Source organism: Aegilops tauschii, chromosome 7 (genome assembly GCF_002575655.3).
Source record: "Aegilops tauschii subsp. strangulata cultivar AL8/78 chromosome 7, Aet v6.0, whole genome shotgun sequence".
NCBI classification, from domain to species: domain Eukaryota; kingdom Viridiplantae; phylum Streptophyta; class Magnoliopsida; order Poales; family Poaceae; genus Aegilops; species Aegilops tauschii.
The window spans coordinates 466498885-466642100 of record NC_053041.3 but is presented as its reverse complement, the minus strand read 5'-3'; the positions used below and the strand labels follow the sequence as shown (position 1 = coordinate 466642100).

The following is a 143216-nucleotide window of genomic DNA, read 5'->3' as shown; positions in this document are numbered from 1 at the left end:
GCCTATTATGAATGAAACATGTTTGCAATGACAATTAGAGATTATAGTTGCTCATGCCATGCTTAATTAGCTAGGAGTTTATAATGGTTTACCTTGCGTGCCAACATGCTATTAAATGGTTGTGACGTGGTATGATAGGGTGGTATCCTCCTTTGAACGATTCGAGTGGCTTGACTTGGCACATGTTCACGCATGTAGTTGAAACAAAATCAACATAGCCTCCACGATATTTATGTTCATGGTGAATTATATCCTACTCATGTTTGCACTCAGTGTTGATTAATTTTAATGCATGTTCATGACTGTTGTCGCTCTCTTGTTGGTCGCTTCCCAGTCTGTTTCTAGCCTTCACTTGTACTAAGCGGGAATACTGCTTGTGCATCCACTTCCATAAACCCCAAAGTTATTCCATATGAGTCCACCATACCTTCCTATAAGCGGTATCTACCTGCCGTTCCAAGTAAATTTGTATGTGCCAAACTCTAAACCTTCAAATGAAATTCTGTTTTGTTTGCTTGAATAGCTCATGTATCAACTAGGGCTGTCTGTATCTTCCATGCTAGGTGGGTTATTCTCACGAGGAGTGGACTCCGCTCCTCACTCACGAGAAAATGGCCGGTCACCGGGATGCCCAGTCCCATGCTCAAATCAAAATAATTGCAAACAAAACTCCCCCAGGACTGTTGTTAGTTGGAGGCACCCATTGTTTCGGGCAAGCCATGGATTGATGCTTGTTGGTGGTGGGGGAGTATAAAGTTTACCATTCTGCTTGGGAACCGCCCATAATGTGTGTAGCAAGGAAGATATCGAGATCTCTTGGTTGTTATGTTGACAATGAAAGTATACCACTCAAAATATTATTTATCTCTGTTTCAAAACGTGAGCTCTGGCACCTCTACAAATCCCTGCTTCCCTCTTCGAAGGGCCTATCTATTTACTTATTTATGTTGAGTCATCACCCTCTTATTAAAAAAGCACCAGCTGGAGAGCACCGCTATCATTTGCATGCATTACTATTAGTTTACATTGAGTATGACTGTGACTGGATCTCTTTTACCATGAACTACAATGTTTAGTCAGTCCTTGATCTTCAGGGGTGCTCTGCATTTATGTTTTGCGGTCTCAGAAAGGGCTAGCGAGATACCATCTTGTTATATCATATCATGATTGTTTTGAGAAAGTGTTGTCATCTGAGATTTACTATTATTGCTCGCTAGTTGATTATGCCATTGATATGAGTAAACATGAGACCTCAGTGTTATTGTGAATATGGTTAGTTCATAATCTTTGCTGAAAACCTGAATGCTCGCTTTACATATTTACAACAACAAGAGCAAACAGTGTTTGTAAAAGTTTTTCTTTATCACTTTCAGTTTGTCAATTAAATAGCTTGAGGACAAGCAAAGGTTTAAGCTTGGGGGAGTTGATGCGTCTCCAACGTATCTACTTTTCCAAACACTTCTGCCCTTGTTTTGGACTCTAACTTGCATGATTTGAATGGAACTAACCCGGACTGACGCTGTTTTCAGCAGAATTGCCATGGTGTTATTTTTGTGCAGAAATAAAAGTTCTCGGAATGACCTGAAACTTCACGGGGAATATTTTTGGAATTAATAAAAAATACTGGCGAAAGAATCAACACCAGGGGGCCCACACCCTGTCCACGAGGGTGGAGGGCGCGCCCCTGCCTTGTGGGCCCCCTAAGGCTCCACCGACCTCAACTCCAACTCTATATATTCACGTTCGGGGAGAAAAAATCAGAGAGAAAGATTCATCGCGTTTTACGACACAGAGCCGCCGCCAAGCCCTAATCTCTCTTGGGAGGGCTGATCTGGAGTCCGTTCGGGGCTCCGGAGAGGGGAATCCGTCGCCATCATCATCATCAACCATCCTCCATCACCAATTTCATGATGCTCACCGCCGTGCGTGAGTAATTCCATCGTGGGCTTGCTGGACGGCGATGGGTTGGATGAGTTAGTTTTGTTACGGTTTGATCCCTAGTATCCATTATGTTCTAAGATTGATGTTGCTATGACTTTGCTATGCTTAATGCTTGTCACTAGGGCCCGAGTGCCATGATTTCAGATCTGAACCTATTATGTTTTCATGAATATATGTGAGTTCTTGATCCTATCTTGCAAGTCAATAGTCACCTACTATGTGTTATGATACGGCAACCCTGAAGTGACAATAATTGGGACCACTCCCGGTGATGACCATAGTCTGAGGAGTTCATGTATTCACTAAGTGTTAATGCTTTGGTCCGGTACTCTATTAAAAGGAGGCCTTAATATCCCTTAGTTTCCAATAGGACCCTGCTGCCACGGGAGGGTAGGACAAAAGATGTCATGCAAGTTCTTTTCCATAAGCACGTATGACTATATTCAGAATACATGCCTACATTACATTGATGAACTGGAGCTAGTTCTGTGTCACCCTATGTTATAACTTTTGCATGAGGAATCGCATCCGACATAATTCTCCATCACTGATCCATTGCCTACGAGCTTTTCACATATTGATCTTTGCTTAGTTACTTTTCCATTAGGAAAAGGCCTGCTAGTGGCGCAGCTGTTTTGGCTACTAATGGCGCACTACAGGTGTGCCACTAGCATCACGCCATTAGTAATTAATACTAATGGCGCACCCCTGGTGCGCCATTAGTATACCAGATACTAATGGCGCACCAGGGAGTGCGCCATTAGTATATCATACGGTGCGCCATTAGTATGCCTCCCGGGGGCCATATTTAACCATTTGCTCTGGCTTACTAATGGCGCACTTGTTGATGATGCGCCACTAGTGTGCATTTTGCAGTGCGCCACTAAAGTGCTGGGTGGTGCGCCACTAGTATGAATATTAGGGATTATTTTTTTTCTTTTCTGATATTTGCACAGGTTACAAAACATATTACTGCACAGAATATAGATAGCACAACATATAAACAGCAGATTTATCGAATACAATAGAAGATTAGTCTCCGAATACAATTCATCATATTAGTCTCCGAATTCAAAAGACCGAACAAAGTTAGAACATTACAAGTCTCGAGACCGCGAGTAGCGAGTTTGTCTTCACATTACAAGTCGATATCGATCATCTAAACTACCATCACATAGAAGAGAGCTGCGGTCATCACGATTAGCATCATCGTGATGAAACTGTTCTTCATCCGGTTCCTCCTCCGCTCCCTCCTCTCTCCCGCTAGATAGCGCGCGTATCTAGCTTCCGCCTCCGCCCTAGTGGTGTACCCTTTTTAACTATTACCGCTGAAACGGTGAACCTGTCTCCGACACTCCTCCCAGTCGTCGTAGACTCCGGGAACCTTACCCTTGTACACGACATACGATGGCATCTCTGTGCACTAGCCAAACAAAACGTTAGTAGCAATTCACAGACAATACATAAGCAATATATAAGTATGCAACAAAAGGATCGCAAGAGAAAAGCAACACATTAATAGCACGATTCATGGTCCTACTAATAAATAGCATCGATTACATATAAGTTGAAGACTGTCCAAACAAAAGAGACATACAAGTTCATTAAAGTTTAATATTACAACATGAGTCAATCGACATTTCAGAACTACATAGCATCACTACTTTCGACTCGACTCAGGGACCGGAGCGTGGATGAAGCCGCCGGTTTTCGTGATGGTCATGAAATCGTGGGCGTTGTCAGCCTGCATTTGTAGCATTGTTTCTATCTCACTATTGGACGGTTGATATCTGAGATAGAACTGCCCCGAGGTACGAAGGACATCTTGATGGATGATTTCCGCAAACTCTGACTGGATGCGAAAGAATTCTTGTCTGATGTCCGCGTCCTGGATTGCCGACAAGCGTGCGGCCCAATCTTTGAGATTATTTGGTAGCAGAAGGTGATTATGGTCCCGTACGATCGCCCGCATGTGATGGAGGGCGTAGTAGGCATCCTTCTGACCGCCAGGCGGTTGCTTGACGCAGGGGAACGTCGTATTGTGGGTGAACACGTGCTTGTCGTACCTACGAACTGGCCTGCTGAAGGTGCCTCCAGATCTGGCGTAGCCGGGGAGAACATCATCAAGAACTTTCTTGATATTTGTGTAGTCTTTCTTCGACTGACGGTCCGGGTCGAAATACGTGGCCATGGAATATTTCGGGCTTAAGAGGATGAGTGTGCAATGTGTGTCACTGCACAAAACACGGAATGTTAGAAAAAAAAGAACGATCAAAATCTAAGAAATCATATGTTACGGGGCGGTGAGGGGATGACTTACTCGGGAAAGTAAGGCACGAGGAAGTTATCCTTATCTGGGTTTGCCAGAATGATGCCTTCGAGGTATGAACTCGCGACTTGCCAGTCCCCAGCGCTGCCCAAGATCTTGGCACGCATGTAGAAGGGGTCGACTATCACGATGTCCGGGGTCTTGTCTCTAATGATCCGCATCTCCATACTCAGTTTAAATAGCCGAACGAAGGTGTAGTGCAGCGGATGAAGGTTAAACATCGCAAAGATGTCATCAAACCGCAGGACGATCATACTCCCAATGGAGCTATCCACAAAGCCCTTGCCCTCTGGCACCTTGGCCACGAAAACCGGGTATGCCACATCATTCTCGGAGAGACGCCGCTTCTCCAAAGAAAGAACACTGTCATGCAGACTCCGCTTAGCACCGGTTGCAGCATTGAGCAGATTAGTCGGTAGCATCGCCCTACCCGCCACATGCACCCTCCTCGAGATATCCTTAGGTGAAGGTGGCCCGTCCTGAGCACGGATCGTACTCGGTGCCGGCTGGCTCGCACCGCCCTTGTTATTCTTTCGTTTCCGTCCCTTCTTCCTCATCTGCTGTAATGGGATCGAGTTCTGCTTAGAGACCGCCTTCTTGAGTGTGTTGGGGATGATAATATTCCGCACCTCGGCTATCTGAGGCTCGGTGAAGGCGGAAGCTGGAGGCGTCTCCTGAGAACTGAACGCCAGACGACGCCTGTTGCAATTGGGTTTCTCCGCGGTACCAGCTAGATCGCGGTCGTCTTTTTCAGGGTTGGGTTCTTGAGAAGGAGGCCCGAAGAATTCGTCACCGTACCCATGTTCGGCAAAGTACTTATCGACGTTGGTAAATGTACCGTCGTCGTTGTCGTCATCGTCCGGATCCTGTGCCATATGCATGTCCGGATCCTGTGCCATAGGGATGTCCGGTAGCGTTGCGGCGGTCTTGCCATGGCTTGGCACCGGCACGACTGGCGGTGTTGTTTGTGGGGTGGTGTCCCCCGCCCCCAAACGAATCTGGCTCTTCGGCCAAAGCAGGGGCCAGCTTACGCAGGCGCTGAGGGTCATCACATCATCTTCGTCGGCCCCAGCGGGTCGAATCGGAGGTAACAACTCGTCGCAGCCTGGCAGCACCCGAACCAGTTCAACCCTATACACGATGGGTGGCATCGGATTACCGTGGAACACGGGGTTGCCCGGTTGAACGATTCTGCCCTTGGCGACATCGATCAACTCGCCTCCCACGAAGTGCAGGAGAGTGCATGGAACGTCGGCGGCGCCCTGCGAAAACATGTAGGGTGTCAGGGATGCCCAGTCAAAGGCAAGGAGATGAAGTCATCGGCCGAGAGGCTTAGTTACCGTGATGGCGTCGAGCTCGGCTAATGTCGAGGCACCGCCAACGGCGGGCGTGCAACTGACGGAGGGGCCGCTTGCTGCCGAGGTGCCGGCCGGCGTACACCCAGGTGCATTAAGCTCCAATGCCCGTGCCGGCGCCGGAGACACCAATACCGCCTCCGCCGGAGACACCAATGGCGCCGCCTGCGCGTTGTGCGAGTTGCTGGCCGTGAAGCTGGGAACCGGGGGCGGCCCCTGTTGGCCACCTGCAATCCACGTCTGCAGCCCCTGAATCAAGGTAGGCACAATGGCGGTGAGCGTCGTTCCCAGTTGTTGTTGCACTTGCTCTTGGACAATCTCCGGAATCTGCGCCACTTGTGCCTTGAGTTCTTGAACCTCGCGCGACTGGCTTTCCGAGCTGGTCTTTTTCTCCTTTCGCCCACCAGCGTTATAGTATGACGACCATTTTGTGGACAAGCCTTTGCCGGCCACACGACCAGCTGACGACGGCTTACTGAGCTTATCCTTGTTTTTCATTACGTTCAACGCCCTATTTAGAGTGATGTCCCAAGGGGAGCTCTGAGACGACCCCGCGCTACTGCTTTCAGTCTCCTGCGGAAGGAATGTGAACCATTTAGAAATTTGGCTTCATTAATTAGAATGCAACCATATGGAGCTAATTACGCGGGGTGTATTCCTTACCAGAACACGCTCAAGCGCCTTGGTCTTCGGATCCGTGGTAAGCTCCTTTGTTACCGGGTCCTCCTTGTACTGGGCCCTGACATAGTTCCTGGTCTGCTTGTCACGGTATTTCTCGAAGCGGGGCGGTAGGCCTTGCTCGGCACGCTCCGCGTCCTCCTTGTCCCATATAGGTTCCGCCACTCTGTAACCGCCGGGACCGAGTTTGTGGACTCCTAAGTTCAAGTCCCGCATCTCTCTCCCCCACTGACTTGATTCCTCGGATGCGCCGCTCTCGCACTTGATCTTGAACTCCTTGTAGTCATCTTCGCTGATCGAAGGATTTTTCGCCTTGATCTTCTCATAACTATCACCTTTGTTAATCATTCTCTTCACCATGCTTCTCCAAGTAGACAGGGCCGTGCTCATCTTCGTGAGGGCGGCACTGTTCACTTTATTCCCTGAGAGGCGTGTGTTTGCAAAGTCAGCGGGGAACTTGTATCGTTCGTGCAGCTTCGTGGTCCTTATGTCTTAGGTTCTCGGTGTTGATCGAGACGGTGCTCCGGAGAATGCACCCGAGCTGAACTGAGTACCCCTTGACTAATTCTTTGGGCGCCGTTGGATCCCCGTTGGAGTTCACTTCAGTAAATTCCTCCTTGACGGTGCCGAGCACGTTCGGGCGCCGGTCCTTCCGTTGCCTCTTCGGTTGGCTGCCATCTGTGCGTGCGCTGCCATCATCAGTGGTGGCATCCTCGGTGGCACCATCAGTGGTGTCATCCCCACGCCACTAGGGGTTGTGTAGTCAGGATCGGTGTCTTCCGCGGCGTCCTCATAGCGGTGAGGTTCTTCCTCCATCTCCTGGGACAGCTCCCAGAATGCCTTGCCGCCCGAACCGCCGGCCTCATCGTTGTGGGCCATGTTTCGCTCTAAATAGGAAAAAAGTTTGGTTAAAAAGTTGGTTATTGTCAAGGAACAAGATCATGGTCTCATCATTTAGGGTTTGTCGACACCGAGGCATCCTAAAAGCTAAGCTTTTATCATGTAGGGTTTGTCGACGCCGAGGCACCCTAAAAGCCTAAGTTTCATCATTTAGGTTTTTATCGACACCGAGGCACCCTAAAAGCCAAGGTTTCATCATTTAAGGTTTATCGATGCCGAGGCACCCTAGGTTGACTGATATATATGGGTATCTTCTAATAATATACCCTATCAAGAAAAGGGAAGGAGAATTCTAAGTTGGGCCTAATCACTTGGCTCTATTGCCACCTATGGTTTAATGCAGCAAGAATAAAGGGGCAGTTCATCCTACTTAATTAAGTACTAAGATACCCCGGCCCATGCATTAGTCGCAAGTACCCCATATGTCCTATTTTTAGCAAAGTCATGCTAAAATTCACGGAAAATTTCAGCATGACCTTTGCTGAAATAGGACATATGGAGTACCCGAATTTGCCGGAACGGAAGTTAATCGACATTCCGGCAAACTCAAGGGCCTCTCGGGGTACCTGCAAAATCATTATCCAATGAAGGAATTGCACCGCACACTGCTGCCAAAATCATTATCGACATGCTGGTACTGTGTTTCTCAAAAAACATCTTGCCAGCTAGTAGACCATCATTTGCCAGGCCAAATTGAGGCCAAACAGAAAACCAATGTGGCCATGGCACAAAGTCCATGACCCAGAACAGGAGACATCTGAAACTATACAAGTATACAAGCCTACACTAGATGCATACTGCTCCCTTATGAGGTACAGAGAGGAACTTTGCTATGCTCACTAGATACACATAATGAACAAGATCACTATTCATTAGCAAGTAAACTCCTTCCATTTCACTGTATAGCTTATATAGTTTGTCAGTCGAGGTTACATACATACAAACAATGCATACTGAAAATCTGAGGGTGTGCAAGCAGGAAAGCAGGCAACAACTAGGTGCCACAAGCAGGAAAGCAAAATCTGTATAATTGAATACTTCTCTAGTATAATCAGCTTCCAGCAGAATAAGTACAGATTGTACAACTTAACAGTCAAGCAGAAGTTTTGCTTGCATAAAAACAAGTGAAACAAGTTATCTAGCAGACCAACACAAACACAGGTGGTACAAGAGGGAGTATATATGTAAGTTCTATGGCACAAGCTAACAAATCAAGTATGAAGGGCACATAAAGAAACCATTCTTTAGTTATAAGTAAGTGGATGATGAACCCCACCTGTTCTGGTCTCTATCACTGAATCACTCTGTAACAGCTGGTGATGAACCCCACAGGATTGTACTCAAGTTCTGCAAGAATCCCCTACAGACGAATTACACAAAGTAAGTAACAGCAAACAAATTTTCAACCAAATTACACGGCAATTACCTGGAGAAATATTCTACTGGTCGCTGCCTCGTGTCGTAAATCAGAAAAAGGTGAAGGTAATATTGGGCTAGGTGTTGGATGATTTCCCCGTTTCAACTTAAACACATACTGTCATTTGCTGTCAACTGAATCTACTATTTTCATCAGGCCTGAGATTGGTTTCAGGAAGTAGCAGGCTACTACACCAACCCGAGTTAACAACAGCAGCTACTACATTTTTCTCCAAGACAGCATAGCAACAAGGTTTAATTAGCTCCATACATTTGAGATTGACATTGATGTCTTATGACCATAGCATAGAAGGAGATAATCTGAAGATTAAACATATCACCAAACTAGGCTATCAGTAATTAGGCTATCATCTTGTCGACCCTGCCGCCGGGGACGAGGGAGGGGACGAGCGCCTTGGCCTCGTCGGCGGTGTCGGGGCAGAGGTTGCCGAGGGTGCAGAGCACGGGAGCGTGGGTGCGCGCGAGCACGCGGGAACGGCGGCCGCACGAAGCAGCAGTAGCGACACGACGGGGCGGCGGCGGCGAGCTCCTACACCTAACCCTAGATCGCCTCCCCGTGGAGGCATGGGGATGAGCAGGGGAGAGAGGGAGGGAGGGGGAGAGACTAACCAGAGGCCGCACGGGGAGGCTCACGCCGCTGTCGAGGAGCGCGTCCGATGAGGCTAGCCGCCGTCGAGGGGCAACTCCGACGAGGCAGCCGCCGCCAGGAGCGAGAGAGAGATTTGGGGGCGGCGGCGGTCTGGTGCGGGTCGGGGGCGTCGGTGGCGGTGGGGGTCGGCGTCGGGGGCGGTGGGGCGACGGGCAGCGAGGCGCCGGGGCGGTGGTGGTCGGGTGCGGCGGGGGCAGCGAGCACGGCCAGGGACGGCGAGCACGGGGCGGCGCGCGTGAGGTGAGGCAGTGGGGGCTGAGAGAGAAATGTGAGATTGGGGATTTTAGTGGGGGAGGGTTAGCAATGGCGCACCCCCTAGCGGTGCGCCATTAGTATTTTTTTATAGCAATGGCGCACCTCCTGGCGGTGCGCCATTAGTAACCTTTTTTTTTGGATAGCAATGGCGCACCCCCTAGCGGTGCGCCATTAGTATTTGGTTCAATTTGCGAATTAATATTAACTAAATAAATTATTAGCCTTCATTTTTGAATTAATATTAACTAAATAAATTATTACATTTAAGTACTTATCATTTAAGTAAACTTCCGGGATATAATTTTTATTTTTTCATATGTATCATTCATTTAATAGTTCACATACAAAAAATTTATATGCAGTGGCGATCCCGGCCGACCCGTTGGCGTACCCGATGCAGACGGAGGAGGCACGGCTCCTGGAGTGGACGGAGGGGGCCGCAATCGAGATGGGGAGGGTGCGGGGGGTCGGCGGCGGTGGTGGAGCGGGGAGGGTGCGGGGGGTCGGCGGCGGCGGTGGAGCGGGGGAGGGTGCAGGGGTCGTCGGCGGCGAGGGGGCTCTGGCGAGGGGGATAGCGCGCGATCGAGATAGAGGGGGATCTGGCGCGGGGGGCGAGGGGGAAAGGGATAGAGGGGGGAAGGTTAGCAATGGCGCACCTTCCACGGGTGCGCCATAAGTATATTGATAGCAATGGCGCACCTTCTCCTGGTGCGCCATTAGTAATTTTTCTTGGACTACTATTTTTAGTTGCATCTAATAATTTTTTAGAAAATGACAATCAAATTTGAAAACATTTATGAATGTGAAATTTTTTATCAAATTTGTTATTTCAAAATATTTATGAATATGAAAAAATATCATCAAATTTGTTATTTAAAAATATCATCAATATTTTTTTTGGATTTTTAGTTGCATTCATTTGTGAATTGGTTTAGTTGCATTCATTTGTGAATTGGTAAAACATTTATGAATATGAAAACATTTGTCGAAATACAATCAAGAAATGAAGGCTACAGTTTAAATACAATCGATCTTAGCTAGCTATCTGTTCACAATCTTCTTGCCCTTATTTTTCGTAAATGGAGTTCTTCTCTTGAACGGACGTCCTTTAGGTAGGGTGGTCCTGCTTCTTCTTGTGGTGTATGCTGGTACTTCATCGTCGTCGTCATGTTCCATCTTCGGGTCGCCGTACTTGTCGAAGTCTTGCTCATTGGCGACTCCATCCATTCCGATGATCTTCCTTTTGCCTCTCCTCGAGACAACACGACTGGGCTTTGACGGGTCGGTAATGAAGAAGCATTGGTCCACTTGGGAAGCCAGTACCCATGGCTCATTTTTCGCGGTGACGTTTGCGCCCGTGGTCTTGGATTTGGCTTCGGGTATAACCATGGTGGTGAAATACCGGTCTTCTTTTAGGACGCTCTTGGCCCATCTGACACGGAACATCGGGACCTTCTCTCCAGCGTAGCTCAGCTCCCAGATCTCCTCGATCCTTCCGTAGTATCTGTCCTTGTCGTTACAGGTGTAGGATTCCATCGTTACCCTAGAGTTCTGATAACCATCGCTCTTCATGTCCTTTCCCTCAGTGTAGAATGTGTAGCCGTTGATATTTTACGCCTCATACATCATCAGGTTGTGCTCGGTGCCCTGTGACAAGGCGAATATGAGTTGTTCTTCCGCGGAAGAATCCTCATGTAAAGGGTACGACAGAAGCTTCTGCTTGAACCAACGCGTGAAACATGAGTTGTGCTCTTTGATTATATCTCCGTCCGTCCTCTTTTGGCCTCGGTCATTGTACGTCTTCTCAATAAAGGTTTTGTGCTCTACCACCCAAGGATCAACCACGTCTATGTGTTGTAGCGCGACTAGGTTTGCTCTTTCAAAGTCAGCGAGTCGACCCTCGAAGTCGACATGCATTTCGCGGCGACCCTCACGGTGACCCCATCCAGCGAGCCTGCCGAGGTGCCTGTTGACGGGCAGACCAACGAGGTTCTCGATGCCTAGATAATTCGTGCAGTAGGAGATGCACTCTTCGGTCAGAAAGCCCCTGGCTATGCTTCCCTCTGGACGTGACATGTTGCGAACGTATCCTTTGATGACACCATTCATCCTTTCGAATGGCATCATGTTGTGTAGGAACGTCGGCCCGAGTTGGATGATATCCTCCACGATATGGACCAGCAGATGCACCATAACGTCGAAGAATGCGGGCGGGAAGTACATCTCAAGCTCGCATAGTATCACCACGATCTCTTCCTGTAGCCTTCTGAGTTTCCTCACGCGAACCGACTTCCGAGAGATGACGTCGGAAAATTTGCATAGGCCAAATAGCGTTTCATGGACGTGCGCATCCATGATCCCACAGATTGCAACTCGAAGTATCTGCGTCATCAGCACGTGACAGTCGTGAGACTTCATCCCGCTGAACTTCTGCTTCGCTGAGTCTAGGTATCCGCTTATCTTCCCCGCGTAACCGTAAGGAAGTTTTACTCCTACGAGGCAGGTGAAAAATTGATCGATCTCCTCCTGACTTAGAGTGAAGCACGCGGGAGGGAAGTCATTTCCGGTCTTCTTGGCCTTTTTGCCTTTGCGACGAATTTCCGTGTCCGGCTTCGCCTCATCATCATCATCATTAGTGTGAAACTCCTCCCTGATGCCCATTGATTTCAAGTCTGCCCTTGCTTTCGACTCATCTTTGGTCCTCTCTGGCATGTTGAGCAGGGTACCAAGCAGACTCTCGCACACGTTCTTCGTGATATTCATGACATCAAGGCTGTGAGGCACACGGTGGATCTTCCAGTACGGCAAGTCCCAGAAAACAGACCTCGTTCTCCATACCTTCAGCAGCGGCTGTGGCACCTTTCGCTTCTTTCCCGGCTCTGGCGCCTTTTGCTTCTTTCCCGGCAGTGGGCAATCTTTCCAATTTTTCAACAGCTCGTCTAATTCCTCGCCGCTCCTCGTACGCGGGCGTCTTCGGGTTTCGGTTTCACCATCGAACAGATCCTTGTGTTTCCTCCATGAGTCATCATCGCGAAGCCACCTTCGATGTCCCATGAACACGGTTTTCGAAGACCCGGGATCTCTACCTAGCTGGCGATACGTTGTGTCATCCATGCACCTGACGCATCCAGAAAATCCGTGGACCACCTGCCCCGCGACATATCCGTAACCGAGATAGTCCTGCACTGTCGTGAGCAGTGCGGCTCTCATAGGGAAATATTCTTTCTCTGCGGCGTCCCACGTATTGGCTGGCGTTTTCCACAGCGTGTCTAGCTCCTCTTTCAGCAGCCCCAGATACAGATTGATGTCGTTCCCTGGTTGTTTCGGCCCTTCAATTAGCATACTCATGTGAATGTACTTCCTCTTCATGCACAACCAGGGGGGAAGGTTGTACATCCACACAAACACAGGCCAGGTGCTATGTGTGCTTCTCTGGCTGCCAAACGGATTGACTCCATCGGTGCTCGCGCCCAGCATGATGTTCCTTGGATCGTTCCCAAATTCTGGGTGTTCGAAGCTCAACGCTTGCCACTGGCTCCCATCCTTAGGGTGACTCAGCATCTTGTCTTTTTTATTTATCTCCGGATCATTTGCGTCATCTTCTCGCTTCTTCTCCTCCCTATCCGCGTGCCAACGCAGGAGCTTTGCTACCTTAGGGTCCGCGAAATACCGCTGCAGACGAGGAGTGATCGGAAAGTACCACACCACTTTTCGAGGAGCTTTCTTCCTCTTCTTGTATCGAGTGACGCCGCACACCGGACATATGGTAGACTCCGCGTGCTCGTCCCGATAAATGATGCAATTGTTCATGCACACATGGTATTTCACGTGCGGTAAATCCAGAGGACACACGAGTTTCTTCGCCTCCTTGAAACTGGTCGGGCACTTGTTCCCCTTGGGAAGACGTTCGTGCCAGAATGACATGTTCTCGTCGAAGCATGCGTCGGTCATTTTGTGTTTTACCTTCATCTCCAGAGCCATGAGCGTTACTTTCAGGCGGGTATCCTCGGGCCTGCATCCTTCATACAATGGAGTAACTGCGTCTATCTCTAGTTGATCCAGCTTGGCTTTCTCTCGGGCGGCAGCTCTTGCATTATCCGTCTGCTTGAGAAGCAGCTCTTGAATATGAGGGTCCTGCACCCACCCCATCGATGGTCCATCGTCGTCTGCTCTGGCATCTTCATCTTCATGATCATGCCCTTCGTCTGCTCCGGCATCTTCCTCATCATCATGTCCGACATCTTCTACATGATGAATGTGTACTGCGTCTACTTCGTGATCATGTCCTGGAGATTCTTCGTCTTCTCGCCCGCCCTCGCCGCGGTTGTCTTGCTGCCCTTCCTCATTTCTTGCCCGGCCCCCATGGACGACTTCATAATCATCTTCATCACCTTGCCACCGATAACCATCCATGAAACCACGCAAGAGCAGGTGGTCCCGCACCTGTACGGAATCTGGGTCCATAAGGCTCCTCAGCTTGCATCTTCGACACGGACATCTTATCTCCGTCTCGTTCTTTTGAAGCATCTCGGCCTTCGCGGAGCTCAAAAACCTATTCACGATGCCTTCGGTCATCGTGCGGACCATGGTCGCCTGCGGGGTAGAGCAAAACGATATTTTAGAACCAAGAAAAAATTTGGCATGACTTTGCCTAAAAATAGGACCAAAAAGAATGCATAGTGCCAAAATTCTCGCCGAAACGGAAATGAATCAACATTCCGGCAAAATATTGGCAACTATCGCATTTCAAATACCGGTACCTGCAAACACAAACATATATGCAACACCACAAACATACATAGATCTAGCTAGGCCATAAAAAGTGCATGTGCACGTTGTTGGAGGGAGAAAAAAGTAGATCTACAACATAAAGAAAGTTTTCCCCTTACTTACCTATCAAAAAAGGTAATTTACCAACTTAATTTGGATGAATCTATGGTGCAAATGAGGTGAGGAGGAGGAGGCAGCCGAGACAAGCTTGGAGGAGGAGGTGGAGAGAATGAAGTGGGGAAAGTGAGTGTGTAGGTGGCTGTCCAAAATATCTAGCTGGTCCCAGGTTACTAATGGCGCACCACCCACAAATGGTTACTAATGGCGCACCAGCTAGCAGTGCGCCATTAGTAGTTTTGCAAAAAAAATGATAGTAGTGGCGCACGGGGTGACTGGTGCGCCATTAGTATTTTTGGAAAAAAATTGTTAGTAGTGGCGCACCATGGTTGTGGTGCGCCATTAGTGTCTATCACACTAATGGCGCACCAACACATGGTGCGCCACTGCTATATAGTAGTGGCGCACCGCATGTCTGGTGCGCCATTAGTGTTCATATTATCTATAGCCCTTTTCCTAGTAGTGGTTGCCACTGTTACAATTACTACAAAACTGCTACTGTTACTTTTGCCACTGTTACCATTACTTCCATACTACTTTGCTACTAAATATTTTGCTCCAGATATTAAGTCTTACAGGTGTGGTTGAATTGACAACTCAACTGCTAATACTTGAGAATATTCTTTGGCTCCCCTTGTGTCGAATCAATAAATTTGGGTTGAATACTCTACCCTCGAAAACTGTTGCGATCCCCTATACTTGTAGGTTATCAACACCTTAGTACTCTTTGAGTGTTAATCACATGGCGATGTGAACTAGATTATTGACTCTAGTAAACCCTTTGGGGGTTGGTCACATGGCGATGTGAACTATTGGTGTTAAATCACATGACGATGTGAACTAGATTATTGACTCTAGTGCAAGTGGGAGACTGAAGGAAATATGCCCTAGAGGCAATAATAAAGTTGTTATTTATATTTCCTTATATCATGATAAATGTTTATTATTCATGCTAGAATTGTATTAACCGGAAACTTAGTACATGTGTGGATACATAGACAAATAGAGTGTCCCTAGTGTGCCTCTACTTGACTAGCTGGTTAATCAAAGATGGTTAAGTTTCCTAGCCATAGACATGTGTTGTCATTTGATGAACGGGATCACATCATTAGAGAATGATGTGATGGACAAGACCCATCTGTTAGCTTAGCCTAATGATCGTTTAGTTTTTCTGCTATTGCTTTCTTCATGACTTATACATGTTCCTCAGACTATGAGATTATGCAACTCCCGAATACCGGAGGAACACCGTGTGTGCTAGCAAACATCACAACGTAAATGGGTGATTATAAAGATGCTCTACAGGTGTCTCCGATGGTGTTTGTTGAGTTGGCATAGATCGAGATTAGGATTTGTCACTCCGTGTATCGGAGAGGTATCTTTGGGCCCTCTCGGTAATGCACATCACTATGAGCCTTGCAAGCAATGTGACTAATGAGTTAGTCATGGGATGATGCATTATGGAATGAGTAAAGCGACTTGCCGGTAACGAGATTGAAATAGGTATGAGGATACCGACGATCGAATCTCGGGCAAGTAACATACCGATGACAAAGGGAACTACGTATGTTGTTGTGCGGTTTGACCGATAAAGATCTTCGTAGAATATGTAGGAACCAATATGAGCATCCAGGTTCCGTTATTGGTTATTGACTGGAGATGGGTCTCGGTCATGTCTACATAGTTCTCGGACCCATAGGGTCCGCACGCTTAACGTTCGATGACGATTTGTATTATGAGTTTCGTGTTTTGATGAACCGAAGTTTTTTCGGAGTCCCGGATGAGATCACGGACATGACGAGGAGTCTCGAAATGGTCGAGAGGTAAAGATTCATGTATTGGAAGGTTGCTTTCGGACATCAAAATGGTTCCGAGTGATTCGGGCATTTATTCGGAGTACCAGGAGGTTACCGGAACCCCCCAGGGGAAGATTGGGCCTACATGGGCCATAGGGAAGAGGGGAGGTAGCCCACAAGGGGCAGCCGCGCCCCCTCCCTATAGGGAGTCTGAATTGGACTAGGGAGGGGGCGCCCCCCCCCCTTTCCTTCTTCCTCTCTCTCCCTTCCCCTTTTCCCTGTCCGATGGAAGGAAGGAGGGGGGCCGAATCCTCTACTTGGACTAGGAGTCCAAGTAGGACTCCCCCCTTGGCGCGCCCCCTCTAGGGCTGGCCTCCTCCTCCTCCCCCCTTTATATACGTGGGAGGGGGGCACCCCAAAGACGCACCAAGTCTTCTCTTAGCCATGTGCGGTGCCCTCCTCCACAGTTACACACCTCGGTCATATCATCGTAGTGCTTAGGCGAAGCCCTGCGCCGGCAACTTCATCAACACCATCGCCATGCCATCGTGCTTACGAAACTCTCCCTCGGCCTCAACTGTCTCAAGAGTTCGAGGGACGTCACTGAGCTGAACGTGTGCAGATCGCGGAGGTGTCGTGCGTTCGGTACTTGGATCGGGTGGATCACGAAGACGTTCGACTACATCAACCGCGTTACTAAACGCTTCCGCTTTCGGTCTACGAGGGTACGTGGACACACTCTCCTCGCTCGTTGCTATGCATCTGCTAGATGGATCTTGCGTGATCGTAGGTAAATTTTTTGAAATACTACGTCCCCCAACACTTGGCATCTATTATCTTCAGATATGTCCAAGGGAGGCTCGACGGGTACAGGTTCAGGTGTGCTACATGAACCATTGGTTACAGCGCTACGCATCCTAGGTGGTGTGGATCATGAACTTGATGTCTATTATCTCCGGAGATGTCCAAGGGAGGCTTGATGGGTACAGGTTCGGGTGTGCTACATGAACGATTGGTTACATTGCTACCCGTCCTAGGTGGTGGATCACGAACCGGGTCTATAGGATCTTCCAAGGGGTCCAAGGGAGACTTGACGGGTACAGGTTCAGGTGTGCTCGATGAACCATGATCAGGAGTTGGGTGTGCGCTAGGATCTTGAGAGGCGTTTAGACAAGCCTTGTCAGTTACATCTCTAACGGCTCGAGGTGGACAGGGACCCCCATGAAGTGGCCGAAAAATAGTATCTTCCTGATATGTATACGTGGACCCTCAGGCAATATCCTGTTGGGTTTTTTCAAATTTACTTTTTTTGGCATACTTCTGTCATTTTATGTATTTTTTTCCTTTTGCTACAACATGGCCTTTTTCTGTAGGTATTTTACCTCTTATGTAGTTTATCATGGCAATTTTTACTGTTGGTATTTGTTGTTTACCTTTTTTGCAGGTTTACCATGAAAGCCCAGCTCAGAAGACATAGGCCTACAGAGCCCAGCACTAGTAGAAAACAGGGCTTTGGTTCGGCCAGAAAAGAGCATTAATCCTGGTTGCATTACGAACCGGGACTAATGTGAGCATTAGTCCCGGTTCGAGCGGCTAGGGCACCGTACAGGCATTAGTCCCGGTTCAAATGGGACCTTTAGTCCCGGTTGGTGCCACGAACCGGGACTAAAGGGTGCGATGCCCATTAGTACCGGTTCGTGGCACCAACCGGTACTAAAGGTTAGACCTTTAGTCCCGGTTCGAGCCACCAACCGGTACTAATGGGGTTTGAGGCATTAGTACCGGTTCGTGGCACGAACCGATACTAAAGGTCCCATTTTCAAACTCTACCCCCCCTGATCGCCTTTTCAGTTTTGTAAAAAGCAAAAGAAAATGATAAAAACTTCAAAAATTAAAATCCTTCCAGATGTAGTTATGTTACTACATGTACTAGTTAGGAAAATTTAAAAACTTAAATTTGGACATGTTTTGCAAAAAATGTAGGGAAAATGTAAAACGGCTATAACTTTTGCATACGATGTCAGAAAAAACGTATAATATATCAAAATGTTCAGCACGAAAATCCGCATCCGATTTTGACAGCCTACGGCATGTTTGCAAATTTTTAGAATCCTCAAATTCTAAAAGGAAAAAAAGTTATTCTCAAATTTCATTTTTTTTTTAATTTTTGTTAAATCTGGTCAAACTATGGTCAAACTACTTATTCAAGAAGTATTAGTGTTACTAAATAATTATTCAAGAATATTAGTGTTACTAAATAATTATTTCAGTTTTTTTGAATTTTGGTCAAATTGTGGTCAAACTGTGGTCAAACAATGGTCAAACTAATTATTCAAGAAATATTAGTGTTACGAAATAATTATTTCAGTTTTTTTGAATTTTGGTCAAATCTGGTCAAACTGTGGTCAAACTATGGTCAAACTACTTATTCAAGAAATATTAGTGTTACTAAATAATTATTGTTTTTTAGAACAATAGTTTCAAACTCAAACAGTGAAATGTGTGACTTCATGCTCAAGCTAAATTCCTGAGGGTTAATAGGATTGACATCTTACTATTGTCAGGAAAACAACAAGTGCAGACTTGGAAACGAGGGAGAATAGAACCCGAAAGTTAAGCGTGCTCAAGCTGGAGTAGTGAGAGGATGGGTCACCGTCCAGGAAGTTAGATGATTTGGAATGATGAGGGGTGATTAGAGATTAGAGGTTAAATTAATTCAGAAATTTGAAAATAAAAAATTTTAAAAAAATTTTAAAAAAAAAATTCAAAAAAAAATCATAAAATTTCCTTTAGTACCGGTTCGTGTTACCAACCGGGACTAAAGGTGGACCTCCAGGCAGCGGCCATGTGGAGGGCCTTTAGTCCCGGTTCTTAAGGGGGAGGCTTTAGTAACGACCCTTTAGTCCCGGTTCCAGAACCGGGACTAAAGGCCCTTATGAACCGGGACTAAAGGCCCTTATGAACTGGGACTAAAGGCCCTTTTTCTACTAGTGCAGCTGGCTGGCCGTTCGGACGGAACACGCGGTAGCTGGAATGACCATCAGCATGATATTTGTTCAATAGCAGCTAGTTGGGGCCCAAACGATTCGTTCGGGATGACACCTCCCCATATCGAACAACAGTTCGTTATCGGGGTCCTTATTTTTTTCAACTACTGCAAACACGCCTGTGTGTTGCAGCGGAAGAAACAGAATTATAATGCAATATGCTACTCTATCTATGACCTTCAAAAGGAGGCTTTAGTGACCTAAAACATTTTATGTTTGTTTACAGAGGGAGTAGAGCTTTGCGAGGACAAAACACCACATTTTGTTTAACAACCTCCAAAGATAAGATAAGTAAGTCATTCATGCTCATAGTAATCATATATTTTTGCGTGTATCCAACATCTGAGGGTCAAAAGTTCTCAAAGATATCCCAAACTCTTCACTTAACATAAATAATGAGAGATGTTAATTTCAACACCATATCTAAATCTCACAGAAAAAAACATGAAAATATGTCGTAACTCACAAACATACTTCTCCCTTAATAAGGATAGCGTCATGTATAATTGTTTTCATGTTATCTCAAAACACAGGAGCTTTAACAACACATACCTAAATAGCACAGGGAATAATGACAATATGTCATATATAAGTTAGATATAAATCATATTTGATTTACTGGCGTGTGCATGAAGCTTGTTAAGAATCAGATTGTCCAAGCCCTAGCTTTTTTAGCAACAATCAATGGAAGATGTTAGGATTAGAACAAAAAGTACCTTTAATTATTGAAGGCATACCTTTACTGGTGGGAGTCTCCATAGTTCCAAAAGGCGGATCACAAAGGGCATCACCTAGCCGCCACCCCCCCCCCCCCTCTCCCAATGGGCCAAGAGTCCCCTCCTCGTTTTCATGCCACTCCAATGGCGGGAGGGGGTGGGGGCCCGGATCTGCGTTGCGGCGTTGTGGTTAGGTCTCTTAGGATTATAGCTTCGTTCCCTGGCAGCGGTGTTGTAGTAACAAGAATAAGGCTCCCGTTCTCTGATTTGTTTTTTTTCATAGCTCACATCCCATAATGTGTTTCAACTTGGAATCTTATTAACATCCCATATATTTTTTAGATGCTTTTAGAACTTACAAACATGATTTCCACAATGTTCTCTTTGAATGTTAGTTTTTAGGGCAGCGCTACACATCTGCCGGCGGATAATCTGAAAAGATCGCCCCCCACAACAGTCGTGAGATTGGTCCAACCACCGGTCTAACTTGTCCTCATTATTGCAACAAAATTAGTGTTGCAGAACCCTCTTTGCAAAAGAGTTCATGTTGCAGAAGCATTCAAGTGTTGCAGTTTTTCTTCATCTTCACTTTCTTGCAACATAGATGATATTGCGGAAGGACTTTTGCAACATAAATGATGTTGCACAAATTAGAGAAAGAACAGGAGCCTTGGTGGAACGCGGGAGGCAACTAGGGTCGAGGGATTCAGATCTAGATCCTGCAACATACGAGTTGTTGCGGCGGGAAAACTACAAAAAGGGCTCAGTTGCAAGACCATAAAAAAAATACTAGGTGAGCCCCGCAGGACACGCGTCACACGGACGAGGCGGCAGACGCCCGCGTGTGATCCGCCGGCTATAGCCAAGCTTTTCCCTAGTTTTTATGTGATTCTCCCGTCTGAGAAGTGGTCAGATCTGGCCCATTCCTCAAAAGATATTTTTACATGATATATATATCCACAACAATTTCTACTTCTAGTATTAAGTCCCCCTCTTTTTTAGTGAATCTTTGACAGATAGATATTGTGATTACTCCCTCCGTCTAGGTGTGTAAGTCATTTTACGAGAATCAAATAATCCCAAAACACTTAGGCGCGGTGCATTAACTTCTACCTCGTTTCTTGTTTCTTGACATATCAACCAATAAGAGATGTGGGTGTGCATGTTTTTAATGACTTGAGACTACCAAACACGACATGCAGTGATTAGTTCATTGCATGCAATGCTATTAATTATTAGCAAATAAACATTAAGTTCTCTAGTTTTCCCCTCCTCCTTGGTCACGGTGCACAACCTAAGATGACTTATTCGTCTAGACAGAGGGAGTAGTTCTCAACATACAAAGAGCTCCGAGCGATAACTTCCCGACCGCTGCGTCAACAACTTTTCAATGGCTCTGATGGTATTTCAGAATTTCAAAGACGGCATCGAACTTTGCTCACGCCGCGCCGTTGACGAGTCCAGGAGGAAGATCGATTTACCCAAAGACTGGTGCGTAGTTTTCAGTTTATGTAAGGATGACCTTGTAAGAGTTGGTCGATTTAAACATATAGCCTTTGGCCTTTCCGCGAAAGAAATGGGCATCGGGAGATTGAGCTAAAGTATCAACATCAATAAATTTGGGAATACATGGTGTGTGGGACCCAATACAATTAAGGGATAATTCTGGACATGATGAACACAAGAAAAATCTCAACTTCTCCAGCATCGCACAGGCCCTACGGGTCTTCAGGAACTCCGTGCCTCGGGTCTTTGCGAGGTCCAGGCTGAGGATCGTCCGATACAGGCTGAGGCGTGCCGCATGAGCCCTCGGATATTGGGCCCTCCTGATCCTTGGTGGCGCCAGGCGAAATCTTGTCAGTTTCATGTCCAAGCGTGTGACATGAACCCTCAGATTCAGGTTCAGGTTCAACATGTCCAAATGTTCTGCTTGGGCATTCGAGAGGGGCACTGTGAGTCGAGCCAGACCCAGACGACGAAGCTGCAGCATCATGTAGTATTATTACCTATCATCAGAGATCAACAGCACAAACAACAGCAGGGAGGATATGCATGAAGGCATTTCTACCTGCAGCGGCTGGAGGGTCGATGGCCGGACTACCACCGGCTGGAGCTGCTGGAGGCTTCACGGCAGTAGCAACCGGCGAGGCGGTGGTGGCGGCGGAGGAGAAGAAAGCGCTCAGCTGGGGCTTCCCGTGCGACATGAGCAGCACCAGCGAGCTAAGAGACGACCGGGGAGCAAGCGCCATCCTCTCTCTCTCTAGCCAGGCAAGGAATGACGAGTTGGTCGGGGAATTTCTCAAACGAAAAGCTGATCCGTGATGAGCACCGCCTCCCTCGGATGCTATATATAACCTGCAGTGTGATGCCTCACTCGCCGAGGCGTCCGTCTAGATCCAGATCCAGGCGCCTAACCTTCTCCGGCGACGATTCCGTATGAAATTAAGGCATGTGTTCAAACCATACGACGACTCTACTGCACTCACGGTCTGCCATCGGCAGTCAGTGCAGTGTATGCAGAGGAGGCTAGCTTGTTTCTATGCAGTACAAGTCAAAACAGAGGTGCCAAATATCTTGCTCCCAGCGAGCAGGTTCAGCGTAAATACAACTAACATCGCGATAAGTCCTTTTCCATTCCTTTTCTTTTCATTCACTCCTGTATTTGCTAGGCAGTTTCTTAGCAAAAGGTAGCTTCCCCTGTCTTTTGAGAATAATATACGTAAAACATGACCCTAGAAATTTAAGTTGTCGGATTCTATTTTATTTTGGAGGAAAATGCGTCAGATTGACACCCACTCATGATCAACGGTTCTATTGGCGTTTCAACCTTGAAATCGAACGTTTCGAGACTAGGGTGCGCAGACAGAGATATATGACGCAATAACTTTCCTGTACACGGAAGTACGGTCAAAGTTTGAATCGATTTCAGTTTCATATATCCACAACCTTCCTCCCCAAGCAACTCGATCGGTAGCAAACGTGTGTTCATACCATGCGATCGTTTCGCGCTTCCCAAGTTCCAAGCAACTGCAGTCTGCAGCGTAAGAAATTGTGCTCAAGCTCCAAGGGGGCATCCCTTATGCTCTTGTGAATCTGTGATCACCAAAAGCACGCGTTCATGCATCCCTAGTTATTACCACATCCAAAATCGTGTTATACACCATACTTAAACACCATCCTGTAGAGTAGAGGAGAGCCTTCACCTCCACACTTCTGACTAACGGCAATGGCCTCCTGTAGATGCATTGTCTGGTTTCTCTGTCTCCACACCTTCTTTTGCTGCCTGCCATTAGCCATCAGCGATGAAACCAAGAATGACAGACAAGCTCTCCTTTGCTTCAAGTCCAAGCTCTCAGGTCCAAGCAGAGCTCTGGCATCATGGAGCAACGCGTCCTCGGACCACTGCAGCTGGCACGGGATCACCTGCAGTGCGCTGCCTCCTCGCCGTGTCATTGCACTCGACCTCGAATCCGAGGGCATCGCTGGCTCCATATCCGCTTGTGCCGCCAACCTCACCGCTCTTAGAAGGCTCCAACTATCAAACAACAGCTTCCACGGCGGCATACCGTCCGAGCTCGGCCTCCTGAGCCGACTCGCCGACCTCAACCTCAGCATGAACAGTTTGGAAGGTAACATCCCACCTGAACTCTCTGCATGTTCCCGACTCCGAATCCTTGGTTTGTGGAACAACTCCCTCCACGGAGGGATCCCTCCTAGCCTTGGCCAATGCAAGCGTCTTCAGGAGATTAACCTTGGCAACAAAAAGCTCCAAGGGGGCATCCCTTATGCTCTTGGGAATCTTCCTGAGCTGTGCATGCTAGTTCTCGCTCGCAACGGGCTTACCGGCAACATACCGCCGTCTTTGGGCAGCAGCCTTTCTCTCACATACGTCGATATTGGGACGAATGGTCTGAGAGGGGTCATCCCAGAGTCCTTAGCAAACAGTTCATCTCTCCAAGTACTTAGGCTCACGAGAAATAATCTTACTGGGGAACTCCCAGAGACTCTCTTCAACACTGCACCACTTGTTGCCATCTGCCTCCAAACAGAACAGCCTCGTCGGTTCCATACCTCCTGTAACGGCGATAAACTCCCAAATTAAATATCTCTATTTGAGGTCCAACTATCTTTCAGGAAAAATACCATCCTCACTGGGGAACCTTTCCTCCCTGCTTGAACTTCGTCTTACAGATAATGCTTTAGTTGGGAGCATACAAGAGAGCTTAGGTCATATTCAGCCACTACAGATATTGACCTTAAATATAAACAATTTATCTGGATCAGTTCCGCCATCTCTCTTCAACATGTCGTCCCTGATATTTCTTGCCATAGCAAACAACTCCCTCGTAGGACAACTACCCTTCAATATTGGCTACACGCTACCAAATATTCAGGGCTTAATTCTCTCAACAAACAACTTTAGTGGCTCAATCCCAGCTTCTCTTCTCAAAGCTTACCATCTACGCAAGCTTTACTTGTACAATAATAGCTTTACTGGATTCATACCATCCTTCAGTTCATTGCCAAATTTAAAGGAACTAGATTTGTCGTACAACAAGCTAAAAGCAGGCGATTGGGGCTTTATCTCTTCGCTCTCAAACTGCTCCAGATTGACTATGCTGATGTTGGATGGGAACAATCTCCAAGGGAATTTGCCAAGTTCCATTGGAAATCTTTCCAATAGTCTCCAGCAGTTTTTTCTAAGAAACAACAAAATTTCCGGGCCTATACCGCCAGAGATTGGCAATCTTGAGGGCCTCAGTTGGTTGTACATGGATTACAATCTTTTCACTGGCAAAATACCGCCAACAATTGGGAATTTGTATAGCATGGTCTATCTATCCTTTGCTCAAAATTTGCTCTCGGGCGAAATACCAGATACTATTGGCAACCTTGTTCAGCTGAGTTCTCTAAAACTGGATTGGAATAACTTTACTGGAAAGATACCTGGAAGCATAGGACGTTGTACTCAGCTCCAAAATCTCAACCTTGCTCACAATTCACTAGATGGCAGTATACCGAGGAACATCTTCAAAATTTATTCACTCACTGGAGAGTTGGATTTGTCACACAACTACTTCTCTGGGGGCATGCCGGAGGAAGTTGGCAATCTCATTAATCTGAACAAACTTAGCATCTCAAATAACAGGTTGTCTGGCAATATCCCATCCACTCTCGGACAGTGTGTAGTTTTGGAGAATCTTGAAATGCAAAGCAACTTCTTTGTAGGAAGCATTCCGCAGTCCTTTGTGAAGTTAGTTAGCATCAAATCCATGGATATTTCCCGTAACAGTTTGCACGGAAAAATCTCAGAATTCCTAGCAACTTTGAGTTCTCTGGAAAAACTCAATATATCCTTCAACAACTTTTATGGAGAGGTTCCAAGAGGTGGTATATTTGACAACGCGGATGCAGTATCAATCCAAGGAAATGATCATTTGTGTACAAGTGTTCCAACAGGAGGCGTGTCTCTTTGTTCTCCACAGGTGGACGACAAGAAACAGAAACACAACTCATTAGTTCTAGTCCTCAAGATAGTAATGCCAATTGTTGTCACTATAATAATTTTGTCCTGTATTGCGAAAATTTATTGGAGGAAGAGAGTGCAAGGAAATACACATCTGCAAATAGTCAACGAGCATATAAAGAATATATCATACGAAGACATTGTTAGGGCAACCAATAAGTTCTCCTCTGCAAACTTAATTGGCTCGGGATCATTTGGAACGGTTTATAAGGGCACTCTGCAGTTCAAGAAAGATCAAGTTGCTATCAAGGTATTCAATCTTGACATCTATGGAGCACAAAGGAGTTTCATTGCAGAGTGTGAAGCCCTACGAAATGTCCGCCATCGGAATCTTGTAAAGATCATCACATCATGCTCTTCTGTGGATTCTACCGGGGGAGATTTCAAGGCCCTAGTATTCCAATACATGCCGAATGGGGATCTGGAAATGTGGCTAAAAAATAAAACCCTTGGACATGGTGAAAGAAATATTCTGACTTTAAGCCAAAGGATTAATATTAGTTTGGATGTGGCATTTGCTTTGGACTATCTCCACAACCACTGTGCACCTCCGCTGATACATTGTGACTTGAAGCCAAGCAATATTCTGTTGGATAATGATATGGTTGCATATGTCACTGACTTTGGACTAGCAAGATTTCTGTTCACTACATCAAATGAATATCAAGATAGTTCAGCAAGTTTGGCCTGCCTAAAAGGATCCATCGGATACATCCCACCAGGTGAGACTAAGCGTATTCACAACATGTAGGTTCAGTTTGTTCTTTATAGAGTCGTACAAATACTGCAGGTTCTCTAATTTTATTGTGCTTGTAAATGTAAATGCAGAGTATGGCATGAGCGAAGAGATATCAACCAAGGGTGATGTCTACAGTTTCGGAGTGCTTCTGTTACAAATGATAACAGGGTGTGGTCCAATTGATGAAAAACTCAATGATGGTATAAGCCTTCACGAATTTGTTGATGAAGCATTTAAAAAGAATATGCATGAGGTTGTCGATCCCACAATGCTCCAAGATGACAGCAATGCCGCTGACATAATGAAGAACTGTGTTATACCACTGCTTAGAATAGGCCTCTCTTGCTCTATGACATCACCCAAAGAGCGGCCGGATATGGGACAAGTTTCTACCGAGATCCTTAGAATCAAGCATATGGCCTTGCAAATGGGTGTATGAAGCAAATAATAGACATGACGGTAGCTGGTGACAGAAGTTCATGTAAAGAAGAATAGTGATGTAGTGACTTCTCCATTTTGAAATTCAGTTAGACAGTTGGTGACACTTGTAGAAAGTATCATTCTCTTTTTCCATCTCATTTTCTTTTTACAAGTGAGTAGTATTTCTACACGCTCGATCCGAGTGATCTGAATTAGATTATTTGTGCGAGCAGTGCCGAATCAAATCAAGTTAGATCGTCTAGAAGCTGGCTTGGAACCAGATTGGGGATTAAACCTCGAATCTGAAGTCTGAACATGACAACATGAAACTTGCCTGAGAAATTAAACTAGAACAGGGTCAAGGCCCAAGCCCATGCCCAATATGTGTGCCCAGATCAAGAACATAGGCGGCACGAGCTTGTACCTGGCCGTCCCAGAACCCTAATATGCCGAAAAAGGATTTCGCCCCGCTTTATACATAAAGCAACGATCAACAGCACGCGGTACAAATGCACGACCCACAACACACGCGCACACACACCCAAGGCAGGATACAAATGCGCTATCCCTAGCACTACAAGAGCATCCGGGGGCTACAAAGGTGGACACGCCACCCCGAAGAAGTGAAGCCGCATATGACGAAACGTGGGCTCCAAGGCGGCGCCTTCAAGAAGGGGACGACATCGGAGCGCCGCCACCGCCCGATCAGAGGATCAGAGTTTCCCCTGGAGCAACACGACGGGCAATGAGAGCCGCGACGACGCCTTCAAGAATGGAACGAGTTTCACCGCCGCCGGTCCGTCCAAAGATAGAGCAGGTTTTCACCCCGGCCACCACACACCGCCATCGAGCGCCACACCCCGGCAACCACGCCGCCCACACGGCCGTGGCAACCGGGCAGCACCAAGCCACGGGCTCTTCCCATGAGCACCACGGAGCCACCACCAGGGCCGCCGCCCTGGCATCCAAGACCTTGACACCACCTCACCCGAGACTCGCCGCTGCCCCAACCAAAGATACGAGGGGACAGGACCCGCCTTTCGCACCCCTGGACTGCCCCCAGTGCCAAACCCAATAGGCCGGCCAAAACTGACATCTATTGACCCGTCCTGCGGCATTGGGCGCGAGACGAGCTCGGTCCTGTCGCCGGGCGCAAGACGAGCATGGTCCTGCTGCCGAGCGTGAGACAAGGTCAGTCCTGCGAGACGAGCTCGGTCTTGCTGCCGGGTGCGAGACGACTGATGGACCGCAGCTGAGAGAGGGCCAACCATCGACGAAGATAGCGGCCGGACGTCAAGGAGATGGATCGAAGGTCGAACCGGGCCACCTACACACAGAGCCGACGCCAGAAATCCAGCCGCCGCCATAGCCAACCCGCCGAGCTGCTATGATGCCGGCGCGGCAAATGGAAATCGCCACTCCAGAGGGCCGAGCCGCCTTGCCGCCGCCGCCCACAGCCCGAGATTCAAGTACTTCGTTGTATGTGTTGACCATGGACAATTAAAGTGAATGTGAGTGTGTATGAAATGCAATGCATTTTTTAGATGAATGTGTATTTGTATGTGCTGATAGGCAGTGCAGCCGGGGCTCAACCATAACTCTTTTTCCTTGAAAGCATGTATTGGGATTACAACAAGATCGCAGCAGTAACTAGCCAGTAACCACCGAGATTTTTCTCTGCTCACAACACAAGGATTCATCGCAACAAAATTACGAGTCTACAGTATACAGACCAGCACGGGCAGAAGCCAGGGAAAGCTGCCAATTTTTTCTCCTAGTTCGTATCAGCTTAATTAGGTGCTCGCTATCTTCTCAGTGACCCAGCGCTTGCAGGACGTAGCTTTATAACCCCGGTTCGTGATCCTGTCAGAAGGTGTCTGAAAGATGTCGTCACTTGGAACTGCCCAGAGCTGGGTGCTGAGGATGCTCATGCTCCTGGCTGCACTGCGTCGATTCATTAGGGCCTACGTGGTGGATCAGGCACCCGATGCAGAGGATCTTCCAACAAGTCCGCAGATACACCTTCAGATGGGCTACATGAAGCATGATCAGGAGTTGGGTATTTGGGGTTGTCCAGGGTGCACCGGGCAGGCTCTTCGATTACAGGGCTAAGCCTGTGACCTGATGGTGGATCAGGAAGTGGGTTGAAAACAGACTCTTCGTGATCAGGGAGCTTGTGGCCTGAACGATTTGGCGGAGCTGCAACGCAATGGAGTAACTGTTAGCTGGGATCAAAGGAGAGACGCGTGCGTGCGGGAAGCATTAATTTGTTCGGGTTGGCGAGCTACCTGGGGTGACTGGAGGCTGAACGTCGGGGGCAGCCGGGGTGCAACTTCCTGGAGCCAGCGGCGGAACGGCGGAGGAGCAGGAGGAGAAGACCTTGTCACTTGAACTGTCAGGAACTGGGTACTTGGGATGCTCCTGGGCGCACTGCTCTGGCTCGTCGGGCACAGCGCGACGCCCCCTGCCCCCGCGTGGTGGATCGACAACTCGGTGTCCAACACCTTCACGCGCGGGAGGCGGTGGATCAACATCTCGTTGTTTCACATCCTCGGAGGTGCCGCAGGGAGGCTTATCAGGCATAGGCTCAGGTGTGCTACATGAACCATAACCAGGAGTTGTGTATGCAGGATGTTCCACAGCAGGGCCCTTGTCAGTTGAACTATCGGTTACTGGGTACTTAGGGTGCTCCTGGGTGCACTGAGCAGGCTCATCGGTTACGGCGCTACGCCCCCTACCTGATGGATCAGGAACTGGGTGTCGGGGATCTTCAAAGATGCCATCAGAACCACGATCAGGATCCGGGTATGTACAAGGATCTTCAGGGGCGTTCAGCAAAGCATTGTCGGTTACACTTGCATCTTTAGCGGCTCCACATGGGCGCGGACGTGGTCGTGGATGTGGACGTGGACCCCCAGGAATTGGGTGAAGAGCAAACTCTTCCTCCACAGGGAGCTTGGGGCATGAACGGCCTGTCGGAGCTGCAAAACGCAATGGAGTAACCCGTTAGCAATGGAATCAAAAGGAGAGACGTACATGCAGGAAGAATTAATCTGTTCGGCTTAGTATGCTACCTGGGGGGTGGACGGCCGGAGCAGCCGGAAGATTATCAGCTCCTGGGGCGGCCGGTGTGGCGGCGGCGGAGGAGAAGAAAGAGCTCAGCCGTGGCTTCCCGTGGGACACGAGCAGCACCAGGGAGCGCAGGGACGACCGGGGAACAAGCGCCATCCTCTCCAGCTAGCTAGACAGAGGTCACGTTGGTAAATGATGAGGAATGCCTCCTGGCCCCGGGATTCGTATGCTTATATGTGTTCCAGAGAGGACTTCCATGTCTCACGGAGGTGCGCGCGCGCACCCAGCTGCCTTGACCTTCACCTACGAGTTCATACTTTGTGTTCATCATCAAGTGGAAGGCATGCGTTCATACCATGTGGGTGGAATGGATGGTGTAGTCCAGTCAAACACTCTATGCCTCTATCTACTCTGCCACTAGCCGGATAGATGCAATGGATTCAGAGGTTTGGAGGTATCTTGAGCTCTTGGCACATGTTGATATCTCAGTCCCGAGACTGGGTGCCAATCAACATGGCCGCAAGTCAACCTTTGCGCTATTTTCATGTAGACAATTTGTGTAAGCTTGATTTACCCGTCATATTTGAATGGATGGACCGCATGATGAGGCGTTGATTTGTTCATACCATGCCCAGTATACCGTACGCCCGTACCATTGACATTCTGCAGGCAAGTTGCCCTGCCGCTGGTCTGGTGGTCAAGGCAGCGCGTGCAGACTTTGGAGCCGCCGTTCTTCGGGCAAGTTGCTGTGCCGCTGGCTCAGTCAATGCAGCGTGCATAGAGGCATAGAGTCGTCTCGTCTGAAAAAAGGTGTATGTGAAAATACATGAGTTTGACAGACGGAGGTTGAGGTTCACACTAATGAAATCAACAGCCATGATCCCTTTGGCTCGCAAGAGGAAAAACACGCGCAATACAGACCATTGCAAAACGCGTAAAACTCGCAGGAATAGTTGTTCGACAGAACAGGGCACTAGAAAAGTGCATCTGTCATATGTGAATGAGTGTAAAAAAAAAGAAATTGCCAGAGATATTAGAATTTCTAGGCAATTAGGTCATAGGAAATCAACCAAAAGAACTACAATGGTCTGTTATCCTTGTATGAAATGGCAGAGCTCCTGCCCTTGCCCTCGGCAAGTTGCTCGGACAAAGCATTTGTGGGGCAAATCCGTAATACTGAGATCTTCCAAAATCCTATGAAATTCCTACAATTCAAAGAGGGCTTCAACCATTTATTTCCTGTAAAATTGAAGATAAGAAAATTCTATTTATCTCTTGTTATTCTTGTACACATGAGACAAATACCCATGGCATTTTTCACACAAATTTAAATGCATAAATTCCGCATTCCCTACATCTATTTTTTTTTCACGTCTTTAAATATTGAATTGCGTGTTCATTATTCTTCAGGAAAAAGCGTGCATTCACTCTGTACCTCAGGCAACTACACACACACACACCAGGGGAGGGTGGCTGGGTCGATGCAATGTAAGCAGAGGGTCAAGGCATCATCCTGTCCCAGTCTGAGACGTGAAGGGTCAAATCTCTTAGCGTCCAAATGCGTGCTCACAATATAAATATTCCACAAAGTGTTGACTTGAACACGGCAACTAATTCAGTGAGCAAATAGTTTGGATGAACACCAAATCTGATACAAAAGCATGCCGTCGTGCATCATCCCTGTTCCCACCATATCGATCGCTGAGCCACGAATATGTGTGCTATGTTGAGCGGTTAGCTGCCGTCGCACTCCACAGCTGAGTATTTAAACACCGTCCTGCACATGAGAGTTTTCATCTCCATATTCCATAGCTGTAACCTGTAAACAACAACGATGGCATTTTCTGCTGTCTTGTGTCCAGGCTTTGTTTGGTTTCTATACCTCTTTACCTTCCTTTGCAGCCTACCACTAGCCATCTGCAATGAAACTGAAAATGATAGACAAGCTCTCCTCTGCTTCAAGTCCCGGTTCTCGGGTCCAGCAGGAGTTTTAGCTTCATGGAGCAACACGTCCCTGGAAGTTTGCGACTGGCATGGGATCACGTGCAGCACGGTGTCCCCTCATCGTGTGATTGAGCTGCACCTGGAGTCAGAAGGCATCTCAGGCCCCATAGCGCCTTGCCTTGCCAACCTGACCTCTCTTGCAAGGCTTCACCTGTCAAACAATAGCTTCAATGGGGGCATACCGTCGGAGCTTGGCCTCCTGAGCCAGCTCCATGACCTCAACCTCAGCATGAACACTTTGGAAGGTAACATACCACCGTCTTTGGGCAGCAGCCGTTCTCTTACATATGTCGATCTTGGGGTGAATGCTCTGACAGGGGTCATCCCGGAGTCCCTAGCAAATAGTTCGTCCCTCCAAGTACTTTGGCTCATGAGCAATAGGCTTAGTGGAAAACTACCAAAAGCTCTCTTCAACACATCATCTCTTCTTGACATTTCCCTCCAAAAGAACAACCTTGTTGGCTCTATACCTGTTGTTACTGCCACCTCCCCGCCTATTCAATACCTCGATTTAAGGTATAATCATATCTCAGGAAAAATACCTTCCTCGCTAGGGAACCTTTCCTCCCTCATCGAACTTCGTCTTACAGAAAATAATTTAGTAGGGCGTATACCAGACAGCTTAGGTCATATCTCAACACTGGAGATACTGACCTTAAATGTGAATAACTTGTCTGGGACAGTTCCACCATCTCTCTTCAATATGTCATCACTGACATTTCTTGGAGTAGCAAACAACTCGCTTGTTGGAAGGTTACCCTCCAATATTGGCTACACACTCCCGAGAATTCAGGCATTAGTCCTCTCAACAAACATGTTTGATGGCCCAATCCCAGCTTCTCTTCCCAAAGCTTACAACCTTCGTCAGCTTTACCTGTATAATAACAGCCTAACTGGGCTTATACCCTTCTTTGGGTCATTGCCAAATTTGGAGGAACTTGATTTGTCGTACAACAAGCTAGAAGCAGGAAACTGGGAATTTGTCTCTTCACTCACAAATTGTACCAGGTTGACTATGCTGATGTTAGTTGGGAACAATCTTCAAGGCGAAATGCCAAGTTCGATAGGCAATCTTTCTGATAGTCTCGAGTGGCTGTGGCTAAGGGAAAACCAAATTTCTGGGCCTATACCACCGGAGATTGGAAATCTTAAGAGCCTCAGCAGGTTGTACATGGATTACAATCTTATCACTGGAAATATACCACCAACAATTGGCAATTTGCACAGCTTGGTCCATCTATCCTTTGCACAAAACAGACTTTCAGGGCAAATCCCGGATACCATTGGTAATTTGGTTCAGCTAAAATCTCTGAAGTTGGATAGGAACAACATTAGCGGAAGAATACCTGAAAGTATAGGACGTTGTACTCAACTCCAAATACTCAACCTTGCTCACAACTCACTAGATGGGAATATACCAAGTGAAATCTTCAAAATTTCTTCGCTTTCTGAAGAGTTGGACTTGTCACACAATTACCTATCTGGGGGAGTACCAGTGGAAGTTGGCAATCTCATTAATGTGAATAAAATTAGCATATCAGATAACAGGTTGTCTGGCAACATCCCATCCACTCTTGGCCAGTGTGTGGTTCTAGAGTACTTGGATATTTCTCATAACAATTTGTCTGGAAAGATTCCACAGTTCCTCACATCCTTAAGTTCCCTGCAAAATCTCAACTTATCCTTCAACAATTTTGATGGGGCGGTTCCAACAGGTGGTATTTTTTACAATGCTAGTGGAGTGTCGATTGAAGGAAATGATGATTTGTGTACCAGCATTCCAACAGGAGGTATACCTCTTTGTTCCACACTAGTTGAAAAGAAAGGAAAACAAAATTCATCGGCTCTAGTCCTACGGATAGCAGTTCCAACAGTTGCTGTTGTTATATTAATTTTGTCATGTCTTGCAACAATATACTGGAGGAAGAGGATGCAAGAAAATCCACATTTGCAGGAATTTGATGAGCATATGAAGAAGATATCATATGAAGACATTGTAAGGTCAACAAATAGGTTTTCTCCAGCTAACCTAATTGGATCAGGATCATTTGGAGTGGTTTACAAGGGCAGTTTGAAGCTTCAGAAAGATCAAGTTGCCATCAAGATTTTCAACCTTAACAATTATGGAGCAAATAGGAGTTTTATTGCAGAGTGTGAAGCCCTGCGAAATGTCCGTCATCGAAATCTTGTAAAGATCATCACATCATGTTCTTCTGTGGATTCTACTGGGGCAGATTTCAAGGCCCTAGTGTTCCAATACATGCCGAATGGGAACCTAGAAATGTGGCTACATCCTGAAGACCTTGAACATGGTGAGAGACATATCCTGACTTTAAGACAAAGGATAAATATTGGCTTGGATGTAGCATTTGCTTTGGATTATCTTCATAACCAATGTGCATCTCCATTGATACATTGTGACCTAAAGCCAAGCAATATTCTTTTGGATCTTGACATGGTTGCGTATGTCACCGACTTTGGCCTGTCAAGGTTTGTATTCACCGCGTCAAATGCATACAAAGATAGTTCAACAAGTCTGGCCTGCCTAAAAGGATCCATCGGATACATCCCACCAGGTGAGATTAAGCATATCCTTAGTATGTTAGATTGTTGGTTCAGTTTGTTCTTTACAGAGTTATACAATTACTGTAGATTCCCTAATTGTGTTTGTAAATGTAAATGCAGAGTATGGCATGAGCGAAGAGATATCAACCAAGGGTGATGTCTACAGTTTTGGGGTGCTTCTGTTACAAATGATAACAGGGCGAAGTCCAACTGACGGAAAGTTCAGCGATGGTGCAAGCCTTCACGAATTTGTTCGTAGAGCATTTCCAGATAATATATGTGAGATTGTTGATCCAACAATGCTACAACATGACAGCAACGCACCGGAAGTGATGAAGAACTGTGTCATTCCAATGGTTAAAATAGGCCTCTCCTGCTCCATGACATCGCCCAAAGAACGGCCGGACATGGGACATGTTTCTGCCGAGATCCTTAGAATCAAGCATCTGGCCTCACACATGGATGTCAGATGAAGCAAAGGATCTGCAGGATTGTAGCTAACGACATGAATTCATGTCAAAAAGAATGATGGTGCAATATCTTATATATGACTTTTCCATTTGTTAGTTCAAGTTAGTGATACTTGCAGACTGTACCCTTCTCTTTTGCCATAGCATTTCTGTTCACATTGTTTTTCCCTTATTTGTTCAAGTGAGTAGTATTTATACAAGCACAGCCTGAACGATCATTGCTAGACCAATTTGCGCAGTCAGAGTAAATATTTGGGAAGCTGACTTGGAACCAGATAGAGGATTAACCCTCGATTTTGAACATGGCTTGAACACAAAATTCACCTCAACAAGCCAGAGTTAACGGGATTGAGAACCAACCTACGCCAATCTACGGAGAAGGACGCCCCATATCAAGCAGATAGGCATGTCACAAGCGTGTACCTGGTTGCCGCGGAAACCTAGTTTGCCCCGCCCCTTGATATTGACTGCCGCTGCTTGTGATGTGCCACCCGCTGATTGTAGCGCAGACTGTTGCTGTGGCTGAAGAGAAGACCATGTAGAAGCAAGTGCTTAAGGAGGCAAAGTGGTCTGAAGCTGCCTTACAAGATGAACAATCTTGCTAGCAGTCTGTTCTGTTGCCAGACCTTTACCCTACCCGCATTACTGTCTCTGAATAAGCTCTATTAAGGTTTCATTTCCCACACAACAGACTCTAGTAAGCAAACGAAGGGGATTATAAACTGCATCTAAATTGTACTGCCTCCGTCCCAAAATAAGTGACTCGACTTTGGACTCAACTTTGTACTAAAGCCACTTATTTTGGGACGGAGGGAGTAGCTAATAACGGCAATTGAGCACGACCAGTCTTCTGCAATCAGCAGGAAGAGATAATGAAGCATTGGCAACCTCAGAAAAATTAGAACATGTCAACTAAACAATAACAGCTGGGTCTCAAAAGTCAAAACCAGGACCAAAATTCAGTACTGAGCCGGCTGCAGGCAAATGTATAAGCTATATTATTGTTCAGCAGATTCATTGGATCCTGCATCACGCAGCTTGTCTGGAGTCAAATCAGGAAAATGTTATATGAAACTTAAACTCCAATTAGCTTCAATTGATCATGAGATCATCGAACCGGGCGATTAATTAGTTGGTACTAAGAGCGCAGGCGGGGTGGGAGGGAGGGAGGGGAAGGAGTAGGGGTCACCTCAGCCGGCGATGGGATCTTGGTGCGGGCGAGGCACTAGCGACGGAGGCGGCGACGTTCGTCGCACCGCAGAACGGCATGTCGACGACGGCGGCGCCACCAGGATCTTAAGCCTGCCGGACGTGGGCATGGCGCGGAGGCGCTGGAGCACCATCTGCGGCGGAGACGCGGGACTGGAAAGCGGGGGAACCTGACGGGTGAGCCAGGACGACGGGGAAGCGGACAGCTGGGCCGTGCCGCCGGCAGCCTGTCAGGACACTGACGCTCTGAACCTGACGAAACCACAACTGTCTGGAGAAATCCACGCTACGGCGCGGACTGAAGAAACAGAGGAGGAAGAAAACAGTTCGATGGACGGCTACGATTGACGCTTGGCTCCCCTGTTTACCGTCCGGCAAATGTATTCCCTCCTGTCATTTTTACTCCGCACATAAAATTTGTCTCAAGTCACATTTTGTAAAATTTGATCATATTTGTATGAAAACAAATATCAACATCTACAATACTAAAGTTACACAGTATGAAAAATAATTCATGTTGTGAATGTTAATATTTTTTCCATAAAGTTGGTCAAACTTTACGAAGTTTGACTACATACAAATCTTATATGCGGAGTAAAAAGGACAGGAGGGAGTAACAGTTAACTGAAGATTATTCACTGCGCTTCGGTAAATTGCTCGTTATTTTACTGCCACTAATTTCTTTCATTTTAAGTAGCTCGCGCATTCCGTGGATCGGGGGTCATCTTCTTCTCCGAGTTGTTGTAGCCTAGCTCTAGAGCACTAGAATACTTGGTAGAATTAGATTGGTCCAAGAGAATCTGTATATATGACCTAATCGGGGTATCTAAAATCCAATCGCTCCACTGTTTGCCCTGGTTCTCTTGATTATCTCCTTTCCGAGCTCGAGTCTGTCTATGTTCTTCACAACTCGTATCAGTAGCTAGAAAATTCTGGGAGGTCGGGGGATTTAGCACGGTCAGTGATTGGAATCCCCTGGTAAAATCCCACTGATTCATCCTAAATCAAATCCATTCACCGGTATTATGTTGGCAGCAGAAGGACAAGATCACCGGCAAGCGTTGAGGATCGATTCCTTTGTAAAAAATTGGAGTTGTTGTTGATCTTTCCATGTCCACTCAATCCAAGCACGTTGAGCTCGATGATGAGTTGGAATCGCAGCCAGCGAAAATGGCGGCCATGAGCGGGAAGAACGCGTTTATCAAGGGCAAACTCACTGAAGTTAATGGTCAACTAGGGAAGCTGGATTTGCTCGAGAATAAGGTGAACGCGGTTGATATGCTTGCTATCAAGGGCTCTTAAGTGTAGACCGACATGTTCGACTACCTGAAGAAGTTGGAACCTAAAATATCCCGCCCTTTCTGCATTGAATCTCCTGTGTTGCACAGTGCTAGCACTTCAGTTACTAGTCATCGTGGGGACTAGTGTCATAGGTGTATAGGTGTGATAACATAGAGAGCTTCATTTATTATTTTGTAGAGTCATTTTACATTAGAAACCGCTATGTGATGGTAACATATTACTCCCTCTGTTTCTTATTAGTCTGCATATTAAATTTGGTCAAAGTCAAACTTTATCAACTTTGACTAAGTTTATAAGAAAAAATATCAAGATTGACAATATGAAATTAATATTATTAGATGCATCCTGAAATTAATTTTCATATCATAGAGCTTTAGTATTGTAGATGTTGATATTTTTTTCTACAAAGTTTGACTTTGATTAAATTTTATATGCGGACTAAAAAGAAATGGAGGGAGTATGTTACTCCATTTACATCTCTCCTCATTAATTACTTGCCACATCATATTTTTTGCATATGTGGCGTGCATGTTACTACTTATGTTACTCTCACTATGAGCAGCCTAAGGAACAAGAGAAACCTGATACACAAGCACAACCATCTAAAATTTTCCAAGGAAACTAATGCACATGTATAAAACATAGTCTAGTTGAGCTTGCAACCGACACAATTAATGTCAGGATATGTAATTAGCACTTGCACTCCTAGGATACAATAAAAACACAAAGGGCAGCTTAATTCATGAAAAGTGTAGCCAAAGTACGCAAGATGGACTCTCCTTGTTTCAATGGCGATAACCCCTTATGCTGGATTAGGCAAGTTAACAATTGTTTCAGATTAGCACAAGCTCCTGATGAGTGTAAAGTGGATTTGGCACAAACATATGTTGTTGGTACAGATAATTGGATTAGGATTGTTGAGTTACAAAATATGGAAATACCATGGGATCAAATTATGTAGGTTATGATGTGACAGGTTTGTAGAATCCATCATTTATGAAGTGTTGGAAAAGTTTTATTTAGTGAAATAGCTGAGAATGTCAGTTTCTGATTATACTGACAAATTTGAGGAGATAAGAGCATCTCCAGCCGCGCCCCAGAACGGCCTCCCCAGACGGTTTATTTGCGCCGGTGACAAAAAATGGCCCAGTCGCGCCCCCAGGACGCCGAATTTCGCCGGCTCGGCTCGTTTTTGCGCCCGGCGCTCGCAGGCCGAACCCGGCGCACTAGGGGCGCTCGGGGGCTCCGGCGCAAGGGAAAAGCGTTCCTGGGGCCACACTGACAGGCGAAAAGTCAAGCCACCCGCCCAGATTCGCCTCCTACCCCCCGCGCTCGGCCGCCAACCTGCGCCACCCTGCCGATCCCGGCGCCGACCACCGCCCGCCGCAGCTAGGTAGACCATCTCCCGCCGGGAAAAAGAAGGGCTTTCGCCGAGGCAGCCTCTCCGCCGCCGCCCCGGCACCTTTTCTGGCGCTCCGGCCGCGCAGGGCCTGTACACCGGCGGGCTTGCGCCCACCTCGCCCACAAGGTGTTCGGTGAATTGCCCGGCCCGGCGATGGACTCCGAAGATGAGGAGGCGCTCGCGGCGTTGCTGGACGAGGAAGTGCTACCTCTTGAGCACTGCGTTGGTTTTTCCTTGAAGAGGAAAGGGTGATGCAGTAAAGCAGAGTAAGTATTTCCCTCAGTTTTTCAGAACCAAGGTATCAATCCAGTAGGAGGCCACACTCAAGTCCCTCGCACCTACACAAACAAATAAAAACCTCGCAACCAACGCAATAAAGGGGTTGTCAATCTCTTCACGGTCACTTACGAAAGTGAGATCTGATAGATATGATAAGATAATATTTTTGGTAATTTTATAATAAAGATGCAAAGTAAAATAAAAGGCAATAAAAATGGCTAAGTGTTGGAAGATTAATATGATGGAAAATAGACCCGGGGGCCATAGGTTTCACTAGTGGCTTCTCTCAAGAGCATAAGTATTACGGTGGGTGAACAAATTACTGTTGAGCAATTGATAGAATTGAGCATAGTTATGAGAATATCTAGGTATGATCGTGTATATAGGCATCATGTCTGTGACAAGTAGACCAACTCCTGCCTGCATCTACTACTATTACTCCACACATCGACCCCTATCCAGCATGCATCTAGAGTATTAAGTTCAAAATAACAGAGTAATGCTTTAAGTAAGATGACATGATGTAGAGGGATAAACTCATGCAATATGATATACACCCCATCTTGTTATCCTCGACGGCAACAATACAATACGTGTCTTGCTGCCCCTGCTGTCACTGGGAAAGGACACCGCAAGATTGAACCCAAAGCTAAGCACTTCTCCCATTGCAAGAAAGATCAATCTAGTAGGCCAAACCAAACTGATAATTCAAAGAGACTTGCAAAGATAACCAATCATACATAAAAGAATTCAGAGAAGATTCAAATATTGTTCATAGATAAACTTGATCATAAACCCACAATTCATCGGTCTCAACAAACACACCGCAAAAGAAGATTACATCGAATAGATCTCCACGAGAATCGTGGAGAACTTTGTATTGAGATCCAAAGAGAGAGAAGAAGCCATCTAGCTAATAACTATGGACCCGAAGGTCTGAGGTAAACTACTCACACATCATCGGAGAGGCTATGGTGTTGATGTAGAAGCCCTCCGTGATCAATGCCCCCTCCGGCAGGACGCCAGAAAAGGCCCCAAGATGGGATCTCACGGGTACAGAAGGTTGCGGCGGTGGAATTAGGTTTTCGTGGATGCTTCTGTTCGTTTGGGGGTACGTAGGTATATATAGGAGGAAGAAGTACGTCGGTGGAGCAACGTGGGCCTCACGAGGGTGGAGGGCGCGCCCAGGGGGTAGGCGCGCCCCCTGCCTCGTGCTCTCCTGGTTGATTTCTTGACGTAGACTCCAAGTCCTCTGGATCACGTTTGTTCCGAAAATCACGTTCCCGAAGGTTTCATTCCGTTTGGACTCCATTTGATATTCTTTTTCTGTGAAACACTGAAATAGGCAAAGAAACAGCAATTCGGGCTGGGCCTCCGGTTAATAGGTTAGTCCCAAAAATAATATAAAAGTGTATAACAAAGCCCATTAATCATCCAAAACAGAATATAATATAGCATGAAGCAATAAAAATTTATAGATACGTTGGAGACGTATCAGGAAGACGAAGTCGACGTCCAGGAGCAGGAGCATCTCATGGTGCTCGCCGCCCTCGCCATCCTGCTCGCGAGCAGTGAGAAGCCGCGGTGAGGTGGCTCGGCACTTGGGCGGGTGAAAGCAAAGAACTGGCATCGTCTGGAAGGCTACTGCATGCTCTACTCGGACTACTTCGCCGACGCTCCATTGCACGGTGAGAAAACATTTCGGCGCCGTTATCGGATGAGCCGGAAGCTTTTCCTCCGGATTGTGAATTCCATCCGAGAGTTCGACAGCTACTTCAAGTGCAAGAAGGATTGCACTGGCACACTTGGATTCACCTCCATCCAGAAGTGCACGACAGCTATGAGGATGCTTGCATACGGAGCTCCCGGTGATTCACTCGACGACTATGGGCGCATGGCCGAGTCCACCAGCATAGAGTGTTTCTACAAGTTTTGTCGGGCAGTGGTGGCAGTGTTTGGATCGCAATACTGGAGAACACCCAATGCGGAAGACACTGCTCGGATCCTAGCACAGAATGCAGCAAGAGGATTTCCTGGGATGCTTGGAAGCATCGACTGCATGCATTGGAAATGGAAGAATTGCCCATTTTCTTGGCAGGGGTTGTACAAAGGCGCCAAAGGCGGTTGCAGTGTGGTGCTTGAGGCAGTGGCCACACATGACCTCTGGATTTGGCACTCTTTCTTTGGGATGCCAGGAACTCATAATGACATCAACGTCCTGCAGTGCTCCCCAGTCTTTGCCAAGCTTGTTGAAGGTCATTCTCCTCCGGTGAATTTCGAGGTCAATGGATGGCAGTACAACAAGGGGTACTATCTAGCTAATGGCATCTATCCGAGATGGTCGACATTTGTGAAGACCATCTCAAAACCTGTGCCAGGAGGCAAGAACGCCTGGTTTGCGAAGATTCAGGAGGCTTGCAGGAAGGATGTCGAGCGGGCATTTGGTGTGCTCCAATCTCGATTTGCTGTTGTCCGGTACCCCGCTCAGACCTGGTCGAAAGATTAAATGTGGGAGATCATGACTTGCTGTGTCATCTTGTACAACATGATCATTGAGAGCAAGCAGGAAGAGCCAGTGTTTGACACTGAACCATACTACAGGCAGGGCCCTCTAGCCAAAGTTGATCACCAGCTACCGGTAACCTGGACTGCCTACCTCAGTATGCGTCAGGAGATCCGAGACCCACAAGTGCATCATCAGCTGCAGCAGGATCTGGTGGAGCACCTATGGAGGCTCAAGGGCGAGGCCGGGAATGACGTGTGATGAAACTTGAGTTTTTATTTGTTAAACTATATAATTTGTAGTGAACTATTTGTTGAACACGCCAAACACGCCGAACTATGTGATGAAACACACCGAAACACGCCGAATTATGTGACAAACTAATTGATTTCTATTTGTATGCGAAAATTCACGCCGAATCGCCCCGAATATGGGCCGATTCACGCAGATATCGGGCCGTTTTTGGGCCGAAAGCTGGGCTGAATTTGGCGCCTGGGGGCGACGGCTGGGTGCCGAACCGCCCCCAGCGCCGAGTTTATCGCCGGCGCACCCCCGGGCCGCTCTTTTTCGGCACCCTGGGGGGCCGAACGGCTGGAGATGCTCTAAGGACATCAGCCAGAGAGGAGCATTCTTATTTACAAGAACATTACCATGTGGTCAGCCTTGTGAATGGGTTAAAACCAAGCATCAGATGTAAGTTGAGGCATGAAAGGCTAACAACTCTTAGTGAGGCTTATTGGATGGCTAGGGATTATGAAAGTGGATTGCAGGCAAAGCACCAATCATTTGTGGCTTAACAAGATAAATAGTTGTTACAATCTTATAAACCTCAACAGAAGCCACACATTCTTGTTGTTCCCAATTCAAGTTTCTAGCTACTAGTAAACCAGGTATTTGTTGGAGGTGTAATGGACCATAGGTCCCTAGGCATAAATGCCAAGCTCCTACTTTTCATGCTATTACCGGGGACTGGATGAGGAAGAAAAACGTGCACTAAAAGTAACTGAAATTACTAAAGAACAACTAGACGTGAAATTTAGCTCGACAGGAAATTTTCTCAAAAAGTATAGAATTCTCGAAAGGTACTTGACCCTAAAGGAATATGCATATACGGTTTAACGACGAACCATCAATACTAAGCGATGCCACGAGTCGCCTCGCGACACCTTTTGGCACGTCAATGACGAAAAAGGGTTTCCCCTGGCTTTATATTATAAAGTAACGACCACAGCACAAAGTAACAGTAGCAAGGATCCGGAGACCAGTCCGAACACAGACATACATAAGTCTTGCTGGGGAAGCAGCACAACAATCCCCAAAATCGAGCATCAAGCATCAAAAGCTAATTCGGCTCCGGAGGAGGGGGAGCGGTGGTGCAAGTCTGGACGCGGTGGAGCGGAGCTCGGCGATCATCGTGTCAATGGAGACATGGTCTTGTCGCTTGCTAAGTGGCCTCCAGAGCTGTAGAAAGCCACACAGTTTGTATACGGCGTCCGTCACTCGAAGAGGAATGATGTGCTCAGTCACCAACTTATTGCGGACATTCCATAATGCCCTTAGCAGTATCCCAACCAACACCCAGAGCGAGCGACGCCCTGTACTGGGAAATGTGAGAACCTCCACAAACATGTCCGGGAGGTTAGCATGGCACCAACTGCCTCCCACTACCTCGCGGCTCCATAAAAATCTCGCAGAGGGGCATATAAAGAAAATGTGGTTCGAGTCCTCAGGTACCAAACACAAGGAGCAGAGGCCGTCGGAGGGGCCATTGCGTTTACGCACCTCTATGTTGGACCGGAGGCGTCCCCTGACTAGTTGCCACGGGAAGATTCTAATCTTCAAAGGCAATTTAATCTCCCAAAGGAGGTTGAGCTCAGCCGGACCCGGCGTGGGCAAGATCGCCCGATAAAGCGATTTGGCGGAGAACCGCCCCAACGGCTCGAGAGCCCAATACGCCGTGTCTGGGCCCAGGGCCAGCGTGTGCAGGGCCACACAAGCAACGAGCTCTTCCCAAAGGTCCCGCACTACGGAACCGAAGGTGCGCCGGAAGGCGATGCTACCTAGGTTAGCTAGTGCCGAAGTGACGGTCAAACTCGAGTCGGCGCAAATGTTAAACAACGGTTGGAACCAAAAGGGTTGGGCGCCCGACCACCGGTCTAGCCCAAATAGGGTGGTGGTGCCGGCTCCGACCGAAATAGAAGAACCGAGGCGAAGGGCTGGCATAAGTTGGATGATCGTCTGCCAGAATTGGGAGCCACCCGATCTCTGCGCAAACGCCAAGCCCTGACCATAAAAATATTTAGCGCGGATAATATCCAGCCATAGCCCACCCTCCCCTGAGGTGATCCGCCATAACCATTTGGATAAAAGGGCTATGTTCATCCTTTTGGATGAGATAATGCCAAGACCACCTTGGTCCTTGGGTTTGCAAATCTCCGACCATTTCACCATATGGTACTTCTGCTTATCGCCCTTCCCCGCCCAGAAGAACCGGGACTGGTACTTGGCGATATTGTGATGGAGGGATTCATTTAGACTATAGAATCCCATGAGATACATCAGTAAGCTGGTCATTGAGGAGTTAATGAGGATAACCCGAGCCGCCTTGGAGAGCCACCTCCCTTGCCAAGGCTCGACCCGATACTAGACCTTGCACATAGATGGCCGAAGACCCTTTTCCAGTATGCGGGTGTCACTAATGGGCATGCCCAAGTAAGACGTCGGAAATGATCCTAGTCGGCAGTTAAGCCGGTTTGCGATCCGGCGCTTCTCCTCGTCGGAGTATCCCAACAACATCACCTCGCTCTTGGTCAAGTTAACTGTAAGGCCGGACATCTCCTGGAAGCATAGTAAAAGGAACTTGAGGTGTCCGATGTCCTCGTCGGACCCCTCAACCATCAAAATCGTGTCATCAGCATATTATAGGTGGGTAATCCCACCGCCATCAAGGAGGTGCGAGCAAATACCCCTGATATGTCCAGCCCGCTTGGCCGTTAATCCCGGTGACGAATAGGTCTCTCATACACCAACCTCTTCATCTACATCGCTTGCTTGCGATATTGATAGCTTGAGGAGCTTCTCAACGAAGATCTCAAAATTTCCTAGAGACCGCAAGGAAGCCAGTTGGGTGATCTCGACGGCCCATTGACTTTCCAGCCACGGTATGTGTTGGTAATCAAAGCCGACGTGCACCCTTTCCAGCTTTGCAACCTCCATAAGGTACACTCCCATGGTTGAACACGAGGTTTGATAATCCTTGCATGCTTGTCTTACCACAAGCTGGGAATCTCCTTTCACCAGCAAGCGGACAAACCTCAGGCGCAAAAGTTACTCCTACAGTGTGGCTAGGTCTCTGTCGTCTGATATTTAACCAAATCTCAGTCAAGTGGCATAACTTGTAAAAAACTGAAAAAAGAAAAAAATGCACGGATCTTGATGTAAGATCACATGAGTATAGCATCGACTGAGACATAACCGAATGAGATTTAGCAAGAATGTTACTCGTAACCCTACCAACAACCCTTCATATTCTACCTCGTTGTTTGTGACATTGAAGAGGAACTAGATTGTGTACCGTATCTCCTCTACATATAGGGTGATTCCAGCCCCCGCTCCGTATAGGGTGACCGAACCATGAAACATTCATGTTGTATCTCCTCATGTGGCTCAGGCAGTTGAGTCCACCTGAGGATGTAATTAGCGAATGCTTGCGACCAGATCACAGGATGGGAGGTGAAACGCATGGAAAATTGGTTGAGTTCCATCGCCCACTCGACGGCCTTCCACATGACAGGTGCCTGCAGCTGCACCCTCACCTCCATGTCACCATTGCCCAGTTTGTGCAGTTAATGCCCATGAGCATTAGGTATTGTGCAGAGCCGTTCCTCTCCCTCACGATCCGTTGAAACACCACTTGAGTTGTGACCCCGCCACAAGGACAACGATTTGCATGGAGCTAGCTAAAGGCAGCATCCATGACCAACCTGCTCTATTGCCAGTGCTCCCGTCCACGGAGCGCTAGCTGCGGGAACTCGGCATGGACCAAAACAATGCTCTGGTGCCATATGTTCTTGCTGAAGCCAGACCATGAACATGAGTGGACACAAGATGCAATTTCTTTTAGTTTTTTCCTTCTTATATTTATCTTCAGTTACAAGTAAAAGCATATATATATATATATATATATATATATATATATATAGCGCAAGCTATAAGGTAGACCCCCTGGGAAGTGGATGAAAGCTGAACAAGGACCTTCTGGCTTGGATGATCTGGCAAATCTGCAACGCAACGGAGTAACTGTTAGCTGCAATCAAAGAAGATGCATGCGTATGTGCAGGAAGCATTAGCTTGTGCGGGTTAGCGGGCTACCTGGGGTGAACGGAGACTAAACGGCAGGAGCAGTCGGAGAGCACTGTGCAGACTGGTCGATTACAGCTTTAGGCCTACGTGGTGGATCACCAACTTTGTGTTTAACATCTTCGGAGATCCCCTTGAGAGGCTTGACAGGTACATGTACAGGTGCAGGTTCAGGTGTGCCACAGGAACCATTGGTTACAGCGCCACGATGCGTCCTAGGTGGTAGATCATGAATAGGGTGTCTAGGAATTTCGTGTCCAGGACCTTCAGAGATGTCCCGGGGAGGCTTGACAGGTATAGTTTCAGGTGTGCCACATGAACCATTGGTTACAGCGTCACGACGCGTCCTAGGTGGTGGATCACGAACTTTGTGTATAGGAACTTCGGGGTGCATAGGAAATTCGGGGATGGCCCTAGGAGGCTTGACGGGTACATGTACAGGTGCAGGTTCAGGTGTGCCACAGAAACCATTGGTTACAGCGCCACGATGCGTCCTAGGTGGTGGATCATGAATAGGGTGTCTAGGAATTTCGTGTCCAGGACCTTCGGAGATGTCACGGGGAGGCTTGACAGGTACAGTTTCAGGTGTGCCACATGAACCATTGGTTACAGCGCCACGACGCGTCCTAGGTGGTGGATCACGAACTTTGTGTATAGGAACTTCAGGGTGCATAGGAAATTCAGGGATGGCCCGGGGAGGCTTGACAGGTACAGGTTCAGGTGTGCGACATGACCCATGATCAGGAGTTGGGTATGCGCTAGGATCTTGAGGGGCGTTCAGACAAGCGTTGTCAGTTACTCCATGAAGTGGCCGAAGAACAGGCTCTTCCTGATATGTACGTGGACCATCAGGGAGCTTCGGGCATGAACGATCTGGCCGAGCTGCAACGCAGTAGAGTACTAACTGTTAGCTTGTTCTAGAAGAGAAAAGGACTGATAGCTGGAACCAAAAAGGAGACGCGTGCGTGCAGGAAGAAGCATTAACCTGTGGTGACTGGAAGCTGGACGGCCGGAGCAGCCGGAGGGGTATCAGCTCCTGGGGCGACCGGCGGAACGCCTGTGGCGGCGGCGGAGGAGGAGAAGAAAGAGCTCAGCTGTGGCTTCCCGTGGGACATGAGCAGCAACAGGGAGCGCAGAGACGACCGGGGAGCAAGAGCCATCCTTGATCGGTGCTAGCTACTAGGCAGAGGACAAGTTGATCGATGAGGAATGCCTCCTGGCCCCGGTATTTATATATATACCGATGCGTTTCATAGTGGACTTTCTAACCTCCGTATGCGCACCCAGCTTACAGCCATGACCTTGACCTTCCCCGACGACTCCACACACTCTGTTCATCACAAGAGGGTGGCATGTGTTCATCACAAGTGGGTGGCATGCGTTCATACAAAACACTCTACTCGTACCATTGACATTCTCCAGGCAACTTGCTCGGCTGCTGGTCTGTCATGTGTTCGCACACGAACACGTCACCGTGTACCTTCGACGCCGGGGATGATGCACCGCAGCTCATGTCGAAGGAGACCCGCCGGAAGCGCGGTACGCAAGACAATCCGGCAGGCGCTTTTGTAGACCCGAAACCCCACACGCCCGGAAGGGACCCCGTCAGGGCGCGCGGCGGCTATGGGCTGCCCTAGGTCGGCCTGACCGCCCCTAGGGCCTCGAGGTTCGCCGCCCTGCAATGAAGAAGAACGAACGAAGAACGAGGAAGAAGAAAAACTAGGGTTAAGGAGAAAAGATAAAAGATAAAAAGTGATAGGTGTGTTGTTCGATTGTGTGTTGTTTAATCGGCCATCACCCCTTAAATATATAAGAGACGGCTGGACTTCCTGTGCAAGGAAAAAAGGCTTCAATTCACGTCCAAAACCCTAGTCTAATTCGGATTTGTTTGGTCCGAACTTTCCAAAACTGTTTAGTAAAATCTGGCTGCACCTTGTGGGCCATGTTTGGGGGAGTAAACGATCTCGGATGGAAACAAGCCCAAAAGCAATCTTGACCGATTCGACGAGGCGAACAACTTTCATGTTGAACGTTTTTCGATCTGAGGCCATCTTGAAGGGGTTTTCGGCTGTTTTCCGAAGTCTGCAGCTGCGAAATTCAAAATCCGGACGAACATACCCGGAGTGTCCGGTCATCCACAGAGAAAATCAAAAACCCGGATGGTTGTCCCCGGAGTGTCCGGCCATCTAGTGCAGCAGCGTCTTGTACTGGCTGTAACTTTTGCATACGACCTCGGATTAAGACGATTTTTATATCAAAATCGACCGTTTCGACAAGACGAAGACAACTTGTGTAGAAAGTTTTTCCATTTGAGGTCGTCTTGGGGGCTTAAACCGCCAAACTGTACTCTGAATATAAGATCTTAGTACTTTGAGCATAGTTTCGGCCTTAGCGGTGAAATCGGACGGCGATGGCCCAAACTTCAAAGATGTTCATATCAACAATACGGAATTCTTTCATGTAGATTACTTCTCCATTTGAGGCCATTTTAAATAAGTTCTTGACCGTGCCAAAATTTGGAGTCAACATCATGGTAGCGCGCGTCTACGCTATGGAGCCGACAACCGCTCTTCAAGTTGATGCGCCGGTCAATGCAGTGCGCGCATATATAATAGGGCCATGGAGTCGACTCTGGTCTGAGAAAATAAGTGTGAGACACCTTACCACCAAACGGAGGTTCAGACTGTGAAATGAAGAGCCAAGTCCTCTGCTCTCTGGAATGCATAAGAAAATGTAAGAATTTGGCATGTACTCCCTCTGTTTCTAAATATAAGTCTTTAGAGATTTCAATACGGACTACATACGAATGTATATAAACATAGTTTAAAGTATAGATTCATCCATTTTGCTTCGTATGTAGTTTATATTTGAATCTCTAAAAAGACTTATATTTAAAAACGGAGGGAGTACAACACAGATTACAACACATATAACTTGCAGAAATAGTTGTTCGATAGGACAAAGAAAGAACTCATGCCAATGAATGAGTTAGTGTAAAAAGGTAAAATTTGTATTCTGATTAGGCAGCATCATATTCTGATTAGACAGCGATGTGGGGGCTTATAGCTCCTATGAGACATATTTCAAGTCAATTAGAAGGAGTGCGATGTAGTTGCCATAAATAGCTCCTATGCGCCGTTTTACGTGGCTATAATAGCCCCAATGCGACCAGGTGGTTAAAACACGAGTTCGGTCGTCAATGGGACTGCGGTTAAGGTAAAAACAGGGGGTCAAACTAATCAGTGCGTCTGGTGGTGGGTCCCACTTGTCAGTGCATCGATTCCCCGCGTGACTGAACACGTGCTTCTCCCCTGCTTCTGGTTGCTGCTTCTTCTTCGTTCTCGTCGGCGGCGGCCGCGGCGGAGCATTCATCCACGGCCGTGGCTGCGCATGTGGTGAGTTTATTCGGCACCATTCCCCTCCGTCTTGAGTTAGATCTGACCAAGTGAGCCTCTGTTTGCCCCTGTTTTCCACGAGATCCAGATTGTGCAGGTGGGTGGAACTGGGGAGCGGCGTTGGGCTGAATGAGATGGAGCCAAGAGAGACTACGTCGACCAAGTAATCACCCTGTCCAACCTCTTCAACCCTGCCATGTGTGCCTCGTCTGCTTTCGCTGCCTCACAAAGCCCGCCATTGATAAACAGGGGCAATGTTGCTCGGACCTTCGAATTCAGTGTTGAATTCTTACCATCTAAAGCAAAGCTAGTTGATGGTAGTGTGCGAGACATAGAGAGAGAGAGATACAATTGTGAAATGGGAGGTTGAATTTGAAGAGATTGATCCACAAAAAATACAGAGCATGGAAGAGAGGGCCGTGAGGAATGTTGTGGAGAAAATTGGGGAAAGCATTTTTTGTGGTCCAGAGCAAGAGGTAGCATTGTTACGGTATGATAATTGGAAGGGTGAGTATGTGAGAATTGAGAATGGTGAAGAGATGGTTGATGAAATCGATCGGCAAGACGGCTGGGCAAGCAAACAGACTACCATTCATGCAGAGCTCGTTGATCTGAAATCAGATTCTAAGGTTGGATATGTGCCCTCAAAGTTGGCTTCGCAGATGGTAGATGATGATTGGGCTTCACAAAGACAGATATGCCCATGTTTACGGGTGAAGTGACAATAATAGAGGGGGCTGAGCAAGATGCAGAAGAGGGCTGTGATGGTGCTGCAAGGGTTGTTTGTGTTGATTGGAATTCAGTACAATTAGAAGACACTACTAATTTGGTCATTGCACCAATGGCTGACACTGAGATGGCCAATTTTTTTGGCATTCTAGTAGATCTAGAAGATGATCAAGATGAGGAAGAGAGGGATGAATCGAGTTTGCCTAATGATGCTAGCATAGATGCTTGTGAAGATGTGGATGGACAGCTGATGAAAGATGCTGCAGATGATGTAGATGATGCACATGATGATGAGCTTATAAGTGTGTATGACAAAGAAAATCATGTTATTGAAGTAGGCAAATTGTTCCCAAGCATGAAGGAGTTTAGAATGTGTTTCAAGACTTATGCAGTCAAACATGAGTTTGATGCCAAGACTATGTGGACCGACAGAAAGAAATTTTATGCAAGGTGCAGAGGTTTTGATGGAAGCATCAGGCCTTGCAAGTGGTACATATCTGCTAGAATTCAACCTGATGGAAGTACCATTAGGGTTAATCAAATCCCAAATCCACATACTTGTATTACAAGTTCACAGAGAGTATCAACCATGACATCACAGTTTTGGATTGCAAAAAAGATCACTCCAATTTTAGCCAAGAAACCAAACACTACAACAAAGAAACTTAAAGTGGACTTGGAAAAGCAGTACCCCATTAAGGTGAAGTATACCACAGTGTGGAAAGCAAAACAGAGGGCAATGAAAGAATTATATGGTGATTGGGCAAATACTTTTAGGATGCTTTATAACTTCAAAGCAGAGGTGGAAAAGAGGTCACCTGGCAGTGTTGTGGAGATAGATACTGAGGTAACAGAGGATGGTAGAGTCCTTTTCTCCAAGTTCTTTATGGCTTTAAAGCCTTGCATAGATGGTGTAACACCCCCAGTGTCATGCTACAGTAATCCCCTGTTAATGGTGCCATGTCATCACATTACTGTTGCTAATCTTCACTTGATCCAAATCACTTTTCAAATTCAAATCCAATCTAAAATAAAAAAATCATATTTGTCAGACATGAAATCTAAAATGTTCATCTTGTGCCAAATAATCCCATAACTAATATTAGTAGTGAACCAACTTTTTCACAAAGTGTTTAAGTGCGCTAAATTAGCTAAAACAGTGCTTATAACATTTGTTTAAATGCTTTTTAATTTGTAAAAATGCTAACCTGTTTTATTTAAGTGCTAAACTAATTGTGGCAGTAGCCTAAAACATGATGATATTTTAGGTGTAAGTTTTCTAATTTATAAAACTGTTTTGGTTCTGAAAAGTTTTGGAAAACAGAAAGTTTAAAAGGAAAAGAAAACTGTTAGAGAAAACAAAAGTGAGAGAGATACAGCAACCCCCCTGGACCTAACCCACCTGGGCCGGCCCACCTAACCCACCCGAGCCAGCCCAGATCCTCCCTGCCCGTCCCCTTCCCTATTCCCCCGACCGGGGTCGAAACAGGGGCGTAGCCCCGCCGAACCCACTCGCCGTCGTCGGCGAGGGGTTAGGGCCGCCACGCGCGCGCCTTGGTCCCTCCCCCACTCCACGCCTCTCTTCCTCTCCGCCTCTCCTCTCAGATCCCCTTCCCCCCCCACGCGCTGCTGCATCTCCTCTCCGCCATGGTCGCCACTGCCGTCGCCTCCGCTTGCTCGCCCACATAGCCACCGGCCCCTCCTCGACGAGCCACCGTGTTCAGACGCGCCGTCGACGTCCACTACTACGACCCCGACCACCCGCTCGAGCCGAAGCCCGCTACAGCACCGCCCCGACCAAGTCATCGTCCTCGGCTCCGACGAGCACCGTCGCCCCGCTTCGCCGCTGCTGCTGCTCCTAAGCGTTCACGGGGCCACCATGTGGCGAGCCTCCGTGTCGCTCCCTCCCTCTCTTTCACGCTCTAGCGCGCTCCGTCGCCGTCCCCGTGGAGGTGAGCTCCGCCGCCCGCCATGGTCGCCGCCCGCGCGCCGTACGCGCTTCCGAGCCCTAGCGCAAGTCACTGGAGTGCTCTAGGAGACACGCAGCACCGAGCTGCAGCCCCAACCGCCCCCCTAGGTCGCTCCCGCCGCGATTCGAACGGGGCCTGAGCGCCACAGCCGCTCCCCGTCGCTACTCCGGCCAGCTCCGGCCTCCCCAGCATCGCCTAATACCACCACTTGACGCGGCGTCGACCCGACGTTCGAAAGAGCCCACCCGCGCCTCCGTTTGTGCCCCCTGTCGCCTACTGCATCCTCGCCCAACTCCGGCGACCGCAAACCTCGACGCCGGCGATGCTCGGACCGTCCCCGGCGCCGGCCGTCCTCACCATCGCGTGCGCGATGCCAGCACGCACCCGTAGGTCCAAACCACCGGTCTGGAGGCCCTCTGTGGCCTTTTTCCGGCCGACTCCGACGCGTCGCCGCCGTTGTAATATCCGCCGCCGGCGCGCCACCACCACCGCTGACGTGGCCGCCCGGGGCCACCACCCTGGTCACTGACCGGTGGCCCTAGTGGCCCCCGCTCGCCCCCCTTGACCAAGTTGACCCGGTTAACCTCGCTGACTGGGCGACCACCAGTCACTGACTGGTGGGCCCGGCCCCTAACACTAATTAAACTAATTAATTTAGTTAAATTTAAACTGATTAGACAATGACAGGTGGGCCTAGTAGTTTTACTAACTAAATTTAGATTAGTTTGAGCTCTGTTTAACCCACTGTCTATGACAGGTGGGTCCCCCGTGTCAGTATTGACCAGTCAACCGGACTGTTGACTGCTGACGTCACTCATATGTCATGCTGACGTCATATTCCTTTTCTGTTAATTTAAGTAATTCCAGAAAATTGCTTTAATCTTTGAAAATTCATAGAAAATAAACGTACCTCGGATGAAAATGTTTTCTACATGAAAGGTGCTCAGAAAAATCCAACGAATCCGATATGCGGTCCGTTCATCTGTCACATGCCTCTAGCATGCTGAACTTGGAATATTCCCCTCTGGTCATCTGTCTGACACAGGTCCGGAACCGAGAATACATTCCCGGTTGAATTCCCCCTTCACCTTTATCGCGTAGCCATACGTTAGGTCACACCCGGCACATCATATTGCCATGTTTTACTTTGTGATGCCTTGTTTGCTCTATATTTATTGTTTCTTCCCCCTCTTCTCTCCGGTAGCCCCCAGACCGATGCCGCCCCTGTGATCGACTACGTCGACGACGAACCCTTGTCTTGCCAGAGCAACCAGGCAAGCCCCCCCCCCCCTTGATCACCAGATATCGCCTACTCTTCTCTATACTGCTTGCATTAGAGTAGTGTAGCATGTTACTGCTTTCGGTTAATCCTATTCTGTTGCATAGCCTGTCATTGTTGCTACAGTTGTTACCCTTACCTGCTATCCTACTGCTTAGTATAGGATGCTAGGTTCCATCAGTGGCCCTACACTCTTGTCCGTCTGCCATGCTATACTACTGGGCCGTGATCACTTCAGGAGGTGATCACGGGTATATACTATATACTTTATATACATGACACATGTGGTGACTAAAGTCGGGTCGGCTCATTGAGTACCCGCAAGTGATTCTGATGAGGGGGCTGAAAGGACAGGTGGCTCCATCCCGGTAGAGGTGGGCCTGGGTTCCTGACGGCCCCCGACTGTTACTTTGTGGCGGAGCGACAGGGCGGGTTGAGACCACCTAGGAGAGAGGTGGGCCTGGCCCTGGTCGGCGTCCGCGGATACTTAATAATAACACGCTTAACGAGATCTTGGTATTTGATCTGAGTCTGGCCATTTGGTCTATACGCACTGACCAACTACGCGGGAACAGTTATGGGCACTCGGCGTCGTGGTATCAGCCGAAGCTCTTTTTGACGTCAGCGACTGAGTGGCGCGCGCCGCATTGGACCGTAAGCTCACGCTTGTATTAAGGGGGCTAGGTCTGCTTCCGGCCGCGTACGCAACGTGCAGGTGTGCAATGGGCGATGGGCCCAGACCCCTGCGCGCATAGGGTTTAGACCGGCGTGCTGACCTCTCAGTTGAGCCTAGGTGGGGTTGCTACGTGTTGATCTTCCGAGGCCGGGCATGACCTAGAAAAGTGTGTCCGGCCAAATGGGATCGAGCGTGTCGGTTTATGTGGTGCACCCCTGCAGGGAAGTTTATCTATTCGAATAGTCGTGTCCCTCGGTAAAAGGACGATCCGGAGTTGTACCTTGACCTTATGACAACTAGAACCGGATACTTAATAAAACACACCCTCCCAAGTGCCAGATATAACCCGGTGATCGCTCTCTAACAGGGCGACGAGGAGGGGATCGCCGGGTAGGATTATGCTATGCGATGCTACTTGGTGAACTTACCATCTATTCTCTTCTACATGCTGCAAGATGGAGGTGGCCAGAAGCGTAGTCTTCGACAAGATTAGCTATCCCCCTCTTATTCTGGCATTCTGCAGTTCAGTCCACCGATATGGCCCTTTACACATATACCCATGCATATGTAATGTAGCTCCTTGATTGCGAGTACTTTGGATGAGTACTCACGGTTGCTTTTCTCCCTCTTTTCCCCCTTTCCATTCTACTTGGTTGTCGCAACCAGATGTTGGAGCCCAGGAGCTTGACGCCACCGCCGACGACGACTCCTACTACACTGGAGGTGCCTACTACTACGTGCAGGCCGCTGACGACGACCAGGAGTAGTTTAGGAGGATCCCAGGCAGGAGGCCTGTGCCTCTTTCGATCTGTATCCCAGTTTGTGCTAGCCATCTTATGGCAACTTGTTTAACTTATGTCTGTACTCAGATATTGTTGCTTCCGCTGACTCGTCTATGATCGAGCACTTGTATTCGAGCCCTCGAGGCCCCTGGCTTGTATTATGATGCTTGTATGACTTATTTTTATTTATAGAGTTGTGTTGTGATATCTTCCCGTGAGTCCCTGATCTTGATCGTACACGTTTTCGTGTATGATTAGTGTACGATTGAATCGGGGGCGTCACAAGTTGGTATCAGAGCCGACTGCCTGTAGGAATCCCCCTTCCCAACTCCTTGGCCGAAGTTGAGTCTAGTCGTTGCAAAACTTTTACTAACATGGTTGTGCGGCTTACGGGCCCACGTCGCCATTGGGTGGTAGTAGTATCTTTTATTCCTCGACCTTTACTCTGGGACTCTGAACTCTCTCCTATTCGGGTTAAATGATTTTGCTAAAAAGACTAACTGTAGGTTCTCGTAAATACTTTCTCCCGGAGAGCCCCTTCCGGCCAGATGATCGCCTGCTGCACCAGAAGATTCTGAAGACACTCTCTGATGCTTTCCCGAGACCCTTGTGCCCTTCGCCATTGCGATCCCTACCACCGATAAATCTTTATGGATAACTACATACTTTTGTCGTTCATACCTTCATCCCCAGTTGCCCTTGTTATTACAAGGTGCCCTCAAATACTCTCCGATGTTCCAAGCATCCATTATGCTTACTACCCCGCAGTTCCTTGCTGCATGAATACCCCTACGAATAATTCTTCACCCTTATCGAGGAACTGTTCATTACTAGTTGATCATATGATCCACAAGGTACATTGATATACTATCCGGTCTTCCGGTAATTCCCTGCCAGCTGTTGTTGTGCAAATACTTGTCTGCTTGCATTATGGTTGCGTTCCATATGTCTAGCAATATTCATTAGTATCCCTTGTCATCATCATTTTCAGCCTTTGATTTGATATGTGGTGAATGCTCGCAATCCTCAGCCGAAATCCTAGAATTCATCCTTCCGGATCAGATGTCATTTTAAACATGAACTGGTTCTCGACCAACCGAATAGCCGGCGGTTGTACCCGTAAGTTTACTCAACTTATCCATCCTCAATCAGAGCGTTTGCTTCTAATCTCTTGATTTGGAAATCGCAATTCCTTTGCATTTGAAATTTGAATTAGTTAGTTATTCCCATAATCTGATGCCTTTGCATTCTTTCTTCCTCTGATTGAGTACCGATACTCACATCAGCTCTGTTGTGGATCGCCCGATCCATTGTTGGATTTTTATCCGACAGTGTCCTTCATATTCAATCACCTTGAGAAGTTCTTCCCTCATACATAATGCCTTCGGTAAATTGTATCCTCTCCTTTTGTCAACCATGCTCTGCTTTCGAGCTGGTGATATTTACTCTTGGAACTTGTGGTATATGTTTCTAAGATATCCCGATGGGTTGAACCTTATGCCTTCCTTAATCTGTGTGACCCGAAAACTTTTCACGGGTCATACTCCTCTAGTAATTCACCCGGTAGGTTTTCACACTGAAATCATGTTTATTAGAGCAGTGAATGAATGGTCTCGCATTGGAGAAGTGGGAGTCGACCTTGAACTTTGTGTTCATGCCCATGGAAACGATGTAGATCGTATCATTAAAGCTTCTCTTCAAATAAATATTTCCTTGGTATAAGTTTATCTTATATCTGGGATCTGGCATTTTGCAATCGTTGTTCCGGCCATGTTCTCCTTTTAAATACCATTTCTCGGACAAGTTGAAGTACTTGTCTTCTGCAGATCATTCCACCTGTACAACCCTTACTTTGATCTAACGTCGAGTGTTACACTCTGGTATCTCAAGAATACCACGAAACTACATAACTTCTTATGAGTTCTTCGTCAACTATTATTCTCGCCAATTCCAATTTCCCTCGGGTTCTAAGTTATTAGTCACTCGAGAACACCGTTAAGTGAATCGATTCCGCACTCCGATTCAATAACTCTAAGTAATTTTCGTTGCTTATGATTTAATAACCCTTCAAGTCATTCCTAGCCTGATCGGCTATATCATTATCGTGCACCTTTTTAACTGTGCTATCTGGTCCTTCTTTCCGAAGCACAATTTTCGACGATGAGCTAATCTTACGTCAATCTCCCTCGTCATATCATTTCGCCTTGAATTGCAAACTTGATTTCGAGTTTGTGTCGTACCCATGGTTCCAGTAACCTTTTGCTTCACCATTCCCTTGGTGTGATGTCGTCGCCGATCGATTACATCTTCGTGAAATCTCTCGACAATTGTGTCGTGCTCATCAACATTCTGAGTTCTTCCAGCATATCAATCGAATTCGTGATGAGTACTACCATCCTTGACCCTCGATGATTTGAGTTATCATCGACAACTCCCTTGTATTCTTTCCAACACATGCTTGATCATGTCTTGGTTATACCTTGGACTCCTTGCTATTCCTGCAATTGTTCCTTGAGTATTTCTTGTGATCTTCAACTCCAACCCCTACTTGTAACACCATGTTAATGATACCTCGAAGCATGACTGAGGTATTCCGAATATCAACAAGAACATTGGAAGCACATTGTCGAATGTTTCTTGATCTATTATCCAAACACCGTTGTATGTGTAATATCATGATTCTTCCCTCGCCCCCTTTATCTAAATGCTTTTGAACTTGCTGTCTTATCATGGATATCATACTCTGCTTGTCCTTGGGAAGGACATACCCCTGAAATATGCGTTTAAACACATTTCCTTTCCATTGTCTTGTTTAACCTTTCTTGCGATCTATATGATCTAAGCAAAAAGAATTCCCTGCTTATAAAAACGCCTCAAGGTACAATTCGGTCAGTACGACCCTGTTACTAAAGTTGATGACATTCTGGTAACCGCCGATGGACGAGAACTTTGCCTACTGGTCTGCCTCATTTCAACGAGCAGGAAAATAGTTCTCTTCATCCCTCGCCCTTGGTACCAACGTGGTTGGCAACATAGCTGACAGTCTATCATTTGACATGCCTTACTATCGGCCCCCTTTCTACTTTTAACCCACATGGTGGGCTCATAACCCACAGTTCCACAGGATCGGAACCTGACTCTCCTGTATATCTTTGATTCCAAAATATTCTTGCAATTGGCTTCGTATCATGTCACGAGCCACCTTTCGAGAGATGATCTATTCCCGATGCTCTGAACCCCTTTATCGCACTCTGTTCAGGTATCAATTTGTTCATTCGCTTGAAACTTCCTATCGTACCTTCTTACTTTGCTCTCGATGTTTATTAAGTTTCAACTCGAGAGATACTTCTGCCTCATTCCCTGAATTGTTCACTAGATAATTAACCCTATAAGGCTCAGTTCTCCGAAGTTACTCTTTACTTCCCCACTTAAATCTCGGGACGAGATTTCTTGTAGTGGAGGAGATTTGTAACACCCCCAGTGTCATGCTACAGTAATCCCCTGTTAATGGTGCCATGTCATCACATTACTGTTGCTAATCTTCACTTGATCCAAATCACTTTTCAAATTCAAATCCAATCTAAAGTAAAAAAAATCATATTTGTCAGACATGAAATCTAAAATGTTCATCTTGTGCCAAATAATCCCATAACTAATATTGGTAGTGAACCAACTTTTTCACAAAGTGTTTAAGTGCACTAAATTAGCTAAAACAGTGCTTATAACATTTGTTTAAATGCTTTTTAATTTGTAAAAATGCTAACCTGTTTTATTTAAGTGCTAAACTAATTGTGGCAGTAGCCTAAAACATGATGATATTTTAGGTGTAAGTTTTATAATTTATAAAACTGTTTTGGTTCTGAAAAGTTTTGGAAAACAGAAAGTTTAAAAGGAAAAGAAAACTGTTAGAGAAAACAAAAGTGAGAGAGATACAGCAACCCCCCTGGACCTAACCCACCTGGGCCGGCCCACCTAACCCACCCGAGCCAGCCCAGATCCTCCCTGCCCGTCCCCTTCCCTATTCCCCCGACCGGGGTCAGAACAGGGGCGTAGCCCCGCCGAACCCACTCGCCGTCGTCGGCGAGGGGATAAGGCCGCCACGCGCGCGCCTCGGTCCCTCCCCCACTCCACGCCTCTCTCCCTCTCCGCCTCTCCTCTCAGATCCCCTCCCCCCCCCACGCGCTGCTGCTTCTCCTCTCCGCCATGGTCGCCACTATCGTCACCTTCGCTTGCTCGCCCACGTAGCCACCGACCCCTCCTCGACGAGCCACCGTGTTCAGACGCGCCGTCGACGTCCACTACTACGACCCCGACCACCCGCTCGAGCCGAAGCCCGCTATAGCACCGCCCCGACCAAGTCATCGTCCTCGGCTCCGACGAGCACCGTCGCCCCGCTTCGTCGCTTCTGCTGCTCCTAAGCGTTCACGGGGCCGCCATGTGGCCGCTAGGTGAGCCTCCGTGTCGCTCCCTTCCCTCTCTTTCACGCTCTAGCGCGCTCCGTCGCCGTCCCCGCGGAGGTGAGCTCCGCCGCCCGCCATGGCCGCCGCCCGCGTGCCGTACGCGCTTCCGAGCCCTAGCGCAAGTCACTGGAGTGCTCCAAGAGACGCGCAGCACCGAGCTGCAGCCCCAACCGCCCCCTAGGTCGCTCCCGCCGCGATTCGAACGGGGCCTGAGCACCACCGCCGCTCCCCGTCGCTACTCCGGCCAGCTCCGGCCTCCCCAGCATCGCCTAATACCACCACTTGACGCGGCGTCGACCCGGCATTCGAAAGAGCCCACTCGCGCCTCCGTTCGTGCCCCCTGTCGCCTACTGCATCCTCGCCCAACTCCGGCGACCGCAAACCTCGACGCCGGCGATGCTCGAACCATCCCCGGCGCCGGCCATCCTCACCATCACGTGCGCGACGCCAGCACGCACCCGTAGGTCCAAACCGCCGGTCTGGAGGCCCTCTGTGGCCTTTTTCCGGCCGACTCCGGCGCATCGCCGCCGTTGTAATATCCGCCGCCGGCGCGCCACCGCCACCGCTAACTTGGCCGCCCGGGGCCACCACCCTGGTCACTGACCGGTGGCCCAAGTGGCCCCCGCTCGCCCCCCTTGACCAAGTTGACCCGGTCAACCTCGCTGACTGGGCGACCACCAGCCCCGCCCCTAACACTAATTAAATTAATTAATTTAGTTAAATTTAAACTGATTAGACACTGACAGGTGGGCCAGTAGTTTTACTAACTAAATTTAGATTAGTTTGAGCTCTGTTTAACCCACTGTCTATGACAGGTGGGGTCCCCCGTGTCAATTTTGACCAGTCAACCGGACTGTTGACTGCTGACGTCACTCATACGTCATGCTGGCGTCATATTCCTTTTCTATTAATTTAAGTAATTCTAGAAAATTGCTTTAATCTTTGAAAATTCATAGAAAATAAACCGTACCTCGGATGAAAATGTTTTCTACATGAAAGGTGCTCAGAAAAATCCAACGAATCCGAATATGCGGTCCGTTCATCTGTCACATGCCTTTAGCATGCTGAACTTGGAATATTTCCCCTCCGGTCATCTGTCTGACACAGGTCCGGAACCGGGAATACATTCCCGGTTGAATTCCCCCTTCACCTTTATCGCGTAGCCATATGTTAGGTCACACCCGGCACATCATATTGCCATGTTTTACTTTGTGATGCCTTGTTTGCTCTATATTTATTGTTTCTTCCCCCTCTTCTCTCCGGTAGACCCCGAGACCGATGCCGCCCCTGTGATCGACTACGTCGACGACGAACCCTTGTCTTGCCAGAGCAACCAGGCAAGCCCCCCCCCCTTGATCACCAGATATCGCCTACTCTTCTCTATACTGCTTGCATTAGAGTAGTGTAGCATGTTACTGCTTTCGGTTAATCCTATTCTGTTGCATAGCCTGTCATTGTTGCTACAGTTGTTACCCTTACCTGCTATCCTACTGCTTAGTATAGGATGCTAGGTTCCATCAGTGGCCCTACACTCTTGTCCGTCTGCCATGCTATACTACTGGGCCGTGATCACTTCGGGAGGTGATCACGGGTATATACTATATACTTTATATACATGACACATGTGGTGACTAAAGTCGGGTCGGCTCGTTGAGTACCCGCAAGTGATTCTGATGAGGGGGCTGAAAGGACAGGTGGCTCCATCCCGGTAGAGGTGGGCCTGGGTTCCTGACGGCCCCCGACTGTTACTTTGTGGCGGAGCGACAGGGCGGGTTGAGACCACCTAGGAGAGAGGTGGGCCTGGCCCTGGTCGGCGTCCGCGGATACTTAATAATAACACGCTTAACGAGATCTTGGTATTTGATCTGAGTCTGGCCATTTGGTCTATACGCACTAACCAACTACGCAGGAAGAGTTATGGGCACTCGGCGTCGTGGTATCAGCCGAAGCTCTTTTTGACGTCAGCGACTGAGTGGCGCGCGCCGCATTGGACCGTAAGCTCACGCTTGTATTAAGGGGGCTAGGTCTGCTTCCGGCCGCGTACGCAACGTGCAGGTGTGCAATGGGCGATGGGCCCAGACCCCTGCGCGCATAGGGTTTAGATCGGCGTGTTGACCTCTCTGTTGAGCCTAGGTAGGGCTGCGATGTGTTGATCTTCCGAGGCCAGGCATGACCCAGAAAAGTGTGTTCGGCCAAATGGGATCGAGCGTGTTGGGTTATGTGGTGCACCCCTGCAGGGAAGTTTATCTATTCGAATAGCCGTGTCCCTCGGTAAAAGGACGACCCGGAGTTGTACCTTGACCTTATGACAACTAGAACCGGATACTTAATAAAACACACCCTCCCAAGTGCCAGATATAACCCGGTGATCGCTCTCTAACAGGGCGACGAGGAGGGGATCGCCGGGTAGGATTATGCTATGCGATGCTACTTGGTGAACTTACCATCTATTCTCTTCTACATGCTGCAAGATGGAGGTGGCCAGAAGCGTAGTCTTCGACAAGATTAGCTATCCCCCTCTTATTCTGGCATTCTGCAGTTCAGTCCACCGATATGGCCCTTTACACATATACCCATGCATATGTAGTGTAGCTCCTTGCTTGCGAGTACTTTGGATGAGTACTCACGGTTGCTTTTCTCCCTCTTTTCCCCCTTTCCATTCTACCTAGTTGTCGCAACCAGATGTTGGAGCCCAGGAGCTTGACGCCACCGTCGATGACGACTCCTACTACACTTGAGGTGCCTACTACTACGTGCAGGCCGCTGACGACGACCAGGAGTAGTTTAGGAGGATCCCAGACAGGAGGCCTGTGCCTCTTTCGATCTGTATCCCAGTTTGTGCTAGCCATCTTATGGCAACTTGTTTAACTTATGTCTGTACTCAGATATTGTTGCTTCCGCTGACTCGTCTATGATCAAGCACTTGTATTCGAGCCCTCGACGCCCCTGGCTTGTATTATGATGCTTCTATGACTTGTTTTTATTTATAGAGTTGTGTTGTGATATCTTCCCGTGAGTCCCTGATCTTGATCGTACACGTTTGCGTGTATGATTAGTGTACGATTGAATCGGGGGCGTCACAGATGGCTTCAAAGCAGGGTGCCGTCACAGATGGCAAATGGAATGGTCCATTGGCAGCATGCAATGCTTTAGATGGACACAACTGGATGTTCCTTGTTGCTATTGGTTTGTTTCAGTCAGAGACAGAGGTTTCATGGACATGGTTCATGATGCGGTTGAAAAGATGCATAGGGCCAGTGTCACCTCTGGCAGTACACACAGATGCATGTAAAGGGCTAAAAAATGCAGTGAAGAATGTTTTTCCTCATTGTGATCAGAGGGAGTGCTTCGGCCATATGTGGATGAATTTGATATAAAAAATTCAGAGGGGAAGAATTTGGGAGAATGTGGCCAACAGCAAGATCTTACACAAAACAAACACATTCTATCATCTTGATAAGATAAAAGCAGCATGCAGTGAGTTTGGTCCATGGTTGAACACCTATCATTCTCTATTGTGGTACAGATCAGGATTTTAACACTGTCATCAAGTGTGATCATATCAACAATAACTTGGCAGAAAGTTTTAACAACAAGATAAAGCAGTTAAAGAACTTGCCTGTGCATGACATGGTTGACCAAATCAGGATCATGATCATGGGCATGTGGGAATTGAGAAGAAGGATTGGTGATTGTCTGCAAGGGGATAAGCTTCCTGCAGTGGTACAACAGGTGGTGAACAGGAGTAGAAATCTTATACATTTGTCTGTGGAAAAATCTTCATTATGGGGTGCTGAAGTTAGAGATACCAAGACTGGAAGGAGGCATGTTGTTAACACTGAGTTGCATGACTGTACTTGCCTCGAGTGGCAACACACCGGGAAACCATGTGACCATGCCATTATTTTCTTGGCCTCCCAACCCAAGATAAACATGCACCCATATTTACATGAATATTACTCAGGGCAAGATTCAAGACTGCATATGCAACTCCAATTCCAGCACTTACAGATCAGTCTCAGTGGCCTGAAGTGGAAATTGAATTTTCCATGTGTCCTCCCCTAACAAAAAGAAAGGCTGGCAGGCCTAAAGAGAGTAGATTCAAGACATGGTTTGAGAAAGGTGGGAGTAGTAAAAAGGGGAAGGGGAAGAAGGATGCAAAGCCAAAAAGGTCCCAAAAAGGTAACAAAAATAGATGCAAGTTGTGCCAGGAACTTGGGCACTGAAAAGGATCTCCAAAATGTCGTTACACTCCTGAAAGGCCAAAGTATGTTTACGTTTGTGTTTTTTTATTTGGGTGTTGTTTTTAATTACATGCAAAATTACAAGCTGGGTTTTCCAGGAGGAAGCGTGGAGGTCAACCCCTTGTTGTTCAAGATTGCTGGGCAATCAAAAAGGCAAGAATCAATGGCTGTAGAAAACAGAGAAATTTTGGTGATGAACCAGAGTTGGATGATGCTGCGATGCAAAATGAGCAAGAGTTGGATGATGTTGTGATGCAAAATGATCAAGATTTGGATGATGTTGTGCAAAACGAGGCAGTTTTTGATCTTATGATGCATCATGAGCAACATTTGGATGATGATGTGGTGCAGAATGTGGTGCAAACTGAAGCTGTTGCGGCAGATGTTCTGCAAACTGAAGTTGTTGCGGCAAATGTTCCGCAAACTGAGCCTATATTGCAAGTTGTATTACCAATTGAAGCTATTGGAGTTGATGTAGATGTTGTGGTGCCAACTGAAGCTATCCCAGCTAGTCCAGTTAAGAAAACCAAGAGTTTGAGTGAACTAGGTGTGGTAGGATCAAAAAGTGGTAAGAAGAAGAAATCGAGTGGTAAGAAGAAGTGAAAACTTCTTTTATCAAACTTGTCTAATGGTGATGTGTGTTGTAGAATAACAAACTTGCCTCAATTTGTGTAAAATGGTATTTGTGTAATGCTATTCAAATTCTGGCCGAATTTCAAATTTGACCCAAAATTCAAGTTTGACCCAAAATTCAAATTTGAAATTGTTTAGAGCAGAGCTAATGTCACATTCGACGGCTGAGTACTTAAACATCCTCCTTCCTGCACATGGGAGCTTTCATCCCCATACTCCATAGCTGTAACCTGTAAACAACAACAATGGCGTCTTCTGGTGTCTTGTTTCCAGGCTTTGTTTGGTTCCTATGCCTCTTTTGCTTCCTTTGCAGCCTACCACTAGCCATCTGCAACGAAACTGAAAATGATAGGCAAGCTCTCCTCTGCTTCAAGTCCCGGCTCTCGGGTCCAGCAGGAGTTTTAGCTTCATGGAGGAACACGTCCCCGGACATTTGCGAGTGGCATGGGATCACCTGCAACACGGTGTTCCCTCGTCGTGTGATTGCGCTGGACCTTGAGTCACAAGGCATCTCAGGCTCCATATCACCTTGCGTTGCTAACCTGACCTCTCTTGCAAGGCTGCAGCTGTCAAACAATGGCTTCAATGGTGGCATACCATCAGAGCTTGGCCTCCTGAGCCGGCTCCGTGAGCTCAACCTCAGCAAGAACACTTTGGAAGGTAACATACCGCCATCTCTGGGTAGCAGCCGTTCTCTTACATATGTCAATCTTGGGATGAATGCTCTAACAGGGGTCATCCCGGAGTCCCTAGCAAATAGTTCATCCCTCCAAGTACTTTGGCTCATGAGCAATAGGCTTAGTGGAAAACTACCAAAGGCTCTCTTCAGCACATCGTCTCTTCTTGATATTTCCCTCCAACAGAACAACCTTGTTGGTTCTATACCTGTTGTTTCTGCCACTGCTTCCCCTATTCAATACCTCGATTTAAGGCACAATCATATTTCAGGAAAAATACCTTCCTCGCTAGGGAACCTTTCCTCCCTCATCGATCTTCGTCTTACAGAGAATAATTTAGTAGGGAGTATACCAGACAGCTTAGGTCATATCTCAACACTGCAGATACTGACCTTAAATGTGAACAACTTGTCTGGGACAGTTCCACCATCTCTATTCAATATGTCATCTCTGACATTCTTGGCTTAGGAAACAACTCGCTTGCTGGAAGGCTACCCTACAATATTGGCTACACACTCCCAAATATTCAGTATTTAATCCTCTCATCAAACAAGTTTGATGGCCCTATCCCAGCTTCTCTTTCCAAAGCTTACAGCCTTCGTCAGCTTTACCTGTATAATAACAGCCTAACTGGGTTTATACCCTTCTCTGGGTCATTGCCAAATTTGGAGGAACTTGATTTGTCATACAACAAGCTAGAAGCAGGAGACTGGGAATTTGTCTCTTCACTCACAAGTTGTACCAGGTTGACTATGCTGATGTTGGCTGGGAACAATCTTCAAGGCAAAATACCAAGTTCGATAGGCAATCTTTCTGATAGTCTCGAGTGGCTGTGGCTAAGGGAAAACCAAATTTCTGGGCCTATACCACCTGAGATTGGCAATCTTAAGAGCCTCAGCAGGTTGTACATGGATTACAATCTTATCACTGGAAATATACCACCAACAATTAGTAATTTGCAGAGCTTGGTCCATCTATCCTTTGCACATAACAAACTGTCAGGGCAAATACTGGATACTATTGGTAATCTGGTTAAGCTAAATTCTCTGAAATTGGATGGGAACAACATTAGCGGAAGGATACCTGCAAGTATAGGACGTTGTACTCAACTCCAAATACTCAACCTTGCTCACAACTCACTAGAAGGGAATATACCAAGTGAAATCTTCAAAATTTCTTCGCTTTCTGAAGAGTTGGACTTGTCACACAATTACCTATCTGGGGGAGTACCAGCGGAAGTTGGCAATCTCATTAATGTGAACAAAATTAGCATATCAAATAACAGGTTATCCGGCAACATCCCATCCACTCTTGGCCAGTGTGTGGTTCTGGAGTACTTGGATATTTCTCATAACAATTTGTCCGGAAAGATTCCACAGTTCCTCACATCCTTAAGTTCCCTGCAAAATCTTAACTTATCCTTCAACAATTTTGATGGAGCAGTTCCAGGAGGCGGTATTTTTAACAATACTGGTGCAGTGTCAGTTGAAGGAAATCATGATTTGTGTACCAGCATTCCAACAGGAGGTATACCTCTTTGTTCAACACAAGTTGACAGAAAAGGGAAACAAAATTCATCGGCTCTAGTCCTACGGATAGTAATGCCAGCTGTTTCTGCTGTCCTATTAATTTTGTCGTGTATTGCAACAATTTACTGGAGGAAGAGGATGCAGGAAAATCCACATTTGCAAGAATTCAGTGAGCACATGAAGAAGATATCATATGAAGACATTGTAAGGGCAACAGATAGGTATTCTCCAGCAAACCTAATTGGATCAGGATCATTTGGAGTGGTTTACAAGGGCAGTTTGAGGCTTCAGGAAGATCAGGTTGCCATCAAGATATTCAGCCTAAATAATTATGGAGCAAATAGGAGCTTTATTGCAGAGTGTGAAGCCCTGCGAAATGCCCGTCACCGGAATCTTGTAAAGATCATCACATCATGTTCTTCTGTGGATTCTAATGGGGCAGATTTCAAGGCCCTAGTGTTCCAATACATGCCGAATGGGAACCTAGAAATGTGGCTGCATCCGGAAGACCTTGAACATGGTGAGAAACATATCCTGACTTTAAGCCGAAGGATCAATATTGGCTTGGATGTAGCCTTTGCTTTGGATTATCTTCATAACCAGTGTGCATCTCCACTAATACACTGTGACCTAAAGCCAAGCAATATTCTTTTGGATCTTGACATGGTTGCCTATGTCACTGACTTTGGCCTGGCAAGGTTTGTACTCACAACATCAAATGTACAAGAAGGTGATTCGACAAGTCTGGCCTGCCTAAAAGGATCCATCGGATACATCCCTCCAGGTGAGACTAAGCATATCCTCAGTAATGTTGGACTATTGGGTTCGTTTTTTCTTTAGAGTTGTACATATACTGCAGATTTCTCTAATTGTGTTTGTAAATGTAAATGCAGAGTATGGCATGAGCGCAGAGATATCAACCAAGGGTGACGTCTACAGTTTTGGAGTGCTTCTGTTACAGATGATAACAGGGCGAAGTCCAACTGACAAAAATTTCAGTGATGGTGCAAGCCTTCATGAATTTGTTCGTAGAGCATTTCCAGATAATATTTGTGACGTTGTTGATCAAACAATGCTAGAAGACGACAGCAATGCACAAGAAGTAATAAAGAACTGTGTCATTCCACTTGTTAGAATAGGCCTCTCTTGCTCCATGACATCGCCCAAAGAGCGGCCGGACATGGGCCAAGTTTCTACTGAGATCCTTAGAATCAAGCATGTGGCCTCACCCATGTATGTCAGATGAAGCAAAGCATAGGCAGGATGGTTGCTAGCGATGGAAATTCGTGTAAAGAAGAATAATGATGTACCTGTACTATCTCATGGCTTTTCCTTCTTTTGAGTTCAGTTAGACAGATAGTGACCCTTGCAAACAGTGTAATCTTCTCTTTTGCTCTATTTCAGTTTTAATAATTTTCTTCTCCAATCTCAGAATTGCATAACTCACGGCTGGGCTAGTTATTTTTTTCAACTGTAACTTCAGATTTCCTGAAATTTGAACAGTAGACTCACATGAATATAGTATCTTATTTTAGGAAATTTGAACAGTACAAATCATATATTAACATCTTTAAATAATTTTTCATTAATAATTTTATAATAATTAATCTCGAATATTAACAATAATAAACTGAATATTAACATATTTTAATATTGAATATTGTGCATTGTTGGTATCTGAGCTAGTGTTTAAAGTATCTAAATTTAGAAGTTAGCACAGGTAAAGTAATAAATGCTAAAGAAAATATTGATATAAGGTGCAGAATAAATCCCTCTAAAGAACATACTTGGCATACTACTCATAGCCAACTAAATACAATTGTTGATTTGATATATAGCTTTTTGATATCTTGGGGGAAAAGAAAAGACTACTTAGACCAAAAATTTGAATGTTTTTTAGGAAATACCAAAGACTTGTAGAAAAGTACTCTGGGTTGAATAATAAAATTGATCTAGTTCTACATAAACTAGACGAAGCAAAGGCAAAGCAGAATACAGTACTCCCTCTGTCCCATAATGTAAGACGTTTTTTTACTCTAGTGTAGTGTCAAAAAACGTCTTACATTATGGGACGGAGGGAGTAATTTGTAAGAATAACGACTACATTAGAGAAGTTCTATACATCGGCAAAAATATAGGCTACTATCCAAGTAAAAGTAAAGACCCAGGTGAGATTATTAGATACATTGGATATCGAAAAGATAGTGCAAGAAGTAAAAACTTTTATCCTTTCATAAAGGGTCGATCGGATACATCCCACCAGGTGAGATTAAGCATGTCCTCAGCAATGTTAGATTATTGGGTGTGTTTGTTCTTTACGGAGTTGCAACTTGCAAATATTGCAGATTCTCTAACTGTGTTTGTAAATGTAAATGCTGGCATGAGAGAAGAGATATCAACCAAGGGTGATGTCTACAGTTTTGGAGTGCTTCTGTTACAAATGATAACAGGGCGAAGTCCAACGACGGAAAATTCAGTGAAGGTGCAAGCCTTCATGAATTTGTTCGTAGAGCATTTCCAGATAATATTTGTGAGGTTGTTGATCCAACAATGCTACAAGATGACAGCAACGCACCGAAAGTGATGAAGAACTGTGTCGCTCTAATGGTTAGAATAGGCCTCTCCTGCTCCATGACATCGCCCAAAGACCGGCCGGGCATGGGACAAGTTTCTGCGGAGATCCTTAGAATCAAGCATCTGGCCTCATGCATGGATTTCAGATGAAGCAAAGATTGGCAGGATGGTACCTAGTGACAGAAATTCATGTAAAAAGGAACAATGCTGTACTATCTTACATGGCTTTTCGAAGAATAAAAAATAGTTCAGTTAGTGACACTTGCAGACAGTACCCTTCTCTTTTCATTTCGTTTCATGTTCAGACTTTACCTTATTTGTACAAGCGAGTAGTATTTATAAAAGCACAGCCCGAACGAACAGAGCTAGACCGATTTGCGCAGTCAGAGTAAATATTTGGGAAGCTGACTTGGAACAAGCCAGAGTTAATGGTGTTGAGAACCAAACCTGCGCCCAATCCGCGGAGAAGAACGCCCCATATCAGGTAGATAGGCAGATAGGCATGGCACAAGCGTGTACCTGGTTGTCGCAGAACCCTAGTTTGGCCCGCCCCTTGATCCCGACTGACGCTGCTTGTAGCGCAAGCTGTTGCTGTGGTTGAAGAGAAGACCAGGTAGAATAAGTTCTTAAGGAGGCAATGTGGTCTGAAGCTGTCTTACAAGATTAACTATCTTGCTAGCAGTCTGTTCTGTTGCCAGATCTTTACCCACACTATTGTCTCTGAATAGGTTTCATTTCCCAGCATCACAACAGACTCTGGTAAGTAAACGAAGGAGCTCATAAGCTGCATCAAAATCATAGCTAATAATGCCCACCAAGAATTGGCAACCTAGTGAAAAATTAGAAGATGTCAACTAAGCAATAACTGCTCGACTCTGAAAACCTCTACAAGACGCAGACCAGGACCAAATTTCAGTAGTGAGCCGGCTGCTGGCTCATTGGAGTCAAGAATCAGGAACATGCTTATACGAAACCTACACTCCAGTTCGCTTCGAATGATCATGAGATCAGCGAACCAGGCAACTAATTAGTTGGTACTCCGGATGATCATGAGTACTAGCATGCTGTGAAAGCAGCAGGCTGGGAGGGAGGGAGGGGTCTCACCTCTATCGGCGAAGGGATCTTGGTGCGGGCGGCGGCGGCGGCGCAGAGCTCCACTGCGTGGTGGGCCTGGAGATGCGGGCCGATGTGACCCCGCAGGCGACGTTTGGCCCGCCCTTCAGTGGCCGAGGCCCAGCAGAACGAACGCCACGTCGACGCGAGCAGGGGCGGTAGCGGCATCCGGGGCGGAGGACGGACGCGCCCGCCGTGCTGGAATCGGAAACCCTCCTGGATGACGCCGCATTGATTGCGCCAGATCGAAACCGGATTCACCAAATCCAAACCCCACCCCGCCGTGATCGGAACGGTTTCCTCTGCCGCGCTACGTTTTAGTCACCTTCCTTTTTCGGCTAATCACGGTCCAAACCACGTTTTAATCCGCGGCCAGCAGCCAGCAGCGTCATTTGTTTGGCGCTAAGCTGGACTAATGCCCGATTACAGGGCTTAATAGGCCTACTGCCGCCTAGCTACTAGGTAGGCAATGATGGTAGGCAGCCGCCGTGTTCGGGAGAGTCCGCGTCCGCCCCCGCCCGCGGCGTTGCGTGCGTACCTATATATACCAGCCGCCTCGCCGGAGAGCGGCAGGGAGCTAGCCAAGCCAAGCCAAGGGCGTCTGATCTGATCTCATCGGAGGAGCAGAGGAGGAAAGCGGAGCACCGCAGCCGGCGATGGCGCGCGGCAAGGTCGCCATGAGGCTAGTCGGGAACGCGGGGGAGCGCGCCAGGAAGCACGCCAAGAGGGCCGCGGGGCTCAAGAAGAAGGCGTCGGAGCTCGCCACGCTCTGCGGGGTCCCGGTCGGGCTCGTCTGCGCCGGCACCGGCGCCGGGGCTACGCCGCTCGTGTGGGAGTCGGAGGAGGGCGTGCTCGAGAGGTATCGACGCGCCGTCCCGCCGGAGGCCCGCGCGGGGCACACGCACCGGGCCTACCTCGAGACGGAGCTGGGCAAGCGGAGGGCCAAGCTCGCCAGGGCGCGCCACGGCTGCCCCGCCGCGCTCCCGGACTGGGACGAGGCGCTCAACGACATGACGCTGGACGACGCGCGGGAGCTGCTCCAGGCCATCGACGCCGCGCTGCGGGCCACGGGAGACAGGATGGAGGCGCTGGGCTTGCCTGCCGACGGCGGCCACGGCGCGCTCGATCAGCAGGCCGCGCCGGACTCTCCCGACGACGCCGTCATGCCGCAGCAGCTCGGGCACGGTGGCGGCGTGCCCTGGGCCGGAGGCTACCACCCCGTGGACATGGCCGACGCCGCCGACTTCCAGCAGCTGCAGATGGTGCCGTACGACGGCGGGGACAACGACGGGGTGATCGCGCCGGGCCTCGCCAATGCTGACTACAACTACTCGGGCTGCGGCGACCAGATGCTCGCTCCGGACTTCGCCGATGCTGGCTACAAGTACAACTACACGGGCGGCGGCGACGGGATGCTCACGCTGGGCTCCGCCAATGCTGGCTGCAACTACTCGGGCGGCGGCAACGGGATGCTCGCGCCAGGCTTCGCCAATGCTGTCTGCAACTACTCAGGCGGCGGCGACGGGATGCTCGCGCTGGGCCTCGCCAATGCTGGCTACCACTACTCGGGCGGCGGCGACCAGACGCTCGCGCCGGGCTTCGGCAACGCTGACTACAAGTGGCCTGATCTTACCATGTGGCACACCGACAAGGTGTGCGACGCAGCCATGCCACCTGGGTACTACCCTGACGAGGTCGCCACCGGCGGCGACTACGTGAACGCACTATCATCTGGTTACAGCTACACCATGGGCATGGGCATGGGTATGAGCGTGGGCGACAACTTCACCAGTCTGGAGAGCAACTACACGGCGGCGCATTGGCAGGCCGAGGCGTTCCAGCGCTCCGACGCCAGCACCAGCACCGGCGAGCTGCTGTCAGCTGCATCATCGCCTCGTTATCTCTACTAGACTAGTACTTTTGTCACGGAAGGTGTTTAGGTCCACGAGGAAGAAAGCGTTCTGTTACTAGGGAAAGAAAATTGCAGTGGTAGTTTCGTAGCTAGCTAGAATATCTTGGTTCTAACGCAATCGAAGTTAGAGTTTTGCAGTTTATTGCATAAATCTTAGTACTTGTATTAGGTCCATGATTTTGAACGAAATTCGAAACCTTATATACTACTTCCTCCGTCCCAATAATGTAAGACGTTTTTTTTGATACCTTACATTATGGGACGGAGGGAGTATTATATGTTATTTAAGAAGTTTCGCGAAAAGGATATGATCTCCCTGTTAACAAAGTTCATGCTAAAACATACCCCACTCAAGTTTCAAGATTAAAAATAGTCCATATTGAGTAATTTTTCTAGAAGCCCTTGGACTGCATCTAATGATGCACACAACTTTTTATTAAATATTTGTAATATGGCAATAGGAAAATGGGCCTCAAGCATCACATATATCATAGTAATAGGCTGTCAAGGCGTCCACCATATTTGTTGAACACCCTCTCTCTTATTGGTTGCATCCAAAGGTCGTGGACGCCCACCCACCTTGCGAAGTAGCGACAATGTATGTATCCAACAATCATTGCGGGTCTTTCAGTCGATTCAAAGTAAAGCACAGACTCTCATATGAATTTGAGACTTCAAGTGGGATGCACCTCAACTAGTCGGGTTCCAAACATATCCGTATTACTGGTGGATGAAGGTAGATTACAGGCTACATGGACAGATTTTCACAATAGATTTGCAAGGGGCACTGAAAGAATAATGTCGCATCGACTCCTTGTTACCACAGAAGCAGCAATTAGTGCATCCTTGCCAATTCATTTCTCCAAGCTTTAGTCAGGATGGTCATACAATCTAAATACCACATGAAGATTTGAATTTTCAACGGGGCTTTAATTTTTAAGTGGTGGAAATTTTTCCATTGTTGATACGGTCCATATAAATGGATTTGATTATGAATGCACAGGAACTAGTTAGTCTTTAAACAAGATTTAACCAGTCTATTTATTTGCACCAACCCGGATATTACATGGCTAAAGATGTGAATCCCAACCATGCGTCTTCCTAGGAAATACTAGTAGTTAGCCCATTGCCTGCTACAAATGTCTCCACAGAAAAGCTGTTTTTTACCCTATGAGGTCTTTACAAAAGGACGAGTCAATTCGTTTTACCTAAACCTCGTAGAGAATTTTAGAATGTCTTGCATACATGATTAACATGGTTTCAACAACAATTATTTTGTACTCCCTCCGTCCCTTGTCCCATAAGCTTATTATGTTGCTTGCAAAACGATCGTATTGTTATAAGCGGCATATATTACAGCCCAGGCAGTTAGGGGCCTGGCCCAGTTATCTTATCGTGTTATGGGTTTAGCCCAATTATATCATTAGGAGGATTATATAAACTTATATACCCGTTTTGAGATTAAGCAAGAAGCAATAATAATTGCTCGGCTTCCTTAGGAACCCGGGAGACCTAACCCTATCCTCCTCCTCCCCTGCACCATCTCCTTCCCGCCTCAGCCGCCGCCGCCTCCATCGCGCAAGGACGGCGCCCAGCCGCCGGCCGCCGTGCCCTCGTCCTCGTCCTCCTCCATCCTTCCCCTACAATCTCCGCCCTAGAACCGGCAGAATCCTAACTCCTAACACCTTGGTATCAGGTAGCTTTGTTCCGATCATGTCTTCATCGCCGCCAATCCCGTCGCTTCCGCTGCCGACCGTCACCACCGCGCCGCTGGCATTCTCCACCGCGCCGCTGCCTTCCCCGTCCGCGCCGCTAGTCGCGTCCTCCGGCGCCGCCACCACCCAGATGACGGCACCCTCCATCGCACCACCGGCCGCCGCCTACACCCCGGAGGAGATCACCGGGGTCCTCAATGATCTCGTCACAGCCGTCCAGGGGATCTGCCTCTACTTGGCCGGGCCCTGCGGGCTGCCGCCGGCCGCGTCACCAACCATCGCCACCGGGCCAATGCTGCCGTCGTGGCAGCCGCCGCACCCGGCGGCCTCCACCGCGCTCGCCGGACCGCTGCAGCCACAGCTGCAGCTGCCGCCGCCACCGCCCTGGCAGCCGCCGCACCCAGGGGCCACCACGGCACTGGTCGGGCCGCTGCAGCCCCCGCCCCGCTCTGGCCAAAATGGCCGGCCGCGGCCATCGCGGCGCCCGCCGCCTCCGTCATTTCCATGCAGCAGCTGCTACCGCTGCCGGCGCCTCCGCCGCCCAGCACCAGGCTGACTACAACCGCGCCGGCGGGCGTGCCGATTCAGCAAGTGCGGTTCCCGCCCTCGCCGTCACAGCTTCCGGCCTGGTTGGCCGGGACGTCGCCGCCGCCCGTCTACACCATGGCCGCGGACCAGCCGGCGCCCTCCCTACCGTACGGCGGGCCCTCCGACTCCGCGGGTTTCCCCGCTGGCTTTGACGGGCCACTGCTTCCCCGCGGACCACCTGTGCACACCGGACCGACGCCATCCTCTTCGTTGCTCCGTACCGCCGAGCCGTACGCTCACGGCGGTCATGCTCAGACACCGCCGCGCTTTGCCAAGCTCGACTTCGCCACCTACGACGACGCCGAGGACCCCCTCAACTGGCTCAACCAGTGTGAGCAATTCTTCCGGGGGCAACACATGCTCGCGTCGGAACGCACCTGGCTTGCCTCATATCACCTTCGGGGCGCCGCACAGACGTGGTACTACACCCTCGAGCAAGACGAGGGCGGCATGCCCCCATGGGAGCGCTTTCGCGAGCTATGCCTCCTTCACTTCGGGCCGCCGATACGCGGGAGCCGGCTGGCGGAACTCGGTCGTCTCCACTTCACCTCCACGGTGCAGGACTTCGCCGACCGCTTTCAGGCCCTGGCGTGCCATGCGCCCGGCATAACGGCTCGCTAGCGGGCCGAGCTCTTCGTCGGCGGTCTGCCGGATCATATCCGCGTGGACGTGGAGCTGCGGGGACCCTAGGACCTCCAGACTGCCATGTACTACGACCGCGCATTCGAGCGCCGCGCGGTGGCCATCCAGCAGGCATCACCGTCCCGGGCCGCTGGGCCACCACCCGGGCTGGACGTTCCTGCGCAGGGTCGGCCTGCTCAGGTTTCTGCGGCGCGCCCGTTCCACCGGCTCACCTCGGCCGAGCAACTCGAGCGTCGCCGCCAAGGGTTGTGCTTCAACTGCGACGAACCCTACGTGCCCTGCCACGTCTGCCTGCGACTCTTCTACCTGGAGGCTGCGGGCTACATTGAGGCCGACGCCGCCGTCGACGACCTCGGCGACCTGCCCGCCCAAGCTGCCGCGGAGGTGTTTGGCGACGGTTGATCACCTCGAGGAGTTCCGCAAGCGCTTCCCCGCCTTCCAGCTCGAGGACGAGCTGTTTGTGCAGGCGGGGAGAAATGTTATGAGTGGCATATATTACAGCCCAGGAGTTAGGGGCCTGCCCCAGTTATCTTATCGTGTTAGGGGTATCATTAGTAGGATTATATAAACTCATGTGAGGACCCGTTTTGGGATTAAGCAAGAAGCAATAATAATTGCTCGGCTTCCTTAGGGAGCCCGGAGACCTAACCCTAGCCTCCTCCTCCCCTGCACCATCTCCTTCCTGCCTCGGCCGCCGCCACCTCCATCACGCAAGGACGGCGCCCAGCCGCCGGCCGCCGCGCCCTCGTCCTCCTCCATCCTTCCCCTACAATCTCCGCCCTAGAACCGGCAGAACCCTATCTCCTAACACGTATATTATGGGACGGAGGGAGTATTTAGTAAGTACTCCCTGAATAAACAATATCTGGAACAAAAAGGTGTAGGAAATTTACCAACCTTCATGACGTTATCACCAATATAATATGAACTACAACTTCTACAGTAGTTGGCATTTTTTGGAGCCGTTCGTTTGTCTCGATCTAACGGCGCATACATACGTAGTACTCGAAAGTACGCGGATGAAAGTACTCGAAAGTACTATTAGTCTAGGGGCATTTTAGTCCTAGGAAATATATGACAAGGTGGGGCCCTCTCGTCCAATGCAAAACCGCCGCCCCTCTCCTCCAATGCAAAACCGCCGCCCCTCTCGTCCAATGCAAAGCCGCCGCTGTGCTCCTTCCCCTCTTCCATCACCATTGCAACCACGGCCATCTCCTAGCCTTCTCCTTCTCGCGGCCGCAACTTTGCTCTTCTCATCTTCCACATCCACCCCCCTCTTCCATCCACGCAAGATCCTTGATGGAGCAGCAGATCGAGCACATCGGCGGCGGTGAGAACGCCGACTTCGCGGAGATCGCCAGCGGCGAGAACGCTGACTTCATGGAGATCGCCGGCGGCGACCAGGTCAAGATGGCCAGGTTGACGGAGATCCGTTCATGGTTTCACAACATATTGCAGATGAACTAGACGGCAATGGCCACTTTGAAGCAAATGACGAGGAGGGAGAGGGCAAAGCTTCCCCCCCCCCCACCCGCACAACCGATGCACAAGGTTGAGATCCTCCTCTAGGCGATGGAGCAGGCCGATTCGTCCAGCCCGTGGACCAGGCGTAGGTGGTGGGCATTCAGATCCAGGGTAGAGCATCCACTGGATCAGGAACCCACGGTGCACGAGGTGCTGTTGCAGATTGTGGAGCCTCCAACCGAGTCGGAGATGACTCCGAAGCGCAAGAGGAGGAGGACAGTGGTCGCGACATCGCTTCCCCGCCGTTCTCCACGCTTCCCTCGCCGCTCTCCTCGTCTGAACGGCGGCTGTAGCTATGTTTAGGATAAGATTGCTGAATTTCATTCATCATTACTTGCCACTTGCTTAATTTGATTCTCTGCAATATGTTCTTGCTACCCGTGTACTTGAATCCGTATCCTCTGGATGGCAGCTTAGTTTGATCGACGAGGCTGTAATGAGTCTAGGCATATAGCATTGCTATGTTTACTTGCTACATTTTGATGTGCTGGAGTGGTATCCATGATAGGAAATTTTGTCTGTCACCTCAAGAGTTGTGTTCAAATTACATGATGCAATCTGTGTAAATTGAACTTGCAATATTTTGGCTGCAAGAAGTGCCTCCAGAAAAGTTCAGTACACAGTTTAGAGTGATAGACTCTGGATTGACACTGAAATATTTCAATACTGCAAGTTTAGTAGATAGTTGTAGGCATTGAAATATTTCAGTACTGACAGATTCACACTGAAATATTTGAGTAGTGCAATTGCAGTACACACGGGTACACACTGAAAAATTTCAGTAGTGCAATGCAATTTCAGTACACACGGGTAGACACTGAATATTTCAGTACTGCAGTTTCAGTATACGCACGCAACCCCAGAAATATTTCGGTGTAGCAGTTTCAGTACACGCGCATAGCCACTGAAATATTTCGATGGTGCTGTTTCAGTACAAGCACGTAGCCTCTGAAATATTTCGGTGGTGCACTTTCAGTACACGCACGTACCCACTGAAATATTTCAGTGGTTCACTTTCAGTACACGCACGTACGAAATGAAATATTTCAGTGGTGCTGTTTCAGTACACGCATGTAGCAACTCAAATATTTCAGTGGTGCTGTTTAAGTACACACACGTAGCCACTGAAATATTTCAGTAATGCACTTTCAGTACAAAGATGTTGACACTGAAATATTTCAGTAGTGCCATGTCGGTGATCTTGCATCCAAATATTTAGGGCTTCCTAATGATTCAGCAAAAAAAATAGACATAAGCAGTGAAATAATTTTTGTAGGGATGTTGGCTTACTCATGTTGACGTGCTGTATAACCTTTTGCTTCACTTCCTGTAAGTGCTTCTTGCATGTGCTATGGCCTACATGCTGTTTACTCTCATCACAGCAGGGATTTTGCATCTTGCAAAGGTCTTATTAATTCAACATTGACTTCTATGAACTTTGTATTCAAATTCGTATCCTCCTACAGTTGTTGTGACAGATTTCCTTGGCATCTTCAAATTACCGTACTGTCATTTTTCCAATACCAACTGTATTCAATCTGAAACTTTCAGTTACTTATATGCTACAGGTGGAATCATGGATAGGTTGCTGAAGATGCTGCGCCTCACAATAAAAGTCCCTTGCTCAACCTCAACATCACAAGCTTTTTTGCATTTCTAGTTGTCTCACTATTTCATGTGATGTATTTGAATACCAGAAGTTGTTATGCATTACAAGTTCAATCTGATAATCGTAGTACCTGCAGTCTATGTGTTATCTGTTTTGTATGTGTGGGATCAAAATTTAATACGGTTCTGATTCCTGTTTTCATGGCCTTGATGCTAAGTTAAGTACATGATGGTCAGAGTGATCGGAGGGAAGGGTGGCGCTGGTGGGAAATATTTTAGGGTCTTATCATCGTGATAACCCCAGAAAATTAATAAAAACGTCGAAAATCAATGGAACTAGCCATGGATGCTTCTCATGTTGGTACAAGGGTGAAGAAAGAATACAGGTCCATTTGAAGCAAGTCGAGAAATGCGGTGATTTAAATCACATGGCGATGTGAACTAGATTATTGACTCTAGTGCAAGTGGGAGACTGAAGGAAATATGCCCTAGAGGCAATAATAAAGTATTATTTATTTCCTTATATCATGATAAATGTTTATTATTCATGCTAGAATTGTATTAACCGGAAACATAATACATGTGTGAATACATAGACAAACAGAGTGTCACTAGTATGCCTCTACTTGACTAGCTCGTTAATCAAAGATGGTTATGTTTCCTAGCCATAGACATGAGTTGTCATTTGATTAACGAGATCACCTCATTAGGAGAATGACGTGATTGACTTGACCCATTCCGTTAGCTTAGCACTCGATCGTTTAGTATGTTGCTATTGCTTTCTTCATGACTTATACATGTTCCTATGACTATGAGATTATGCAACTCCCGTTTACCGGAGGAACACTTTGTGTGCTACCAAACGTCACAACGTAAATGGGTGATTATAAAGGTGCTCTACAGGTGTCTCCAAAGGTACTTGTTGGGTTGGCGTATTTCGAGATTAGGATTTGTCACTCCAATTGTCGGAGAGGTATCTCTGGGCCCACTCGGTAATGCACATCACTATAAGCCTTGCAAGCATTGTGACTAATGAGTTAGTTGCGGGATGATGTGTTATGGAACGAGTAAAGAGACTTGCCGGTAACGAGATTGAACTAGGTATCGAGATACCGATGATCAAATCTCGGGCAAGTAACATACCGGTGACAAAGGGAACAACGTATGTTGTTATGCGGTTTGACCGATAAAGATCTTCGTAGAATATGTGGGAGCCAATATGGGCATCCAGGTCCCGCTATTGGTTATTGACCGGAGACGTGTCTCGGTCATGTGTACATAGTTCTCGAACCCGTAGGGTCCGCACGCTTAACGTTACGATGACACTTTTATTGAGTTTTGATGTACCGAAGGAGTTTGGAGTCCCGGATGAGATCGGGGATATGACGAGGAGTCTCGAAATGGTCGAGATGTAAAGATCGATATATTGGACGACTATATTCAGACTTCGGAAAGGTTCCGAGTGATTCGGGTATTTTTCGGAGTACCGGAGAGTTACGGGAATTCGTATTGGGCCTTAATGGGCCATACGGGAATTCGTATTGGGAGAGAAAGGCCTCAAAAGGTGGCCGCACCCCTCCCCATGGTCTGGTCTGAATTGGACTAGGAAAGGGGGGCGCACCCTTCCTTCTTTCTCCTTTCCCCTTCCCTTCTCCTACTCCCACAAGGAAAGGAGGAGTCCTACTCCCGGTGGGAGTAGGACTCCCCCCTATGGCGCGCCTCTCCCCTTGGCTGGCTGCCTCCCCCTTGCTCCTTTATATACGGGGGCAGGGGGGCACCCCAGAGACACAACAATTGATCCTTGAGATCTTTTAGCCGTGTGCGGTGCCCCCCTCCACCAAATTACACCTCGATAATATCGTTGCGGAGCTTAGGCGAAGCCCTGCGTCGGTAGAACATCATCATCATCACCACGCCGTCGTGCTGACGAAACTCTCCCTCAACACTCGGCTGGATCGGAGTTCGAGGGACGTCATCGAGCTGAACGTGTGTAGAACTCGGAGGTGCCGTACGTTCGGTACTTGATCGGTCGGGTCGTGAAGACGTACGACTACATCAACCGCGTTGTGATAACGCTTCCGCTGTCGGTCTACGAGGGTACGTGGACAACACTCTCCCCTCTCGTTGCTATGCATCACCATGATCTTGCGTGTGCGTAGGAAATTTTTTGAAATTACTACGTTCCCCAACAGTGGCATCCGAGCCTGGTTTTATGTGTTGATGCTATGCATGAGTAGAACACAAGTGAGTTGTGGGCGATATAAGTCATACTGCTTACCAGCATGTCATACTTTGGTTCAGCGGTATTGTGAGATGAAGCGGCCCGGACCGACATTACGCGTACGCTTACGCGAGACTGTTTTCACCGTTGCGAGCACTCGTTGCTTAAAGGTGACCGGCGGGTGTCTGTCTCTCTCACTTTAGTTGAACCGAGTGTGGCTACGCCCGGTCCTTGCGAAGGTTAAAACAGCACCAACTTGACAAACTATCGTTGTGGTTTTGATGCGTAGGTAAGAACGGTTCTTGCTAAGCCCGTAGCAGCCACGTAAAATATGCAACAACAAAGTAGAGGACGTCTAACTTATTTTTACAGGGCATGTTGTGATGTGATATGGTCAAGACATGATGTGATATAATGTGTTGTATGAGATGATCATGTTTTGTAACTGTGAGGAATCGACATGATAATGAACTCTGAATCATTTTTTTTTATTTTCCCATCTTTTTCAGCTCTGCTCCCGAAGGCAACTGGCAGGAGCCATATGGTTGTCGCTTTATTGTATGAGATGCAATCGCCATGTAATAGTTTTACTTTATCACTAAGCGGTAGCGATAGTCGTAAAAGCAATAAGTGTTGGAAATATGCCCTAGAGGCAATAATAAATGATTATTATTATATTTCTTTGTTCATGATAATCGTCTATTGTTCATGCTATAATTGTATTGTCCGGAAATCGTAATACATGTGTGAATGCATAGACCACAATGTGTCCCTAGTAAGCCTCTAGTTGACTAGCTCGTTGATCAACAGATTGTCATGGTTTCCTGACTATGGACATTGGATGTCATTGATAACGGGATCACATCATTAGGAGAATGATGTGATGGACAAGACCCAATCCTAAGCATAGCATAAAAGATCGTGTAGTTTCGTTTGCTAGAGCTTTTCCAATGTCAAGTATCTTTTCCTTAGACCATGAGATCGTGCAACTCCCGGACACCGTAGGAGTGCTTTGGGTGTGCCAAACGTCACAACGTAACTGGGTGACTATAAAGGTGCACTACGGGTATCTTCGAAAGTGTCTGTTGGGTTGGCACGGATCGAGACTGGGATTTGTCACTCCGTGTGACGGAGAGGTATCTCAGGGCCCACTCGGTAATGCATCATCATAATGAGCTCTATGTGACTAAGGCGTTAGTCACGGGATCATGCATTGCGGTACGATTAAAGAGACTTGCCGGTAACGAGATTGAGCAAGGTATTGGGATACCGACGATCGAATCTCGGGCAAGTAACATACCGATTGACAAAGGGAATTGCATACGGGATTGATTGAATCCTCGACATCGTGGTTCATCCGATGAGATCATCGTGGAACATGTGAGAGCCAACATGGGTATCCAGATCCTGCTGTTGGTTATTGACCGGAGAGGCGTCTCGGTCATGTCTGCATGTCTCCCGAACCCGTAGGGTCTACACACTTAAGGTTCGGTGACGCTAGGGTTGTAGAGATATGTGTATGCGGAAACCCGAAAGTTGTTCGGAGTCCCGAATGAGATCCCGGACGTCACGAGGAGTTCCGGAATGGTCCGGAGGTGAAGAATTATATATAGGAAGTCAAGTTTCGGCCACCGGGAAAGTTTCAGGGGTTACCGGTATTGTACCGGGACCACCGGAAGGGTCCCGGGGGTCTATCGGGTGGGGCCACCTATCCCGGAGGGCCCCGTGGGCTGAAGTGGGAAGGGAACCAGCCCCTAGTGGGCTGGGCGCCCCCCATGGGCCTCCCCCCTGCGCCTAGGGTTGGAAACCCTAGGGTGGGGGCGCCCCACTTGCCTTGGGGGGCAAGGCACCCCCTGGCCGCCGCCCCCCATCCAGATGGGATCCCTGGCCGGCGCCCCCCCTCCCAGGGGGGCTATATAAAGGGGGAGGGAGGGCAGCAAAGACACAGCCTTGGGCGCCTCCCTCCTCCCCTGCTACACCTCTCTCTCTCGTAGAAGCTCGGCGAAGCCCTGCCGGCATCCCGCTACATCCACCACCACGCCGTCGTGCTGCTGGATCTCCATCAACCTCTCCTTCCCCCTTGCTGGATCAAGAAGGAGGAGACGTCGCTGCATCGTACATGTGTTGAACGTGGAGGTGCCGTCCGTTCGGCACTCGGTCATCGGTGATTTGGATCACGGCGAGTACGACTCCGTCATCCACGTTCGTTGGAACGCTTCCGCTCACGATCTACAAGGGTATGTAGATGCACTCCTTTCCCCTCGTTGCTAGTATACTCCATAGATGCATCTTGGTGAGCATAGGAAAATTTTAAAATTATGCCACGATTCCCAACAGTGGCATCATGAGCCAGGCCTATGCGTAGTTACTATGCACGAGTAGAACACAAAGCAGTTGTGGGCGTTGAGTTTGCCAATTATTCTTGCCGCTACTAGTCTTATCTTGTTTCGGCGGCATTGTGGGATGAAGCGGCCCGGACCGACCTTACACGTACGCTTACGTGAGACAGGTTCCACCGACTGACATGCACTAGTTGCATAAGGTGGCTAGCGGGTGTCTGTCTCTCCTACTTTAGTCGGAACGGATTCGATGAAAAGGGTCCTTATGAAGGGTAAATAGAAATTGGCAAATCACGTTGTGGTCATACGTAGGTAAGAAACGTTCTTGCTAGAAACCTACAAACCACGTAAAAACTTGCAACAACAATTAGAGGACGTCTAACTTGTTTTTGCAGCATGTGTGATGTGATGTGATATGGCCAAAAGATGTGATGAATGATATATGTGATGTATGAGATTGATCATATTCTTGTAATAGGAATCACGACTTGCATGTCGATGAGTATGAAAACCGGCAGGAGCCATAGGAGTTGTCTTTATTATTTTGTATGACCTGCGTGTCATTGAATAACGCCATGTAAATTACTTTACTTTGTTGCTAAACGCGTTAGCCATAGAAGTAGAAGTAATCGTTGGCGTGACGACTTCATGAAGACACAATGATGGAGATCATGATGATGGAGATCATGGTGTCATGCCGGTGACGAAGATGATCATGGTGCCCCGAAGATGGAGATCAAAGGAGCATAATGATATTGTCCATATCATGTCACTATTTGATTGCATGTGATGTTTATCATGTTTTTGCATCTTATTTGCTTAGAACGACGGTAGTAAGTAAGATGATCCCTTATAATAATTTCAAGAAAGTGTTCACCCTAACTGTGCACCGTTGCGAAGGTTCGTTGTTTCGAAGCACCACGTGATGATCGGGTGTGATAGATTCTAACGTTCGAATACAACGGGTGTTGACGAGCCTAGCATGTACAGACATGGCCTCGGAACACACGCAATACACTTAGGTTGACTTGACGAGCCTAGCATGTACAGACATGGCCTCGGAACACGGAGGACCGAAAGGTCGAGCATGAGTCGTATAGAAGATACGATCAACATGGAGATGTTCACCGATCTTGACTAGTCCGTCTCACGTGATGATCGGACACGGCCTAGTTAACTCGGATCATGTTTCACTTAGATGACTAGAGGGATGTCTATCTGAGTGGGAGTTCATTAAATAATTTGATTAGATGAACTTAATTATCATGAACTTAGTCTAAAATCTTTACACTATGTCTTGTAGATCAAATGGCCAACGTTGTCCTCAATTTCAACGCGTTCCTAGAGAAAACCAAGCTGAAAGATGATGGCAGCAACTATACGGACTGGGTCCGGAACCTGAGGATCATCCTCATAGTAGCCACGAAAGATTATGTCCTAGAAGCACCGCTAGGTGAAGCACCAATCCCAGAAAACCAAGACGTTATGAACGCTTGGCAGCAGCGTGCTGATGATTACTCCCTCGTTCAGTGCGGCATGCTTTACAGCTTAGAACCGGGTCTCCAAAAGCATTTTGAGAAACATGGAGCATATGAGATGTTCGAGGAGCTGAAATTGGTTTTCCAAGCTCATGCCCGGGTCGAGAGATATGAAGTCTCCGACAAGTTCTTCAGCTGTAAAATGGAGGAAAATAGTTCTGTAAGTGGGCACATACTCAGAATGTCTGGGTTGCACAACCGCTTGACTCAGCTGGGAGTTAATCTCCCGGATGACGCGGTCATTGACAGAATCCTTCAGTCGCTTCCACCAAGCTACAAGAGCTTTGTGATGAACTTCAATATGCAGGGGATGGAAAAGACCATTCCTGAGATATATTCAATGCTGAAATCAGCGGAGGTGGAGATCAGAAAAGAACATCAAGTGTTGATGGTTAATAAAACCACTAAGTTCAAGGAGGGCAAGGGTAAGAAGAACTTCAAGAAGGACGGCAAGGGAGTTGCCGCGCCCGGTAAACCAGTTACTGGGAAGAAGTCAAAGAATGGACCCAAGCCTGAAACTGAGTGCTTTTATTGCAAGGGAAGTGGTCACTGGAAGCGGAACTGCCCCAAATACTTAGCGGAAAAGAAGGCCGGCAACACCAAAGGTATATGTGATATACATGTAATTGATGTGTACCTTACCAGTACTCGTAGTAGCTCCTGGGTATTTGATACCGGTGCGGTTGCTCATATTTGTAACTCAAAACAGGAACTACGGAATAAAAGGAGACTGGCGAAGGACGAGGTGACGATGCGCGTCGGAAATGGTTCCAAGGTCGATGTGATCGCCGTCGGCACGCTACCTCTGCATCTACCCACGGGATTAGTTTTAAACCTCAATAATTGTTATTTAGTGCCAGCTTTGAGCATGAACATTGTATCTGGATCTCGTTTAATTCGAGATGGCTACTCATTTAAATCCGAGAATAATGGTTGTTCTATTTATTTGAGAGATATGTTTTATGGTCATGCCCCGCTGGTCAATGGTTTATTCTTGATGAATCTCGAACGTGATGTTACACATGTTCATAGTGTGAATACCAAAAGATGTAAAGTTGATAACGATAGTCCCACATATCTGTGGCACTGCCGCCTTGGTCACATTGGTGTCAAGCGCATGAAGAAGCTCCATGCAGATGGACTTTTGGAGTCTCTTGATTACGAATCATTTGACACGTGCGAACCATGCCTCATGGGTAAGATGACCAAGACTCCGTTCTCCGGAACAATGGAGCGAGCAACCAACTTATTGGAAATCATACATACCGATGTGTGCGATCCAATGAGTGTTGAGGCTCGCGGAGGATATCGTTATGTTCTCACTCTCACTGATGATTTAAGTAGATATGGGTATGTCTACCTAATGAAACACAAGTCTGAAACCTTTGAAAAGTTCAAGGAATTTCAGAGTGAAGTTGAGAATCAACGTGACAGGAAAATAAAATTCTTACGATCAGATCGTGGTGGAGAATATTTAAGTCACGAATTTGGTACACACTTAAGGAAATGTGGAATAGTTTCACAACTCACACCGCCTGGAACACCTCAGAGAAATGGTGTGTCCGAACGTCGTAATCGCACTCTATTGGATATGGTGCGATCTATGATGTCTCTTACCGATTTACCGCTCTCATTTTGGGGCTATGCTTTAGAGACTGCCGCATTCACTTTAAATAGGGCTCCGTCTAAATCCGTTGAGACGACACCGTATGAATTATGGTTTGGGAAGAAACCTAAGCTGTCGTTTCTAAAAGTTTGGGGATGTGATGCTTATGTCAAGAAACTTCAACCTGAAAAGCTCGAACCCAAGTCGGAGAAATGCGTCTTCATAGGATACCCTAAGGAAACCATTGGGTATACCTTCTACCTCAGATCCGAAGGCAAGATCTTCGTTGCCAAGAACGGGTCCTTTCTGGAGAAGGAGTTTCTCTCGAAAGAATTGAGTGGGAGGAAAGTGGAACTTGATGAGGTGATAGTCACCCCTTCCGAACCGGAAAGTAATGCAGCGCGGGAAAATGTTCCTGTGGTGCCTACACCGACTGGGGAGGAAGTTAATGATGATGATCATGAAGCTTCGGATCAAGTTACTGAACTTCGTAGGTCCACAAGGACACGTTCCGCACCAGAGTGGTACGGCAACCCTGTCCTGGAAACCATGTTGTTAGACAACGATGAACCTTCGAACTATGAAGAAGCGATGGCGGGCCTGGATTCCGACAAATGGCTAGAAGCCATGAAATCCGAGATAGGATCCATGTATGAAAATGTAGTATGGACTTTGACTGACTTGCCCGATGATCGGCGAGCCGTAGAAAACAAATGGATCTTTAAGAAGAAGACGGACGCGGATGGTAATGTGACCATCTACAAAGCTCGAATTGTCGCTAAGGGTTATCGACAAGTTCAAGGGGTTGACTACGATGAGACTTTCTCACCCGTAGCGAAGCTGAAGTCCGTCCGAATCATGTTAGCAATTGCCGCATACTATGATTATGAGATATGGCAGATGGACGTCAAAACGGCATTCCTTAATGGCTTCCTTAAGGAAGAGTTGTATATGATGTAGCCGGAAGGTTTTGTCGATCCTAAGAATGCTAACAAAGTATGCAAGCTCCAGCGCTCAATCTATGGGCTGGTGCAAGCATCTCGGAGTTGGAACATTCGCTTTGATGAGATGATCAAAGCGTTTGGGTTTACACAGACTTATGGAGAAGCCTGTGTTTACAAGAAAGTGAGTGGGAGCTCTGTAGCATTTCTCATATTATATGTGGATGACATACTATTGATGGGAAATGATATAGAATTCTTGGAAAGTATAAAGGCCTATTTGAATAAGTGTTTTTCAATGAAGGACCTTGGAGAAGCTGCTTATATATTAGGCATCAAGATCTATAGAGATAGATCGAGACGCCTCATTGGTCTTTCACAGAGTACATACCTTGACAAGATATTGAAGAAGTTCAATATGGATCAGTCCAAGAAGGGGTTCTTGCCTGTATTGCAAGGTGTGCAGTTGAGCACGGCTCAATGCCCGACCACGGCAGAAGATATAGAAAAGATGAGTGTCATCCCCTATGCCTCGGCCATAGGGTCTATTATGTATGCCATGTTGTGTACCAGACCTGATGTAAACCTTGCCGTAAGTTTGGTAGGAAGGTACCAAAGTAATCCCGGCATGGAACACTGGACAGCGGTCAAGAATATCCTAAAGTACCTGAAAAGGACTAAGGATATGTTTCTCGTTTATGGAGGTGACGAAGAGCTCGTCGTAAAGGGTTACGTCGACGCTAGCTTCGACACAGATCTGGATGACTCGAAGTCACAAACCGGATACGTGTATATTTTGAATGGAGGAGCAGTAAGCTGGTGCAGTTGCAAGCAAAGCATCGTGGCGGGATCTACATGTGAAGCAGAGTATATGGCGGCCTCGGAGGCAGCGCAGGAAGCAGTCTGGATGAAGGAGTTCATTACCGACCTAGGGGTGATTCCCAATGCATCAGGCCCGATGACTCTCTTCTGTGACAACACTGGAGCTATTGCCCTTGCGAAGGAGCCCAGGTTTCACAGGAAGACCAGGCATATCAAGCGTCGCTTCAACTCCATTCGTGAAAGTGTTCAAAATGGAGACATAGATATTTGTAAAGTACATATGGACCTGAATGTAGCAGATCCGTTGACTAAACCTCTCCCTAGAGCAAAACATGATCAACACCAGGACGGAATGGGTGTTCGATTCATCACAATGTAACTAGATTATTGACTCTAGTGCAAGTGGGAGACTGTTGGAAATATGCCCTAGAGGCAATAATAAATGATTATTATTATATTTCTTTGTTCATGATAATCGTCTATTGTTCATGCTATAATTGTATTGTCCGGAAATCGTAATACATGTGTGAATGCATAGACCACAATGTGTCCCTAGTAAGCCTCTAGTTGACTAGCTCGTTGATCAACAGATAGTCATGGTTTCCTGACTATGGACATTGGATGTCATTGATAACAAGATCACATCATTAGGAGAATGATGTGATGGACAAGACCCAATCCTAAGCATAGCATAAAAGATCGTGTAGTTTCGTTTGCTAGAGCTTTTCCAATGTCAAGTATCTTTTCCTTAGACCATGAGATCGTGCAACTCCCGGACACCGTAGGAGTGCTTTGGGTGTGCCAAACGTCACAACGTAACTGGGTGACTATAAAGGTGCACTACGGGTATCTCCGAAAGTGTCTGTTGGGTTGGCACGGATCGAGACTGGGATTTGTCACTCCGTGTGACGGAGAGGTATCTCTGGGCCCACTCGGTAATGGATCATCCTAATGAGCTCTATGTGACTAAGGCGTTATTCACGGGATCATGCATTGCGGTACGAGTAAAGAGACTTGCCGGTAACGAGATTGAACAAGGTATTGGGATACCGACGATCGAATCTCGGGCAAGTAACATACCGATTGACAAAGGGAATTGCATACGGGATTGATTGAATCCTCGACATCGTGGTTCATCCGATGAGATCATCGTGGAACATGTGGGAGCCAACATGGGTATCCAGATCGCGCTGTTGGTTATTGACCGGAGAGGCGTCTCGGTCATGTCTGCATGTCTCCCGAACCCGTAGGGTCTACACACTTAAGGTTCGGTGACGCTAGGGTTGTAGAGATATGTGTATGCGGAAACCCGAAAGTTGTTCGGAGTCCCGGATGAGATCCCGGACGTCACGAGGAGTTCCGAAATGGTCCGGAGGTGAAGAATTATATATAGGAAGTCAAGTTTCGGCCACTGGGAAAGTTTCGGGGGTTACCGGTATTGTACCGGGACCACCGGAAGGGTCCCGGGGGTCCACCGGGTGGGGCCACCTATCCCGGAGGGCCCCGTGGGCTGAAGTGGGAAGGGAACCAGCCCCTAGTGGGCTGGGCGCCCCCCCCCCATGGGCCTCCCCCCTGCGCCTAGGGTTGGAAACCCTAGGGTGGGGGGGCGCCCCACTTGCCTTGGGGGGCAAGGCACCCCCCTGGCCGCCGCCCCCCATCCAGATGGGATCCCTGGCCGCCGCCCCCCCTCCCAGGGGGCCTATATAAAGGGGGGAGGGAGGGCAGCAAAGACACAGCCTTGGGCGCCTCCCTCCTCCCCTGCTACACCTCTCTCTCTCTCGTAGAAGCTCGGCGAAGCCCTGCCGGCATCCCGCTACATCCACCACCACGCCGTCGTGCTGCTGGATCTCCATCAACCTCTCCTTCCCCCTTGCTGGATCAAGAAGGAGGAGACGTCGCTGCACCGTACGTGTGTTGAACGCGGAGGTGCCGTCCGTTCGGCACTCGGTCATCGGTGATTTGGATCACGGCGAGTACGACTCCGTCATCCACGTTCATTGGAACGCTTCCGCTCGCGATCTACAAGGGTATGTAGATGCACTCCTTTCCCCTCGTTGCTAGTATACTCCATAGATGCATCTTGGTGAGCGTAGGAAAATTTTAAAATTATGCCAGGATTCCCGACAATAAGTTGGCGAGACGACAACGATGCTACGATGGAGATCAAGGTGTCGCGCCGGTGACGATGGTGATCATGACGGTGCTTCGGAGATGGAGATCACAAGCACGGTGGTTCGGAGATGGAGATCACAAGCACAAGATGATGATGGCCATATCATATCACTTATATTGATTGCATGTGATGTTAATCCTTTATGCATCTTATCTTGCTTTGTTTGACGGTAGCATTATAAGATGATCCTTCACTAAATTATCAAAGTATAAGTGTTCTCCCTGAGTATGCACCGTTGCGAAAGTTCTTCGTGCTGAGACACCACGTGATGATCGGGTGTGATAGGCTCTACGTTCAAATACAACGGGTGCAAAACAGTTGCACACGCGGAATACTCAGGTTAAACTTGACGAGCCTAGCATATAACAGATATGGCCTTGGAACACGGAGACCGAAAGGTCGAGCGTGAATCATATAGTAGATATGATCAACATAGTGATGTTCACCATTGAAACTACTCCATCTCACGTGAAGATCGGACATGGTTTAGTTGATATGGATCACGTGATCACTTAGAGGATTAGAGGGATGTCTATCTAAGTGGGGGTTCTTAAGTAATATGATTAATTGAACTTAAATTTATCATGAACTTAGTCCTGATAGTATTTTGCAAATTATGTTGTAGATCAATAGCTTGCGTTGTTGCTTCCCTGTGTTTATTTTTGATATGTTCCTAGAGAAAAAATTTATGTTGAAAGATGTTAGTAGCAAAGATGCGGATTGGATCCGTGATCTGAGGATTATCCTCATTGCTGCACAGAAAAATTATGTCCTTGATGCACCGCTAGGTGACAGACCTATTGCAGGAGCAGATGCAGACGTTATGAACGTTTGGCTAGCTCAATATGATGACTACTTGATAGTTTAGTGCACCATGCTTAACGGCTTAGAATCGGGACTTCAAAGACGTTTTGAACGTCATGGACCATATGAGATGTTCCAGGAGTTGAAGTTAATATTTCAAGCAAATACCCGAGTTGAGAGATATGAAGTCTCCAGCAAGTTCTATAGCTAAAAGATGGAGGAGAATCGCTCAACTAGTGAGCATGTGCTCAGATTGTCTGGGTACTACAATCGCTTGAATCAAGTGGGAGTTAATCTTCGAGATAAAATAGTGATTGACAGAATTCTCCAGTCACCATCACCAAGTTAGTAGAACTTCGTGATGAACTATAGTATGCAAGGGATGAAGAAAGTAATTCCCGAGCTCTTCGTGATGCTGAAATCGACGAAGGTAGAAATCAAGAAAAACATCAAGTGTTGATGGTTGACGAGACCACTAGTTTCAAGAAAAGGGCAAAGGGAAGAAGGGGAACTTCAAGAAGAACGGCAAGCAAGTTGCTGCTCAAGTGAAGAAGCCTGAGTCTGGTCCTAAGCCTGAGACTAAGTGCTTCTACTGCAAAGGGACTGGTCACTGGAAGCGGAACTACCCCAACTATTTGGTGGATAAGAAGGATGGCAAAGTGAACAAAGGTATATTGGATATACATGTTATTGATGTGTACTTTACTAGTGTTTATAGCAACCCCTCGGTATTTGATACTGGTTCAGTTGCTAAGAGTAGTAACTCGAAACGGGAGTTGCAGAATAAACAGAGACTAGTAAAAGGCGAGGTGACGATGTGTGTTGGAAGTAGTTCCAAGATTGATATGATCATCATCGCACACTCCCTGTACTTTCGGGATTAGTGTTGAAACTAAATAAGTGTTATTTGGTGTTTACGTTGAGCATAAATATGATTTGATCATGTTTATTGCAACACGGTTATTCATTTAAGTTAGAGAACAATTGTTGTTCTGTTTACATGAATAAAAAACCTTCTATGGTCATACACACCAACGAAAATGGTTTGTTGGATCTCGATCGTAGTGATACACATAAATCATAATGTTGAAGCCAAAAGATGCAAAGTTAATAATGATAGTGCAACTTATTTGTGGCACTGCCGTTTAGGTCATATTGGTGTAAAGCGCATGAAGAAACTCCATACTGATGGGATTTTGGAATCACTTGATTATGAATCACTTGATGCTTGCGATCCGTGCCTCATGGGCAAGATGACTAAAACGCCGTTCTCCGGAACTATGGAGAGAGCAACAGATTTATTGGAAATCATACATACAGATGTATGTGGCCCGATGAATATTGAGGCTCGTAGCAGGTATCATTATTTTCTGACCTTCACAGATGATTTGAGCAGATATGGGTATATCTACTTAATGAAACAGAAGTCTGAAACATTTTGAAAAGTTCATATAATTTCAGAGTGAAGTGGAAAATCATCGTAACAAGAAAATAAAGTTTCTATGATCTGATCGCGGAGACAAATATTTGAGTTACGAGTTTGGTCTTCAATTAAAACAATGTGGAATAGTTTCACAAATTCACGCCACCTGGAACACCACGGTGTAATGGTGTGTCCGAACATCGTAATCGTACTTTATTAGATATGGTGCGATATATGATGTCTCTTACCAATTTACCACTATCGTTTTGGGGTTATGCATTAGAGACAGCTACATTCACGTTAAATAGGGCACCATCAAAATCCGTTGAGACGACGCCTTATGAACTGTGGTTTGGCAAGAAACCAAAGTTGTCGTTTCTTAAAGTTTGGGGTTGTGATGCTTATGTGAAAAAGTTTCATCCTGATAAGCTCAAACCCAAATCGGAGAAATGTGTCTTCATAGGATACCCAAAGGAGACAGTTGGGTACACCTTCTATCACAGATCCGAAGGCAAGACATTCATTGCTTAGTATGGATCCTTTCTAGAGAAGGAGTTTCTCTCGAAAGAAGTGAGTGGGAGGAAAGTAGAACTTGATGAGGTAACTGTACCTGCTCCCTTATTGGAAAGTAGTTCATCACAGAAATCTGTTCCTGTGACTCCTACACCAATTAGTGAGGAAGTTAATGATGATGATCATGGAACTTCAGATCAAGTTATTACTGAACCTCGTAGGTCAACCAGAGTAAGATCCGCACCAGAGTGGTACGGTAATCCTGTTCTGGAGGTTATGTTACTAGACCATGACGAACCTACGAACTATGAAGAAGCGATGGTGAGCCCAGATTCCGCGAAATGGCTTGAGGCCATGAAATCTGAGATAAGATCCATATATGAGAACAAAGTATGGACTTTGATTGACTTGCCCAATGATCGGCGAGCCATTGAGATTAAATGGATCTTCAAGAGGAAGACGGACGCTGATAGTAGTGTCACTATCTACAAAGCTAGAATTGTCGCAAAAAGGTTTTCGACAAGTTAAAGATGTTGACTACGATGAGAGTTTCTCACTCGTATCTATGCTTAAGTCTGTCCGAATCATGTTAGCAATTGCCGCATTTTATGAAATCTGGCAAATGGATAAACAAAACTGCATTCCTTAATGGATTTATTAAAGAAGAGTTGTATATGATGCAACCAGAAGGTTTTGTCAATCCTAAAGGTGCTAACAAAATATGCAAGCTCCAGCGATCCATCTATGGACTGGTGCAAGCATCTCGGAGTGGGAATATACGCTTTGATCAAAGCATATAGTTTTATACAGACTTGCTATGAAGCCTGTATTTACAAGAAAGTGAGTGGGAGCACTACAACATTTCTAATAAGTATATGTGAATGACATATTGTTGATCGGAAATAATGTAGAATTATTCTACAAAGCATAAAGGAGTGTTTGAAAGGAGTTTTTCAAAGAAAGACCTCGGTGAAGCTGCTTACATATTGAGCATCAAGATCTATAGAGATAGATCAAGACGCTTGATAAAGTTTTTCAATGAGTACATACCTTAACAAGATTTTGAAGTAGTTCAGAATGGAACAGTCAAAGAAAGAGTTCTTGCCTGTGTTACAAGGTGTGAAATTGAGTAAGACTCAAAGCCCGACCACGGCAGAAGATAGAAAGAGAATGAAAGTCATTCCCTATGCCTTGGCCATAGGTTCTATAAAGTATGCCATGCTGTGTACCAGATCTATTGTATACCCTACACTGATTTTTGCAAGGGAGTACAATAGTGATCTAGGAGTAGATCACTGGACAGCGGTCAAAATTATCCTTAGTGGAATAAGGATATGTTTCTCGATTATGGAAGTAACAAAAGGTTCGTCGTAAAGGGTTACGTCGATGCAAGTTTTGACACTAAATCTAGATGACTCTAAGTCTCGGTCTAGATACATATTGAAAGTGGGAGCAATTAGCTAGAGTAGCTCCGTGCAGAGCATTATAGACATAGAAATTTGCAAAATACTTACGGATCTGAATGTGACAGACCCGTTGACTAAAAATTATCTCACAATCAAAACATGATCACACCTTAGTACTCTTTGGGTGTTAATCACATAGCGATGTGAACTAGATTATTGACTCTAGTAAACCCTTTGGGTGTTGGTCACATGACAATGTGAACTATGGGTGTTAATCACATGGTGATGTGAATTATTGATGTTAAATCACATGGCGATGTGAACTAGATTATTAACTCTAGTGCAAGTGGGAGACTGAAGGAAATATGCCCTAGAGGCAATAATAAAGTATTATTTATTTCCTTATATCATGATAAATGTTTATTATTCATGCTAGAATTGTATTAACCGGAAACATAATACATGTGTGAATACATAGACAAACAGAGTGTCACTAGTATGCCTCTACTTGACTAGCTCGTTAATCAAAGATGGTTATGTTTCCTAGCCATAGACATGAGTTGTCATTTGATTAATGAGATCACCTCATTAGGAGAATGACGTGATTGACTTGACCCATTCCGTTAGCTTAGCACTCGATCGTTTAGTATGTTGTTATTGCTTTCTTCATGACTTATACATGTTCCTATGACTATGAGATTATGCAACTCCCGTTTACCGGAGGAACATTTGTGTGCTACCAAACGTCACAACGTAAATGGGTGATTATAAAGGTGCTCTACAGGTGTCTCCAAAGGTACTTGTTGGGTTGGCGTATTTCGAGATTAGGATTTGTCACTCCAATTGTCGGAGAGGTATCTCTGGGCCCACTCGGTAATGCACATCACTATAAGCCTTGCAAGCATTGTGACTAATGAGTTAGTTGCGGGATGATGTGTTACGGAACGAGTAAAGAGACTTGCCGGTAACGAGATTGAACTGGGTATCGAGATACCGACGATCAAATCTCGGGCAAGTAACATACCGGTGACAAAGGGAACAACGTATGTTGTTATGCGGTCTGACCGATAAAGATCTTCGTAGAATATGTGGGAGCCAATATGGGCATCCAGGTCCCGCTATTGGTTATTGACCGGAGACGTGTCTCGGTCATGTCTACATAGTTCTCGAACCCGTAGGGTCCGCACGCTTAACGTTACGATGACAGTTTTATTGAGTTTTGATGTACCGAAGGAGTTCGGAGTCCCGGATGAGATCGGGGATATGATGAGGAGTCTCGAAATGGTCGAGACGTAAAGATCGATATATTGGACGACTATATTCGGACTTCGGAAAGGTTCCGAGTGATTCGGGTATTTTTCGGAGTACCGGAGAGTTACGGGAATTCGTATTGGGCCTTAATGGGCCATACGGGAAAGGAGAGAAAGGCCTCAAAAGGTGGCCGCACCCCTCCCCATGGTCTCGTCCGAATTGGACTAGGGAAGGGGGGCGCACCCTTCCTTCTTTCTCCTTTCCCCTTCCCTTCTCCTACTCCCACAAGGAAAGGAGGAGTCCTACTCCTGGTGGGAGTAGGACTCCCCCCTATGGCGCGCCTCTCCCCTTGGCCGGCTGCCTCCCCCTTGCTCCTTTATATACGGGGGCAGGGGGGCACCCCAGAGACACAACAATTGATCCTTGAGATCTTTTAGCCGTGTGCGGTGCCCCCCTCCACCAAATTACACCTCGATAATATCGTTGCGGAGCTTAGGCGAAGCCCTGCATTGGTAGAACATCATCATCGTCACCACGCCGTCGTGCTGACGAAACTCTCCCTCAACACTCGGCTGGATCGGAGTTCGAGGGACGTCATCGAGCTGAACGTGTGTAGAACTCGGAGGTGCCGTACGTTCGGTACTTGATCGGTCGGATCGTGAAGACGTACGACTACATCAACCGCGTTGTGATAACGCTTCCGCTGTCGGTCTACGAGGGTACGTGGACAACACTCTCCCCTCTCGTTGCTATGCATCACCATGATCTTGCGTGTGCGTAGGAATTTTTTTGAAATTACTACGTTCCCCAACAGTAACCTCTGCTGCATCAAGTACCTCTCTGATCTCACATTTTATGATAGCATCTATGCTCCATAAGACCAACTTAAACACAGCAGGAGTGAAAACTTTCGCGGCATGTTTCTCAAGAACTGAAGCATTTTCCTCTGTGAACGGAACGGACTGTAAGGCCTCGACGTCTTGGAGAGCCTCGTTCAAGCGTCGCGACGCAAGGCAACGCTCATAGTGCTCTAGCATTTGAAACAACGTCATCTTAGCCTTAAGATGCGTATGTAGCACCGAGTTTAAACTCTCACTCCGCTGATTGCTGCTCAATCCTAGGAAACAACGGCCCTCAAGATATGGAGCACACCACAGTTTTCTCATCGTATACATCTGATGCAGCCAGGAGTCCTCACTTGTTACTTTATTCTGTTGTAAGAAGTGTAACCATTTTCTCTCATGCTCTTCAATGGAAGATGTATCATATATGAAAGATCGGAATTCCTCCTTTACCGTGTCATCATGCAGATGGCGTACAATGTTCTGCGCTGAATGTGCCATATACAGAGCCTATGGTTTGAGTCAGGCCACACCATCCTGATTGCTCTCTGCATTGCAAGGTCCCCATCCGTGATCACAGATATAGGATGCTTCTGTCCCATAGCATCAGAAAAGGTCCGTAACATCCACTCATATGCCTGGCTTGTTTCATGTGAAATGATACCACATGCAAAAATAACGGTGCTGCGGTGGTGACTCAACCCGACAAAGGGCACAAATGGCAGATTGTACTTATTGGTTCTGTATGTGCTATCAAAAACAATAACGTCTCCGAAAGCCTCGTAGTCAAGTCGGGATTGACTATCACACCAGAACAGTCCCTTCAGATGGCCAGCTTCATCAACCAAGTACATGAAGAAAAAATCTGAATCTTGCTCTTGCCTCGCCACCATGTGATTGATCACCGTTTGAGCATCCCCGGAAGAAATTGTTTCCTGCTTGTTAGCATGGCAGAAATTGTAAATGTCCCTCATAATGCATCCAACCTCATCATATCCACCGTATTGCATGCACATGATATCCATAATATGGTGTTTTCTGATCCCAGATTTTTCCATGTCTGCAATGTCCGCTTTCTGCTCATCGCTAATTCTCCTGTGTGAACGCAAAAGACACGACAGATCCCGTGGGGCTAGAGGATGGTTGTGTTCATCGATGAAATCCTTGACAAACCACTGACCTGTTTCCTCCTGTCTTACAATCACCAATTTAGCTTTACACCCTACACGAGTTATACTCCGTGGCCTCCTCTTTCTATCTTCCATCTTCCTCTTCATGTGCTTCTCTTCACGAACCCCTTCACGACTACACACAAATTTCCTTAACATTATATGGCAGTTGGATCCATCCCACTCGACATAGCTTCTCCGGACACTAAAACCTTTCTCAAGACCGTATTTGTTATAGAATGTATAACCTTCATCCTCACTATTAAACATCTTGTTGGCAATATGATAGTACTCCATCATTGACTCGTGACTTACCTCTGCCATGTCTTCCTGCATCACAATTCGGACGAATAAAAATCTGAAAGGACAGACATAAATGCATGCAAAACCCACTACGAAATCTTGTGTGGAATTTTAAACTTTGCTCCTTGTACATGTTATGGCAAGCGATCATAAACGTTCATAAACTGGGTCCCCCGTAAACTAGTGAAGTGACCATGGATGATGAAAAATTCTAAATTGAATTGCATACACTAGGGAAACCTAAATCGATGATGACTAAACAAATCTAAGTAGGAAGTGCAGGCTACGAATCAAAGTAAGTTGAGATTCGGGCGATTCATACCTTAAGATGCAAGTCCGGAAGCGATGGGATCAGCGGGGGGCTTTCTCCTATACCGCCGCCGCCGTCGCCGCCGACACTGCCGCCGCAGATGTCACGCCTTATTCTTCTTCCTGCCGCCGACCACGTCTTTTATAGTGAAGGGGACTAGGAGGAGGACGAGAACGACGCCGACGACGGTGAATTGGTTCCTCTCGCCGGGCTCGTCGGACAGAAGGAAGAGGACGAGAAGGACTTGACCGAGCTACTAGATCTAGACGTGGTTCTGGTCGTGGACGTGATCGGTTCAAAAAAATATTATCCTGGACCATTATGCCCTTCTCTGATTAAACTAATTAAGTTAATTCATTCTTAATCCCCCACCAAATCGGACGGCTAATAAAAATCGGAGGGGTAAGTACTCGAAAGTACTCCCAGTACTGCCCCAATCACCGTAAAGGAGCTCAACATGAACATACAGGATTCCAACGACAGACTAAGCCAGTAGTGAAACTTATTTTTGTATTTTGTACCAAGAGATAATTTTTAACACAGTGGAATTTGCTACTGTACAGATGAACATCCAGGTTTAAATAAGGATACAAGATTATAATACAGGCAAAGTTACTGGATAGGTGAAACAGAAACACGAAGAAAGGGCTTGTATAAACAGAATTTGATCTGGGAAAAATGGAACACTTAGAAATGAAGCTGCTTGCACTGCGAAGCTACTGCCTCCGAGGGGCAGTAAGGGCACTTGAAAGGTCTGGAGCTGCTCTTTGATAGCTTCATGATCGACTGCTTTGATACGGCGTGTCCACAGGGCATCAGCATCGGAGGGTTCTCGTCGCTCGACTGCTCCCTGAGCACCGGGCATACGAAGACTGAGTGGTACTGGAACTCTGGTCCGATGTCTATGGGGACTGGAAGCTGTTTCATGGTCTGCCACTCCTGCTTCTTGGCAGCCATTACCGTGGTGAGCTTCAACAAGGTTGGTAGCCCTTGAAAACCAGCTGATACGGCTACACTCAGTGGGCTATCACTAGACTGACCTAAGAGGCTGCAGAACTGATGGATTAGCTCCTCGGCTAGCTTATCCCAATGCGTCGATGACACAAACTCGGCATATGGGGACTGTTCAAGCCGGTCAGCCCAGATCAGGCAAGCCATTAGCTTCTGGATCTCTGCCTTGTGCATGGAGGCAAAGGGCACCAAGTGAGTCCTTGCATATTGTAAAGCATTATCTCTGCTTCCTCTGGTGAGTATCTCAACAAACTGAAGAGAATGGAGCTTCAACTCAAGCATTGAGCTATTCTGCAACAGCTTATCACGGTTATTGGCAGCCCAAGTGAGCGCAGGCTCAAGGTTTCTTGCTTTCATTGCTTCAAGTATCCCATACATCTCCTGAAATGGTAATTTCAGGTAAGTCTCGTCTGATTCACCGCACTCATGGACAAAGGAGTCTCCAAGATCAAAGAGGCCCTGGCGATAGAAATGATTCGCTATTATGTTGTTTACTGTGCTGGCCTCAAAATCCACATTTCTATATGCCTTTGATATATCTGTATTGAAGGACTTCTCGAGAACCTTGAGATATTTGCTCAGTGCAACATTCAATTCCTTTTGACAGCCTTCAAGTTGGCTCAATGGCACCATTTCGTTCAGCTTGGCCTTCAATTCTGCAAGGATGGATGAATGGTCACAACTGTCCATGGAATCTGTATCCATCATCTGCATCTTGGATATTACCTGCTTAACTTCATCCACTATCTGATCAACAGCTTCCTGAACTTTGGTAGAAGATAACACACGTTTTTCAACAACTCGGTCAAAGGCCTCTCTTAGACTGTCAAGCTCCATTGTAGAACACCCAACTAAGTGGCACTGCATGTCCAAGTCAAAAAATCACATATAAATAAATAATTTGTTCAGAGAACCACCATGAAGCAAAGAAAAAAAAAGGCGAATAACAATGTCTAACTGCTGATAAATCAGAACACAGAAGTTAAAGCATAGGTTTCAAACATCAATATTGTAAATAAATCTATGATGATCAACAAGATGCAAGCAACACAATCAGCATCACTAGAACATTGAAGACAGTATCTAACATTCAACTTTATCTCACTCATGCTACACCACACTAAAAGTGTAAAATGTTGGCCAAATACTAGCAGTATCTTAGGAACCCATTGGCAAGACACATAGTACTATTCTGTACCGACACCTACAGAATATGTTGCTAAATTGATCGCACATTCTCCTGAAGCTGCAGCACTAGAGTAAATAAATAGAAGGCAACACCATGTTATCATCCTAACCCTGTTCTCACAGTTCACAAACACTAAGAATGCCTGGGTTAGCACCTCAGGGCAACCAGCAAAAAAATTCACAATGAATCACCATTCAAAACTTCATACCTATGTTGGCCACAATACGCCAGTGGATTCCATGAAATCAATTTGTTAAGATGCCACATGCGTAAGAAAAAAAAATGTGTGGCATGGTTGCAAACACACTTTTTTTACGGGTAAAGCGAGCTTTATTACCAAGTGGGTTGGGCATATCACCCTTTACATGGTCAGCAACCTGTGCTGGTACATCATAGTCCCATAAAAGAACTTCACCAGTGTTACACAGGAAGCCTAGCTTGGCCAAGTCATGAGCAGCACTATTTGCTTCACGACGACATGCTTGAACTTTGCAGATGGAGAACCAAGTGTGTATCTGGACCTTCAGGTCATCCAACTCTACCACATGTATCGAGCAGTCCATGGCTGGGTTGTTCAAGGCCAAGGCAAGGAGTTGGGAGTTCGTCTCAACCCAGCTCCCAGCTCCCAGCTCCACTGCAAGGGCAAACACATTTTTTTACCGATAAAAGAAGAATTTTATTTCTCTCTGCCGCACAGCCAATGGATTTTTACAAGCTCCTGAGCAGTAAAACTTCACTACACAACTCAGCTGAACACCGAGCATCAAATAAAAGAAGTGCACACAGACCTTAGACCACCAAAATAAATATGCCCATAAAGGGAGAAAAAAGACGACAAACCATGCCCTTGGGAATAAAATACCCTGGTGGTGGTGGAGGCTACATGGCACCACCTCACACAGCTCACCATTAAGAAAACCATTCTTCACGTCAAGCTGAGAAATGGACCATAAACGAACAGAGGCCACGGCAAGAAGAGCGCAAACAGTAGTCATGTGAGCCACAGGAAAGTCTATCATAGTCACAGACTTACTGTCATGCTCCTAAATGGGCATTGAGGAAGTAATCTACTTAACAAGTTATCTAGTGTTGAACAAGATAAGATAATCCCATCCATCAAATCCAACTGGGCGTGCAAGCCTGATTCATAAAGAGGATTCATATCGCGAGAAAACGGAATCGATACCAAAGCCACTTCACTTTCCAATCCCACTAAAGACTCAATTCAGATTCCTTCCTTGGGCACGCTATCCACAAAGTTTATCTCAACACATGTACACATACGGCATATAAAGGTTGGTGGCAAGTGGCGCCCTCACTACAGACCAGTGATCCATGAGTCAAGCTACGACACGCAATCAGCGGGTCTTGCGAGCTTGTCCGTGTGCGCAAGCAAGCAAGCTCGTTCGATCCGAGACAGGGACCTGGCTTGGAGCATGGGGGTTCAGTTGAATCCCCAAAAGTATTTACAAAACCAAGCGCTGCTAGAGCCACCAAACGATTCCGCGGCGAGCATGGTGGGATATAATATAAGAGCAACCTACCCAGGCAAGCATGCTAGGGTTCGTCGCCGACGAAACGAGGTAATTACAGGGGCGGATCCGGATGTTGCACGGGCACAGCTCAAAAATTAGTGGAGCTCGGTGGGTTCTACCGATCAGCTGGACGGATGGCGGAAGGGTCATTCATACCTGAAAATCCAATCTCCGAGATTGCGGACGGGGCGGAGACGGCAGGGAGGCGGCGGGGCGGAGACGGCGGTGGTGGCGGCGGCGACGCGCGGGGAGAGGCGGACGGGGTGGGCGTCGGCGGGGCCGGCACGTCGGCACGGCGGTGGCGTTCTGTGGGAGAGATTTTGCTTTAGTGCCGCATTGGAGCGTTGGTGGGTCAGGGGGGCTGGGAGAGGGAGGAAGAGGAGAGAATGGATTTTCCAGCGTGCCTGGGGATTGGATGGCATAGATTTTTCATTTTCGTTCGGAAGAAAACAAACTACTGACTACTACGGTTTTTTTTAAATTAAATTGTATTACCTCAGTAGAGTCAGAAAACGTCTTACATTACGGGACGGGGGAAGTAATTTTCGGTGCCCCTAATTTTTATTTTAGAGCATGCTTACCGAAAAAGGCTTTCGCCCCGCTTTATAGATAAAGCAACCGTCACATATCACCCATACAAGGACTAGGTCTTGTAACACTTTTACTTTTTACTGCAGAACTAGGTCTTGTTTTCATTTCATACTACTCTAATTGTCGCTCAAATGGACAATTAATATGGATGAAGGGAGTATTTTCTATTGTTCATTGTTTTTGATATAGTTTACCACTCATGCCAAGTGGTAAGGGAGTATTTCCTCATTGGATTGTGTTGGGTTAGAGGCCATGAAGCTATGCCCAAAATGATAAATATATCTACGCAGAGAAAAATGAAAACTTAACACTTTCGACTCGCTAAAATGATGGCTTCGCATTTTGGAGGGTCATCGTGCTAGTTGAATGACAAACAATTAATTAAGTGCCGCTTCTCCTGCCCCCGAGGACAACGACAGGAAGATTCCCAGTTGCAATGAAAGCGAAGTCTTTGCTTACAAGCAAACAAAGTACTATCGTTAACTCTTACCCCCTTCATTTATTTTTACTCTGCGTATAAAATTTGTTTGAAATTAAACTACATAAAGTTTGATCAAGTTTATCTAAAAAAATAGCATCATTTACAATACAATAGTTATGTAGCATCAAAGTTAATTTCATGATGTATCTAAAGAATGATTTCATACTGTGAATGTTGATTTTTTTTTCTTATATAGTTGGTCAGTCAAACTTTACAAAATTTGACTTCGAACTAATTTTATATGTAGACTAAAAAGAAACAGAGGGAGTACAGTACTGTGACATAAATTGCATGGTATCAAATCAGTTTGACTATAATGATAGAATGGCAAATTCCATCTCGCTAACAACTGAAGTGCACAAAAGATAATATCATCCCAGAGATTATCTTAGACAGAAGCCAATAATTGCCATTACTGTAGTTATCTAATGATTGGACAATGGAAGATAGAGCAATAATGTCAGCCACAAGGTCACTCTACCAAAAGCATAAGCTACACATTGCTGAATGAAGTAGACATGAAAGCAACAGCACAACAAGAGGGAAAATGATGTTAAAAACCTTAAAATCATGTAGTATTACATTAAGAATATAAGCTGTTGAGTGTTAGCTAGGTACATTTTCTGACTGTACACCTAAATATACACATCTGCAACATAATGATCACCATACACATACAGAAAAGAGTTTCTACATACAGGATGAGCAGAGCATTGGCTCCACAAAAATGAATTTCTACAAAGTGTACATCACAAGCAGAACCTTTGCGCGGGGCTAAGAGAGTTCGTCACTTGACTGCGCCCCTGTGGCGACCTTGACGAACACGTCCTCCATGGTGGTGTCCGCGAGGCCCCATGCTTGCACTTCCACCCTCCTCTTCAGATTCTCCACGGCCATGAAAACATCCGCAATCCTGACTTGTTGCTTCGACAGCTCGTATTTCTGTGTTCCTGACAGATGATACACCTTCCTCGCGTTCGGCAAGAGCTTCAGAGCCAAATCCTCTACCTCGCGCTCGAACTCCGACGATGTCGTCATCGTCAGCACATAATAGCCTCCATATCTAGCTATGAGCTGCGATTATAGAGTTCAGAGTACTTGTATGAACAACAATGTCACAACTGATCTTAAATCATGGAGAGGTCATTATGTCCACATGATCATATACCTCTTTAGGCCTTCCTATGCACTGGAGCCTGCCATCTACCATGATACACAACCGATCGCAGAGAACTTCGGCTTCTTCCATGGAATGGGCTGCAAAGATGCCAAAGAGGACCAGTGGTTTGATGGCTACCATGGAAGGGAAACAACTATGGCCAAGCGCAAGAGAAGGAATGGACATAGGTTGAAGGTTACTCGTAAGAATGATAGCTCTATCTTGCTTTGCTTGCTTCACAGCAGTCCAGAGACTCTTCCTCGAAGCTGGATCCAATCCAGTGCTGGGCTCGTCCATGTACACTACCTGATACACATTTATAAAAGTATGAGCGTGGATTAACCGGTGACTGAAGAAAATAAAGATGACGTTGAAAGCTATACTTTTGCATCTCCAATCAGCGAGATGGCGATGCTAAGACGCCTCTTCATGCCACCGCTGTACTTCCTGACTTGCTTGTCAGCAGCACCACCAAGGAGTAAATTTACACTTCTTAAAGATTCTTCAACGGCCTAGAAATCATTTTCATTAGATGTCAAAACAGAAATCATTTTAATTTCAGTAAGTCTTTTCAGGTTTCTTTGTAACTCCACAGAACAAAAAGATACCGTTACATATCTTAGTATCTTAGAAGGTGAATCCAAAGATAGTAGAGGTACTGAAGTCTTGAAAGCAGTAGCATACAATGGTTTTTCTTTTAGAACATATATTGGATTCACCTAAGAGATTATGCTAATGCACTATGTGATTAGTGAACCGTTATAACTTACAAGGTCCAAAGCAGAGCCACTGAGGCTCTTCAGTCGACCATAAAACTGGAGATGTTCTCTGCCAGTCAGCATCTCCCAAAGCATACTGCATCCCAAATAGAGACAACACAATGTGAGAATCAGAAGGAATTTATCATGAACTTGACCAACATTACTGAGAAATTATTTGAAACAAAGAAGTGCATATCCTACTCATTCTGCGGGCAAACCCCCATGCTGTTGTATATGTTTTCCATGTCAGTATGTATGCTGAAATCCTGTACAAATGCATTCCCCGATGTTGGCTTTGAAAACCCAATCATCTGTCAGGCATCAGCAAGAAGGATGAATACCACAAGAGGGTTAAAACATCACAACTACCCAATGATAGTACTCAACTCGGAACTTTGAAAAGGATGCCGATTAAGGGTGACGAACCATGCTAATAAAAGAGCTCTTGCCAGCTCCATTAGGACCAAGAATGCCCAAACACTCTCCGTACGGCAAAGCAAGTGATAGACCTCGAACAGCATACTTATCAGGGTTACCATCCTTTCCATGATATACTTTCTTGAGATCGTCACAGACAACAGCGTAGCCACTGTTCCGCTGCTGTAGTACTTGATCAACAGTCTCCCTCTGTGATTCGCCATACCAAAGTGTCAGCACATAATCAAGGAACAGGTGATGCCGACTTTCAATTTTAGTTCTCATATTCAAATATTCATGTTCCGTATAATCAAAATATCATTGAAATATGTTGCAAAACATTCCTGCAACAACGTGCGGGGTATCATCTAGTTTTAGTTAACAATGACAACAAAGGTTTCTTGGGACATAAGTAATTATGTACTCCCTCCGTTCCTAAACATTTGTCTTTCTAGAGATTTCAACAAGTGACTACATACGGAGCAAAATGAGTGAATCTACACTCTAAAATATGTCTATATACATCCGTATGTGGTAGTCCATTTGAAATCTCTAAAAAGACAAATATTTAGGAACGGAGGGAGTAGTTAAGTAAATAAAATAATGGAGCCTTACAGGTAATTTTCAAATATTCAAACTACACATAAAACGATGCTGGGAGGTGAAAATTTGAATTGTCTGCAGGAGTGATGAACCGTAAAATAGTAACTTACTTCTTTAATAATGTCTAACTTCTCCATTTCCACATGAACATCATTGTCGGCAACTTCGTTAACAGCTATCCTTCTCCAAGTGGGGTTCTTTCTTAGGAGACGTTTGATGATGGAAAGGAGGCCAGAGCTGTTTCCAACTGAAGCAGCATAGTCAAAATAATATGCAACAGGAAGCAAAACCAACCACTCAACAATAATAATGATCATCACATCCCTCATTCCATTTGTATGGTCATTTAGATCACTCCATTGTATGCCAGGATTTCCCGTCTCTGAAGCCCTAATAGCATATTGGCTAAGCTCATATAATCCTCTATATAAAGAAAATGCAGGTATTATCTCCAGAACTGTAATCCAGTGTCCTGCAATAACACAAGAGGAAAATGATGGTGAAACTGGAATAGGCAAGGGCGTAAGGTTGGTCTCAAAATGGATGGTATATGTTCATCAGAAACAAAAAAAGACATTTACTTGCTATGGCATGGTTAAAACTTAAAACTGTAATTAATTCTATTAAACAAAGTTAATGTGAAGTTTGAATAGGTAAAAACTTGAAAATTTTCTTAAAATGATCGTGAACTTACTTGGAAATTTTCCACCTTCAAGAAAATTCCGAATAAGAGATCCTGCCATTAACCCTGATCCAAATATGTACAGATATGCAATTGCTGGTACAACGAAGATAAGAAGCAACAAACATCACATACCTTGCAGCACTGGGCAATAGGTAATAAATGCGGAGATAAAATGGTAAAATAATTTATACCTTGAGCAGTATTAACCTTCGAAAAGAATGTTGCAGCTAGGAAAGATAATACAATCTGCAAGTTAATGAAACTGAAGAAGAAAACAAACTGGATACCGTAGTCATTCGTCTTAAAAAAATTTAGACCTGCAAATTAACAACTGATTTATATAAATGGCTTGATAACTGCTATTGTTTTTATGATAACTGTGGTTGGATAGCTTTGATACCTATAAGGGCTCCAAAAATGACAAATAGCACAAGATACACCGTAGACAAGATAAGGAAGTATGCGTAGTAGATAATCCAGTAAGGGCCATTTCCAAGCCCGTGCATTTTCATCATTGTTCGGAGCTTATGTTGTTTCTCATATACAAGGTATGTCAACATAACCTGCATTAGAACTTAAGAGGTTCAAGCATTGCAATCATGCAACGGTTTACTCTGGTAACTTTTACTGTATTCTAGATATGCTGTTATATCCAATCCAGTTCCTATTTGTAACAGCAAAAATGTTGTCAATTCTGGTACCATTTACCGGGAAAAGCAACGCAACAACCCATTCGAAAAAGAGAGGACCAATAAGAGAAGAAAAATCAATTGTCAGACGAGTCGCTTGCTTTGGCATTTCTTTTGTAAACTCAAGCAACATTTTTATGCCTGAACCTTGACCTTGTAGGAATTGGAGATAGGCATTTGAAACCTACACACATGTCAAGCAATATGTTAATATGGGAATGAGTTGTATAACTTCCAAACTGTGTTGATAAAAGAGCAACATAGCCAAGTTAAAAGAAGAGTAGTATCTTTTTAAAATATGAAATTACTGTAATGAATTAGAAACAATTTTGATGATTCAACATTTTTCTTAAAGGTAAGAAAGTTAAATGTAAAAAGGATGCAGAAAGTGTTATTCGGTGACATATTAGTAGCAGAACAAGGTAAATATATATCCAGCAATTTTATCTCTCTCACGCCATATTGCATGTTTCCGTGGATCTTGTTGTGGATTTATTATGGTAACATAAAGTGGTTCAGAGTTTAGAACAGTAAATGACAGACAAAATAACTTTCAGCATGTTGGGACAACAAAATTAATAGTAAGAGGTCAATGCTGTTATCAGTGAAGTACGTGGCACCCACCGCATTCAGTGAACGTGAAACACGCAGAAGTCCGAATGGCATTGGAACATAAGAGATATTCTGATAAGTCGAGTTATACAATGCAAGCACATTGAAACGCTTCTCGTTTGAGTCTTGGAAATCATAAGCTATAACAACAGAAATAATTAGTGTTACTGGTGCATTGATGCCCGCATATAAGGAAACAACAGCACTATATCCATAGAGAAGGATGTCATACCCATTGCAACTTCACTAATTCCTTTCCCTATTTTTCCTTTCCGGTAACCCTTAAAGGTCTCCTCATTGATTGTTCTTGAACTATTCCGCCACAAAGGTAGACCTTGAACACATTTTATTTCTGCTAAATGAAATACAGAAGTTCAGATATGAAATCATTTCCAACCAAACGAGGCACATAATTGATAATGTCGGAACATCATCGTGGGAATGCATAGAATTTGATGGTTCTTATGAAAAAGATGAATAATGGGAATGATTATGCATTTATATGCTAGACTATTCCACACAGAAACAGACGTAGCAATATATACGAACTTTACCTTTCTGAACATTAATAGCATCAATGGTAGTGCGGAGTGTAACTGAATCCCTGGACTTGCATTCCGACTGAAGAACATAAATGGGTAGATCCGAGATAAAAGCAGGTTCGATGAAGCCCGTAGAAGTACCTGGCATATCTGTCCCCTGAAATTACATGATAAGAAAGCAAGTCTCACCGACATGTTCCGTAAATGAACATACATGCAAGCAATAGTCTGGTTATTTTAACTTACCAGGAGAAGACCAGATATGCTCGCATTATCAGAAATATTTAAAAGTGGCAAGTCTGTGAACATGTTCTGCATGACAGCTGTCAAACAAGCAAGCAGAGTTGATGGTTAGAGGAATATGGTGAATGCGCTATATGTTAGTAGACTTATCTATCACCCTTAGTTCCGTGGTTACTCGAAACAAAGGAATTCCGGACAAAGAACACACTTCACTTCTCAGCACAATAGCTTAAGAAGATTTGTGGGGATTAAAATAGTTATATGATACAGATTACTTACTAGTAGATAGAGTTTCATTTGCCCCCGTGAACGGTATGGCGGCCGGGCAGGATTGTGACTTTCTGCATGATTCAGAGGAATCCTGGATGGCACGATACTCGGGGCGGGGTACTTGCAAGAGAGCAGGCCATTCAGGAGGATTTGGTATAGGGCAACTGCCAGCCTGGTCCAATGTAGAGTACTGAATGCCACACACATTTTGACAAGGACCAGTGCCATTCACATCAACACACATGCACCCACACTTGTATTTTGGTTTATCCAATAAATTGTTGATGACTCGTTGAAGGACACTGAGTAATACACATAGGTATATCGGAACTATGATTAGCCGAATGGTTGCCTTCCTGTTGCGTTTCTGCAAGGTGATGAAACATGGTTTGCCACCTCTTAGCATGACCCAAACAGCCAGTATGCAATTACAGAAACTAATGTGAGTGATGCAATAGAAAGTTAGAAACTACCGGGTTTTTTTTGTATATCCCCCCCCCCCCCCCCCCACCCACCCCCATTTTCTTAAGGCAAATATACTACTCCCACTGTAAACTAATATAAGCTGTCTTATATTAGTTTACAGAGGTAGTATATCTGATACCATGGTGAGCCACTCCTCCAAAAAAAAATCCTAAACTAATCACTCGCCAAAACATTGATGTGTAGCACATCCCTTTATTTTTCTTAATGTATTGACCAATAAAGTTGAAACATACTTGAAATATGTGCTAGCCATGATAACGGAATGTATATAATCTCTTTTAAACAAATAAAAATATATAGAATCAATAATGGATGGTTTATTGTTCTTTATCTTTGTAAGCGCCTGTTAGTAAGAAAAATAATTATTTCAAACAAATACTGACTAGAATTACCACGTGCACAGTGCGCTATTATGATGTTCACAAACTGTATTACCCAATGAGTGGTATTGACAACTTGACAACGACGTCGTTCTCGATTTGCATCAAAATATCACAGCTTTTTATTATCAAGTTAACAGGGCAATTGACCAGTCATTGCCAAAAGCTCAACAACAACAAGAAAATTACGGAGAGTACATGTCACTCCAACCCATGAGTTCCCGCAAATGGGCCAAATTGTGGCCGCAGTAGCGGAAGATTGTGGCAAACATCACCAGGGAAGGTGACATTCATAACCCCGGAGCGATGGAAGCTAGCAAATAAGCCTGAATTTCTACATCCATCTTGCAGCTGACAGCGTCAGATCACCACCCACCTAAACCAATTATTGCTAAATGTTAAAGAACCAGGAAACCCCATCCAAAGATTCCACACTACTAACCCCAAAAAGTACCGGAAAAACTGCAGAATAGGCATGGATTGGACCTGGAAGATGAGATTCTTGCGCAGGAGGGCATTGGTCTGCGAAGCGAAGCTCGGCGGCCTTGATGCTCCACCGCCACCAGCAGCCGCGGCGGCGGCGGCGGCGCCCGACAAGGGCTCCATCTCGCGGCGGCAGTTCTTGGGTTTTCTCTGTCTTCTCTCTCTTCCCTTTGACTGGTCTGAAGGCGGAAGAGAAAGAGGCAGGAGTTCTTGGCCGTTTAGAAGGGGTTTTTATAGGGTAACCGCCCAAGAGATTCTTCCCGCCACAATAGACTACTCCCTCCGTTACTAAATATAAGTCTTTCTAGAAATTACACCAGATGATTACATACGAAGCAAAATGAATAAATCTACATTCTAAAATATATTTACATACATCCGTATGTTGTATTCCATTTGAAATGTCTAAAAAGACTTATATTTAGGAACGGAGGGAGTATTTTATATTTTTCGACCCACACTTCTCATTTCGCGTGGTATTTCTTGGGACGAAACAGAACACGACTTAGAAGTTAGAATGGGAATTTCCCCTTCTATGAGGCTAGTCTCTCGGGGCCTCTCATCAGTCTGTGTTCCTCTCTAATTGATTGTGTAACAAGTGGTATCAAATCCGATGTGTCAGATTTCGATGAACTCACGGGTGGTCGGCCATGGTTGATGGACCCATAATGACCGATACGTGAGGGGGAGAATGTTTCCACATCGACTATGAGAGGAAGTAAAACACGTAATAAAAAGTATACTTTTCCTCGAGAGAGGCGTTTTGGAGGCCGAGCTCCATGGAGGCATTTATTTTTTTAAATTCAAATTCAAATTTTTATGGTTAATTTTTTAAAAAAATATGCATGTATGTAAGGATGTAACCTACATGTGTGTAAAAATTCATGATGAAATATCTTGATTTGCGAACTGTACAAAAAAGAGAAATTCATGGCCTCGTAGGATGAATAGTATCATGTGTTAAACAGCCCCAGATTTGTCTTTTTTGCACAGCCCTTATTTCAATGTATTTTGAACTGAAAATTTACACACATGTGTGTTATGTTTGCATGTATATATGTATTAAAAAAATTGAAATGTAAAATATGAATTTCGATGAAATTTCAAATTTGAATTTGAAGGCCTCACTGGAGGCCGAGCTCCAAAAGGGATTTCCGCTATTCATCTCTCAACTCTTATTGAAGTCTAAATTAGTCTCTTAACTTCAAAATAGGTCAACTTGCATCCCAAGTTCAACTATTCAAACTGAACAAGTTTCGTCCGTCCTACCGTCTGACCTGGTTTTGATGCTGACTCATCCCGATTTTGACAGTCCCATACCGACGTGGCAAAGAAGACCCTCAAATTGACAGGTCTTGATCTCTCTCTCTCTCTCTCTCTCTCTCTCTCTCTCTCGCTTGAAGACTCGTCGCAAAGGACACTCGTGTGACCCGCCACCTCATGGTGTGCAAAACGCGAAATGAAAACCAAAAACCAAACCCAACCATAAATTTGGTCTTTTCAGGTTTCGGTTTCGGTATCAGTTTCAGTATTGAAATCTAAAAACCATTTGCAGTTCGTTTTTTTAGAAACCGAAAACTATAAGGTTAACCAGAATAAACCGAAATTGACATTTTTTTGGGTTCAAAAGCATAATGGGCTGCTATAATACAATACTTTTTAGTCCATTTAGTGCTTCAGTTTACGTGATTTGGCTGACTGCTAATCCAATGTTCCTTCGTTATTCTTTTCTAATTGTTTTTCCTCATTATGATATATATCATGTATTTAGACGTGGAAAAATTATGTCTTGGCTTAAAAGTTAGCGTCAACTTTGGTTAATTTGGTTATTACTGAAATTGAATCGAAAGTAAATGGTTATTACCGAACCCGAACCATTTTTTTTACTCCCTCTGTCCAAAAATACTTGTCATCAAAATGGATAAAAAAATATATATCTAGAACTAAAATACTTCTAGATACATTTCCTTTTATCCATTTTGATGACAAGTATTTCCGGACGGAGGGAATATAAAATTGTATAAACCAAAGTATAAAAAATGTATGAACCATAAATCGTATAAACCAAACCGAATGCACATCCTGACCGCCACCGGCAGCTGTCGGCGAGCACCTCTCGCGCCATCCTCCTCTCTACTTCGCTTTTCCATTTCTCCCCTTCTTTTCTCCCTCCTGACTCCACCCACACTGTCGTGCTGCCACCAACTTCTCGTGTGCGCCGTCGTCCGCAGTCTGGTGAGTCACCATCGAACCGCGCCAACCCGCGGTGGTTGATGACCACCGCCACCTTCCACCCCATCCCCACTAGATCTGGACATCCATTGCTCCACCACCACCACCTCGAGCAGCGGCTAGATCCGGCCACGTCCAACACCACCTCACCAAAGGCCGCCAGCTGCTTCTAAGGCCTTGTACAACGCAAGTTGCTTAGAAATGTGCTTAGTCAAACAAATCATGTATTTCTTAAGCATCATTGTTTACTTCTACAAAAGAGATGCCAAATTAAACGCCTATCCTCCACAAATAAGCACTGATGCTTAAGAAAACACCGGTTTATTTTTTTTGAACACCTCCACTAAACATCTTACATTGTATGAGGCCTAAGTATGCATAAGAAACAGCCGGCACGATCATTAGTAAATGTGAAAGACGTCAACTTCTCGACCAGATTAATGAAATTTAAGCCAAAGTAATGTGTGATTCGCCCCCTGAAGAAACAGGGGAAAGTGGTACGTGTGATTTGAGTTCGACTTTGATACTTGTGTCGTGTGTGTTGAACCTCTCCGTTGGATGCTTTCTTCGAACCTTCCTGCATCTCGATTTACGCGGTTGGTTGATCCTTCAACTGAAGTAAGTACGTGGGTGCACATTGCTAATTGCCAAGAAATTACTGCAATACGTACAGCAGTGCATTTAACGGTACATGCATCGATTGGTACTTTCTTCAAGCAATGTAAAACTATGGTAGTGTATCTGTTCACGTGTTCGCGGATCCCAGGAGCCCAATTCAACACGGGAGTCTGAGAGCTACAATGCCCGGAACGACAACGACCTCCAAACCAAGTCAACAAGCGCACTAATGAAATGAGAGATATACCTTCACCCCAGAAAAAAGAAATGAGAGATATACCAGCAGTACATATTGAAATAAGAAAGAGAGATCTAAACACTCTTATATTTTCTTACAGAGGACTAAACTACTCAAGTGCTACCTGCAGAGTCAAAAACTGGCTGTGGGGTGGATTTGGGCAATTTGCAAGGAGGAAACCGATTGATCAGGTAGGCTTCATTTTAAATTATACTCGTACAAGACTTCACGGAATGATCGGTCGTCCAGTTGTACCAGAACCAGAATCCCCAGGTCGATCTAGACCAGATAAGATCTACGCACATGTGAGTGTGAGGGGATGGCTTCTGCGTTGACTCAAGAATGGTGCTCCATGATTCAGTATTTCAGTGGTCGATCGAATAGGCAAAGTCATCCATTTGACCTGTTAATCATCCGTGTGTCACAGCAATGAGCAACTCAACGTTCTTTGCCTGTTAGGCTGCTCGTAGTGCTGGAATTTTGTCTAGTTTGGGCCTAGCTCAATAGCAGTTTCAGAAATTCCTAATAAATCCTAGAGGTCCGCGCAGCCCATTCGTGCAAGGCAAGAGGTGAAACTAAAGTTTAGTCCCACATTGCTAGTTTAAAGGGAGTTGGACCTTTTTATAAGGGAGGCTCTTTCTCCACATGTATGAGGATAAGAACAAGAGAGACATCCACGCGCGCTCCTCCTCCGCCGCGCCGCGACGGGAATGAGCCAAGCCGATGTCTAAATTTTTGCCACGCACGACGGGTATACGAAAGGTCACGGGGAAGCTGAAACGTTTTTGCTGTAGTGGAGATTGAATACGAACGGCGCATCTCTTCGCCTGCTGCCTGTTCGTTTCGTCTCCTTCTCCTGCGCCTATAAAAGGGAGGTCGCTCCTTTCAGAGAGACGCACCAGAACCTCTTCTTCCTCTTGCCACAAGTTCCTGACCACTGCGCTGCTGCTACGTTCTTCCCCATCCCGGCTTGCAGCGTGCACCGCAAGTCAGGACAGTAGGCCTCCGGAACCGCACTTTTTGAGTCCTGTACGTGTCACAGCCCTAGAATTTGTTTGTAATTAGTTGCATCAGCACCCATGCATCGTGTCTAAAATTTATTTGAAAGTTGAAATGGGGACTGATAAACCCTAGCAGCAAATGAAATTCAACTAGGTTCAACTTAAATCTTTTCAATGAACCCAAAATGCCCTTTAGAAATGTTCATCATTTTTGAATTAGTCTAGCACCTCTGACAAAAATGGTGCATATTTTTCTAGATCAATTTGGATTTTTGAATGAACTCATTAAGTATTTGAATTTGGGCATTTAATTGCTATAAATAATTAAAATGCCCAAATAATTCTGGAAGTGGTTGAGGGCTGTTGGAAACATTTGCAAATGTGCCCACAAGTCATTCAGGAATTTTGGAAATGAATTAGTATTTTTATTAATTCAAAACAGAGGAAGAAATAGAAAACCAGAAATAAAGCAGAGAGAGAAAGTACCTGTAGCTTACCTGGCGCCCAGTTGGCCCAGCACGGTTGCAGCCCAGCCCACCAGCTCCTCCCTGTCGCCTTCCTCCTCGCGCCTGTAGGCGAGGGCGTGTGCCCGCCGCGCGCAGCCACACGCCGTGGCCACTTCCTCCCTCCCAGCTTGCCTGGCTCCTCCTCGATGCACCACGCGACGCCACGCAGCACCCTGGACCCCCTCGACCGCTCCCCTCTCCCCCTGGCCTCTCTCGCTCTCTCTCCCGAAGCCGAGCGGAGCCGTCACCGCCGTTCGCTGCCACCATGCTCACCGGCCACCCCTCTCTCCATCGTCGAGTTCGGGAGCTCCGCTACGACCTCCTCTTCGTCCCCGACGAGCCACGCACCGCCGGACGCCCTGCTGCCTCGCCATCGACCCGTCTTCTCCGCGCATGGCCACCGGATCGCCATCGCCGTTACGCCGCCGTCTGGTCCTCCCCGAGCTTGCTGAGCCTCCCTACCGACTCCATGTGAGCCCCTGCTTCGTTTCCCCCTAACTGCATGCCTGATTTCGAGCTCTAGCCACCTCCTCCACCGGAGCCGAGATGCACCGCCGCACGAGCTCGACGCCGACGACACCCCGGTGACCATTTGGTCCCGGGCATGCGTCCAACGTACTCGCCGCACCGCGTAGAAGCCATAGGTGCCAACCCCGCATCGCCACGGCCGTTGTAGCCTCGACCCAGAGCTCACCCGAGCTCCGGCAGCCGCCACGGTCGACGCCGACGAAGATTCCGGCCACCCCAGCACCTCCCACTGCCACCACTCGACGCGCGCGAGCTCCAGCTTCTCGTAGATGAGCTCCGCCATTGATTTGGTCGACGGGGGAGCATTTCCGAGCGACACCGCCGCATTTGACCTCGCCGGGGTCGAGTCGCCGGCGGGTTTGACCCCGCTGACCAGGGTTTGACCCCCGTGTGTTACTGACATGAGGGCCCAAGCCCCTGATTAGTTAGCGTTAGCTTAATTAGAGTTAACTAATTTAGTTATCTAGATAAGTCACTGACATGTGGGCCCCGCCCTGCTAACAGTCTGGTTAGCGTTAGATTAGCACTAACTAACTCAGTTAGTTGACTGAGTCACTGACCAGTGGACCCCACTGGTCAGGCTTGACCTGGACCGGCCCTGTTGACTGCTGACATCACAGTGACGTCACCCTGACGCAGTAAGTGTTTTCTGTATTATTTATAATTCAGGAAAATTCCAGAAATTGTTAAAACTTCTAAAATTCATAGTAATTCAACCGTAACTCCAAATGAAATAAGTTATATATGAAAAATGATCAGAAAAATCCAATCTATCCATCTGTACCATTTTCATGCATGTTGGAGCAACTTAAAGTTGCTGAATTGGTTAAACCAATTAAATGCATTTAAATAACCACATGTGGAGTTTGAATTTGAACCTAGGGTTCAAACCAACTTCATTTAACTTGTTGCTAGTTGCATTTAGCTCAATCTACAACATATTGCCATGTCACCTTCATGCATCATATTGTTGCATTGCATTGATTGTGTTTTCTCTCTGTTGCCGGTAATTGTCCCCTCTCAGTAGACGTTGCTTCGACGATGTGATCGATGACACCGATGAAGAGCTATACTATCTTCGGAAGTGTCAGGCAAGCAAAACTCCCTTGTTCATTCCGATATAATCCCACTCTCTCGCTCCTGCTCTCTTTTACTACATTAGGACAACAGCGATTCAACTGTTACATGATGCGGTAGTTGAACCCCTTTCCTCTGCATGACATGTCACTACCACAGTAAATAAATGAAACCCACTAGCATGAGTAGGAGTTGTTTGAGCCCTGATGTGCCTACTCATTCATGCTTGTTTGTCATGCCTGCTATTGCTTAGAGTTGTGTCAGGTCTGATTCATCGGGGATGAATTGGAAAGTTGTGAATATGTCCTACTGTTGAGAGCTAAGTGTGTGAACACGATTTGGTAAAGGTAGCAGTGAGAGGCCATGTAGGAGTACATGGTGGGTTGTCGCATTGAAACCGTCCTCAGGAACTGAGTTCTGTGTTTGTGATCCATGAACAGTTACTACCACGCATTGGAATGCTTAAGTGCCCCTCTCGACTTATTAATGAACCTGATCTCTGTCCAGGAGTTGCAACTAGTTTCTGGTGTTTGTAGGTAGTGTTAGTAGTCTACCAAGTGGCACCCGGTACAGGTGGGCTTGGGACAGACTAGGCACCGTGGCACGGTGTACCAAGCGTAGATCCATCCGTCGAGGTGGGCTTGGGAACCCTGCACACATCGTTTGGGGCCGTGAGCGACACCCCTGCCGGATCTCCTTGCGGATGGAACCCAAATAGGCGATAAACCTGGACTAGAGACTTGTGTGGTTAGTCAGGTCGTGGCCGACTCCCTCGCCAGGCTTCCGCTTGAAGGTTGCCGAGATACACGACGTGTACATGGTGGTAAGTGGCGAGAGCGTGTGTGAAGAAGTACACCCCTGCAGGGTTAACATCATCTATTCGAATAGCCGTGTCCGCGGTAAAGGACTTCTGGTTTGCCTGTACAGTTCATAGACAAGTGAAAGTGGATACTCTAAAATGCGCAAGATAAGCGTGAGTGCCATGGATGGCGTTCTCGTAGGGAGATGGGAGCGGATCCATAGTGGTGTATTGATATGGTGAATATGTGGACTCATGTGCGCCACCTCAAAGAGTTACTTGCAGTCGTAGTTCAGGATAGCCACCGAGTCAAAGCTGGCTTGCTGCAGTCGAACTCCACCACCCCTTTGTTGATACTAATGCATATGTAGATAGTTCTGATGTAAGTCTTGCTGGGTACATTTGTACTCACGTTTGCTTATTTTATGTTTTGCAGAGAGACTTCAGTCTCGCTAGTAGTTCCGCGTGGACTTTGACGTTTAGCTTGTTACCTCAGCTACGATCTTGTACCCTTGGGAGGGTCTTGTAGATAGTCAGGCTTCTCAGCCTTCTTCTTTTGTAGTTGTATGTACTCAGACAAGTTAAGCTTCCGCATGCGCTTGTTGCTTGTATGCTCTGTATGTTGGGTCATGAGACCCATGTTTGTAATACTTGGCTCCTCGGAGCCTAGTGAATTTGCGCACCTCGGAGTCATAGATTCTTGTTGTGATGCCATGTTGTATTTGCGCATATCGAGCATATTGTGTGTATGATTGAAATGCTTGGTATGTGTGGGATCCGACAACCTAGTTGTTTATCCTTGGTAGCCTCTCTTATGGGGAAATGCAGTCTGGTGCTTCCACTGAGTCATGGTAGTCTGCTACAGCCCAATTTACCGGAGTCCTGCTAGCCCAGTTACTACTGCTCCGGAACACTTAGACTGGCCGGCATGTGATCCACTTCATTCCTATGTCTGTCCCTTCGGGGAAATGTCACGCGGTGACTTCCGGAGTCCTGCTAGCCTGCTACAGCCCGGGTTCCCGGAGTCCTGTTAGCCCAGTTGCTACAGCCCGGATTCACACGCTGATGACCGACACGTTCGATGCTGGTTCATGTATGCCTGTCCCCGTAAGTTAGTGCCACTTTGGGTTCACGACTAGTCATGTCGGCCCGGGTTCTCTGTCATATGGATGCTAGCGACACTATCATATACGTGAGCCAGAAGGCGCAAACGGTCCCGGGCTAGGTAAGGCGACACCCGTGGGAATACCGTGCGTGAGGCCACAAAGTGATATGAGGTGTTACATGCTAGATCGGTGTGACTTAGGATCGGGGTCCTGACAGCTTTGGTATTAGAGCCTGACTGCCTGTAGGATTACCAAGCCAAACTGGTCGAAGTTGAGTCTAGAAATGCTTTAGTTATATAAGGGAATTGATTGTGGATGGGAACGTAAGGCTCTTTTTACTCCTTTACCTTATGCCCTTCCAATCCGAGTCATCCTATCTTTTCTACGGGGATTAAGAACTAGGCTTCTCTTCTTTCTACCAGGATCACGTGTTACTAATCCGTAGACTTATAGGATTGTGGTTTCAAGTCTCAGTTCAGTTTCTACTACTTCCGTACGTTCATAGATGGCCTCAGAACCTTGTTACTGTGATGTTGAGTGGCTATGCCATCATTTTGCAGGATGTCTCAAATCTTTTTCGAGCATTTACAGCCGTTATGCTGTCCGAGTCATCCCAGGTTTCTAAACAATCTGATGCATTTGCAAATCCTTTCTTTCCGTTCCCGATGTCCTTTTGGTCAGAATAAGCACACTAATCAATGAGTTGAGGTACTCTGTTGTCTCGACATATATGTTGGAGCTATTACTATGACCATAGGTGTCTTAGAGGATCACCTAGTAATCTAGCCATGTTTTGTGTTCCAGTGTGATGATTCTGGCCATCGTTCTCGAAAGCATCCCGTGATGCCATTTAGTTAGTAGGCCTTCTATCTCTGGGTTCTTAAGCCCAAGATTCACTCTACTTAACTCTTGTTGATAGTGTTGCTAGTTCCTTTAGGATATTAGTAACCTTTGCGATAGTCCTCGAGGTCCGTGGTATTTCCTTCTTCCAAATACCATGAACTGCTTATGGCAGAAGTTCTTCTGAACCAAAAGATCACAACCAGAGTGCTCTTAATGGGTTCTCCATTCTACATTGTGATTCTGCCAGTTCTACCTTTCTGCATGGGTTATCCGGAAGAAATGTTGAGCTTTGCTCGAGATACTAATCTATGCATCCACAACTCAGAAAGATATATGTACCTTTGAGTTGTGCCTCTTTAGTTGTTTCTGACCTCCGTATATCAATTGATAGTCAAGAGTATGCGTTCATTCATTCATCGTTGCCTTTATTCTTGTGATCCGTTAAGCCGTTCTATTTCAGAATGACTAGGAGAAACAAACTCCAGTACCTTATCCATCTCCAGGATTGGCTCAAAGCAGTTGTAATCCGCAAATCAAATGCCAACCCAGCTTTTGATTCTGTTCTACCCTGAAGTATTACCGTCTTATGTCAAGAATGTCATGAGAATTGCACCACCTCTTATGAATTCTTAACGCAGTGATACTTCTTGCCATCATTGTTCATTCCTCGGTTCCCGTGTTATTGTAACCGGAATGCCGACAAGTGAATCGTGATGTGTGAAATCAATACCCCTAGCAACTGTGTTGCTTGGTACTTAATGGACGATAATTCCATTCGTAGTGTGTTGGTTACTGAACCATCATTCTAAGATTGATCGTGCTACCTAGTCCATTTTCCCTGGTGCACTCCTCGATCAGTGAGATAGGATTGTGTCGATCCATCACTCTCTTGATCACATCGTCTTGCCCTGAAAAGCAAGACTGATCTCGAGCTTAGTAAGATATCGGCGGTTCGTGATTTTCCGAGTATCTTCTCGGAAGTGTTACCAGGTTGTCACCTGACCGCTATGTTGAGTTCGCGATCAAGTTGGTTCCTTGTAAACCACCCCTTCTCCAAGAATCTGTGTTGCGTATCCCTGAGCTAGCTGGTTGAGCTAGACAACAACTTGGAGAGTTGGAAGATAAAAGCTTTGCCTAACTTAGTTCATCTCCAAAGGGATATCTTGTGTTTGTGTGTTGTTGTAGAAAGATGATTTCTTCATCGATTGGTCCTCGTGATCAGTTGTTGAACCTATCGTCTTGCCCAAACCTTGATTTGAGTGTGGGCCATTGTTAAATCAAGTTAGAACCAACGATATTCGTAATGTTGTCTTACTCGTGGTTGATTCCTCAAGCATACACCGTTACATCTTTTGGTCCGACCAATACTATCACATTGTTCACATAATGGTGGAAATCCAGTGATATGGAAATTCTGATGAGTTGCTGTTGAGCCCATCAGCGGCATTTTGTCTCCTCCATGATTCGTGTTGAACATCCAGCTAGTGTTGGAAATTTGTGTAAGCATTTCTTCATGCCCCGTTCATGAAGTATATGTTTGGATGAAAGTAGTGATTTCCTCTAAGTTCACGTGCAATCAATGCAAGTTGTCGCCGTGGATCCGAGAAAGTTTGTTTTTGTTTCCTCTGGAATCATCCCAAGTCGGTTATGCATGTGTGAGTGTATTCTATGGTTTGGTAGATTAATTACCTCCACTCCATATGTATGCCCTAGCACACCAAGCCACTGATTGATTTGTTCAAGAAAAAGGAGTATGTTGTGCTAATCCTAGGTCATGCACATGACTTCGTTATGCTTGATGATGGTTCCCAACCAGAACTCGGTAGTGTTTCATTGTAAGACTACTATGTGGTCATGCTTGTCTTGGACAACGTGTTCACACGTATGTAGCAGAACCAGCTCATGTTTTGGAGCTTGCTGTCGTAGTTCATTTCCCGAGAATGTTGCCACGTCATCTCATCGGTTTGTGATGCAAACTTTCTTTTTAGACATGCTGAGTCTGAAGTATCCTATCACCAATCGGATCTGAATCTTAGGCAGATATGATGGTTGGAACATTCCTGACATTTGCATTTTTCCCAGCTTGCACCCATTTGTGCCAATTTTCCCATGGGCTGCCCTTCTTAGCAATTGCTGTCCAGGATCATCTTCAAAAGTGGACTTACCATGGGTCCCATCCATTTTTCGATGATAAGCAAAAATCATCCATTGCATTGTCTTCAACAAGGTAGTCCACATCATCCATTCTAGTATGAGTATGCCATTCCTTCGTACTCCGCCAAACGATTGTTGGTGAATTGCCTTAGGCTGGTATAGAGAATTTCAATGATCTCTGATTCAAAAGTAATTCTTTTTGCCACTTAAGGGAATATTTCTACGAGTCACCCCCAAGGTGCCCCGCTAGAGAATCATGGCAATTATTTCCTCGCTACCTTGATACCATCTACCATTTTCTTAAGCGTGGAATTGTTGCCCACCAAATCAAATCTCATCGTTTGTTCTCCCATCCCTCTCGATGTGTGTTTTGTGTCTCAACTCGAGATGTTTCAACATCTCATTCCGCGAGTTGATCTTGAATAGCTCGAGCTTCGAGAAGATCAGTCCTAGTAGAGTTTCTTTCCGTCGACCTCATGTGGATGAAGATCTCAAAAGTGAGGATGTCAAGATCAACGTGATGCAACCAATCAACAACCTTATGAGGTGCAACCTGGATCATGAAGTTTGTGTTGGTCTTGTGCCCCTCTGTCTTCTTACCTCACGTCTTGAATCTCGGGACGAGATTCTTGTTTAGTGGGGGTGAGTTGTCACAGCCCTAGAATTTGTTTGTAACTAGTTGCATCAGCACCCATGCATCATGTCTAAAATTTATTTGAAAGTTGAAATGGGGACTGATAAACCCTAGCAGCAAATGAAATTCAACTAGGTTCAACTTAAATCTTTTCAATGAACCCAAAATGCCCTTTAGAAATGTTCATCATTTTTGAATTGGTCTAGCACCTCTGACAAAAATGGTGCACATTTTTCTAGATCAATTTGGATTTTTGAATGAACTCATTAAGTATTTGAATTTGGGCATTTAATTGCTATAAATAATTAAAATGCCCAAATAATTCTGGAAGTGGTTGAGGGCTGTTGGAAACATTTCCAAATGTGCCCACAAGTCATTTCAGGAATTTTGGAAATGAATTAGTATTTTTATTAATTCAAAACAGAGGAACAAATAGAAAACCAGAAATAAAGCAGAGAGAGAGTACCTGTAGCTTAGCTGGCGCCCAGTTGGCCCAGCACTGTTGCAGCCCAGCCCACCAGCTCCTCCCTGTCGCCTTCCTCCTCGCACCAGTAGGCGAGGGCATGTGCCCGCCGCGCGCAGCCACACACCATGGCCACCTCCTCCCTCCCAGCCTGCATGGCTCCTCCTCGATGCACCAGGCGATGCCACGCAGCACCCTGGACCCCCTCGACTGCTCCCCTCTCCCCCTGCCTCGCCTCTCTCGCTCTCTCTCCCAAAGCCGAGAGGAGCCGTCGCCGCTGTTCGCTGCCACCATGCTCACCGGCCACCCCTCGCTCCACCGTCGAGTCTGGGAGCTCCGCTGCGACCTCCTCTTCGTCCCCGACGAGCCACGCACCGCCGGACGCCCTGCTGCCTCGCCATCGACCCGTCTTCTCCGTGCACGGCCGCCGGATCGCCATCGCCGTTACGCCGCCGTCTGGTCCTCCCCGAGCTTGCTGAGCCTCCTGACACGTCTCCGTCGTATCTACTTTTCCAAACACTTTTGCCCTTGTTTTGGACTCTAACTTGCATGATTTGAATGGAACTAGCCCGGACTGATGCTGTTTTCAGCAGAATTGCCATGGTGTTATTTATGTGCAAAAATAAAAGTTCTCGGAATGACTTGAAACTCCACGGAACATATTTTTGGAAAATATTGAAAATGCTGGAAGAAGAATCCACGTCAGGGGGGCCTCCACCTGTCCACGAGGGCGGGGGCGCGCCTGCCCCCCCGGGCGCGCCCCCTGCCTCGTGGGCCCCCCGACGCTCCACCGACCTCAACTCCAACTCCATATATTCGTGTTCGGGGAGAAAAAAATCAGAGAGAAGGATTCATCGCGTTTTACGATAAGGAGCCGCCGCCAAGCCCTAAAACCTATCGGGAGGGCTGATCTGGAGTCCGTTCGGGGCTCCGGAGAGGGGAATCCGTCGCCATCGTCATCATCAACCATCCTCCATCACCAATTTCATGATGCTCACCGCCGTGCGTGAGTAATTCCATCGTAGGCTTGCTGGACGATGATGGGTTGGATGAGATTTATAATGTAATCGAGTTAGTTTTGTTAGGGTTTGATCCCTAGTATCCACTATGGTCTGAGATTGATGTTGCTATGACTTTGCTATGCTTAATGCTTGTCACTAGGGCCCGAGTGCCATGATTTCAGATCTGAACCTATTATGTTTTCATGAATATATGTGAGTTCTTGATCCTATCTTGCAAGTCTATAGTCACCTACTATGTGTTATGATCCGGCAACCCCGAAGTGACAATAATCGGGACCACTCCCAGTGATGACCATAGTTTGAGGAGTTCATGTATTCACTATGTGTTAATGCTTTGGTCCGGTACTCTATTAAAAGGAGGCCTTAATATCCCTTAGTTTCCGCTAGGGCCCCACTGCCACGGGAGGGTAGGACAAAAGATGTCATGCAAGTTCTTTTCCATAAGCACGTATGACTATATTCGGAATACATGCCTACATTACATTGATGAATTGGAGCTAGTTCTGTGTCACCCTATGTTATGATTGTTACATGATGAACCACATCCGGCATAATTCTCCATCACCGATCCAATGCCTACGAGCTTTTCACATATTGTTCTTCGCTTATTTACTTTTCCGTTGCTACTGTTACAATTACTACAAAACCCAAAAATATTACTTTTGCTACCATTACCGTTACTTCCATATTACTTTGCTACTAAATACTTTGCTGCAGATACTAAGTTATCCAGGTGTGGTTGAATTGACAACTCAACTGCTAATACTTGAGAATATTCTTTGGCTCCCCTTGTGTCGAATCAATAAATTTGGGTTGAATACTCTACCCTCGAAAACTGTTGCGATCCCCTATACTTGTGGGTTATCAAGACTATTTTCTGGTGCCGTTGCCGGGGAGCATAGCTCTATTCTTTGAGTCACTTGGGATTTATATCTGCTGGTCACTATGAAGAACTTAAAAGATGAGAAAACAAAAATTTATCCCTCAACTACGAGGGGAGGTAAGGAACTGCCATCTAGCTCTGCACTTGATTCACCTTTTGTTTTGAGTAAGCTTGCGACACCTAAACCTGCTTCTGCTATTCATTCTGATATGTCGCATGTTATTGATGATGCCACTTCTGCTATGCATGATACTTATGATGAAACTACTTCTATGCTTGATACTACTGTGCCACTTGGTGAATTTCTTGATGAACAACTTGCTAGGGCTAGAGAGAATGAAATTATTGAAACTGATAATATTGAAGATAGTGATGATGAAGACTCTCCCCCTAATAAATATGAATTACCTGTTGTGCCTGAGGGTTATGTTCTGGATGAAGAATCTGCTAGAGCCATTTTAGCTTGCAATGATAGAAGTGATCTTAAAAAGTTATTAGCTAAATGGAAGCAGCAATCTCTTAATGCTAGAATGAAACCTGACCCTGCTTTTGCAATTTCACCTATCTGTGTTACTGATAAGGATTATGAATTCTCTGTTGATCCTGATATAATTACTTTGGTTGAATCTGATCCTTTTTATGGCTATGAATCTGAAACTATTGTGGCACGTCTTACTAAATTGAATCATATAGCCACCCTGTTCACTAATGATGAGAGAACTCGCTACCTTTATATCCTTAAAATATTTCCGTTCTCATTAAAGGGTGATGCTAAGATATGGTTTAATTCTCTTGATCCTGGTTGTGTGCGTAGTCCCCATGATATGATTTACTACTTCTCTGCTAAATATTTCCCTGCTCATAAGAAACAAGCTGCTTTAAGGGACATATATAATTTTGTGCAAATTGAAGAAGAAAGTCTCCCACAAGCTTGGGGGAGGCTTCTCCCATTACTTAATGCTTTGCCTGATCATCCTCTTAAGAAAAGTGAAATACTTGATATCTTTTATAATGGACTAACCGATGCTTCCAGAGATTACGTGGATAGTTGTGCTGGTTCTGTTTTCAGGAAAAGAACACCGGATGAAGCTGAAATTTTATTGAATAATATGTTGACCAATGAAAATAATTGGACACTTCCTGAGCCAATTCCTGAGCCTATTCCTAAACCAACTCCGAAGAAGAGAGGTGTTCTATTTCTCAGTCCTGAAGATATGCAAGAGGCAAAGAAATCTATGAAAGAAAAAGGTATTAAAGCTGAAGATGTTAAGAATTTACCTCCTATTGAAGAAATACATGGTCTTAATTTACCGCCTGTTGAAGAAACATATGATCTTAATTCATCACCTATTGAAGAAACACATGGTCTTGATAACCCGACACACGTAGTAAAGGTAAATTCTCTCTATAGATTTGATGAAGGTGATATTCCTCACTATAAGTCTGCTAGACAATGCTTAGAAGAGTTTGATAATTTTATTGTTAAACAAGAAAACTTCAATGCTTATTTTGGTAGACAATTGAAATACAATTCCGATACGCTTGAACACTTGGGTGATTATATGTCTAGAGTTAAAGGTGAACTTAAACTCATTAGTAAACATGCCTCTATGGTTACCACTCAAGTAGAACAAGTACTTAAGGCTCAAAATGATTTTCTCAATGAATTGAATAGTAAGAATAATGATTATGTTGTTAGAGTGGCTACTAGAACTTGTAAAATGACTCAGGAACCTTTGTATCCTGAAGGCCATCCTAAGAGAATTGAGCAAGATTCTGAGAGAAATAATATTGACACACCTAGTTCTTCTAAAAAGAAGAAAAAGAAAAATGATAGGACTTTGCATGCTTCTAGTGAACCTATTGCTGAACCACCTGAGAATCCAAATGATATTTCTATTTCTGATGCTGAAACACAATCTGGTAATGAACATGAACCAAGTGAAAATATTAATGAAGATGTTCGTGACGATGCTCAACCTAGCAATGATAATGATGTAGAAATTGAACCTGCAGTTGATCTTGATAACCCACAATCAAAGAATCAACGTTATGATAAGAGAGACTTTGTTGCTAGGAAGCACGGTAAAGAAAGAGAACCATGGGTTCAGAAACCCATGCCTTTTCCTCCCAAACCATCCAAGAAAAAGGATGATGAGGATTTTGAGCGCTTTGCTGAAATGATTAGACCTATCTTATTGCGTATGCGATTAACTGATATGCTCAAAATGAATCCTTATGCTGAGTATATGAAAGAAATTGTTACTAATAAAAGAAAGATACCGGAAGCTGATATTTCCACCATGCTTACTAATTACACTTTTAAAGGTGGAATACCTAAGAAACTGGGAGATCCAGGAGTACCCACTATACCATGCTCCATTAAAAGAAATTATGTTAGAACTGCTTTATGTGATTTTGGAGCCGGTGTTAGTGTTATGCCTCTCTGTTTATATCGTAGACTTGATTTGAATAAGTTGACACCTACTGAAATATCTTTGCAAATGGCTGATAAATCAACTGCTATACCTGTCGGTATTTGTGAGGATGTGCCTGTTGTGGTTGCAAACGTTACTATTTTAACGGACTTTGTTATTCTTGATATTCCCGAGGACGATAGTATGTCTATTATTCTTGGAAGACCTTTTTTGAATACTGCAGGGGCTGTTATTGATTGCAACAAAGGCAATGTCACTTTTCATGTTAATGGTAATGAGCATACGGTACACTTTCCGAAGAAACAACCTCAAGTCCACAGTATCAATTCTATTGGAAAAATTCCATCGATTATTTTTGGAGGTTTTGAATTTCCTCTTCCTACTGTCAAGAAGAAATATGATATTCTTATTATAGGGGATGTGCATATCCCCGTTGAGGTAACATAGTGTTATTCGAAATTTCTCCGGTTCCATGTTATTCGGAATGAGTTTGTTAACAAGACTTGATCAACCTTGTTAGCGGATTCCTTTTGATGAGCATGAGATGGATGAAACTAGAAAGCACAACTTTCTGTACCCTCCTTTTACTTTCTGTATTTAGTTGGAATAAAGTAAAAATAGCATTTTCCTGTCTGTTTTCTGAGTTATCCGTGCAATATAAAAATACCCCGAAAATAAAAGTTCTCCAAATGCCCTGAAAATGGAATATGATTTTTTCTGGAATATTTGAGAATATCTGGCACTGAGAACACAGCAGGGGGAGCAAGCACCTGGCCACGAGGGTCCAGGGCGTGCCCCTGCCTCGTGGGCCCATGGTGGCTCCCCTCCACTTATTCCTGCACCCACACACTCCTTCTTCCTCCCAAAAAAAATCACCATCCAGCTCGAGCATGAGTTCTAGCTCATTTTGCTGCGATTTTCGATCTCCTTGCTCAAAGCACCTCTCACAAAACTGCTTGGGGGGATTGTTCCTTGGTATGTGACTCCTCCATTGGTCCAATTAGTTTTTGTTCTAGTGCTTTATTCATTGCAAATTTGTGCTGCCTAGGTGACCATGTTCTTGAGCTTGCATGTCAAATTTATATGGTTCCAAGTAGTTATAATGCTTGATATAGTCTCTAGGCACTTGTACGAGTAGTTTCTATCAATTTTGTTGAGCTTGGTTCACTTTTGTTTGAAGTTACTAAAAATTTCAGAAATTTTTTAGAGGAAGAAATATGCTTAGGAAAATATACCAAGGTGGTCCTTCAAGGAAGCAAGGACCTAGGCTCGCAATGCGCGACGCCGATGATGAGCCACCAAGGAACGCTCCAGTGCGGCCTTGTGAATGGCCTTCAGAAGGCTTTATGGATCGAGCAGGAATCAAGGAAGAATTTAACGCGTATTTGCGTAACGCTGATCTTGTGAGCTTCGAGGGAGAAAAGTGCCGCCAGTACCACTATCTCACTAGTTCCTTTGTGAGGAGGTTTGAATTTTCATCTTCACGCAATTCTCAAACTGTCTTGTTTGATCTCTATGAAAAATCTTACACTATGGACTTAGAGGATTTTACCACTCCTTGCAAACTTCCACAATGGGGTAGTACTAGTGAACCCCGCAAATCTGAATTTAGAGAATTTCTTGCTAGTATAACTGTGGGGGAATCTAGAGACATAACACAAGCTACCATAGGGAGCATTCATTTTCCTGCTATACATTATTTTGCTCTCTTCATAGGTAGGTGCATAAATGGTAAAGATGAAGCATGCCATATGTGTGTCCCTGACCTCAGTATTCTTAGGAGTGCTGTGTTAGAAGATAAATCTTATAACTTGGGAGCCATTGTTGCACGCAGGTTGCATCATAATAGATTTAATGGAGATTTCTTTGGTGGAATTTATGCAACTCGTTTAGCTAATTTTCTTGGTGTAGACATACGTGAGGATGATATTGAGTTGCCTCCTACTTATTTAGATTATGAGGCTATGGTTCGTCGTCAGTTTATTGAGAGAAATGAACAACCTCTCCAGTACCGACTAATCTTTGATAGACGACGCACCTATCGAGTCGCTCTTTCTGCTTCTGCTTTCTTTGACTTTCAGGCAAAAGAGAGACATTTTATAACCAGAGAGGAGGCGAAGGAGTATAAGAGGAGGGCTGAGATAGCTCGCCTCCAAGCTGCAGCACACGATGCAATGACCGCTGCATCTCAGTACGACCCCAACTACAACTTTGGATATCCGCCAGGCCATCCGTGGCAATAGACCAACTTAGGCCAAAAGCCTAAGCTTGGGGGAGTACGTATTTCTCACCGACATTATATTTATGTTCACACTCATTGCTAGTTGTCGGTGCTCATACTCTTTCACTGTAATATCCATACTAGTTTATTTTCTCTTTCTTGCTTTCTTCTTGTGTGTTTGATAAACCTTAAGAAAGAAAAAACAAAAAAAATTAGTAATAGCTTTTAGCTAGTTTACTTTTCTTGCTGTAGTAGTAATAATTAAAAAAAAACCCAAAAATATTTCCCGTTCTTCTTTTGCTTGTTGGGAGCTTTCCCGTGTAAATAGTTTTATTTCTTTTCTTTTCTTTGGAGGTCGATAGGAGAAGACCATGATTAAATTGTTGAAGTGGCTCTTATATGCATTATTGTTGATTTAACCAAGAGCCCATATTGCCTTGTCTTCTCCTGTTTATTGAATGCTCGCAGATTCCAGCTTAGTCCAATGCACGTGCACTCTTATTATTTTCACATCGTTCGGTCGTGCAAGTGAAAGGCAATTATGACAATATACGATGGACTAACTGAGATGAGAGAAGCTGGTATGAACTCGACCTCTCTTGTTTTTGTAAATATGATTAGTTCATCGTTCCTGATTCAGCCTATTATGAATAAACATGTTTGCAATGACAATTAGAGATCATAGATGCTTATTCCATGCTTGATTAGCTATGAGTTATAATGGTTTACCTTGCGTGCCAACATGCTATTAAAATGGTTGTGATGTGGTATAATGGGGTGGTATCCTCCTTTGAATGATTTAAGTGACTTGACTTGGCACATGTTCACACATGTAGTTGAAACAAATCAACATAGCCTTCACGATATTTATGTTCATGGTGGATTATATCCTACTCATGCTTGCACTCAATGTTCATTAATTTTAATGCATGTTCATGACTGTTGTCGCTCTCTAGTTGGTCGCTTCCTAGTCTTTTGCTAGCCTTCACTTGTACTAAGCGGGAATACTGCTTGTGCATCCAATCCCTTAAACCCCAAAGTTATGCCATATGAGTCCACTATACCTTCCTATATGCGGTATCTACCTGCCGTTCCAAGTAAATTTGTATGTGCCAAACTCTAAACCTTCAAATGAAATTCTGTTTTGTATGCTCGAATAGCTCATGTATCAACTAGGGCTGTCCGTATCTTCCATGCTAGGCGGGTTATTCTCAAGAGGAGTGGACTCCGCTCCTCACTCACGAGAAAATGGCTGGTCACCGGGATGCCCAGTCCCATGCTTTATGCGAACTAAATCAAAATAATTGCAAACAAAACTCCCCCGGGGCTGTTGCTAGTTGGAGGCACTCGTTGTTTCGAGCAAGCCATGGATCGATGCTTGTTGGTGGATGGGGAGTATAAACTTTACCATTCTGTTTGGGAACCGTCTATAATGTGTGTAGCATGGAAGATATCGCCATCTCTTGGTTGTTATGTTGACAATGAAAGTATGCCGCTCAAAATATTATTTATCTCTATTTCAAAATCGAGCTCTGGCACCTCTACAAATCCCTGCTTCCCTCTGTGAAGGGCCTATCTATTTACTTTCATGTTGAGTCATCACCCTCTTATTAAAAAGCACTAGCTGGAGAGCGCTGCTGTCATTTGCATTCATTACTATTAATTTATATTGGGTATGACTATGACTGGATCTCTTTTACCATGAATTACAATGTCTAGTCAGTCCTTGATCTTTAAAGGTGCTCTGCATTTATGTTTTGCGGTCTCAGAAAGGGCTAGCGAGATACCATCTTGGTATATCATATCATGATTGTTTTGAGAAAGTGTTGTCATCCGAGATTTATGATTATTGCTCGCTAGTTGATTATGCCATTGACATGAGTAAACATGAGACCTAAGAGTTATTGTGAATGTGGTTAGTCATAATGTTTGCTGAAAACTTGAACGCTGGCTATACATATTTGCAACAACAAGAGCAAATAGAGTTTGTAAAAGTTTTTCTTTATCACTTTCAGTTTATCAACCGAATTGCTTGAGGACAAGCAAAGGTTTAATCTTGGGGGAGTTGATACGTCTCCATCGCATCTACTTTTCCAAACACTTTTTCCCTTGTTTTGGACTCTAACTTGTATGATTTGAATGGAACTAACCTGGACTGACGCTGTTTTCAGCAGAATTGCCATGGTGTTATTTATGTGCAGAAACAAAAGTTCTCGGAATGACCTGAAACTCCACGGAACATATTTTTGGAAAATATTAAAAATACTGGAAGAAGAATCCACGTCAGGGGGGCCTCCACCTGTCCACGAGGGTGGGGGGCGCGCCCCCTGCATCATGGCCCCCCTAATGCTCCACCGACCTCAACTCCAACTCCATATATTCGTGTTCGGGGAGAAAAAAATCAGAGAGAAGGATTCATCGCGTTTTACGATACGGAGCCGCCGCCAAGCCCTAAAACCTCTCGGGAGGGCTGATATGGAGTCCGTTCGGGGCTCCGGAGAGGGGAATCCGTCGCCATCGTCATCATCAAGCATCCTCCATCACCAATTTCATGATGCTCACCGCCGTGCGTGAGTAATTCCATCATAGGCTTGCTGGACGGTGATGGGTTCGATGAGATTTAGCATGTAATCGAGTTAGTTTTGTTAGGGTTTGATCCCTAGTATCCACTATGTTCTGAGATTTATGTTGCTATGACTTTGCTATGCTTAATGCTTGTCACTAGGGCCCGAGTGCCATGATTTCAGATCTGAACCTATTATGTTTTCATGAATATATGTGAGTTCTTGATCCTATCTTGCAAGTCTATAGTCACCTACTATGTGTTATGATCAGGCAACCCCGAAGTGACAATAATCGGGACCACTCCCGGTGATGACCATAGTTTGAGGAGTTCATGTATTCACTATGTGTTAATGCTTTGGTCCGGTACTCTATTAAAAGGAGGCCTTAATATCCCTTAGTTTCCATTAGGACCCCGCTGCCATGGGAGGGTAGGACAAAAGATGTCATGCAAGTTCTTTTCCATAAGCACGTATGACTATATTCGGAATACATGCCTACATTACATTGATGAATTGGAGCTAGTTCTGTGTCACCCTATGTTATAACTGTTGCATGAATAATCGCATCCGGCATAATTCTCCATCACGGATCCAATGCCTACGAGCTTTTCACATATTGTTCTTCGCTTATTTACTTTTCCGTTGCTACTGTTACAATTACTACAAAACCCAAAAATATTACTTTTGCTACCGTTACCGTTACTTCCATATTACTTTTCTACTAAATACTTTGCTGCCGATACTAAGTTATCCAGGTGTGGTTGAATTGACAACTCAACTGCTAATACTTGAGAATATTCTTTGGCTCCCCTTGTGTCGAATCAATAAATTTGGGTTGAATACTCTACCCTCGAAAACTGTTGCGATCCCCTATACTTGTGGGTTATCACCTCCCTACCGACTCCATGTGAGCCCCTGCTTCGTTTCCCCCTAACTGCATGCCTGATTTCGAGCTCTAGCCACCTCCTCCACCGGAGCCGAGACGCACCGCCGCACGAGCTTGACGCCGGCTGTGACCATTTGGTCCCGGGCATGCGTCCAACGTACTCGCCGCACCGCGTAGAAGCCATAGGTGCCAACCCCGCATCGCCACGGCCGTTGTAGCCTCGACCCCGAGCTCACCCGAGCTCCGGCAGCCGCCACGGTCGACGCTGACGAAGATTCCGGCCACCCCAGCACCTCCCACTGCCACCACTCGACACGCGCGAGCTCCAGCTTCTCGTACATGGGCTCCGCCGTTGATTTGGTCGCCGGGGGAGCATTTCCGAGCGACACCGCCGCATTTGACCTCGCCGGCGTCGAGTCGCCGGCGGGTTTGACCCCGCTGACTAGGGTTTGACCCCCGTGTGTTACTGACATGAGGGCCCAAGCCCCTGATTAGTTAGCGTTAGCTTAATTAGAGTTAACTAATTTAGTTATCTAGATAAGTCACTGACATGTGGGCCCCGCCCTGCTAACAGTCTGGTTAGCGTTAGATTAGCACTAACTAACTCAGTTAGTTGACTGAGTCACTGACCAGTGGACCCCACTGGTCAGGTTTGACCTGGACCGGCCCTGTTGACTACTGACATCACAGTGACGTCACCCTGACGCAGTAAGTGTTTTCTGGATTATTTATAATTCAGGAAAATTCCAGAAATTGTTAAAACTTCTAAAATTCATAATAATTCAACCGTAACTCCAAATGAAATAAGCTATATATGAAAAATGATCAGAAACATCCAATCTATCCATCTGTACCATTTTAATGCATGTTGGAGCAACTTAAAGTATCTGAATTGGTTAAACCAATTAAATGCATTTAAATAACCACATGTGGAGTTTGAATTTGAACCTAGGGTTCAAACCAACTTCATTTAACTTGTTGCTAGTTGCATTTAGCTCAATCTACAACATATTGCCATGTCACCTTCATGCATCATATTGTTGCATTACATTGATTGTGTTTTCTCTCTGTTGCTGGTAATTGTCCCCTCTCAGTAGACGTTGCTTCGACGATGTGATCGATGACACCGATGAAGAGCTATACTATCTTCAGAAGTGTCAAGCAAGCAAAACTCCCTTGTTCATTCCGATATAATCCCACTCTCTCGCTCCTGCTCTCTTTTACTACATTAGGACAACAACGATTCAACTGTTACATGCTGCGGTAGTTGAACCCCTTTTCTCTGCATGACCTGTCATTGCCACAGTAAATAGATGAAACCCACTAGCATGAGTAGGAGTTGTTTGAGCCCTGATGTGCCTACTCATTCATGCTTGTTTGTCATGCCTGCTATTGCTTAGAGTTGTGTCAGGTCTGATTCATCGGGGATGAATTGGAAAGTTGTGAACATGTCCTACTGTTGAGAGCTAAGTGTGTGAACACGATTTGGTAAAGGTAGCGGTGAGAGGCCATGTAGGAGTACATGGTGGGTTGTCTCAGTGAAACCGTCCTCAGGAACTGAGTTCTACGTTTGGAATGCTTAAGTTCCCCTCTCGACTTATTAATGAACCTGATCTCTGTCCAGGAGTTGCAACTAGTTTCTGGTGTTTGTAGGTAGTGTTAGTAGTCTACCAAGTGGCACCCGGTATAGGTGGGCTTGGGACAGACTAGGCACCGTGGCACGGTGTACCAAGCGTAGATCCATCCGTCGAGGTGGGCTTGGGAACCCTGCACACATCGTTTGGGGCCGTGAGCGACACCCCGGCCGGATCTCCTTGCGGATGGAACCCGAATAGGCGATAAACCTGGACTAGAGACTTGTGTGGTTAGTCAGGTCGTGGCCGACTCCCTCGCCAGGCTTCCGCTTGAAGGTTGCCGAGATACACGACGTGTACATGGTGGTAAGTGGCGAGAGCATGTGTGAAGTATTACACCCCTGCAGGGTTAACATCATCTATTCGAATAGCCATGTCCGTGGTAAAGGACTTCTGGGTTGCCTGTACAGTTCATAGACAAGTGAAAGTGGATACTCTAAAATGCGCAAGATAAGCGTGAGTGCTATGGATGGCGTTCTCGTAGGGAGACGGGAGCGGATCCATAGTGGTGTATTGATATGGTGAATATGTGGACTCGTGTGCGCCACCTCAAAGAGTTACTTGCGGTCGTAGTTCAGGATAGCCACCGAGTCAAAGCTGGCTTGCTGCAGTCAAACTCCACCACCCCTTTGTTGATACTGATGCATATGTAGATAGTTCTGATGTAAGTCTTGCTGGGTACATTTGTACTCACGTTTTCTTATTTTATGTTTTACAGAGAGACTTTAGTCTCGCTAATAGTTCCGCGTGGACTTCGACGTTTAGCTTGTTACCTCAGGTACGATCTTGTACCCTTGGGAGGGTCTTGTAGATAGTCAGGCTTCTTAGCCTTCTTCTTTTGAAGTTGTATGTACTCAGACAAGTTAAGGTTCCGCATGTGCTTGTTGCTTGTATGCTCTGTATGTTAGGTCATGAGACCCATGTTTGTAATACTTGGCTCCTCGGAGCCTAATGAATAAATACTCGATGTCGTAGAGTCTTGTTGTGATGCCATGTTGTATTTGCGCATATCGAGCATATTGTGTGTATGATTGAAATGCTTGGTATGTGTGGGATCCGACAACCTAGTTGTTTATCCTTGGTAGCCTTTCTTATGGGGAAATATAGTCTGGTGCTTCCACTGAGCCATGGTAGTCTGCTACAGCCCGATTTACCGGAGTCCTACCAGCCCAGTTACTACTGCTCCGGAACACTTAGACTGGCCGACATGTGATCCACTTCGTTCCTGTGTCTGTCCCTTCGGGGAAATGTCACGCGGTGACTTCCGGAGTCCTGCTAGCCTGCTACAGCCCGGGTTCCCGGAGTCCTGTTACCCCAGTTGCTACAATCCGGATTCACACGCTGATGACCGACACGTTCGATGCTGGTTCATGTATGCCTGTCCCCGTAAGTTAGTGCCACTTTGGGTTCACGACTAGTCATGTCGGCCCGAGTTCTCTGTCATATGGATGCTAGCGACACTATCATATACGTGAGCCAAAAGGCGCAAACGGTCCCGGGCCAGGTAAGGCGACACTCGTGGGAATACCGTGCGTGAGGCCGCAAAGTGATATGAGGTGTTACATGCTAGATCGGTGTGACTTAGGATCGGGGTCCTGACAGTACGGGAGAAGGGTGATAAGGTTTTTGGGGAGCGCTCAGCGCGACTACTGACTTCTTTGTCACGGACGCCCCGGACTCCGACGACTACTTCCCCGACGACGACTTCTTCCCCGACGTCGACAACCTCCTCGACGACATGGCTGGCGAGGACACCGACCCCAAGACCGGTACATCTGCTCCCATTTCGTACGTTCTCATACTCTTCCTGTTAGAGGTTCTGTCATAACTTCTTGGTCTAGTGTCAGTTCTAGATGTGTTCGGTTCTAGTTCATATATGCAAATGTTGTTTACCTTCTCTTTGTCAAATCGCATGACTTGTTTTATCACTACTATACTAGTCGTGCTTTTTCTAATATTTCTGTTAATAAAATCATTCGGGAAATTGCTCATATTTCCAACATGTAGTGGTAGTATCATATTTTTTTGGATGATGTGGCACACAATTAAATGAGGAAAGAGAGTGTGGTATAATAACATGATACCGTATCATATTAAATGTTGTACTATTTTGTGTCGAAAGAAAATTCTATGCGACCTGAATCGTATGCCCAGGTCGTGAGACCCTCTCCGGCTGAGGACACTTGGCAAAAGGGAATCGCAAAGCTCGTAGGCCATTTATCCTCTGTTTCACTAACAAGATCCCAATTCCTAACCTCCAGCCCCACTACGAAAACCCAATTCCTCTTATCTTCTTCCGCTCGCTCGCCGCGGCAGCTAGCGCCGCCTTCGCCCTTGCTGCCTCGGCTGCTCTCACCGGCGTTCGTCGGCGCCCAGGAAGCTCGCCCATGGTGCGCTTCTCCGGCTCACTCGCCGCGGCCACAACCGTGGCCGCCGTCCACGACTGCGTTCCACAACGCCCGACAGCTCGTCCTTCAAGCACAACTCGTCTGCTTGTTGAAATGTGGAGGAGATGTGGGCAGAGGAGGTTCCGATGGATGTGCTGCCATATATGATGATTGATCTGGTGCCTCGTCGTTGTCATCCGGCTGCGCCATGGTGCCGCGTCGTCGTCGGCGAGATGGAAGAGACAAAGAAGATAGTAAATCAGGTTGGATGCCGAAAGGACGAAGAGGCATGGGAAACAGTGAGATGGAAGGGCGTGATTAGTGATTTGTTGCTGCAATTAATTAGAGAATTAATTGGCTTGCCTGCATTGAAAAGCTTTTGCCAAGTGTCCTGATGTGGAGAGGGTCTCACGACCTAGCATACGACCCAGGTCACATAGGATTTTCTTCCCTTTATGCCATGCATGGTAATTAATAATGCAATCTAAAATACCAACTTATAATACTATGCATTACAGAAATAGTATCATACACTGATATCATATGCATGATACTAGTACATGATACTCTTCACTACAACCAGCCTTATTAAGTTCAAAGTACCAAACGTCCAGAATGTTGCACAAAAAAAAAATCTTGAATCAATCAAGGACTATCAATATAAGTTACTCATCCACATGTCCTAACGTTGGATTGTCATCCAACCCGGTTGAGAATCCTCCGAAGTTGGTCGAAGTAGGGTAAATTTGTTAAAACCGTGCACATTGCGGCGATTCCACAATGCCAAAACTAGATGTAAGTGCATTATGTGCCCCTTTGTGGGTTTTGAATGATTAATGACAAAAGGTGGTTTGAGACTAATGTGTATGTGAGTATACACACGTGAAAGTTTCGGAGAATTGGATTTAACCAATGGTTTATGATCCCTAAATGTTGTATGAAACAATTGAAGGAAGTGAAGCTTGAAGAATTAGCTATTTTGTTAGTTTCTTTTTCTTTTTTAGTTGCAGGACAAACCACACTGTTAAAGGGGTCGAAAGTGAAGCTAACACTACTACAGACATGAATAGCACTGGCCCCTCATTACTGAAACTCCCATGGCCATCGGTTGGAGATGAAGCTCACTTTCGACGCAGTTGTTCTGATCCCAAAAAGTGAAGCATAGTTCGTACAATTTTACAAGCACGGGTTAGTGTAGTTTTGAAGAACATGTTAGTGCAATTTTGGAGCACATATTTTGCCCTCGAAAAAATTCATTAAAACCTATGAACATGAGATCTAGTTTTAAAGATCTCGACACGATAAATGCAACAGTGAAAGTGGTTTGTGATTTGGACGCACGGTTCGAGAGAAAACTATTTTGAATAATTGAATCTAAAAAACACAAATAAACTCACCCATTTCTCCCTCTGGGTGAGAAGAAATCCTACAGGCGAGACGACACCTCCTATTCCTTGCCTTCAGCAGCCAACTGCCGCTATAACGCACACATGCGCGGGTGGGACTGGCCCAGTAGCTCCTTTCTCTAGCTCGCCTCACTTTGTACCCTAGTTCAAAAAAAATCATTTGCCTCGTCAGAAGGCTATCCATGAAGGTACACTACAGAGCCCACATGCTACTCATTCATTTGTGACTAGTTTTATTGCTGAGATGGAAGCGTTAAAAGGACCGGTGACAGTCAGCAGTGCACCTGGAGGGTCTGTTTCAAACTCATGGCAAGCATGGAAAGCGCCTGGTGCATGCCTGGTGAAGATCCATGTCGACGGGGTTTTTTTTTCTAGGCCTGGTGAACGAGGATCTGTAACTGCGGTTTGCAGAGATGGTAATGGTGTTTTCTTGGCTCTTCAGCCTTACTTGTATTAGGCATTGCTGATCCGGTTATCCTTGAATCCATGGCGTGCCGGGAGGCACTTTCACTAGCCCTTGATCTTGGAGTAGACAGAATGGTGATTGCTTGTGATTCCAAGACAGTGGTCTCGAACATCAGCACGGGAACAGAAGGGCGCCACTCGGTGATTGTGAAGTGTTTGTCACCCGGGCAAGGGAGTTCACCACATGCGATATCATTTTTGAAGGTTGGGCCTCAAACTGGGAAGTGTAGGGGAACGTTGCATGGAAAACAAAAATTTTCTACGCACACACAAGATCTATCAAGGAGATGCATAGCAACGAGAGGGGAGAGTGTGTCTACGTACCCTCGTAGACCGTAAGCGGAAGCGTTTAGTAACACGGTTGATGTAGTCGAACTTCTTCGCAATCCACCCGATCGAGTACCGAACGTACGACACCTCCGCGTTCAGCACACGTTCAGCTTGGTGACATCCACGCCTTCTTGATCCAGCAAGACGGCGAGGTAGTGGATGAGTTCCGGCAACACGACGGCTTGGTGACGGTGATGGTGATGCTATCTCCGCAGGGCTTCGCCTAAGCACTACGAAAATATGACCGAGGGTGTAAACGGTGGAGGGGGGCGCCGCACACGGCTAAGACAATGTTGTGTCCCTTGTGTGGCGCCCCCTCCCACATATATATAGGTGGGGGAGAGGGGAGGCAGCCAGGCGCACCACAAAGGTGTCCGGCCAGCCCTAGGGCTCCTGCCCTGGCTTGCGCCCCCTGCCATAATTCCCCTAAGGGGGAAGGAAAGAGGAGGAGAGGGAAGGAAGGAGGAGGCCTACTCCCCTATTTCCTTCTCTCCCCTAGGGTCGGCTGCCACAGAGGGGCGCACCAGCCCCTTGTGGGCTGGTGTGCTCCCTTCTCTTGGCCCATATGGCCCATAAACCTCCCGGGGCTTACCGGAACCCCTTCCAGTGACCCGATGACTACCCGGTACGCCCCGAAAATCTTCCGGTGTCCAAATAGTATCATCCTATGTATAAATCTTTACCTCCGGACCATTTCGGAGCTCCTCATCGTGTCCATGATCTTATTCGGTCACTAAATCATATAACACTATATCGTCAACGAATGTTAAGCGTGCGGACCCTACTGGTTCGAGAACTGTGTAGACATGACCAAGACACCTCTCCGGTCAATAACCAATAGCGGAACCTGGATGCTGTCGGATTTTGGGTTCCGGCAAAACCCTTGAGGTTCGAACACTAGGGTGCGCACGAAGATCTCTCCTCTCCCACACTCTCACACTCCACGATCTCACGGACTAGCTCGCCGAACCCAAAGAACACGAGGACACAAGATTTATACTGGTTCGGGCCGTCGTTGTGGTGTAATACCCTACTCCAGTGTGGTGGTGGTGGATTGCCTCTTGGGCTGAGGATGAACAGTACAAGGGAAGAACAGCCTCCTGAGGAGAGGTGTTCTTGTGCTCGGTGAGCTTGTGTGGTAGAGGATGATCTGAATGATCCGTCCCCTCCTATGGTGGTGGCTAGTCCTATTTATAGAGGCCCCTGTCCTCTTCCCAAATATTGAGCGGGAAGGGATCCCACAATGGCCGAGTTTGAAGGGGGATAGCTAGTACAGGTTATCCTGACAAAAGTAGTCTTCGCCTGCCAAAGGCTCTGGTGGTGACACCGTCTTGGGCTCCACGGTGACCTCCATCCTGTCATCCTGCTGGTCTTGGTCTCGTTGCACCGATATGGAAACCTTTGCTTGACGCCTCGGTACTCCTCGCCTGCGCTTGCCTCCTTAGCACCAAAGAGGAAGCAAGGACACTGTGCGCGCTGGCGCCCGCCTGGCCTTGGTCGTCATGGATCACGTCATGAGAACCTCGCGAGGTTTGCCTTGCCTTGATCTCTCCGCCCCTCACGAGCCAACCTGGTGAGGCCTCTCCCGAGGAGGTCTTGTGTCGTCCGCCTCGCGAGGCTTGGCCCCTCGCGAGGGTCTTGAGTCCTTGCTGGTGGAGATGGGCTGTATGGGCCCGCTTGTGGAGCCACGCCGTGGGCCGCAGGCAGGCAAGTCTGGGGACCCCCGTTCCCAGAACACCAACAGTAGCCCTCGGGCCCAAGGCGCGCTCGGACTTGGCTTCGAGGCGAAGCCAAAGGGCAAGTGCGGAGCGCCGCGGGCCCCAATAGCCTGCGGCCTTGGTCGACGCGTGGCGGTTGATTGGACGTGGGCGTCTCTGCTTCCCCACGCTGCCTCGGCAACTGCCCGATTTGACGAGTCCCTGCTGCATGCAAGGAAAAACCATCATTACCTGTGATCGTGAGGGTCGACGGTTGGCCTTCTCCCGCTATAAATGGGAGGGGGGCGGAGCCCCCGTTGCTCATCTCTTCCCATTCCGCTCGCCTCTCACCCTTTGCTCCATTGCTAGTAGCGACACTAATGGCGCCGTCGAAGAGGTTCTCCGCCGCGGAGAAGGGCAAGGCCAGTCAGGAGGGGCCCGGCTCTCTGGTGCCCAAGCGTGGACGCGGCCGTCCCTGCAAGCACACCGTGACCCCCGCCGCGGCAGTGCCGCTTCCCGTGGTGGGGGTCGCCCCGGTCGTGGCAGCCCTGTCGGTGAAGGGAGACGTGTCGTGGTCGCGCGGCCTCCCCGGCCGCGCTTCCACTCGGCGGAGGTGCTGCCGGAGTTCGTCGTCTGGTCGGAGAACCCGGCCGGCAACTGGCTTCAGCTCCCGCGCTTCTTCGCCGATGAGCTGCCGGCCGCAGGTCCAGGCGGGCTCTGACTGCAGGCGGACGGCTGCTGCAGCAGGGCTTCCTGGGTCGTGGTTGAGGTCTCCGTCGCGGGCAACATAGCCCTGGCCCGTGGCTGGTAGACGTTTGCCCGCGCGCGCAGCCTGGGCAGGCGGTGCACCCTCTATTTCAAGTACGACGGCGACGCGACCCTCTACGTTAGGGTGTTTGGGGAAGGTGGTCGTTGCGCCGGGTGCTGCCCCGAGGTCAACGACGGCGACGAGGTGCTCGGCCTTGGCGATGGTCGTGATGAAGATGAAGGCGAACCCGCCCTTGGTGCCGACCACGTCCCGTCCAGCTACGGCGGTTCTTCCTCCGGCGACAGCTCCAGTAGTGGTGGTTACGACCAGCCGCCACGCCGCCGCGCCCGCTTCGAAGGCGGCAGCGGGCCGTCTCGTCGCCGCGCTTCCGTGAACCACGAGGAGGGGTCTGGCTGAGCTCGGGACAGCGCCAGGAGCCCTTCCTCGCGGACCGCTGTGGGGGCACGCGCCGCTTTAGTTTCGTTCTTCCTTTCCTTCCTGTATTAAGAAAGAAACCAGTATGGGACCCCGGAGGGGCGTGCAACGAACTATGACTTCTCAGTTATTATGCTATGTTTATCGTTTTTGTTGTGTTGCAGCATAAATGTCTTATATAGGTGCGTAGGAGTAACTTAGCTTGCCGTGCTTGAAGTAGTTTCCGCCTCACGAGGCACGCATTCCTCAGCACCTGGCCAGGCTTTTGGGAACTGCAAAAAAAAATTAGTTAGGGAATTCCGAGCCTTGATCGCAGGCGCTGCCACCAGCCATGACTCAGCGCCTCGCATCGCGGTACCCATGGGGCACGGATTAGGGGAGGAGCGCTAGCTTGTGGCTCGAACGAGGGTGCTTCGCGAAAAAACAAGACGCTCACGCGGCACCTGTCCAGCCCACTCGCGAGGGACGCGAGAGAGAGTATAGGCCAAACAGAGAAACGAAGGCAGAACAGAGGCAGAAAGTGACATGGCGAGACCAGCAAGAGAACACCAGAAAGTAAATTTCGATTAAAGAGGGGCGAGTCAACTACGGAAAGCAAATGAAAAGCCGCTTCCGACACCTAGTCTAGTCTTCTTGTCTTCTCACCAGCGCGGAGCTTAGTGTTGCCACTAGGACGTGGGAGGGAGCCCCAGAGGCCCGAGGGCGGCACTCCCGAGACTCCGGGGCGTGTACAGCCCCATCATTATTACGTGAGAGTGTCACGAGCGGAGACCTTCACAGGCACTGGGCCTTCTTCATAGGCGCTGGGCCTTTCTTCATGGGTAGAACTTCCGGAGGTGCTGGATGTTCCAGGCGTTCTGGATGGGTACCCCGTCCTGTGTCTCCAGGCGCGCGGCACTAGGCTTGGAGACATGGACGACCTTGAACGGGCCCTCCCACATGGGTGAGAGCTTATGCAGCCCTTCCCTGGAGAGCACCCGCCTCAGGACGAGGTCACCCACCTCGAGCGTCCTGGAGCGGATGTTGCGGCAGTGGTACCGCCGCAGCGCCTGGTGATATCTTGACGCTCGTAGCGTGGCTTCACGGCGGCGTTCCTCCCCCAGCACGAGGTCCATCCCCCGCATGGCGTCCTACTGCGCCTCATCAAACGCCAGGATCTATGCGGAGCGATGTTTGACCTCGTGAGGGAGAACCGCTTCTGCTCCATAGACGAGGAAGAGTGGGGTCTCACCCGTTGGCTTGGTGGCGGTGGTGCGGATGGACCAGAGCACGGACTGGAGCTCGTCGTGCCAGCCCCTGCTGCAGGCCTCGAGCTTCTTCTTGGAGGTCCTGGTCTTGAGGCCCCTCAGGACCTCCGCGTTGGCGCGTTCGGCCTGACCATTGCTCCCGGGGTGCGCCACCGAAGCGTAGCAGATCTGCGTTTCCAAGGTTAGCACAATATGTCTTGAAGAGATTACTAGTGAACTGCGAGCCGTTATCGGTGATGATGCGGTTGGGGACCCCGAAACGGCTCACGAGACCCTTGATGAACTTGACCGCGGAGCCAGCTGGGATGGTGCGGACGGCTTCTACCTCCGCCCACTTGGTGAACTTGTCAATGGCGACGTAGAGGTAGCGGTAGCCCCCAGGTGCTCGAGGGAACGGGCCCAAGATATCCAGCCCCCAGACCGCGAATGGCCATGAGAGTGGGATGGTCTGGAGTCCCTGAGCCGGCTGATGAATCTGCTTGGCGTGGAACTGGCAGGCCTCGCAGGCCTTCACCAGCTCAGTCGCGTCGTTGAGCGCCGTAGGCCAGTAGAATCCACTGCGAAACACCTTGCCGACGAGGGTCCATGACGATGAGTGGTGCCCGCAGTCCCCGCCGTGTATGTCAGCCAGCAGCTCTCTTCCTTGCTCCCTGGAGATGCAACGCAGGGAAACGTCATTCAGCCGCTTCCTGTATAACTCACCGTCCCGGATGTAGTATGCCGTGGCTTGTCGGGCCACACGCTCCATCTCCTCCTCCTCTTCCGGCAGCGTCCCTTTCGTCAGGTATTCCTTGAATTCCTTGATCCAGCACCCCTCCTGAGGTTCGAGCGCTAAGAGCAAGCGCGTTGCCGAGGTCGGGCCGCAAGCCGGGGCTCCTGAGGCAGGTGGTTAAGGGAGCTCCTCCCGAGGCAGCGCTGTTCTTGAGAGCGGCGGTGTTGCTGATGGTTTGAAGAGCCGCTCCTCA

The 143216-nt window shown here is 46.7% G+C and overlaps 8 protein-coding genes and 1 pseudogene across 23 annotated transcripts; 5 read left to right on the top strand and 4 right to left on the bottom strand.

Annotated features, from left to right (window-relative positions):
* The first annotated feature begins 22059 nt into the window (after nt 1–22059).
* Nucleotides 22060–28178, top strand: LOC109743450 (uncharacterized). The gene is given in 3 exon segments (XM_073504771.1): nt 22060–24032; nt 24034–26239; nt 26346–28178. Coding segments are annotated over 3 exon segments (3372 nt in total). The 5' UTR covers nt 22060–23216; the 3' UTR covers nt 26696–28178.
* An 86-nt stretch (nt 28179–28264) lies between these two features.
* On the bottom strand, nt 28265–36291 carry LOC109743441 (uncharacterized). 4 transcript variants are annotated; one of them, XM_073504770.1, is made up of 6 exons: nt 35977–36275; nt 35211–35829; nt 30402–30548; nt 29751–30051; nt 28965–29657; nt 28265–28875 (listed from the first exon to the last, which is right to left on the bottom strand). In XM_073504770.1, the coding sequence occupies exons 4-6, from the start codon at nt 29902–29904 to the stop codon at nt 28634–28636; spliced, it is 1089 nt and encodes a 362-aa protein (XP_073360871.1). In that variant the 5' UTR covers nt 29905–30051; nt 30402–30548; nt 35211–35829; nt 35977–36275; the 3' UTR covers nt 28265–28633. The 4 variants fall into 4 exon arrangements, with proteins under 4 accessions (XP_073360871.1, XP_020158119.1, XP_020158118.1 ...); XM_020302530.4 differs by lacking the exon at nt 35211–35829 and having other exon boundaries at nt 30375–30548; nt 35977–36291; XM_020302529.4 differs by lacking the exon at nt 35211–35829 and having other exon boundaries at nt 30323–30548; nt 35977–36286.
* On the top strand, nt 30960–35201 carry LOC109743440 (uncharacterized). The gene is given in 3 exon segments (XM_020302528.4): nt 30960–34328; nt 34438–34771; nt 34773–35201. Coding segments are annotated over 3 exon segments (3126 nt in total). The 5' UTR covers nt 30960–31582; the 3' UTR covers nt 34819–35201.
* An 8032-nt stretch (nt 36292–44323) lies between the features above and the next one.
* Nucleotides 44324–70155, bottom strand: LOC120967868 (uncharacterized). Of its 10 annotated transcripts, none has more exons than XM_073504763.1 (8): nt 69894–70155; nt 69237–69380; nt 68791–68962; nt 67526–67703; nt 50784–50911; nt 46827–48555; nt 45854–46723; nt 44324–45762 (listed from the first exon to the last, which is right to left on the bottom strand). In XM_073504763.1, the coding sequence occupies exons 6-7, from the start codon at nt 46999–47001 to the stop codon at nt 45870–45872; spliced, it is 1029 nt and encodes a 342-aa protein (XP_073360864.1). In that variant the 5' UTR covers nt 47002–48555; nt 50784–50911; nt 67526–67703; nt 68791–68962; nt 69237–69380; nt 69894–70155; the 3' UTR covers nt 44324–45762; nt 45854–45869. The 10 variants fall into 10 exon arrangements, 8 of the variants coding, with proteins under 8 accessions (XP_073360864.1, XP_073360866.1, XP_073360865.1 ...); XM_073504765.1 differs by lacking the exon at nt 69894–70155 and adding an exon at nt 69496–69855; XM_073504764.1 differs by lacking the exon at nt 50784–50911.
* Nucleotides 62765–67692, top strand: LOC109743448 (uncharacterized; annotated as a pseudogene).
* Nucleotides 70156–70422: 267 nt separating the features above from the next.
* On the top strand, nt 70423–71956 carry LOC109743439 (uncharacterized). The gene has a single exon (XM_073506047.1). The coding sequence runs from the start codon at nt 70559–70561 to the stop codon at nt 71810–71812; it is 1254 nt and encodes a 417-aa protein (XP_073362148.1). The 5' UTR covers nt 70423–70558; the 3' UTR covers nt 71813–71956.
* A 2236-nt stretch (nt 71957–74192) lies between these two features.
* On the top strand, nt 74193–74738 carry LOC109743447 (uncharacterized). The gene has a single exon (XM_020302539.1). It carries the CDS (start codon nt 74193–74195, stop codon nt 74736–74738), a length of 546 nt encoding a protein of 181 aa, XP_020158128.1.
* Nucleotides 74739–98045: 23307 nt separating this feature from the next.
* LOC109743445 (protein RMD5 homolog) lies at nt 98046–101707 on the bottom strand. Of its 3 annotated transcripts, none has more exons than XM_020302536.4 (3): nt 101444–101707; nt 99290–99424; nt 98046–99219 (listed from the first exon to the last, which is right to left on the bottom strand). In XM_020302536.4, exon 3 carries the CDS (start codon nt 99194–99196, stop codon nt 98240–98242), a length of 957 nt encoding a protein of 318 aa, XP_020158125.1. In that variant the 5' UTR covers nt 99197–99219; nt 99290–99424; nt 101444–101707; the 3' UTR covers nt 98046–98239. The 3 variants fall into 3 exon arrangements, with proteins under 3 accessions (XP_020158125.1, XP_073360863.1, XP_020158124.1); XM_073504762.1 differs by having other exon boundaries at nt 99290–100386; nt 101444–101641; XM_020302535.3 differs by having other exon boundaries at nt 98046–99424; nt 101444–101702.
* Nucleotides 101708–102897: 1190 nt separating this feature from the next.
* LOC109743443 (ABC transporter A family member 8) lies at nt 102898–109887 on the bottom strand. Of its 2 annotated transcripts, XM_020302533.4 has the most exons (18): nt 109693–109887; nt 108350–108707; nt 108074–108150; nt 107840–107984; nt 107518–107637; nt 107298–107425; nt 106693–106857; nt 106385–106547; nt 106176–106301; nt 105994–106077; nt 105410–105771; nt 104706–104906; nt 104481–104590; nt 104289–104373; nt 103902–104030; nt 103719–103824; nt 103528–103616; nt 102898–103433 (listed from the first exon to the last, which is right to left on the bottom strand). In XM_020302533.4, the coding sequence occupies exons 1-18, from the start codon at nt 109810–109812 to the stop codon at nt 103134–103136; spliced, it is 2868 nt and encodes a 955-aa protein (XP_020158122.1). In that variant the 5' UTR covers nt 109813–109887; the 3' UTR covers nt 102898–103133. The 2 variants fall into 2 exon arrangements, with proteins under 2 accessions (XP_020158122.1, XP_073360862.1); XM_073504761.1 differs by having other exon boundaries at nt 103528–103824.
* Nucleotides 109888–143216: the final 33329 nt, after the last annotated feature.

Coding starts and splice junctions, on each gene's coding strand:
- LOC109743443 (XM_073504761.1), bottom strand. CDS start 109,812: ATGGAGCCCTTGTCGGGCGCCGCCGCCGCCGCCGCGGCTGCTGGTGGC. Junction 108,708..109,692: donor GCAAGAATCTCATCTTCCAG/GTCCAATCCATG, acceptor ATCACCTTGCAG/AAACGCAACAGGAAGGCAAC. Junction 104,591..104,705: donor AGAGCTCTTTTATTAGCATG/GTTCGTCACCCT, acceptor GATGCCTGACAG/ATGATTGGGTTTTCAAAGCC.
- LOC109743441 (XM_045230682.2), bottom strand. CDS start 29,904: ATGGCGCTTGTTCCCCGGTCGTCCCTGCGCTCCCTGGTGCTGCTCGTG. Junction 29,658..29,750: donor TCCGGCCGTCCACCCCCCAG/GTAGCATACTAA, acceptor TGCGTTTTGCAG/CTCCGACAGGCCGTTCATGC. Junction 28,876..28,964: donor TCAGCCTCCAGTCACCCCAG/GTAGCTCGCCAA, acceptor ATTGCGTTGCAG/CTCCGCCAAATCGTTCAGGC.
- LOC109743445 (XM_020302535.3), bottom strand. CDS start 99,400: ATGGAGCTTGACAGTCTAAGAGAGGCCTTTGACCGAGTTGTTGAAAAA.
- LOC109743439 (XM_073506047.1), top strand. CDS start 70,559: ATGGCGCGCGGCAAGGTCGCCATGAGGCTAGTCGGGAACGCGGGGGAG.
- LOC120967868 (XM_073504763.1), bottom strand. CDS start 47,001: ATGGCTCTTGCTCCCCGGTCGTCTCTGCGCTCCCTGTTGCTGCTCATG. Junction 46,724..46,826: donor CCAGCTTCCAGTCACCACAG/GTTAATGCTTCT, acceptor ACTGCGTTGCAG/CTCGGCCAGATCGTTCATGC.
- LOC109743447 (XM_020302539.1), top strand. CDS start 74,193: ATGGCCGCGGACCAGCCGGCGCCCTCCCTACCGTACGGCGGGCCCTCC.